This window comes from Zootoca vivipara, chromosome 1 (genome assembly GCF_965207765.1).
Source record: "Zootoca vivipara chromosome 1, rZooViv2.hap1.1, whole genome shotgun sequence".
NCBI lineage: Eukaryota > Metazoa > Chordata > Lepidosauria > Squamata > Lacertidae > Zootoca > Zootoca vivipara.
The window spans coordinates 131,512,366-131,621,353 of record NC_142582.1 but is presented as its reverse complement, the minus strand read 5'-3'; the positions used below and the strand labels follow the sequence as shown (position 1 = coordinate 131,621,353).

The following is a 108,988-nucleotide window of genomic DNA, read 5'->3' as shown; positions in this document are numbered from 1 at the left end:
AGTTTATTGTTCCACAAATCCTTTCACAAAATCTAAGTCTAAGACAAGGATTTCTGGAATATTACCGTAACCTTGTTTCACCATCCTAGGCTTCATCAGTAGTGCATAAATGATGTACCAAACTAGTGGATCTATGGCATAGTAGTTGCCGCGGAATAGACACTAGCATGTTTGCACCTGATCCATGAACTGATGACTGTGTACTGATCTACTGACTTATGTTTTCTGTTGTTTTCTATGACTTCTGTTGAAATCTATAATATGATAGTGAATAAGATACCTTATTTATGCAATAGTACAGCTGGTTACATTCTGGGTTGCATCAATAGGAGTATAGCATCTAGATCTAGGGAAGTAATAGTACCACTGTATTCTTCTCTGGTCAGACCCCACCTGGAGTACTGTGTCCAGTTCTGGGCACCACAGTTCAAGAAGGATACTGACAAGCTGGAACGTGTCCAGAGGAGGGCAACCAAAATGGTCAAAGGCCTGGAAATGATGCCTTATGAGGAACGGCTTAGGGAGCTGGGTATGTTTAGCCTGGAGAAGAGAAGGTTAAGGGGTGATATGATAGCCAGGTTCAAATATATAAAAGGATGCCATATAGAGGAGGGAGAAAGGTTGTTTTCTGCTGCTCCAGAGAAGCGGACACGGAGCAATGGATTCAAACTTCAAGAAAGAAGATTCCACCTAAACATTAGGAAGAACTTCCTGACAGTAAGAGCTGTTCGGCAGTGGAATTTGCTACGAAGGAGTGTGGTGGAATCTCCTTTTTTGGAGGTCTTTAAGCAGAGGCTTGACAGCCATATGTCAAAAATGCTTTGATGGTGTTTCCTGCTTGGCAGGGGGTTGGACTGGATGGCTCTTGTGGTCTCTTCCAACTCTATGATTCTATGATCTCCCAGTATACTGGCATTAGTTCGCCTGTCTTCCCAAGGGATGTGTAAATTTTTTTGGAGACACCGTTGATGGAATCTATCAAAGAGCTGGAGATGGGGTTTACAAGGGGTCCATGTTTCACAAGCATGCAGTAATGTTAGTAGTACAATAGCTTTGTAAACAAGCACTTTGGTTTCCCTGCGAATGTCCCGGTCCGGTCCTCAAACACTCTGCACTTTAATTGGGAGAAAGCTGCACTCGCAGAGCTGGATTTCGGCATCAATGTCGGCCCTCGTGGAAAGATAACTGCCCAGGTAGGAGAAGTGATTGGCACTTTCCAACGTTACACCATTGAGTTGGATTTGTGGCACTGCAGAGGGGTTGTTAACCCTTTTAACGAAGCTTAGATTATGCAGAATGCAGCTGTGACTGCATTCTCGGACACAGGAATCTGCCTCAAACCTGGTCAAGCTATTTGCCTACCTTCTGCAGGATGTGGGGAGAAACCTTTTCCCCGATACAACCTATTGAACCCAAGATCGTACAACGTCACAAAAAGTAGGTACTTCCTTGTGCTTCCTCTCCCTATCCCTATGGCCGATTTTAAACTGCAGGCTCCTATCTGTGCGAACTGAATAACTCTTCTAGTACCCATGTATACCAGTGAGACAGTATAATAATGATTTGTCAGAAGAAGCACCTTGGAGCTTTTTCATAAGACCCAGAGTGCTAAACAGTAACATACTGAGAAATTATATGAAAGGCAAGGCCATAGCTGTCAACTTCCGGATTGGAAAATAAGGGATCAGCAGCGGCGCGGCACCGCTGGACATGCGCAGAAGTGACTTCCGGTGCCGGCTCTGCCTGATTTCCGGTGCCCAGACATGGGCAGAGTGGCACTGGAAATCAGTTCTGCGCATGTCCAGACTTGAGCAGAAGCGACTTACGGTGCTGGGCTGCCCGTGTCTGCATGCCTGGGCACCAGAAATCACTTCTGCGCATGCCCGAGCATGCGCAGAGGCGATTTCCGGCAGCACTCGGCATTTACGCAGCTGAGGAGCCTCCCTGGCCGACAGGAGCTGCTTTCTTATAAATCCAGGGGATTTACGGGATATTTTGCAATTCGGGATAACAGTGGAAAACGGATTTAAATATTGTATGGGGGTTTCCCGCGAAAAACGGGAGAGTTGACAGTTATGGGCAAGGCTTCCCAAGTGTTCCCATAATAATTTATACACTGAAGAATTTGTCTCTTTGGCTGGTCTAATTAGGAACAAGGTGCTCTTCCACCTCCTTCAGAACTATTCCCGCAAAATTGATAATGTAGTTCTCATTCTTTCTTTTAGGTTTCTGTACCAGCCCAAGAAGTCCAGGTGAGGGATTCCACCCCAAACAGGTGATACAGTACAATTTTAGTGGGCAGCAATTGGTTAATAATTTTTACCTCCAAATGGGCACCCATGTGGATTTCAAGCTTCCAACACTAAAACATATTGAGCCATTTCTGGTCCAAATAAGCAAGGAAGGTTCTGTTTGTCGTCCCTAACCTGCCTGACAATCTTTGCAAGGAAAACGTAACTTGCTCAGACTCTCTTAAAAATTAAGACCAAATTGATTTATTAATCTGGTTAAGAACTCTGATACAAAGCACAGTAAAAGGCCACAGACCAGTCAAGAAAGGCTTCTGGTTTCTACAGTACTTGGACCAGACTCAGGTTGCCAGCTTCAGCTCAAGAATGCAGAGTTCTGCTGGCCAAATGAAGGTCTCCCTTGTTTTTTAAGCTTCAAAAAAGGTCCAGATAAAGAACTTTGGTATTTGCTGGTTTAAACACCACATTTTCCAAGGGGGACCTCACAATGAAACTAAAGCGAAAACCTAACTGAAGTTGCTTTGAGTCTGGAAGGCAAAAACTTTTTTCCTGGTATGCAGGAAAATGCTTACGACAGCGTACTGGAGTAACAGACTGCAGAATAGGCCTCAGATCACAGAAATGTATACAGGTTATCAATCTGTAAATATACACTATAAACAACTGTACATAATATGGCGTAATAGCTTTGTTCGCCGAAACAGCAGGCAACTTTTTTAAGCTTAAGACATCTCCACTTGCCTGAACAGAAAAGGCACAACCTGACACATGCTAAATACTATCGGCTAAACTGGATGAGGCCGCCCGCTCTTTTGCTCTGCTCATGTTAAACAGAACATTTGTAGTGCATTGCTCTACTCTTCTTCAGTTGCCTAACCCTTCTAAGTCTTCAGCAGCAAAATCCATGGAAAATAAGACATGTTATCCACTAATGTTTGAGAACAGTAGTAATGGTCATTCACAAACCTCTTAAAATTTATATTTATATATATATATATTCTGAAAGGCAAGTAGCTGAAGAGTTGTTGTTGTTTTTAAAAGAAATATCAGAAACATGATATACATCTTCATGCTTTGGTGGGGATTCTACCATTTGTAGGTACAACCCCCTAGGCAGTCTCCCAAGCAAGACCCACTGAAAAGAATTCAATGCAACCCAGTGAGCCTTACTCAGGAGAACCTACGTCTTTTTAAAAAATACATATGTAGAAAAGGCTGCATGTGCTCCAGTTTGGAAATAAAATATCCCACCAGCAACCTTTTTTTTTTGGCTCAGTGCAATGAACTGATGTCAGTTTAGAAGTAGCGTAGTGTGTCATTTACAGTGCAAAAATCTATATTCTTTGTACTGGCAAAACGGTCGGCACTGAGGAGGAGGAGAAGGCAGTGCTACTGATCCCCTGAGGAGAATGCTGTTGCAAGTGGGTATGAAGGCCGAGGGCGGCAGGAGGTGGTTCTTGCTGTTCTTGCTTGAGAACGACCAGCAGCACTCTGGGTACAAGCGTTAACTTTCCAAAGTACTCAAATCCACTGCCTTGCTGGAATAAATTAAAAGAAAACGGGTACTTTACAGCTACAATTCCAGTGTCCATGACTACTGCTGCAAAGGTCATTGAGGAGTTTCCGCGTTCTCTAGCAAAGAGTGTCTGTGCAAAGGAGGGTGGGAGAGTTCCCTCTTGTAAGTCTTTGGTGGCAGTTTGGGCAGCAGGGGGCTGGAGTTGTGGCGTGGTGGGACCGGGGGAGCCGCGAGGCTGTTGGGGTTCGGGCTGAGCGCACAGCAGCGCCGCAGCACGCGAGGCGACGGGGTGCTCGGAGGAGTGTTGGGCGAGCTCGGGCACGTGCTGGCTTCCCGCAGCCGGTCGGGGTCCCTGTGAAAGCGTCCCACGGGGGGCGGCTGGAGGTTGAACGAACAGTTCACAAAGTGCTCTGGAGGGCGAAGGGGCACTGGAGGAGGGGTGTCAGGAAGAGGAGGCGGGTCTCTGGGAGGAGGCGGTGGAGGGCTTAGCAGCAGACCAGTGTAAGCTGGGACTCGTGGCTGTATCTTTGGAGGAGGTGGGTGCCTGGGGGGAATAGCGGGAGGATCATCATCGGATCTGGAACTGCCCTGTAACACGAGAGAAGAGAAATTAGCCAGATTGCAGCAAGGCTCCCAGAGCAGCATGAAAGCAAAAGAATATTTAGACCAGGGATCTTGCACTAGTTTTTCCATACCTCTCTCCTTTATCTTCTCTACAAATCTGCTTTGTAAAATCAAATTTTGTATTCTCACACCCCAATCTGAACGGCAGCACCTCGGGCATGCAAGCACACACCACCTAACTGAACCTGATTGTGCAAAGAAAGGAGTTCATCCCCTGGAGAAGGGCATCTTAAAATCTCCAGTAGCACAAATAGTTCCAGCTAGTTTTGAGGCGGCTGTTGCTGTAGGATGTAAATCAGTAAATCACTGGGAGCAGTCAAATACGACATTCCTGGTTTTGCCAGAGTGGAAATGCAAGGGATTGTTTGGTCCAGCCAGTCGAAACTTCCTGTTCCTCTTGGCCTGGAGCATCCTTCCTCGCATGTGACTAGTGGGTGGGAGTGACCTTTCCGGACCTGGTAAAAGGCCAAGGCATGCTGCTACTCTCCCTCTTTCCCCATCTTCCTTTCGTCCTGCGAACTTCCCGGACGCTAACTGCAGTCATTAGGTCAACCCACATATGGGGTAAACCTGTTTGTATATGCTTGTAACTTTAAGCCTTAAGCCTGCCTTCAAGGATCACACTCTGCTCTTGCCTGATCGTGAGTAAACTTCCTTTTTATTGCTTATGAATAAGACTGTGGTGTCTTTATTCTTTTAGGAGGGATTCAAGGGGTCTTACCAGGAAAATATTAGAACACATTTCAATCTGGACAAGCCAGATGGAATTATGTATTGTCTTAAGAAACTTACACGAGTTTGCAACTAGTTTTCTGCTGTGTAAAGGGGAATGCACTCTGCCAAGTAAAGAAACTTGCTAACGCAAGTTAGGAAGGATATTAATAAACAATACATCCTCTCCTGCTACCCTGAATATCCCCACAGTTGCAGCATGGAAGAGGCTGGCACACTGCATTCTGAGTCTGTTTGTCTGTGTGTCTGTCTACATACACACAAACACAAGCAATAACAGAGCAAGGTGAAGCAGGGAGGCAGAGCAGACAAACTCACATAGCATTGAGGTATCTACCCTGTCCAGAATGGAAAATTACACATACCTTGGAGTTCAAAGAATCGTGATCAAACTTCTTGCGAGGAGGCAGAGGAGGAGGAACCAGAGCCTCTTCACTTAATTTATGCAAACTCCCACATGAGCTGAAGAATGACTCTGAATGAGGGAGGAGAAGTAAGAGAGCGTGTCATGTCTAACTTTTGCTGCTCTTTACCGCCAAGGCCTTCAAGAAATTCAGAAACCAATCTCTATGACTTCAACATTTCTAACAGAAGTACAGCAAATCTGTGAAATTGACTGGTTTTTTAAAACAAGAAACTAGCATACAAAAATTCTCTTTTGCCAGCTGTCAAAGTCCATAGAAATTAACAAATTTGTTTAAGGGAATTCTGTAGTACTCACTTGATTGTGGCAAAAAGACAGGTGCAAATATGCTGTTGTTGCTACCTGTAAAGATAAGGTGGAAAGGAGATTATTTGCATGTCCCATTGCACTGATCGGCTAAGAAAATAAGAGAAAGGCTGAGTACTGGTTGCTCATACAATGCCTGCTACATAAGGACACAATTTTCTGCTACCCAAACTTCACAAAGGACATCATGGGTTCTTTGGACCATTAACACCAGGATACACCTACCTAAAAAGGACTTTCAGGTTCATTTCCCAAGGGTCTTGCAGGATGAACATGCATCCAGTGCTTGAAAAAACCCTTTTGTTTCTTAATTTATTGACAGGACTTTGAATATTCTGGGCCCAAAATTGTCTGAACTTTCTGATCAGCATTCTAGAAACTGCAGGAAGCCACCACCTACCCTAATTTCAAAGTTCAAAAAAGGAATGGGGGAGAGGAAGGCCTAAGAGCAACACACTTTTAATGAATCAGATGATGCCAGGTGTTGGGTTGAACCCCCACCCCACCCAACCAGTCAGCCTGCTTGTTGCCCCTCCTCCATTTGAGCTCAATAAAACCAACATTTAAAAAAACCAGGGCTATTGATTTTAAAACAGGCCGCAATGGTTTAGAAGACTCCAGCAGAAAGGTGAAGCTCAAAATATGCACCGTCACCCATCAGATATCACAGGAGGAGAGCAATTCCCACCCCCCCATGGCTGTCTTCAAGCCAACAGGTACAAAGAATTCACTTAGCTCCATTTTATCAGTGTAACTAATTCACTGGAGGCTACTTAGAACACAGACCGTAAGAGCTGTTGAGATCCATGTCTAGGAACACGCTGAGGTCTGAAGATGCAGACACCGGCGGAGTGGATGGTATGACTGGCGAGGTTGGGGCTGACGCTGCAGACTCGTGTTCGGCTTCTGTAATTCTACTAAAACTAATCTTGTAGGGCTCCTTTTCAAGAGGCGTTGGGTGGCCCCTCAATGTGCCCGAAGTGGAGCTGTGCCTGCCTGTATTGGGCCTTATTCCAGGTGATTTCAGAGAGTAGTTTGTTTTCCTGGGCTAGAATGAGAAATAAGCCATTTCAGAGATCTTCCTCCCACAAATGCCTTGCAAGGAAACAAACCAGTGCAGGAAACGTTCAATGATGAAGAAACAGCTATCTGAAAGAACTGGGTTTCATGGGCTTACTCTGAAGTAAGTCTACACAAGGCTTTTCTTTTTAGTAGAACTACAGACCAATTCTCCTCCACAAAGCAAGTAAAAATAATTTCCTTCCAACGATAGTGAGATACGAAAACCAAACACATTTTCTCCAAGCCAAAACGTTGGGGAAGGGGACCCCATCAATTAATATTTAACAAATAAAATACTGCCCAGTTGTTCTGAAACTACAGAGAAGGGGGGGCACTTTTAAAAGTCAAGAAGAAGAGGAGTTTGGATTTGATATCCTGCTTTATCACTACCCTAAGGAGTCTCAAAGTGGCTAACAATCTCCTTTCCCTTCTTCCCCCACAACAAACACTCTGTAAGGTGAGTGAGGCTGAGAGACTTCAGAGAAGTGTGACTAGCCCAAGGTCACCCAGCAGCTGCATGTGGAGGAGCAAGGAATCGAACCCGGTTCACCAGATTACGAGTCCACTGCTCTTAACCACTACACCACACTGGCTCTCTCAAGAAAAATAAGGAGTAAACAAACTGGAAGGAATGAACTTTGATGGGAAGGAAGAATGGCACAGCTTCTGAAGGCATTGGGGTACCACATGCACCCCCCCCCAGAATGTTGATTGGTTGCCCTCAGCTGCCTTATAGACTGAGGTCCAGCCAACTCTCCCTCAGACAAGCAACCATCTGCATCTTTACGTACAAGGAAGCTCTTGCTCCACCCATTTTTTAAAAAAGTGCAAATCAAATGTATACACTTTTAAACAGAGTCTAAGACCCCCCCCCCCAAGTGACTTACATATCTAGGGGGCTGCTTGCAGTTTCGAGGCTCAATCTCCAGTGATTTGTTGAACAAGTAGTCGGTAAATTCTTTCTCTGGAGAGCTTCCCATGGGGTTCAGATTTTCAAAGAACCTCTGGAAAGACAAAAATACATTTTCAACCAAACTGAATAAAAGTTCCCATTTACAAGCTGCGCCCATGCACAGACCCATCCCTGAGGGAAAAGGTGCTGTGTTTGAGGCAGCAGTTCGACAGGCCAACCCATCCTTATGCCCTGCATTGAATTCACAGAATGCTATGAGAAGGAAGTTGGAGAACACCTAGCCTAGCTGTTTCCCCGTCTTGAGCAACATGCATCATTTTCAGGACATGACGCTCACTTCCAATTAGCAAAGGGTGCCCAGAGTGGAGCAGTGCCCAGTTCTGAACTAGGCTCGTTTAACTGACACATTTAGCAAATACAGCTTGGAAAAATGGATGCTCTGAGATATGCACGGCTAAATGTGAGCCTCAACTTCACATTTGCAGCTGCTGTCATAGCCTCAGCAGAACACCAGAGAGTTTTCTTTCACCTTCACATGCACACAGCCAAGACCCCCCATGCTCTCCAATTACCCGTATGTCTGGTTCGACCCGTAAGCAGTATGGCTGGTTTTGATACTGCTGGATTTCTCCTGTGATTTCAGCCACTTTCCTCCTCTTGCTGAAGTTGATTAATCCTTTCCCTTGTCTTTTAAGGAAGTCGGGATTCCCTTCCTCAGTCTTCAGAATATTTGTTAAGTATATTCCTAATTGGGGAACAGGAAAAGATTTTAAGTTTTCCACATTCATGCCATCTTTTTTGCTCATGACTAAGACTGTAAGTAAAGGAAGGAAAGCTCATTCTAATAGCTTCCCCGACTCTTCTCATTATCTATGCTGGCATCCTTTTGGCCTTGGCACTATCTGCAGTATACACGCCAGCTGATTGGACTGATTTGGCCCTCTTGACTTTGCATTTCAACTTCATTTGTACCAAGCTCTGCCTTTCGGGAACGTTTCCTCCCTTGAAGTCCATTGTGACCATGTTGGATTTTCTTGGGAATTGGCCATGTTCGTTGTAAACTATAGTCACTGTTGCCAAATGGCTTGGCAACACTTACATATTGCACTAGGTACTGTATTTTAATGTGATGTTGTATTGTTTCCGAGCACAATTCAAAGTGTTGGTGTTGACCTTTAAAGCCCTAAACGGCCTCGGTCCAGTATACCTGAAGGAGCGTCTCCACCCCCATCGTTCTGCCCGGACACTGAGGTCCAGCGCCGAGGGTCTTCTGGCGGTTCCCTCCCTACGAGAAGCCAAGTTACAGGGAACCAGGCAGAGGGCCTTCTCGGTAGTGGCACCCACCCTGTGGAATGCCCTCCCACCAGAGGTCAAAGAGAACAACAATTACCAGACCTTCAGAAGGCATCTCAAGGCAGCCCTGTTTAGGGAAGCTTTTAATGTTTGATGGATTTCTGTATTTTAATGTTTTGTTGGAGGCCGCCCAGAGTGGCTGGGGGAACCTGGCCAGATGGGCGGGGTATAAATAATAAATTATTATTATTATTATTGTGCTTTTAATATTTTGTTGGGAGCTGCCAAGAGTGACTGTGGCAACCTAGTTGGACGGGTGGCATATAAATATAAATAATATAAATATAAATATAAATAAATAATATAAATATTTCCTATTTCTACATTTAATAATGTAGAAAGCTTCTTTAAAAAACAAAATACAGTGCCATGGTTTCATCACCCCGTTCTAAACAGATGTAGCAAACTGCCCCTTAATTCTGCTTCTGTGCCATAACTTACCAAAGAAAGGCACACAGGGTGGGTTGATTGACTTGAGTTTAGCAAGGTATTTTTTAAAGTGATCTTGACTTAATTCTACTGCTTCATCCAAAATTTTCTTTTTTCTCTCCTGCAGTGCCTAATTTAACAAGGAGAGAAAGAGAGCCACACATTGCTATATTTAATACTACAGCATATTTAACACTAGCCAGAAATCTGTGATCATGCTATACATTATTTCATTTAATCTCTTCATTTTTTAATTATTCAGCCAATCAAGTTACAAAGTCAGCTTTAGGGTCTGCCAAAGCTATTTTACCCAGTATATGAAGACAGACACTTAGGAATACCCAGCAAATTGCAAAATGTATTGCATATAAAAAACAATAGAGATGTTCATAATACAGAAACTGCCAGAAACCATTACTTTCCACCAGGCTGAAGTTTGGCAGAGCACAAAGCAAAATGGGAACATAGGATCTCTGAGAGCTCTGAGATACACAAGCTTGATTTTAGAAAAGCAACTCTACCCTTCCACCCAAACTCCCTACCTAAAACTACATATACTTTATCAGAGCAAAACCATGCAGATTTGTATTGCGCTTCATTAGCCTTTAAATGTGGATCATTTTAGTTTTTAAAAAGCTGGCTATACTTCCAACACTGGTACAGACACCCAAGCTTACCTCAAATGTGTGATCCAATCTGTACACGGAGACAGAATTCATTGCACTTACAATCTCCAGCACACCATTAAAATTATTCAAGTCTTGGAAAACCTGCAAGATTTCTATAATCCTGCCTAAGATGGCCACTCGCTCTTCAAAGTTCTCTGTTTCCACAATGCACCTAATTTATGAGAAAGAGGGAGAGAAAATCCATACATTTTTAGCCACCATGCTAAGTTCAAGTTGCTGCTTTGGGTGTATAAACCTTAGAATCAGGATATGTGAAAAATAATCTCACCCCTTATATACCAAATCAATCACTGCACTCTGCAACTGAGAGCCTCCCATAGGTGCCATCTGTTCAGGAGGCTCATTCTGTTGAGGTCCATTGAGGGAATGACTTGCCTAAGGCCACTCAGTAACCTTCATGGCTGGGCAGCACTTCAAACCCATGTGTCTCTGATCCTACCCAAATGTTCTGTTTATTATACCACAGAAATATCCTTGCATAAAAGAAACTAGAACATGATGAAGACTACTATATCTGTTTTCAAGTTTCAAAATCACATTAAAGTAAAATAAAAAGTGCTTCCTCCTCTTCATGGTTGATAGTGTGGTTTCAAATCCCACCTGATCATCATGGTACAAAATGGCTTTGAGGGGCAGGTGGGAGCCACCTGCAATGTCCCCAGTGCAGCTGACAGTCTCAGTGTATTGCCCTCTTCAACTTCCCGAGGTAGCATGTGTTCACATATTTCCAAATTAGATTCTAAACCAGGCATCCCCAAACTGCGGCCCTCCAGATGTTTTGGCCTACAATTCCCATCTTCCTCGACCACTGGTCCTGTTAGCTAGGGATCATGGGAGTTGTAGGCCAAAACATCTGGAGGGCTGCAGTTTGGGGATGACCGGTTTAAAGGGTAACGGGAAGAGGGGAGGAAGGGACATGCTCACGTCCTCCGACTACAGCTTTTCAAAGTAAGCATTTTTCAAACTGATGTAAAGGCAAACTGATGTCACCGAAAAATGAGCTACAACATGAATGAATGGCCCTGTTGATCATGGCTTATTATTCTAGCTTATTTCATCAGGTATCCTTTTACTTTCAAGTATTTTTTAAAAAAATATTTCAGGCGATAAGTAACAGGAAGAAAGGTATGGAACGACTATAATCAGATTAATCTTAAAAAGGAAAGTTACCTGCAATGCTTTTTTTTTTGAGGGGCCCAAACCTTACTAACAGAACATAACAAATACAGTCGTACCTTGGAAGTCGGATGGAATCTGTTCTGGAAGTCTGTTCGACTTCCAAAATGTTCAAAAACCAAAGCGTGGCTTCTGATTGGCTGCAGGAGCTTCCTGCAGCCAATCAGAAGCCCCGTTGGACCTTCGGCTTCCAAAAATAGTTCGCAAACCAGAACAATCACTTCTGTGTTTGGGATGTTCGGGAGCCAAGTCGTTCGGGAACCAAGCTGTTTGACTTCCAAGGTACGACTGTAATGGAAACTGTAAATGTTCAGTAAACGTTTTATAATGCAAAGGTCAGGAGTTGTGTGAATGGTGTTATTATACAGTTTAGTCACTAGGTGGCACTGGACTTGGCTGTATATGGAGTTTTCTGCTCTGGTCTGAAAGACAAAAAAGTTATTGTCCGGCTCCCTGGTGAAAAATGTGTGTTCTCATAGCCTTCTATGACAGGAGCCTCCCAGTGATCAGTGATGCCTCTACTTGATTCACCACTTACTTTTCAAACCAAAGCGTGAGGTTTGTGGTATGCCTAATCATTTTCAGCAAATTTGGAGAATTAATTTCTTTATCTTCTTTTGTCCATACACTCCCAACAAGTTCAGATGGCTGGACAGCCCTGAAACAGAAACAGACAAGCCCACAAATGTGAGATACGGATATGGAAAGCTGAGGAAGACATTGATGCTGCGGAAGGGATGATGCCGGCTATCAAGAGATGTGATGTGGTGGTCACATGTCTGCTACTGTGGACTGCTGCCTTTTATGCTGCTCAGCAATTTTCCAGAAAGGGGAATCAAAGGTTACATAAGGACATCAATTTCAGCTAATCAATCAGTGGCCCAATTCTTCTAAATCTGAGGTCTGCCGATTCCATCATTCTAGGCTTGTTTTGTTCTTTCAAATGACACGGTCATCTTTTCATGCATGCTTTAGCTGAGATTCCTTCATTGCAGTGGGTGGTGCGGGTGGCGCTGTGGTCTAAACCACCAAGCCTCTTGGGCTTGCCGATCAGAAGGTTGGCAGTTCGAATCCCCGCGATGGTAGTGAGCTCCCATTGCTCTGTCCCAGCTCCTGCCAACCTAGCAGTTCGAAAGCATGGCAGTGCAAGGAGATAAGTAAGTACCCCTGTGGCGGGAAGGTAAATGGTGTTTCCATGCGCTCTGGTTTCCGTCATGGTGTTCTGTTATGCCAGAAGCGGTTTACTCATGCTGGCAATATGACCCGGAAAGCTGTCTGTGGACAAACACCGGCTTCCTCAGCCTGAAACCCCACAGTCGCCTTTAACTGGACTTAACCGTCCAGGGGTCCTTAACCTTTACCATTGCAGTAAAAAGGTAAAGGTAAAGGGACCCCTGACCATTAGGTCCAGTCGTGACCGACTCTGGGGTTGTGTGCTCATCTCGCATTATTGGCCGAGGGAGCCGGCGTATAGCTTCCAGGTCATGTGGCCACCATGACAAAGCCGCTTCTGGCAAACCAGAGCAGCACATGGAAACGCCGTTTACCTTCCCGCTGGAGCGGTTCCTATTTATCTACTTGCATTTTGACGTGCTTTCGAACTGCTAGGTTGGCAGGACCATTGCAGTAGGATGGACTAAATGACCCTTAGGACCCCTTCCAACGCTAAGATTTTATGTTTCTATAATTCTATAATTCACCCTCCCTATTAAGTATCAGATCATGTGTACAAGAAACTAAGTATTAGATGCACTAATTAAAGAAGTGCTAGATTAAAAAAAACACATTTCTACTAATCCTCTCCTTTCAGAAACCCCCAATTATGGCTTTGCTGTATAAATCTTTATGATTTATACTGTACTTCAGAAAGGTCAGAGCACCCACTTTAGAATGATCCAAGCACCCTCCCCTTTTTTGGGGTAACTGGATGAGGTTGGATGCCTCCCTCATACTTAAAGGAGAAAAAGCAAAGCACTTTACATTTATTATCCAAGCAGTCTTTAAAGGTTAGAGAGATTTTAATCAGAGACTCCCTGGTTCATCTATGTGCATGAAACCACCTTGAAACGGACTATTTTTCCATTTAGTCCTGGACTGTCTCTTCAAATCTTTCCCCATCTTCCTACCTTTTAATTGGAGCTATCAGGGACTGACCTGGGGACAATGTGCCTCACCATGGCTCCTTCCTTGACTGCTCAGCTACTTTGGAATGTTCCACCTGATTGGTGCATGACATAAATACAGTGGTACCTCTACTTACGAATAACTCTACTTACGAATAGTTACAGGTGGGTAGCCGTGTTGGTCTGAGTCGAAGCAAAATTAAAAAAATTCCTTCAGTAGCACTTTAAAGACCAACTAAGTTTTTATTTTGGTATGTACATGCACACGAAAGCTCATACCAAAATAAAAACTTAGTTGGTCTTTAAGGTGCTACTGAAGGAATCTACTTACGAATGTTTCTACTTACGAATAGAGCTCCGTCCGCCATCTTGGATGCTGTTTAGATAGGATTTTTTCTACTTATGAATTTTTAGATAGGGTTGCTTTGACTTACGAATTTTTTCTCCCAATGCATTCCTATGGGATTCAACTTACAAATTTTTTCGACTTACGAATGTGCGTTCGGAATGCATTAAATTCGTAAGTAGAGGTACCACTGTACCACAGACTGATGGTGCACACTTGGCATATACAGTGGTACCTCTACTTACAAATTTAATGTGTTCTGAACGCACATTCGTAAGTCGAAAAAAATTGTAAGTTGAATCCCATAGGAATGCATTGGGAGAAAAAATTCGTAAGTCGAAGCAACCCTATCTAAAAATTCGTAAGTAGAAAAAAATCCTATCTAAACCGCATCCAAGATGGCGGATGGAGCTCCGTTTGTAAGTAGAAACATTCGTAAGTAGAGTTATTCGTAAGTAGAGGTACCACTGTACTGGTATGTGAGCATGTATACTCCTCATACTGCTACCTATACCATGCAGACTGAATCTGATAGGAGAGGAGCACTCTGCGGTTCCTCAGGTGATGTAGGTCCAACAGAACACACTCTACCTGTAGAGATCAGATTCCAGGAGAGTCAGCTGCCGAGCAATCTCTATGGGGTGCAGAGTCATGAGGTCAAAAGTCTCAAACTGGCGGCTGATGTGCCACTCAATTGGGGGCGGAGGGCTCTCAAAAGTTATGTTGTGGCTAATGCCGTTTGCATGAGCTTGCTTCTTCCTCCTGATGATCTTCACAATGGATTCCACCCACTTCTTCATGGATTTGCCTGGAAGACATATTGGATACGGTATGAAGGTCGTACAGATGCTTCAAATAATTTTGTGGCAGGGTTGCTCATTCCATATTCACTGGTTTGGGATTTTACGGTGGCTGAATTTAGGGCCAATTCTGCAGGAAATGAAACCACCACCTTCTGCATGCAGAAGTGTGCGCTGTACCACGGCACGGAGCAATGAATCCACTGCCCCACCCCCCAATCTCTGGCAATCTTGTTCAACAACCCCCTCTAGCACCTTATGTATACATACATATCTAGTATTCATCATCAGTCCTGCCTTTTTGCAAGCTCTGTATGCCATGTAAGAACATAAAAAGAGCCCTGTTGGAGCAGGCTAAAGCAGGCATCCGCAAACTTCGGCCCTCCAGATGTTTTGGACTACAATTCCCATCTTCCCCCACCACTGGTCCTCTTAGCTAGGGATCATGGGAGTTGTAGGCCAAAACATCTGGAGGGCCGAAGTTTGGCGATGCCTGGGCTTAAAGGCTTGTTTAAAGCAGCATCCTGACTTCACAGCAGCTAACTAGATGCCTATGGAAAGCCCAGAATCAGAACCTGAGCATAATAATAATAATAATAATAATAATAATAATAATAATAATAATAATTTATTATTTATACCCCGCCCATCTGGCTGGGTTTCCCCAGCCACTCTGGGCGGCTTCCAACAGAAGAATAAAACACAATAATCTATTAAACATTAAACATTAAAAGCCTCCCTAAAGAGTCCCTGTGAGTCCCATCAGCTGGTATTCAAATGCATACTGCCTTTGACAGTGGAGTCAGAACATGGCCTTCATGGATAATAGCAATTGACAATCATCATCTCCATGATTTCATCTGATCCTCTTTCAAAGCTATTCAAGTTGGGCGGCCTTTCCTGCATCTTGTGGGAGTGAACGCCATAGTCTGTTTATCTGCTATGTGAAGAAGTACCGTATTTTTCTGTGTATACACGGCTGGTGCATTTTCTTAATTTTGGGTTTAAAAAGTAGGGGTCGTCTTATACATGGGGGCGCCTTATACACGGAAAAATACGGCACTTATTTTTGTCTGGCCTGAATCTGCCAACTATCAGCTTCATTGGATGAGTAATAGAATAGGCTGGGGAAAGCCAGTTTAAATATATCAGTGCAAGTCAAGCTCTCACAAAGGGCTACACCTTTATGTACACAGTGGCCCAGTTTGCACATAATGCTAAGCCAAACCATGGCTTAGCTGGTACGAGCAAACATGCAGGCTCCCAGAAAGCCGACTGAAGCCACTTTGCTGCTCCCGTTGTTGCACACATAGTTTTAGACAAAAACCATGTGTGAAGTTGCTCTTAAATCATTTACAGCACTACTTTATATGTGAACTTTTCCTGGAAGAAGCAAGAGACAGATTCTGATTGAAGTTATGAAACTGAGACGCTTTTCCTGTTGCAAAACAAAGTTAAATGGAAAGGAAACTGACAGCTTGTTGCTGGCTTGAAGTGGTAGTAAATACCATTGTCTTCTGAGTAAGCACAGCCAAGTAGAATTTTCAGAATTTCTTAAGATGCTAAATCCACTTATTAGGTGAGAGAGAGCATTCCAATTTTAACAAGGGTTAACTCAAGACACGTACCTCTTACAGTGGAAATAAATGTTTCCAATTTATCAAGTAGCTCCTGATCTCTCTCAAAGTCATAATAATGGTGTTCCACCCAGTGCCGAAACACATTTAATATCCTGGTGGTAAAAAGAAGTGGAGGGGGAAGAAAGAAATGCCACCAGTTTAGTTTTCATAAACCCAGACTGAGGCAGACATGTTCAACCAAGGAGAAAACAAGGCTGGAGGAGGATAGCATTTTCTGATATACACTTTTTAAAATGTGGATTATCTTGTGAGCCACCAGGTTATTTTCTGATTAGAGGATTAAAGTCCCCTGTGTCTTTAGACAAACTCAAGAGTAGAACCACTGAAATTAATGGACATTGCTAAGTTAGGTTCATTCATTTCAATGGGTAAAAGCTAGCTGGCTACAACCCATAATCTGCCTTAGAGGTATGCAATTTGGAATCTCCCCACTACATGTATTATTTCAGGCACATTTAGGCGCAGGTTAATTCCTAAGATCACGCTCACGTTTTTCACAAGGCAAGCAGAAACAACTTCCACCAATATTGGTGAAGATTCACCCTTCACCCCTGTAGTGCCACAGTAACACCTTCAATATTACGTGGGCATCTGGTCAAACAACAATGTAGAGTCGACCACCTGCCCCAGCCTATCTGTGACCTATGAATTAGACACTTTCAATATTATCTTTCTTACTACTACTGAACATTTACACAGACCTTTATACTGTTTGCATTAAGTTTGTATTGCTAAATTGCTGTAACCCACCCTGGGACCTTATAGTGAAGAGCAGGTAAGAAATCAAATTAATAATAATAATGTTTACTACAAGCCTGGAAATGTAATTTATATTGCTTTGCGTGGGGAACCCTATGATACCTAGCTGTTTAAGTGCTTTACACATTTAATCACTGTAATTCTTACAATATAAATGGTAAGGTGAGCCGATTTATTGCCCCCATTTTGCAGACGGGGCATCCTGCGAGAAAAGGTTTGTTTTCTAAGGACACCCAGTGAGAGGTCTGAATTTCCCAGGTCCCATTTTTAGCTGCTATGCTGCACCCTCTCTTGGTGCCTTGTCCACTGATTTCCAGGGTAAACTCCCAGGCTGCAGTCCTACCACCTCCTTACGCAACAGGAAGTCCCACTGAACTCAAGGGGGGTCTTACTTTGTATAGTATTGAACTGCCTGGCCTACCCACATAAACCAGGCCCACTCCCAAGCAACTTGAGATTGCGCACTCTCACATGAAATGATGAAATTCCCACATTCTCCCCCCCTGATGGTTTAAGTCAGATCCCGAGAAAGAGATGAAAGCTCAAACCTGAGTTGCACTGGCTGGACATATTCTTTGCGAAATCTTTTAAGGTCTGCACTGATTGGTTGTTCTCCTTTCTCTATTGCCAGCTTATCGGCTTCTGTTGGCTCAGGCTCTGGGATTTCAAATCTAGTAATAAACAGGAGTTGAAAGGTGACTTCCAGAATACAAAGAAAGGAAAACTACCTTAGAATACATTCTGATCCATAACTGGGTGGGTGCTAATATTGAGACATATTAAGGCTGTTGAATTTAGGGCACTGAATTAAATAACCTGCAAATAGCCTGTTATTTATTAAATCTATCTTAATTCTGATAAAGTCGCTCAGATTCGGGAAGAGGTAGACTCCCCCGTGGGAGCAGGACCGGGGCTGGGTCCTGTCTAGTCAAGTTGCGTGGGATCAATTCTAATCTGTTCCCTCCGAGGATGTGGACAGGCTGCTTGGTCTAGTGAAACCAACCACCTGTCTCCTTGATCCTTGCCCATCCAGGCTTATACAAGCTAGCCGGGAAGGGCTGGGTGATGGGCTTCGCGGGTTGGTGAATGCTTCTCTCTGTGAGGGAGCCTTCCCAGACCCGCTGAAAGAGGATGGATGGCAGGATAGGGACAAAGGTGAGAACTGTTTCCTAGTTCTGCTGGATCTCTCAGCGGATTTTGACACCATCTACCATAACATCCTTCTGGACCATCTAGAGGGGTTGGGAGCTGGGGGCACTGTCATACAGTGGTTCTGCTCCTTCCTCCTGGGCCGTGTTCAGAAAGTGGTGGTGGGGGATGAGTGTTCAGACCCCTGGGCTCTCACTTGTGGGGTGCCTCAGGGTTCTGTCCTCTCCCCCATGCTTTTTAACATCTACATGCGGCCGCTGGGAGAGATAATCAGGGCTGGGTGTTCATCAGTATGCGGATGATACCCAGCTCCACCTCTCTTTCAAATCAGAACCAGTGAAGGTGGTGAAGGTCCTGTGTGAGTGTCTGGAGGCGGTTGGAGGATGGATGGTGGCTAACAGATTGAGGTTGAATCCTGACAAGACAGAAGTACTGTTCGTGGGGGACAGGAGGCGGGCAGGTGTGGAGGACTCCCTGGTCCTGAATGGGGTAACTGTGCCCCTGAAGGACCAGGTGCGCAGCCTGGGAGTCATTTTGGACTCACAGCTGTCTATGGAGGCGCAGGTCAATTCTGTGTCTGCACTGTTTACCATCTGGTACGCAGGCTGAGACCCTACCTGCCCGCGGACTGTCTCGCCAGAGTGGTGCATGCTCTAGTTATCTCTCGCTTGGACTACTGCAGTGCGCTCTATGTGAGGCTACCTTTGAAGGTGACCCAGAAACTACAACTAATCCAGAATGCGGCAGCTAGACTGGTGACTGGGAGTGGCCGCCGAGACCACGTAACACCGGTCTTGAAAGACCTATATTGGCTCCCAGTATGTTTCCGAGCACAATTCAAAGTGTTGGTGCTGACCTTTAAAGCCCTAAATGGCCTCAGTCTATTATACCTGAAGGAGCGTCTCCACCCCCATCGTTCTGCCCGGACACTGAGGTCCAGTGCCGAGGGCCTTCTGGCGGTTCCCTCGCTGCGAGAAGCTAAGTTACAGGGAACCAGGCAGAGGGCCTTCTTGGTAGTGGCACCTGCCCTGTGGAACACCCTCCCACCAGATGTCAAAGATAAAAACAACTACCAGACTTTTAGAAGACATCTGAAGGCAGCCGTTTAGGGAAGCTTTTAATGTTTAATAGATTATTGTATTTTAATATTCTGTTGGAAGCCACCCAGAGTGGCTGGGGAAACCCAGCCAGATGGGCGGGGGTATAAATAATAAATAAATAAATAAATATTATTAATGCCGATTTTTGCACACACACCCCAAAGACTTTTTTAACAGCAAAAGGTCAAGAATATGTTTCTATATCTTTCGATGCTTTTGCAAAATGAAGTTCTGCTCCCTCGATATCTCAACAATTACCTTTCCTGGCTTCTACTTTAAATTCCAGTAATGGGAATATTATTTCTCTCCCAGAGTCATTCTGGATATGATTAGCATTTCTTAACATACCCATCGAAGTTGCACAAATGAAGTGCAGTTTCCAATGTTATAGAAAATTTGCAGAATGACTATTTTTTAAACGGTTACCAAGAAATAATTTCTTAAAAAGTAGTACACAATACTGTACTTTCAGGGATAATTTCCATGTAACTAAAAACTAAAACTGCTGATCCGCTGTAGGATGGGAGCCTCTCTCTTCGAGTGCTACTTCATTTTCTTCTCAGACTTCTATCTGACCTCACATTCTCTGGACAGTTGGGACAAGTCTTAGTGCTGCCAATCCAATGCTTCTTAACAGAACTATCACAAAATCATACATTCATAAAACATTTTTAAAAAACGACTTGATCAGATTCCTGCAATGTCTCTCTTTTGTTTTCAAGCCTTTCTTCCCAGCTGGGAGGTTTATAAAGCCAACTGAAAATCTAAGATCCTGAACCGTGTTGGCAATAGGCCAAATTTGGCATCACCTTCATTTTAGATTTATTAGGAATATCTTTTGCACAGCCTTCAGAAACATTATTCTTTCAGTACACATTCTGCTTTCGGTTTAGGCCAGAGTGTTTCAGCTTCAGATTGCCAGAGACCGCACAAACCCAAAAGCATTATTTAATTAAACACTTAATGGACTCTGGAGAACAGAAGAGAGTTAGGAAAAGCCCTTAGAATAGACAGCTCCAAGATGATTGTGCCAACACAAGAAATCTGCTTACACTTCTTATTGCAAATGTAACAGCTAAATCAATTGCCAAGTGGCTGGGGAGGGTTTTTTTTAACTTACCGTTCTGTCAACAAAGCTAGGAGTTCTTGGGGCTTACAAAATGAGCGGTACGTGGTAAGAAAAGTACGCACAAAATTAGGATCTGGAAAAGCAAACAGGAATAAGTTTAAATACAATATCACCTGAAAGATCTCTAACCTGGTTTCAGTTAACAATTGCTCCTTTCCCCTGTGCCAATAATATATCAACCCTCCAGGTAGGAAAGCCAGATACCTGCATACATGTGATAGGTCAGTCTTTCAATGAGCTTCACTACGGTTCCACCTTTGATCATGGGAATTCCGTTCCGGCTCTGAAGGTTGTCTTCAAAAACGATATTCTCCTCGGAGTCCTCCACTGCAAAGCGGTAGACACTCGGACTGGGGAGCCGCAGAGGCTGCTCATTCTCTTCTTTCAACAGCACTGCGTCCAACATTCGGTCGAGGGTGCTGCGGTACTGCAGGGAGATCAGTGCCGCCATCCAGTTGTTCTTCTCCTCACTAGACTTGGCCGCAAACATAAAGCTGTTCTCATCTTTAGGGACCAGTTCAAAGGCATTCTTGTATTCACATGTGTCATCCTTATCAACTATGTGGACTTTCCTCATGACAATTTTCTCCTTGAGTCGGTACTCTGCGTTGCTGTAGCCTGGCAGCCGGGACTGGCCATGATTGGCTTTGCAGCTGATCATTAAACCGTCGAAAAGAAAGACATGTCGCTCGTGTTTGGCTCCAACTCGTGCCAACGTCCCTTCCATTATGAATTCATTACAGCACTGGCCGATATCTTTGCCTTCCCAGCCATCAATGTTCTTCTGGATCTCATTCATTTTTTTAATGGCAAGGTGCTTGCTTCTTACTTGGCGATTATAGAACCAAAACACTGGCTCCCTAAAACACACAATATATGATTCAAGTAGAGGTAGCTATGTTGGTCTGATGCAGTCGAAATAAATAAATAAAAATTAAAAAATTGTCCAGTAGCACCTTACAGACCAACTAAGTTTGTTCTGAGTATAAGCTTTCTAAGGTGCTACTGGAATTTTTTTTTGAATTTTTAAAAATTTATTTCAACACAATATATGAGTTTAAGAGTTTTCCCCAATATTAACAGTTGTTAGCTAGGAGGAAAAACATTATCAAGGATCAGGCTAAGCTGCTTGATTTCATTTAAATACTCCTCTGGCCACATTCACCACCACAAAAATGAGCTTCAAAAACACATGAAAGTTAAGCCAAAACACCACACACACCCCAAATTAGCATGGGGATCACACACATTAGCTGTATATCCTTGCCTGCTACTGAATTCATGCTTGAATGGGAACCACAGAAAGCCCAGGTTCCAATTTGTGTATACACGATGAATGTAGGTGTTTAGAAAACATGCTTGCTTTTTAAGCACAAAAGGTGACATCTACTGCCAAACAGATTTCTGCTTGCACAGGGGGGGGGGCTTCACCTTCCTCTCCTGTACATGCCACCCCCCCCCATTTTGAAGAGAGGAGGGGAGAAAAGGGAAGTCCTGCCATGCAAGTTGAAACCCACTGTGAACTTGGGCAGGTGGATGGCTCCCACCTTGTGAACAGATCCTAAAAGAGAAACTCTTCGGATGTGTCACCCACAGCCCCAACTCCTGCAGCGCTATCTCCCTCCCCCTCCAAACTTCAACCTACGAATTGCTGTTCCCAAAGGTCTCAGGCTATGGCCAAGTCCACCGTTAGGCTGCTTTCTTACCCAGGCCGGCGTCTAGGTGAGTGCTTGTTATAGATGCGCTCCATGCTACATTGGAGATTAAGGAGAGCTGTGATGGCTTGTTTCAAGCATTCGCAGTCTTCTACATCTTTACTACAGTATTGCAATTGCTGAAAAGAAAGACATTTATTTCCATCAGACCTGAGCAATTGCTGAGGGCAGGGGAAAAAGGATTTGTGTAGCACGCATGGAAGTAGATTCCATTAGCTTCCTCAGGGCTTTCCCATGAGCAAATGTGCATAGGATCAAGCAGCATGTCTAAAACATCTGTGTGACCGTCATATAGGTACGTTTTCTGGCAGGTTGCAGTGGACCGCTCCAAATTCTATGACACAATTCTAAGCAGTCATGATATAGAACATTCCTTGAAGTCAAGTCACTGAAAGTGGAACATTCCTTTCAATTATTTACTTCCTCCTGCAGACACTGCAAAACTATTCATTGAAATTATCTCTGGGAAGCTTTTGAAAGCTTGCTTCACCAGTGAAAATAAAAGCTTTTGAGGAACAGTGGGCTCAGGATTTTAATTACGAAGACGGTGCCTAGCAGCTATTCATTCTTTTATACCAGACTGACAGCAATCCTTACTTTATACTCCTGTAGGGCAAAACACTGACATTTTGGCTTAGAAAGGGACTTTCTTCTGCCTCTGGCCCTACTTTCTTCAAAATCAGAAGCCAACATAATCACATAATTGTAGAGTTTCGGAAGGGACCACAAGAATCATCTAGTCCAACCCCCTGCAATGCAGGATTCTTTTGCCCAACATGGGACTTGAACCCATGGCCCTGAGATTAAGAGCCTCAGGCTCCACCAAATGAACTATCCCAGCTATTGTGAAGTACACAACAGTCTAGTCCAGGGTTGGGATGGCTGGAACGGCAACTGGTCTTCCAAAATGCATTTAGCTAAAACGTTGCGGCCCACCGATGTGTTTTAAAATGAAACACAGGCCAGGAGGTGCTGGGAATCACAAGTTGGGATAGTGTTGTTGCACTTGGGTCCTTGTTTTGGGGCGTTTGGTCGGTCACAGCGAGAAAAGAATGCTGGACTATGTGAACCTCTCGGTTGATCCAGCAGGCTCTTTTTATATATGATAAAGATTTCTGAGCAGCTGGCATAACTAACCTACATTAAGTGTACCCTTGAACATGTACTCTTGCCTAACACTGGAAATATGCTGCTGGATCAGATCAAGGTCCTCCTGGTCCAGCATTCTTTGCATAAAAGCAGAAGCAGTGCCAGGAACGCTCTATATTTCACCAACAGATCTGGCCTTGATAAACATAAATAATTCCCAACTGCACTTCTGCTTTCCTACCAAGAGCATGTGCTTACCTGTAACAGTTCAAAGTAGTGCAAACAGTGATAAACAGGAACCAACATGAGCCGAGGAAGGACATACTGTACTGCTTCTTTAAAGCCATCAGCGATTGACTGAAGAATAAAAAGCAAGCCATATTTAAGTGGTTTGTCACGCGAAAGACAGGAGGAAACAGTGGAACGGACTCCCTTGGGAGGTTTTGAACTCTCCTTCCTTGGAGGTTTTTAAACAATGCTTTAGCTGAGATTCCTGCCTTGCAGGGAGTTGGACCAGATGATCTCTGGGTCCCTTCCAACTCTATAATTCTAACCTAAAAGCCTTGATGAATTTGGTATGGTGGGGCACAGCAATCCGGGAGGGTTTTTGAAAGATCAGAACACAATGTACGTCTAATCTTCTTTAAGGGAATCCTAGAATCATGGAGTTGGAAGGGACGCCAAGGGTCATCTAGCCTAACCCCCTGCAATGCAGGAATCCTTTGCCCATTGTGGGGCTCGAACCCACAGCCCTGAGAATAAGAGCTTCATGCTCTACTGACTGAGCTATCCCATCCAGAAGGGGAAAGACCATAGCTGAGTGGCAGAGCATATGATTTGCACGCAGAAGCTCCCAGGTTCAGTCTCCAGCATCAGGTAGGTGAGAGGTAAGATCTCCATCCAGGACACTCAACAACTTTCACTAGTCAGAGCAGACAGTTAGATTGTAGAACAGGGTTAGTTCAGACAATGATTCTGGCAGCTTCCTGTACTCTTCTCTCTTTCACATTCTCATTTTTTATAAATTGGCTGACAATGCTCATTCCCATCCGCACTTTTAGAGACTGGGCTCTAAAGGCTCTAGAGGAAGGGCTGTAACTCAGAGGCAGGGAACCTTCATTGCATGCAGAAGGTCCCTGTTTCAATTCCCAGCATCTCCAGGTAGGGCCTTAAAAGACTCCTGCCTGAAATCCTGGGCAGCAACTGCCTGCCACTGTGGACAATACTGAGCTAAATGGATCAAGAGTCCGACGCAGTACGAGGCAGCTTCCTATGCTCCTCTGCTTTTACTGTTTTTAAAAACAAAATAAATTTTTAATGAAGATTCATAGTAGTATTAAAATGGTTGAGGTAGCAGCTCCTCTGCAAATCCACCCAGCATCCTCTGCTGAAGAGTGGCTGGGGTATAAATAAATATTATTATTATTATTATTATTATTCTGCCTGGGATTTCTGTTAGCTTAATGGGGCTTGGCCTCCAATCTCTATGAAGCAGGCAAATTCATCGTCTAAACCAGGAGTTCCCAGCGATCCGAAAACCTCATTCAGGTGGCCTGAGGTGTGCCTGTGAATAATTCTACGGGATTTCAATTGTAATACAATACGATAAAATGTAAGAAACAAAAGAAGCAACAAAAATACAATTTTAAAAATCACACAGCATCTAGAACAGCACATTAAAATTGCTACAACTGGCGGGGGGGGGGACAATAAGTGGTCTGCTCAGCAGTTTTCAAGTGATCCATGAGAGGGAAAGTTTGGGAGTAATACACAGAGGCAACCTATAGGCAATAAATGAAGGAAGGAATAAGCAAGGAGCTACTTCACTGTCAGAGGCAGAGTTTAGGAATTCAACAAGAGCTAAGGAGATGGAACATGTGCGGTGTGATGGCTAGAGTGTTGGACTCTGACCTGGGAGAGCAGGGTTCAAATCCTCACTCAGCCATGAAGCTCACTGGGTGATCTTGGGCCAGTCACCAGCTCTCAGCCTAACCTACCTCGCAGGAAGTGTAAATGCGGAGGAGAGGAATCATGTATACCACATTTGAGCTCCTTGGACAGAAAGGTGATATATAAATGTAATCCGTAAATAAATAATACTCTTCCTTGCCTAAAAGTAACATGGACTACACCTGCACCAAATGCAAGTTTATTTCTCTGAAGAACAGAAGGTAAAAACGAAGAAGCACAAGGACAGAAGCGGGAAGGTCAGAGGAAAGAAGACGAGAGTGGAGGCAGGGGCGGGCACTGCATGGGAGAACACAGGATCAGGCAAAAGGCCCACCTAGCCCAGCACTCTGTTCTCATAGTGGTCTATCAAAAGGCATTCTGAACCACCGAAATTAATGCATCATTTTCAGCACCTTTCAGATGAGAGTGGTTCTGACTATCCAGACAGGACAGCTGCAACAGGTCGTGTAAGGTGGGAAGGAAGACTTTTAACCATGGGTAGGCAAACTAAGGCCCTAGGGCTGGATCCGGCCCAATCGCCTTCTAAATCCGGCCCGCGGACAGTCTGGGAATCAGCGTGTTTTTAAATGAGTAGAATGTGTCCTTTTATTTAAAATGCATCTCTGGGTTATTTGTGGGGCATAGGAATTTGTTCCTCTCTCCCCCCAAAAAATATTCGGGCCCCCCACAAGGCCTGAGAGACAGTGGACCGGTCCCCTGCTGAAAAAGTTTGCTGACCCCTGCTCTTAACCCTTCAAAGACATATAAGGCTCCACCAATACATGCAGAAAGAGAAGGGTGGCAGTGGCCACGGACTGAGATGTACAGAGGTGGCATGTGCCAACCGAACCTGTCCAGGTGTGACGAAGGCCGTTTCCCTGGATCCAGGATGTGATGGGCAAGTTTGCCAAGACTTATCAAGCTCACCGGTCATTATCCTTTCTTCCTCATCCACATGGGAATGAATGACAATGCCAGGCATAGCTATGATGACATATGACTACAAAGCTCTGGATTTTGGGGCTCAGGTGGTTTTCTTGTCAATTCTATCTGCAAAAGGTAGAGGACCACAGACAGAGAGAAGAAGCTTCAGGAGAGTGACCAGCTACACAGAGAGAATGGCTACAGAAAAGTCTGGTTTGTGGGACAACAGTTAAAACTTTCTTAATGAACGACTTACTGGCGAGAGATGGGGCTTCACCCCACAAGACCTGGGGAAAATGTGCCTAGAAGAAGCATGGGAAACTTAATCAAGAGGGTTTTAAACTAAATTTTGTGGATACTGCAAATAATAGCTTTCAGGTGAGTACAAAAGGGAAGCACTTAACACAGGTACTACAGGAGAAGCTGGGGGAGATCTGGGGTGGAGTGCCTAGCAAACCCCACACTATAAATAACAGGGGAGACAATGAAACATTGCTCCTTGGAATATCCAAGACTTCTATTGCCTCTACACGAAGGCACAAAGAATGGAAAAATAAACAAGACGAGCTTGAGCTCCCAGGACAGGAAGGTAAATATAACAGGATAGGTATACCTAAGACTTGGAGGAATGACTCTTATGATTGGAATGTAGCAGTGGAAGGACAAATTGTTCAAAAATAATGGATGCAACAGGAAGGGAGGGGGACTAGTGCTATATGTCAAAAATATGTACCGTACATCTGCACAGACATTCTAAAGAGCGAACAAGGTAGTCCCATGGAAGGCACCTGGGTAAAAATTAACCAAGAAAAAACATATTGTGGTTGGAGACTTCTACAAAGCACCAAAACAAGGGGAAGCTGTGGCTTCCTTTTAGAAATGACAGATGTTTCAGAGAAGCAAGAATTAGTATTCACGTGGCCTTCAAGTACCCTGATATATGCTGGGAGACAAACTTCATCAAGCATGGAATCTCTGAACAAATTCCAGGCATCCTCTTTCAAAAGGCAGAGGAGGGAATGAAGGGATTGCCTGTCCTTGACTCGCTCTTAGCCAATAGCGGCGAAGAGTTGGCCACTGACATTAAAGTAGTAGGGATGTGACTATGCAATGCTGGAATGCCTGATCTTACGTAGAATCAGTGTGAACGTAGTCAAATGTGTACCTTGGATTTTAGAAGAGCTGGTTTTTATAAGCTCAGGGAAATCCCAAGGACTACATGGCTAGATCTACTAAGGAGCCCTAAGTGGAAGTTCCCAAAGGAAAAGTTACTAAAAGCACAATCACAAGCAATTTAAATGAGAGAAATGGGGCACATTTTTTAAAAAAAAATTAGAGAGGAGTTGAAAATACAAATAGGGCACTTCTAAGAAAGGAAAAGAAGAGCAGATCCCCAGGGAAGAAGAGAGACAAATGACCAAAGCCTGCAAGGAGTGTCAGGAAAGCTTGAGCTCAGAATGCGTTGAGGCTGGGAATGGGTACCAAGAGCAACAAAAGGAACTTTCCAGCTATACTGTATTCCAAACAAGAAGGAATAAGGAAGGCCTGCTGCTCAGTAAGGATGGTAGAATATTAGCAGGTGGCAAAGAGAAAGCAGAACTGCTCAGCTCTTATCTGGCTTCCACCTTCTTCCAAAAGAGGAACTGGGTTCAACCTTACCCATGTAGTGTGACTGGTGAGGGATCGGGATCCCTGCTCAAGACTGATAAGAACTGTGCAATCAAGCCTTCGGGGCATTGCCGACATGGCTTGCCATACGTCTGGATTTTCCAGGACATTTCTGCAGATTTCTGCCCGGTCATTGCTTCCCACTACAGTATTCTAGATATGTCCGGGAAATTCTGGATGTATGGCAACCCTACCATTCATCAAACAAAGACCTAAAGGTTGCGTGTAAGTGTGAGTTTATTATTACTACTATCTGTTGTATCTTGAGAACCATTTGATTCAAAGGTAGGTTACAAATCCCCTAAAGAGCTACATAAATCCATTCCTACCTGGAAGTGAAGAGCCACAGCAGATTTAGCCATCAAGTGATTAAAATGTTCATGATATTGCGGTGAAAGGATGTCCTGGGACAAGGTCTCATACGGGTCAAAGGCTTGTTCCTAGGAAAAGAAAGTAAGCATTCCAAGTACATGATGGACAGAGGAAAAAGCACATCATGGGGCTGGATGGACGGAGAATTATACAAGGATGGCGGTGGTTATATTGATTCTGCTTTTATGTGGGTAATGGCAGTCCAACCACCTCATCTGAATAGTGTCTCTTGAAGACTGAGTGGAATTGGATATTTCAAATCTACTGAAGAAAGATGTGAAAATCTCTTAAAACTGCATCTCAGTAGGTACTGAGGGCTGGGCTCTGAAAAGTAACTAATAAATAACTGGAATACATTAATAGAGTGGACAAGTTTATTTAGCTAGTAGGGATATTTGGGAAACACATCTGGATAATGTAAGATTTTGGCCACTACATGCAGAAGACACAAAGAACTTCAATACATTAAGGCATAAATAACTTCAAAGCGTTGCTGCTCCTTCTGATACTGGACAGGTACTCTAATATACCTGGCCAACTGTCAGGAATGATGGGTGCTGTAGACAAAAACATCTGGAAGACAGCACATTAGCCCCCTTTAGCAGGGTAAAGCATTTAATCAGTCTGGCATATTTTTACAGATAGATCTGACAGCAAAAAGCGGCTAATGCAGCCCAAGGCCACCACAGAGGCTTCCTTTCGAATTATAGCAGCCATGCTCAGACATGTTACTTGTGAGTAAAAGCCACTTGTAAGCAGGGATGAGGGTCCTAAGTTCCATTCTCATTTTGCTCTATGGGAGTTGGAGGGTGGTGTTGGGGCAGGGGAACTCTCTGCTGCAGGAGAAACACATTCTATCCAGGAAGGAATTTGAGCTACGACACTCATGCTCAGCAGCAGCACAACAAACTGAATGGCTTGGGCCAACTCACCTCTGCAAGGTCCTCAAAACAACTTCCAGCCAGGGGGTGAGGACTGCTCTCATCAGTCATTTCCACAGTGTCCTCAATTAACCCCAGGAGCTTCACTGTCAGTTCATGGATATCTGTGATGTTGCTAAATATCATATCAATATCCTAAGGGAAAGAAAATCTCCCTGAATATGCATGCATCTTTCTCCATTCTTATTTAAACGTTTAGTTGTTTGTGACTGAAAATACATGCCAGGATCTCAATTGAATCGAGATGAAGGATCGGAAGAAAATGCTGCAGGTCATTTTGGAGTTCAAGGCTGCATTGCAACTCGCAGCATTTTAACAGCCTGCTCCCTGCCTACCCCAGAGAATATTCCTATGATAGGAGATTTGGCCGCTCCTTCGTGTAGCACCAGAGATGCAGAGAATAACTACTGTCCCCTTGCACAGATTGCATTCATATTAATAAGGCCTGCATGAAGATTCTTCATGTGTTGTGCCACCAGAATAAACATATTCACAAGACAATAGGCAACCTCTTTTCAGAAAGGCATTTGGGGTTTTATCATTACTGCAGCTGTTACACTATACAAGGCTAGGTTTCAATTGTGGTTTCCAAGCATTAATTTTTCATCACTAGTTTTTATTGTTGTATCTGAATGATGTGAACTGCCGTGGTTCCCTGGAGAAAGAAGTAATTCCTTTAAAAAAACAGCAGTCATGGGGCTGCCTCTGTCTTTGCCCTCTGTTTGGGCCAGAGAATTTCATACTGAAATTCTCACAATAAATCTGTGATAAAGGGAGGAATGCACTCTTAAAATGCTGCTGCAGCCTACCTCGGTAATTTCCTTTCAGAACTAAGGACTATCATATGGGGATTTGCCCTCTAGGCCTTCATCAAGTTATGGCCAAAGGAAACCACACCAACCAGGAAACGTCTCAGCAGTAACAATCCACAGACAACAGTCCAGGCCCCTAAAAAGCTTCCAAGTCAGGTGTTCCTTGTGATAGCCAACCTAGTCTCTGCCTCTTCCGACTTCCACCTTGCTTGTGTCTCAAAGCACACAATCGTTTAAAGCACAAAAGGGTTGGCACGGTAAAAGACTGACTTACATTAGGTGTGAACAGCTTTCGGTTAGACAGGAAGGCTTCTCTAAACACTTTTATTATTAGATTCAGCTCCCGGAGATACTGTCTTTCATCTGCAATTTCAGTCCTGACCAGGTCATAGTAATTGAGTACACCCGAGGAGGAGGGCTCTTCTTCACAGAGAGAAACCAAGCCAATGTCATCCTGATCAAACATATCCATTAACACCTAAGAAGAAGAAGACACACATTTTATTCATGCTCGACTTTCCTATAGTCAAATATGAACTTATTGTCTGATTGCAAGCGACTGAATTCAAGCCAGTCTTACAGGGTAATGTTACTATTTTATGGCAAAAGGGTTCACAATCTCTGGGTAGATTCTGGTAATGAAGAAATGTGTCCTATAAAGTGTGTTGCTTATACCGAAACAATGAGATTGTTGTTATTTTTTAATCCTGTCAAGGTGGATTGGTTCTTAAGCAGTAACAATAAAACAAAAGTCACAGTCCCATAATGAATCTGGATGTGTATGAAGCGCTTGCCATCTAAGCCCAGGGTTTCCACGGCACCTCACCTTATCAGCGCACATCGATACTTTAATGTCCTGCTGCGAGATCTCAAAATGTCGTATGTTGAAAACATAATTGCCCGCGAGTTTTAAGATGTCCGCCGAAATATACTCCAGGACAGCCACGATATAAAGAGACACATGATAATCTATTTTATAGCCAAGCACCTCCTGAAATTCAGCACAAAAAGGGGAAGTGTTAAAAAAAATCACATTGATTTTTCCTCTGATTTAAACAAAGTCAGAAACCTTGGCTAGAAAGGGAGATGACAGAGACATGGAGTCCAAGAATGCATTTGAAGGTAGCAGCAACCATTATGAATCATGCCATATAGCAACACTGCTGCCACAGAACCACCTCCCTGCCTGGACAGGAAAAGGAAGCTGCAACCCCAACCTCTGCTGCCTCCTCCTCCCTCTTGGCAAGGGATTCTTCGGAATCATCCCCCCTGTTTCTGCTCACTTACTTGCTTCATTGCATGCTGAGTCACGACAAAATACACTATGAAGCTTGTGAATTTTTAAAAACTGCCTCACTGCCTTTTATGTAACCGACTGGTTGTTGCTGCTGTTACTATTACAAACATACATTCTTTTATTTGTATGCCGCCTTTTAACAGTTCAGACCATGCTCAAGGCAGATTACAACATGAAATAAATATATAACTGCCACGTAACAAAAGCAGTCATAAACAATAAATACAACATAAAAAATACACAACCAAATAGAACAATTTCCACATATAATCAAAAGATGCAAAATAAAGATACAGAAAACCAACAGCAACAGTAAAAAAAAAACCCAACCCCCAGCAAACACCCCAGTCCATTATTGTTATTGTTGTTATTAATTTATAAATAATTACTCAAGGCAACTTGCAAATAAAAATAAGAACTGCTAAAAATATAAAGAAAACAATAATTAAAAAAACAATTAAACAGTGATATAATAATTATCAGGGTCTTTTCCAGGGAGTCTAATGACTAAACAACAACAAATAATAATAATAATTATTAAAATTATTTATTAAATTTCAATACCGCCTTTCATCCGAAGATCACAGGGCAGTTTACAGTACAAAAACACAAAAATGCATCCCCTAATAACAAACAAAAACGATAACCCCACATATATGTATAAAAACTATAAACATATATAAAATAGATTAAAACCATACAAATAATTACAATAAAACAGCACGACACCTGCCCTTTAATTAAAAGCCGTCAGTTCCCAAAAGCCTGTTGGAACAAGAAAGTCTTCACCTGCTGGCAGAAAGGCAACCAGGTGAGAGGCAGTCTGGATTCTTTACAGTGGGAGTTCCAAAGTCCGGGAGGAGCCACCAACAAGGCCCTCTCCCACGTCCCCACCAAGTGGGCCTGTAGGGTGGCAGGGCTGAGTGAAGGACGTCCCCAGAAGAGCTCAAAACCCAGGTAGGTTTCTATGATGGAGTACAGTCTTTCAGATAGCTTGGAACTAAGCTGTTTAGGGCTTTATAGGTCATAACCAGCACTTTGAATGATGGCTGGATTCTTATTGCTGTTGGGTTTTTAAAAAATATAAATTTGGGGCATTACATGCTTTAAAACGTTTCTGAAATTTAATAGAGATTGAAAATGGCATTTTAAACCAGCTGGTAGCTCTCACTACAACAACATACCTTTAATAAAGGGTGTATTTTGTCCACAGGCAGCAAGAGGGGGCTTCTTCGTTTCCGCTTCTCAATAGCAGACTGTGCGTCTGCAATCGCCCACTTATCAATGGGGTGAGGAAACGTCTTTTGAACTCGCTCCTGCACAAATGTAAAAAATGGGTTGTAAAATAGCTGCGGGATTCTAAAAGGAAAAGCTGGTGCACACACCTCGTCCCACAGCTTCTTTCAGAGGCCACAACAGCATGGGAATTATTTCTTTGAAGCCATATCCCTCTCCTCCCCACAGCCTTTTGCACCCAAACCTTTCTCTCAAATTGCTTCTCAAAAACCTACTGTTAAGTTTTCCCTGCACAAAGACAAACCACAGTGGAGTAAACCAAGTGCAATACAGTGGAACCTCAAGTTGCGGGCATAATCCATCCCAAAGGCACGTCCGCAGCTCAAAGCGTTTGCATCCAGAAGCGTTGCGTCTGCACGCACGGCACCATTTATCACTTCTGCTCATGCGCAAAGTGCGATTTAGCGCTTCTGCGCATCCAGCAAAACCCGGAAGTAACCCATTCCGGTACTTCCAGGTTGCCACAGGACACAACTTGAAAAGACGTAACCTGAAGTGGACGCAACATGAGGTATGACTGTGAGAAAATGTGTGTTCTATCACAGTTCTTCTACAGGTTTGTTCATAGAATCATAGAATCTTGGAAGGGACCCAAAGGGTCATCTAGTCCAACCCCCTGCAATGCAGGAATCTCGGCTAAAGCATCCATAACAGACGACCATCCAACATCTGCTTAAAAACCTCCAAGGAAGGAGAGTCCACCACCTCGTGGGAGTCTGTTCCACTGCTGAACAGCTCTTATGGTAATAATAATAATAATTTATTATTTATACCTCGCCCATCTGGCTGGGTTTCCCCAGCCACTCTGGGCTGCTTCCAACTTGAAGCCATTGGTTTGAGTCCTACCCTCCAGAGCAGGAGAAAACAAGCATGCTCCCTCCTCCATGTGACAGCCCTTAAGATATTTGAAGATGGCCATCATCTCTCCTCTCTGTTTCTTCTTTTCCAGGCAAAACATACCTAGCTCCTTCAAGTACTCCTCATATGGCAACAGAAAAGCAGTTTCTCTGGCTGTACAGTATATGTTTTGCCAAATGCAGCTCACTGAACACAAGGGCTTGCAGTCAGAGCAAAGCAACTCTCCAACCCTTGCACTGCTTTGTGCTCAGAAGACACTGCTGATTAATACATTCCTGCCACAGAAGACAACTGCACATGCTGCCCAGTTCCTTAAACCAGGGCTTTGCCTGTTCCACAGATCTGTACCTGCACAATGCAAGCATAATTTTCAGTGTCTATTTTCTTAGTTCAGGGAAGCAGACCACATGCTCTCCAGCAGGCTTGCTCCTGTCATGATTCAGCTTGGATTGCAGTAAAGGCTTTTCAGTTCCTCTTTCTCCTACCCACATTGTTTTGTAAGTGAAACACCTGGGCCTTTCCCCTTGCATTCGTACCTCTACATCTTGAAAAGTCCGTGGCTGTGCAATGCATAGCTTGTTTAGCAACTGAAGGATCAACTCCTCGATGTAGTAGAGGGAATCTTCCTTGGCTGAAAGGTTGGGGTGGACTTGCTGCTGTACCTGCACAAAGATTTTAATTCAACCAGAAAACAGAGTGTCAGATAGTGACAACATGGCCCTGCTCATCATTTCAAGGCCCCAGTTTCTCCAGCATATCCCAAAACAAAATGTGAGAAAATGAATTCCTATGCAGTGATAAAAGTTAAATTTTACTTCATTAACTAAAAGTCTACAACCACCTCTCTCCCTAACTGCCCATAGCCTTGGTCTGCCAAAATGACAATGATGTGCTGCTAAAGAATTGCCATTCATTCAGCAAGTTCTTCAACAGAGAACCTTCCAATTACAGTAGTACCTCGGGTTACGAACACGATCCGTTCCGGATCGCGGTTCGTAACCCGAAAATGTCGCAAACCGAGCGCGCGCTTCTGCGCATGCAGAACGCGCTGAAAACACTTCCGGGTTTGCGGAGTTCGTAACTCGAAGTGTTCGCAACCCGAGCGGGTTGTAAACCGAGGTACGACTGTATGTCCCTTATTCTAATCTAGGAAACAGAAACTAACTCAGTGGTTCTGCTGAGACTACGCGGAGGCAGAAGGGATCAAAGTGTCCAATTAAAATAGAAGACGTTAAACATAATTACTGAAGTACAGACTGTTTATTTTGAAATCTCTTACATGAGAATTAAGTTAATAGTTACTTATAACTATTTATAAAAATTTCTGACAGGCTCAGAAACTCTTAAAGCAGCCAGCCCTGTTCTGTCCATCAGACACACTATCAAGGAGGAGAACTGTGCAGATGAACATAAGAAATTAAGCCATGGCAGTGTGGTGTTAATTGCCACTCCAGCTACTTCCCTGACATAAACATTTAGCAGTGTTCCAGCAACTTGTTCCTTAAGTTGTTAACTTCTTCCTTCCCCGCTGGGTTTTCTGCTGATGTGTACTTTGTGCTGGGAAAAATATATTGTCCTTCTCCCATGCTCCCTTATTTGCATACAGCTTTCCCCTGATGAACGTCTCCACCCATCTGCATCCTTGACATGGGTCTTCTATCAAGCTTGGTCTGCCATTAGATTTTAGGTCTCAGGGCAGATGCAAGGTTCTGTTGGATGTGAACAGATTGCAAATGTTTGAAAAGTTTAAAACATATAAACACAGAGTTAGTATAGGCTTAAAGGAAGCAAAGATGAGGAACAGAATTGAAAACCTGCTCTGGTATTAGCTGAGGAAGACCCAAAACACTACAGTGTTCATTTTCAGCTACTATAATTTTGTTTCTAGACTGCCCGCCATCCAATGATCACGGGGAGGTATACAACTATATATAAAAACGAAAACAGAAAAATGCAGACCTATGGTATATAAAGCATATTATGCAATGGAGTCATCTCCAGACCTCCAGTGTCAGCCGAGCTGTCTCTCGGTATGTTCTTTTGCAGGGTGACCCTATACATGTTTACCCAGAAGTTAAAGTTCAGTGTGGCTTACTCCCAGGCAAAAAGGCATAGGACTGAAGCTGTGCTTTGAAATACCTGATGCTCCGTGCTTGTGGAAGCTCAATTCATTCATAAAGATTGATAAAGCTATATTTAAATGTTACTTTAACTTGGAAAGAATAGTGAATTTGCATGTGTATGGATCTCATAGAGGTCAATGGGTTCTAAGCAGAAATAAATCTGTACAAAATAAAAAAATTCCTTCCAGCAGCACCTTAAAGACCAACTAAGTTTTTTTTTTGGTATGAGCTTTTGTGTGCATGCACACTTCTTCAGATACATTGAAATAGAAGTCCCCAGACGCTTATAAGCTCATACCAAAATAAAAAACTTAGTTGGTCTTTAAGGTGCTGCTGGAAGGATTTTTTTATTTTGTTTCGACTACGTCAGACCAACACGGCTACCTACCTGTAACTAAATCTGTACACAATCGCAATCAATGCTGTATGTATCCAGTCAGTCCATACTTTCAAATGGATCTGAAATATCTACTATCAGACTTTCCCTCAAAAAGATGTCATTTAAAAAAGCCTTAAAAACTGTTTGCCATGTATAAAATCAAAGGTTAATTGTTTAGATAAACTACAGCTACTATTGTGGAAAAAGGAACTATTGCTTTCTATATATTGATTGAGAAGACATTCCATCAGCTGACTCACGCTAAACTACCACCGCTGAATCCCTTTCTGGGCCCAAAAAATAGGCTGAGGACATATGGTGTTTGCTGCTGCTGCCTTGTTAAAGGTAAATCAGATCACAGCCTGGTGAATTCCTGCATGAGATTCCCTGGAAGCTTTGATTTAGTTGCTCTTTACTCAAAAGAAAATTGGAATGGAAATGCAATAAGAATGAATCTACAAAGGTTAAATTAGAATTTCAACACGTTTCAGTCCTGAACCCAGTGGGATTTATTTCCAAGTAATTATGCAACAGAACAACAAAGGTGGCATCTTACTTTCATAGATTTGTTTTAAAATAATAGTCTCTATACACCTGTTGATTTATGTTCAAGGCATCACTGAAAGATGTACTAGTAGTCTTCTCATTCCTCCTACTCTGTTTTCTCAGATACAGTACACAGTTTTTTTACAGCCATACTAATGTCTGGAGCTGCTATAAGAACACCTGCCTGGGTAGCTCACCCTCAGAATGGAAAGGAAAAACATACAGTATATGGCCACTAGAAGTACAAATCAGTTTACAATAAACACAGCTGCATATGACAATCTCCTGCACTTCAAGAAAAAATAACAGCCCTTGATCGTCTGTTAGTATACTTTTGCAAAAGGAACAAAGATGATTTTCTGAACATCTGGTGGAGTTCCTAGCACTCATAATTTCCCTTCCAACCTGACACTCAGCATTTGCTCTTTAACCAGTGGAAGGTGCTTTCGAGGTTCCCCTGTTCCTCTTCCCCCTTCTTTCAGAAAGTGGGGGGAAGAATATAAAAAAAGCACCAAGAATTACACAGCAGTCTCTTTTGAGCCTCCTGTGCCTGGAGAGTGAGTGGTGCTGGGCTCATAGTAAGCAACACAAATCTTGTACATATATGAAAAGGGGGAACAGACATCTGTGCCATGATGGAAATGGTGCAGAAATGATCATTTGTGTGTGCGCATGTGTGTGTACACAAGGACAATTGCGCATTTTTCCCTGTGTGCATTGGACATAATGGGCATGGAAGATACGGCGTAAATACAAAAATGGGAGCTATAACATATAGGTGCATGCTCTAGAAAGAAGGGAGTATTTTGATTGAAGAATAAGTGCACAGTGCTTGCAATAAGCAAACTTGCATATTTAGGAACAAAGGCAGGAGAGTGGAGAGTACTGTATCTGCAACAGGTCTCTGACACTATTGTTTGTGCAGGGGAGTGTGAGGATGTGTGACAGTAAAGGACCATCACACTTCCAAGATGGGAGCCAGCACCTTGTCTTTGAGAAACCCCACAATCTGATCCTTTTATTTTTTAAAAAAAGTTTCGGCCTTACCTACGGCATAACCTTAGAAATGTTATTTATTAGAAGCTGTTCACAACCCACCCTTCACCCAAATGTCCCAGAGTAGGAATATATACAGGATCTGAAACAATGACATCAAAGCAGCAGAGATCAAACGACTTCAGTTACAAATAGCCCACTGCAGGGAAGCAAGGAGAGAAGCAGGGGCGTAAACAGAAATGTGCTCAATTCTTCTCCCCACCCTTCCACCCAAGCCCGGACCAAATTGTGCATCTTGGGAAGAAAAGTGCAGGGAGACGGAGGGTGCAAGGAGATTGCTGTGTTGGGACTGTGGGTGGGATCTGGCCGGTGTGTGGAGAGAGATCCTAAGGAGCAAAACAGGGCTGTGGACATGGGGAAAGGAGCTCAGCTTGAAAGAGAAGCGGGATGCAGCTGCCTCGCCCCAAACATCTGGAAACCCCCATCAGAGCCCAAGACAGCTGGACTGGCTGGGGATGATGGGAGTTGTAGTTCAGAACACTAGGCGGGTGCCAGGTGGGTACAGGCTGTTTTTAGGTGGAGCTGTGGGAAATGTTTCTGTTTATGGAGGGTTTCTGGGGCAACCCAAAATTTTATCTACAGTATTTTATTTGAACGCCTATTCCACCCTTCCCAAGGAGAGGCAAAATTGGGCAGTGGTGCCCTGACACGAGGCTAGCGTGCCGTTTGTGGTAGATAACGGGTACAGATGCTGTTCTTCTAGGGCAGTGATGGCCAAACTCGGCCCTCCAGCTGTTTTGGGACTACAACTCCCATCATCCCTAGCTAACAGGGCCAGACTGGTCAGGGATGATGGGAAGTGTAGTCCCAAGTTTGGCCATCACTGTTGGGGGGGGGAAGGTGCCAGTACCCTTGAAGACCCCCAGGTTAAAAAGCACTGAGGAGATATATAGATTTATATCGAATTGTTCTCAAAGCTATTCTGTTTTCTAGTTCTACCACCACCACCCCGATAGTTTTTGGGCACGGTAGTATACTGTACTTTCATGAACACAACCCAAAATAGTTGTGGGGACAGCGAGGGGGCGGGAAACTCAGAGCGCATTATTATGGGGTGGGTGGAGGTCTCCGTGGGTGTGATCGCAGGTGCGCGCGAGGCGCCTCTGAGGTAAACGGAGGCAAGCGGGGCTGAGGAGAGGGCAGAGGCGCCGCCTGATTGGAGGAAAAGGACGAAAGGGGCGTTCCCTGGAGGGACTGGACCGGTGGCTGGCGCCCCCACCCCACCCGCGCGAAGAACCTTTCCGTGAGGTAAACTGGGAGGCAGGCGAGTGCTAGGAGGGGGAGGGGGAGCGCTCGGCGGATTGGGTGGTGGGATCCCGTTGCCTAGACGACGACGTTGTCGCCGGGATAACCGAGGGCTCCCGCCACCGCCCCCACCACCCAGGTGCGCGCGCAAGAGAGACCGACAAGACAGACGGAGAGAGAGAGAGAGAGAGAGAGGGAGGGAGGGGTGCGCGCGCATGACGGGGCGCCCGCCGGCGGAGAAAAGGGAGGCTCGGAGCGGAGCGAGAGCGACCGACTGACCTTGCGCAGGGCCGGCACGAGGAGCCCCCGCCATTTCTGCCCGTTCTCCTCGCTGAGGAACTCGTAGGGGGGCGGCTGAGGCGGCTGCATAGCCCCCCCTCCTTCCCTCCCCCTCGTGAGGAGCGGGGGGAGGGGCGCTCGCGCTCACCCCCTCCCCGGCCCTGGCTACCCGCCGGCGAGGCCCAGCCCAGCCAGCCGCGGTCACATCCGCGTCTCCCCCAGGCCGCCGGCCCCGCCGCAAGCCGCAGCAGGCGCCGCCTCCGCCGCCGCCGCTCCGCTTTCCCAAGCCTGGGCCGCGGCCGCCTCCGTCCCGGACACACTGCGCAGGCGCAGCGGCCGGCCTCTGGTATTTTTTTTTTCCTCCTCCTCACTCTCCCTCTTCCCCCCTCCCACTCAAGTTAGGCCTTGCCTTGCCCTCTACCGGCCCAAGCGGGGAAAGGCAGAGGAGGAAATATAGAGGCGGGTGCCAATCAAAAAGGGGCGGAACCTTCAAGAGCCTGAAGAGGGGCGGGGCCGCAGGCTCCCCTCCTTCTCCTGGGCGTTGGAAAAGGGGTGGGGAAATGAGTGTAAATCGCTTTGCAGAAAGTGAAAGTGGCGACGCAGGCTTGTCCGTCTTGCTCTGCAAGTGTTGGGGAACTATCCTGGGCTAGGACTATAAAGGGGTACAGTACTAGTTAGGGACGGATTAGTGTCATAGCTGCCAAGTTCTCCCTTTTTTTAAGGGAAATTCCCTTATGCTGAATAGGCTTCCTCGCGAGAAAAGGGAAAACTTGGCAGTTAAGATTAGTGTTGCCACCTTTGTTCTGGCAAAATACGGGGTGGGGGTGGGGTTTCCCCCCATCTGGTGCTGAAGTGACTTCAGAGTAATCCATTACAATCTATTGCAGCCTAACAGAGTGATCCCTCTGGAATTTGTCACGCATGCATGCGCACACAGACATACCCCTGAATTTGTAAAGCTGTGCTTGGCTACCCAGAGCTTAAATGCATGACCTTTCACACACACTTTCAAGCTCATGCATTTGGAGAGGATCCCTAACTTGGCACAGAGAGAGAGAAGACCTGAAATTCAGGACAAAACTATCGGTAGGGAATGGAGGGGGCAGCTTCAGCTGTTCCAAAATTCCAATGCAGATGGAATATTGATAGGGCTCTTTAGGGCACCTTGCAGCAGACAGTCGGCATGGCCAATAGTGTTAACAGGCCTTATACCCCAAGGACACTTCCATGCTGTAACTATTTTGGGGTGAGAGCCAGTTGTGTACCTGCAGGTTAAGGTTGTGGACTTAAAAGTTGATTGGGAGTTCTCCACAGGACTTCTTGCAGTAAGGAACCAGAGGTCAAAGTGCACTGGAAAGTGTGGAATGGCACTTGCTTGACACATTGCCATCCAATGTTTCTGCAAACAAATCAGAATGAATGCTCAGTAAACTGTTAACAAAAAGTCTGCTGAATCAGGCCAATGATCAGTCTAGTCCAGCATCCTGTTCTCACAGTGGTCAACACAATGCCTCAATGGGAAACCTTCAAGCAGGAGGACATGAGTGCAGCAGCTCTCTGCCCACCTGTGATTCCCAGCAATTGGTATTAAGAGGTGTACTGCCTCTGACAGTGGAGGCAGGACATGAACATCATGGCTAGTAGCTTTGGATAGCCTTGTCTTCCATGAATGTGTCCAATCCTATTTTAAAGCCATCCAAGTTAGTGGCCATCACTGCCTCCTGTGGGAGTTCCATAGTTCAACTATGCTGTGTGAATAAGTACTTTATGTAATGTGAATCTTCCAATATACCGCTTCATTGAATATCCATGAGTTCTGCGAGAGGGAGAAAATCTTCTCCAACTTTCCCCAAGCCATGCATAATTTTATTCACCTCCATCATATCACCTCTTGCCTTTTCTCTAAGCTAAAAAGTCCCAAACGCTGCAACCTTTCTTCATAGGGGAGTCCCTCCATTCTCTTGATGATGTTTCTTGCCCTTTTCTGAACCTTTTCAAACTCTACAGTGTCATTTTTAATGAGAACTGTGCACAGTGTTCCAAATGTGGCCACACCATAAGATTTGTACAACGGCATTATATTGACACAATTTTTTTTTTTAGTTTTTGTTTTGACTACGTCAGACCAACACGGCTACCTACCTGTATTACATTGACAGTTTTATCTTTGGTTCCTTTCCTATTGGTCCCTAGCATGGAATTTACCTTTTTCACAGCTACCGGTACTGCACACTGTACTTGCTGTCATCATCTAACCTCCCCGTAAACTTTTTGGAAACAAATTAGGGTGAATATTAAATAAACAGGTTGTTTATTTAACTGCAATAACATTTGCAGTGTTACAGGTCCCCCGTAGAAATTACCATGAAGTTAATGCACATGTGGCATTGTATTTTGTTAACATTTGGATAAAAGTATGTACTAAAGGTTAGCAGTTGACGATCCCAGGGTTAAATCCAGGCACAGGCCCTGTGGATCCTCCACATGGACAAGCAGGGGTATGGAATGAGCAGCATTCATAGTATAGTATAAACAGCTGGGTTGGTTTCCAGTTTGTTTCTTGGCCCAATTCACGGTGCTCACAATGTTTAAAGCCACAAGTGACTCAGGATTCAAATAAATGAAAGACTGCCTCCTTTCCTACAGACTCTCTCAGGTGTTAAGATTGGCAGAAGGGCTTGGTAGTTTGGGTCGGAGAGCTGCCTGGGAGCATGTTCTCTGTGATGGCTAATAATAATAATAATTTATTTATTTATTTATAACCTGCCCATCTGGCTGGGTTTCCCTAGTGGTGGAATTCCCTCTCCATAGGTATGTCCAGCCCTTTCATGTAGTTTTTAAAGGGATGTTGAAGATGCACATCTTTGACAAATGAAATATATATTTTAAAACCTACCCTAGTCTATTCATTGTATTATATTTTAGCTTTTTTATATTGTATTTTTTTAACTGTTATAACCTATGCAGGGAACTAATGGTGAAGTGCAAGTAAGGACTCTAATAAATATTTGTGGGAAATTGCAGTTAAACATAACTATGTATGAGTGCTGGTTAGTGCATGAAGGGGTTAAGACTACAGAGTTAGATTTGTAGGCTCAGCTGGGTCACGCCTCTTCTGATAAGGGGGAAGTGAAGCCTTCTCTTCCTGTCCTCTCTCTTCTTGCCATATAACCAATAAGGAATGATGTGTCTTAGCTTTGATCCCAGCTTCGAGCATGGGTTTGAATTTATCTTTCTGTTTTTTCTACCCAAGAGTACTGTATTGTGCTTGTGTTCTCCTTGATGGTGCTACATTAAATGCATGAATCTAACCTTTGGAACATTTTGTAGTTAAAGCGTTTTATGCTTACTGTGTGATCTGTTCATGCATTGAGAATGCTGATGCAGGGAATAGACACTAAGTACAGATGTGTGCAATTACTGTTGCATGTGAACATCGATCTACACACAGGGCAAAGACACAGGTACCTGCAAGAAGGTACTTTCTTCTCTCCAAGCATCTCAAGACAGTGTACATGGCTTTCCCTAATTTATCCACACAGTTAACCAATGAGGTAGTTCGGGGAAAAGTTGGGCACAGTTTGGCTCAAAACTCATCCAATGAGATTTATGACAAAGCAGGGATGTAACCTGGAATTTCCTGGTGTTCGTATTCACAGCTCTTACTGTTATAGGATTTATAACTGGTGAAGTGAAATTTAGAGTTTACATATGGGGCTTCCCCTACTGAGGTTTAGTTTGTAATGTTATTTCATTTCTTATATCAGGGATTAATCATTTTTCTCAGGAGCAATGTGGTCTGCAGATGATGGAATGTATTTTGCCCTGCAACCTGCCTCCCTCACAAGTTAACTGTGCTACTGAGCCAGGTTTCAGATTTTGTTATTAATTTGGAAAAGCCTAAACAATTTAGGGCCAGCTTATCTAAAATAATGAGTTAAAATAATGACTTATTCCATATAGACCTGCCTGTTCACTAAAATCTTTGGAGGTTGCCCTCAGCCTACAGAGGTCTGGCAAAGCCTACAAAGGTTTACTTCACAGCAATTTGGAGAAGGGCCTTCTCTGTAGTGGGTGGGTCCCCGTGTGTTGAATGAGCTCCTCAATGAGGTATAAAGGTAAAGGGACCCCTGACTGTCAGGTCCAGTCGCAGACGACTCTGCGGTTGCGGCGCTCATCTCGTACAGCTTCCGGGTCATGTGGCCAGCATGACTAAGCCACTTCTGGCAAACCAGAGCAGCGCACGGAAACACTGTTTACCTTCCCGCCAGAGCGGTACCTATTTATCTACTGGCACTTTGACGTGCTTTCGAACTGCTAGATTGGCAGGAGCAGGGACCGAGCAACAGGAACTCACCCTGTTGCGGGGATTTGAACCACCGACCTTCTGATCGGTAAGCCCTAGGGCCTAGGTTCTGTAGTTTAGACCACAGCGCCACCTGCGTCCCACAACGAGGTATAGCAGGCACCTAATGTGGTGAGCTTTCACCAGCTGTAAAACGTATTTATTTACCCAGGCTTTTAACTTAACTGTATTCAACTGTGACAAACTTGTACATGAGGTCAATGTACATGATGGGTATTTTTGAAGATTTCCTGGATAGGGAAAGTATCAGTTCTAAAAAGTACAGCATCACTGAAGGTACTGCTTTTATTTTTGAATATACTGTTGCATGTACTGCTTAATGTGATGATTAATGGCCAAAAGTTAATGTCAAATTCTGTGGGGATTAGCTGCAGGAAAAGCTTTGTCATGACTGATTAAAAAAAAGAGGAATAACTTTCCCGTGCATATAGATAGATGAATAAATCACAATGCAGGTATGCTAACACATCTAACAGAATTCTCTGGCATGAGGAAATGTCAACACAGCCTTTGCAGTGTAGGACTCCCAAAGCTTAAGCTTCCAACAAAGCCTTGCAGGCCACCTACAGTCCTACACCAAGGTACAGCCCTGTCAGTGAGGTGTGCCATGAGGTTCTGGGACATGCTCCATGACAACTTATTTAAAAAAAAAAATCCAGAGAGATATGATTCCAGAACTTAATTTTGTGGAGTTTCGGGTCTATGGATGAAGGATGGTATACAAATTTAATAAATAAAATAAAAACAAATGAAATATTTGTTATTTGGCAGTGAATCAGATTAACCAGGTACAGTATTGTTATGTGACTTCTTACCACAATGTTTTCTTTTTTCTTTTTTAAAAAATAACTGTGCATCAGGTCCTTGTACATTATAAACTGTGATGGTTCCCATTTTGGGTCCTTGTAAAACGGTTAGTTGCATTGGTAATTTTCTCTGGTGCTTCTCATCTCTTCAGTTCATTTGGGGTAATGTCTTTTTGTTGTTTGTTTGTTTGTTTGTTTGTTTATGTGTCCTTATAAAAACATGGTCATTTATTGCCTACTTCTTTAGGCATAGTATTAAGCAACAAACTTTCTGATATCAAAATTGAAACACATACACATGGAAAAGAGAGGCCACTGCTGTTGTTATATGTGTACAGTACTGTATATTGAATGCTGATCCCAGGCAAGCCCTGCTTGAAACCATCTGACCTTCAAGCTTCATATCAGTCACGCTGTGGCCAAGGGACAAAAACACCAGCTTTCCTTTGACCACTATTCAGCAACATGGTCCATCAACAGGGTGACCAACCCTCCAATCCCTAAAAACAGCTGAGCAACCTTAACATCACACTTTAAGAGTTCCATTAATGGAAATAGCTATTAGTTACCTCCTTCTAAAGTTATTTTCCATAGAAAGCAAATTGTAGTCCAGCCTATTAGAACAGCCAAAGGGTTAGTTTCTGTGCCTGAATGGCAACCACAAAGAAGTCTGTGCCCAGTTCTAGAGCCCTGGACTAATGCCGCCTTATCGTATAATAACCTGAATGGCTGGAGCAGAAAAGGCAATGATGTCATAGACCTGCTACTGAAGCTTCTAGAACAAAGGCAGTTGGAGTGAGAACATGAAGACCACTACAGGGGGAGAGTTGGTGACCACCTAATCCAGAGCTGCTGTTTTGTCATAAGGGCCATGATTCCAGCCGGCTGTAAATAGAAAACAAGAAACACAAAAAGTCTGCCAACCATCCAGACAATGATGCCATCTACATACAAGTCGCAGCCCTGATGAAAAGAATAAAACAACCCCCGTGAAGTGGGATCAGACCAAGGTAGCTCTCATGTTTCCTTTATAGCTTTTTAAACTAAAGGTGAAGATTGGCAAGAGGTAGATACTTGGCTTGCCAAATCTGCACCTGTGGGCCTCAAGTGTCTACTGTAGCAGTTTGTAGGTGAAAGGAAGAATGGATGACTCTGAACCTGCATTTGACCAAGTAATCCCTGGAAATGAAGAAATGCTAGGTACTGAAGAACAGAAACATAATCATGAAATTAATGAGAATTGCAATGAGATGTGCCAACCAGAGAGTGAAACATATTTTAGGAAACAATCCCGCAGCAGCAGCCCTCACATCCTAGGCCAGGAACAGGCTATTAGTTTGCTTGAAGAGACAGAACAACCTGTTGTGCAAGACTCCAGCTATGAGAGTGAACAAGTGGAGAGCAAAGAATCCCAGAATGGTAATCAACAACTGGAGAAACTGGAATCTCGGCATAGCAGGCAACAGTCCATTCATGGCCAGAATCCGCAGAGCAGAAAATCTTCCCAAGGGAAGGCCTTAGACAAAACTGAAATAATGGATGAACGGTGTTGGATCAGCAAAACAACAGGCATAAAAATGATATCTGGCAGTCAGCAAACTAGTTTTGTTTGGGGCCCAGAAACACTTGAAGAAATTCTGCGTCCTTTTCGTGAGGCTGCAATAAGCAGTGCTACTTATGCAAATACAGAAGTAGAACCACCTATAGCTCAAGACTCTCACTTTAGTATTCAACAACCAAAGGGGCAAGAATCAAGGCGGGCTAGTCAACTACCTATAGCAAACGAATCTCACCATAGTATTCCACAAGAGGCAGAGAGAAAGGAATCAATAAAAGGTTGGCAACAGACTGCAGTACATGAATCTTGCTGCAGTATTCAGCAGCCAGAGGGAAAGGAAACAAGGCAAACCAGTCGACAGGCTTTAGCAGAAGAAACTTATTATATTACTCAACAGCCAAAAGAGCAGGAGTCCAAGACTGGCAACCAGCTACCAAGAAGACATGAGTCCTACCAAATGCCAGAAGATAAACGAATAAAAAGACTGAAAAGAATGCACAAAAATATAACTGACCAGGCACAGCAGACAGATAGTGCAGAATCTCTGAGAAGAGAACTGTTTGAAAAGAGTCTACAGACAGATAGCCATGGCAGTTCAACAATTAGTGCAACAATTGAATTAAAAGGTTCCTGCCATGGCAGCCGCCAATCTAGCTTACAAAAAATTGATCAGGAGAGTTTTCCAGTTGAGTTACAAGATCTCTCTTTGGGCAGACAGCCCTCTGAAGCACCTGGGATTTACCATGGCAGCCTCCCACGTGAACTTTCCTTCAATAAAACCAAGCAATTTGATGTTCAAGACCTCCACCGTGGCAGTCTTCCAGCTCATTTACAACATGAGGTACAAGAATTCCGTCGGAGTAGCCTCCCTCTGGAATTGCAAGATGCCCTCCGCAACAGCAAGCCGGTTGAAATTCAAGAGCTCCGTTATAGCAGTATCCTCGCAGCAGTGGAAGATCTTGGGGAAACTCCTCTGGAGGCTGAGGAAGAGAATTTTCAGAGCAGTCCCCCGCTTGAACTGGAAGTATGCCACCAACCTAATCAACAGGATATTGAACAGGACTCCCAGCATGACAGCCAGAAGCCCCGAGAGACAGAATGCAAGGTGGATCAGGAAACTGAGACCGAGAGGCCCACTGCTTTGGATAGTAAGATAGCACCACTGAAGCAAAACGCCTCATTTGCTCAGCAAACATATAGTATCATTTCAATTGAGGAATCTACCTGGCTAAACAGACGATCTGGCAAATTAATAAGACACCTCAGTCAGCAGACTGATTGCAGTTGGCTCCAGGCGAATAGAGAGAGAGAAAGGAAGCTTGGTGATAAAGAAATGATGACAAGTTGTGAAACGGGGGTTCAAAAATCAACCTGCTCAAAGTCTGAAAAAGAAGTACAAGCACCTGCCTGGAAGGATATTGAGGAGTCTATGGAGCATGAGCCCTGGGTGGTCAGAAAACAGTCTGGTGTGTCTCAGAAAGACAGTGAAGTGTTCATTGCACTCAAATCACGAAGGGGCAGTGAACTCCGCACCCTGCCTGAGTCTCAGAAAGACATCCAACCACCTTCTGCAGCAGTGTCCAGGAGAGGAAGTGAGCAGCCCATTGTGCTTGAGTCCCGGAAGCTCAGTGAACTCCCCACCCTGCCTGAGTACCAGAAAGACAGCCAACCACCTACTGCACCAGTGTCCCGGAGAGGAAGTGAGCAGCCTGTTGTGCCCGAGTCCCGGAAGCACAGTGAACTCCCGACCCTGCCTGAGTCTCAGAAAGACAGCCAGCCACCTACTGCGCCAGTGTCCCGGAGAGGAAGTGAGCAGCCTGGTGTGCCTGAGTCCCGGAAGCACAGTGAACTCCCAACCCTGCCTGAGTCTCAGAAAGACAGCCAGCCACCTGCTGCACCAGTGTCCCGGAGAGGAAGTGAGCAGCCTGGTGTGCCTGAGTCCCGGAAGCACAGTGAACACCCCACCCTGCCTGAGTACCAGAAAGACAGCCAGCCACCTACTGCAGCAGTGTCCCGGAGAGGAAGTGAGCAGCCTGGTGTGCCTGAGTCCCGGAAGCACAGTGAACTCCGCACCCTGCCTGAGTCTCAGAAAGACAGCCAACCACCTTCTGCAGCAGTGTCCCGGAGGGTAAGTGAACAGCCTGGTGTGCCTGAATCCCGGAAGCACAGTGAACTCTCCACCTTGCCTGAGCCCCAGAAAGACAGCCAACCACCTTCTGCAGCAGTGTCCAGGAGAGGAAGTGAGCAGCCCATTGTGCCTGAGTCCCGGAAGCACAGTGAACTGCGCACCCTGCCTGAGTCCCAGAAAGACAGCCAACCACCTACTGCACCAGTGTCCCGGAGGGTAAGTGAACAGCCTGGTGTGCCTGAATCCCGGAAGCACAGTGAACTCCCCACCTTGCCTGAGCCCCAGAAAGACAGCCAACCACCTTCTGCAGCAGTGTCCAGGAGAGGAAGTGAGCAGCCCATTGTGCCTGAGTCCCGGAAGCACAGTGAACTGTGCACCCTGCCTGAGTCTCAGAAAGACAGCCAACCACCTACTGCACCAGTGTCCCGGAGGGTAAGTGAACAGCCTGGTGTGCCTGAATCCCGGAAGCACAGTGAACTCTCCACCTTGCCTGAGCCCCAGAAAGACAGCCAACCACCTTCTGCAGCAGTGTCCCGGAGGGTAAGTGAACAGCCTGGTGTGCCTGAGTCCCGGAAGCACAGTGAACTGTGCACCCTGCCTGAGTCTCAGAAAGACAGCCAACCACCTACTGCACCAGTGTCCCGGAGGGTAAGTGAACAGCCTGGTGTGCCTGAATCCCGGAAGCACAGTGAACTCTCCACCTTGCCTGAGCCCCAGAAAGACAGCCAACCACCTTCTGCAGCAGTGTCCAGGAGAGGAAGTGAGCAGCCCATTGTGCCTGAGTCCCGGAAGCACAGTGAACTGTGCACCCTGCCTGAGTCTCAGAAAGACAGCCAACCACCTACTGCACCAGTGTCCCGGAGGGTAAGTGAACAGCCTGCTGTGCCTGAATCCCGGAAGCACAGTGAACTCCCCACCTTGCCTGAGCCCCAGAAAGACAGCCAACCACCTACTCCACCAGTGTCCCGGAGAGGAAGTGAGCAGCCTGTTGTGCCTGAGTCCCGGAAGCACAGTGAACTCCCCACCCTGCCTGAGTACCAGAAAGACAGCCAACCACCTACCGCACCAGTGTCCCGTAGGGGAAGTGAGCGGCCTGGTGTGCCTGAGTCCCGGAAACAAAGTGAACTTCCCACCCTGCCTGAGCCCCAGAAAGACAGCCAACCACCTACTGCACCAGTGTCCCGGAGGGGAAGTGAGCGGCCTGGTGTGCCTGAGTCCCGGAAACAAAGTGAACTCCCCACCCTGCCTGAGCCCCAGAAAGACAGCCAGCCACCTACTGCACCAGTGTCCCGGAGGGGAAGTGAGCGGCCTGGTGTGCCTGAGTCCCGGAAACAAAGTGAACTCCCCACCCTGCCTGAGCCCCAGAAAGACAGCCAACCACCTACTGCACCAGTGTCCCGTAGGGGAAGTGAGCAGCCCATTGTGCCTGAGTCCCGGAAGCACAGTGAACTCCGCACCCTGCCTGAGTCTCAGAAAGACAGCCAACCACCTACTGCACCAGTGTCCCGGAGGGGAAGTGAGCGGCCTGGTGTGCCTGAGTCCCGGAAACAAAGTGAACTCCCCACCCTGCCTGAGCCCCAGAAAGACAGCCAGCCACCTACAGCAGCAGTGTCCCGGAGAGGAAGTGAGCAGCCCGTTGTGCCAGAATCCCAAAGTGACAAATCACTTGGGACCACAGCCATGTTGGGTGCTGAAAAAGAGACTGAAGTACCAAGTGGTGCTCCTAGTGAGACAAATCAAGCAAAACGGAAAACTTCTTTTTCTGCAAAGGCTCAACAAACATACAGTATTATTTCCCTTGAAATAAATACCTGGATTAACAGAAGAACTGGCACATTAATGTCTTGTAGCAGTCAACAAACTGAGGGAAGCTGGCTTCAGGATTATATAGCAAAAAAACTAAGGCGTGCATCTAAAGGAAGTATGGGCAGGAGTGCTGCAGCTGAACCAAGTAAGTCTGGATCTGAGAGTGATGGAAAAGATGATGTAGAGCAGGAGCTCACCTGCAATAAAGAGTTTCCAACTGAGAATAAGGGGGCAACAGCGGATCTAATTGCAGCCCAAACCCTAATGTCTCCTGAAGAAGCAGAAGGAGAACTGTTGCAGCTTGCAAACAAACTTGCAGTGGGGAACCAACAGAATGAGATACCACCATCCCAGGGAGAGTGCATACAGGAGGATATGCCACAGTTCCAATGGGACAGCCAAAAGAGGGGGGTTCCAGAGCCAGATATGGTAGAGTCCCAGTGGGGCAGCCAGCAGGCGGTAGTGCAAGAATCCCGGCGGGGCAGCCAGCAAGCAGAGGTGCAGCAATCCAGGCGGGGCAGCCAGCAGCCAGTGGTGCAAGAGTCCCGGCGGGGCAGCCAGCAGGCGGTGGTGCAGGAATCCCGGCGGGGCAGCCAGCAAGTGGAGGTGCAGGAGTCCCGGCGGGGAAGCCAGCAGGCGGAGGTGCAGACAGAGAAGCAGGAATCCCGACGGGGCAGCCAGCAGGCGGTGGTGCAGGAGTCCCGACGGGGCAGCCAGCAGGCGGAGGTGCAGACGGAGAAGCAGGAGTCCCGACGCGGCAGCCAGCAGGCGGTGGTGCAGGAGTCCCGACGGGGCAGCCAGCAGGCGGAGGTGCAGACGGAGAAGCAGGAGTCCCGACGGGGCACCCAGCAGGCAGTGGTGCAGGAGTCCCGACGGGGCAGCCAGCAGGCGGAGGTGAAAGAATCCCGACGAAGCAGTCAACAGGAGGTCGTTCAACAATCCCGGCGGGGCAGCCAGCAGGTGGTGGTGCAGGAGTCCCGGCGAGGAAGCCAGCAGGCAGAGGTGCAGACGGAGAAGCAGGAGTCCTGGTTGGGTAGCCAGCAGGCAGAAGTGCAAGAATCCCGGCGGGGCAGCCTGCAGGCGGAGGTGCAGGAATCCCGGCGGGGCAGCCAGCAGGCAGAGGTGCAAGAATCCCGGCGGGGCAGCCAGCAGGCAGAGGTGCAAGAATCCCGGCGGGGCAGCCAGCAGGCGGAGGTGCAGGAATCCCGGCGGGGCAGCCAGCAAGCAGAGGTGCAAGAATCCCGGCGGGGCACCCAGCAGGCGGAGGTGCAAGAATCCCGGCGGGGCAGCCAGCAGGCGGAGGTGCAGGAATCCCGGCGGGGCAGCCAGCAGGCAGAGGTGCAGGAATCCCGGCGGGGCACCCAACAGGCGGAGGTGCAAGAATCCCGGCGGGGCACCCAGCAGGCGGAGGTGCAAGAATCCCGGCGGGGCAGCCAGCAGGCGGAGGTGCAAGAATCCCGGCGGGGCAGCCAGCAGGCAGAGGTGCAAGAATCCCGGCGAGGCAGCCAGCAGGTGGTGGTGCAAGAATCCCGGCGGGGCACCCAGCAGGCGGAGGTGCAAGAATCCCGGCGGGGCACCCAGCAGGCGGAGGTGCAAGAATCCCGACGGGGCAGCCAGCAGGCAGAGGTGCAGGAGTCCCGGCGGGGCAGCCAGCAGGCGGAGGTGCAAGAATCCCGGCGGGGCACCCAGCAGGCGGAGGTGCAGGAATCCCGGCGGGGCAGCCAGCAAGCGGTGGTGCAAGAATCCCGGCGGGGCACCCAGCAGGCGGAGGTGCAGGAATCCCGGCGGGGAAGCCAACAGGCGGAGGTGCAGGAGTCCCGGCGGGGAAGCCAACAGGCGGAGGTGCAAGAATCTCGACGGGGCACCCAGCAGGCAGAGGTGCAGGAGTCCCGGCGGGGAAGCCAACAGGCGGAGGTGCAGACGGAGAAGCAGGAGTCCCGGCGGGGCAGTCAGCAGGCGATGGTGCAAGAATCCCGACGGGGCACCCAGCAGGCAGGAGTGCCACAGTCTAGACAGGGAAGTCAGCAGGGCAAAGAGCTGAAAATGGAGCAGGAATACAAAACCCAGCAGGTTTTGGGTGATGAATTTCATTTTAGTAACACCATATGGAAGACGTTAGGAAATCCAACCCAGCAGCCTGATGAGTCTGCAAGCAAAGGAACTCTTGGGAGCTTATCGTCATACACAGAAGGTGAAGATGCAGCTCAGCAGACATATAGCATAATTTCTCTAGAAGATGGAATCTGGCTGAACAGAAAAACTGGTAAGTTCCTGTTCAGTCATGGTCAGCAGACAAACAAAAGTTCACTTCGTGGTGTTAATGGAAGAGCTGTGGAAGATGGCAGTGATAGAGGAGGAAGTACAAAACCCATCAAATCTGCTGTAATGCAATCTGAAGAAAAATCTGCAGAACCTTCCTGCTGTTGCAGTGTACAAACTGAAAGTTGTACATCAAGCATCAGCATTGTACAACCTTGGGAAGAAATGCAGGATCCTAATGAGAAAGTGATAAGCAGCCACCAGAGCGCAACTACGCTGCTGAGTGTAGATACATATGTTGATGTGGAGTATGAATCAAAGGTGACTTACAGTGTTGTTTCTGTGCCAGAAGGAAGCTGGATCAATATTAGAACTGGCAGGCTGGTGGTATCTCATACTCAGCAGACAGACGAGTCTTCCTTTCAAAAGCCTGGAACAGATGGTCAAGCACCCCAGAGGCGAGATAGCTACTCACCTGAGCTGAGCCATTATGACCTGAGTGATAGGCAGATCAGTGAAGGTTCACAGCCAACCTACCTCAGTGATGAACCGTATGAGGAACCTGTAATGCCTGGTGGATAGGAGGAGGGCCTTAAGAGACTGGAGACGTCTGAGAGTTAGTTGACTCTGCTGTGGGAGAGGACCATGGCATTTTGGAGAGCAGTGGCTACAAGACCAAAAGTAAAGCTCCCAGGAAAACAGATGGCAGAATAAAAATGGGGAAACCTGTTTATTTTGTGGTTCATCTGCTTGAATGATGTTTAATGATTTAATAGCACCTGTGGGGCTGATCCAACCACCACCTATCTATCCAGTGCAGGGGGTGGCCCTGGCTGTCAGCTTCCTCCTCCTCCTCAGACTCAGTGTTGCCCTTACAGAACTTGGCAGGGAAGAGGATGGGGACAAAACTAGAATTAGTTGGCTCTGGCTGCACCTGCTGTTGGTCTCCCTGCCTTCTGCCCCACCAGTGCCAGTGGGCACCAGCCACCACCGAATAGTGATATTTCAGTTCCTCATTTGCTTGCCTCTATGACATAAAGATAAGGCCGAGACTCCAGTCCTGTTTAAAGATAATAGATTCATCACTTGGTAGCTGTGGCTTCAGGTGATTATTGTTCTGTGTGAACAAACCATCCTAGATCAAACCCCACCAACAGAATTATTCTACTATCTCACATCACCTCCAACACAGTCAGAGCTACCGGCTGATTAAAGTATTTTGACCGATCTGCCTTTAAGCAAATAATGCATTCATGAATGAATTAAAAGTAAATACATTTGCCTGTTACAAAAGGTCAGTATAGGTGACTTTTTGAGATATTGAAGGAAGTGTGAGATACCCGAGAGCTTGACAAATGAAAGATATTGTTATAAGGAAAGGTCAGCTGTAATCGTCCTGCCCCAATTCCCTATTATTGTGACACCCCAGCATGCAGGAGCCTGGAGGTGTGTGTGTTGTGAACAAGTATGCTCTTAATTCTAAGCTCTACCAATTAATTCTCCCCCTTGATTAAATCAACTAAAGCACCCTTCTGCAACCTAGTGCCCCCAGGTGTTTTGGACTGCAACTCCTATCAGTCCCAGCCAGTTGCATTCCAAAACATCTGGATGGCACCAGATTGAGGAGAGCCGAATGAAAGGTCCTGAAGCATGCAGTCCTGTGCCTAATCCACTGGAGGCTTTTCCCACATTCAGCTGTGAGTCATCAAGTGTAGTACATAGATTGTCTCACTGTGACCTTCCTGGGTTATTAATTGTGCGATTTTATATGTGTCTATACAGAAGTAAGTTCCACTTGGAGGTCCCTATCCCCTCCACTCCAACCACTGCACCCCAGTGGCCTCATCCAACTCTTTATTGCTCTCTATGAAGCAAAAGAATCCATTGTATAAGTGCAGAGGTGTCAGGATCCTTGTAATCCTGAACCTATAAACTGATATGGGAAGTTGGGTGTAATCTGCATATCTTTATATGAAACTATCTTATACTGAGTCAGGCCCTTGGTCTGTTAGCCCAGGACTAACTGGCAAGCAGCTCCCCAGGCTCTCAGACCCTGTTCTTCCCATGTACCTGCAACCAGAGCCTTTTAGGGTTTCCTCCCCACTCATGCCTGTGAGAAGTGCTAGGGCCCCTCGTTTCTATTCCCCATAAGCTCTGCTGGCTAAAAAATGGAAGGACCCTCTCCCTCTTCCATGGTTTAACTACGGGTTGGTTCCTAAATCGTTTTCTTTGCCCTGGCATTAAAGCAAACACCATGGATGAGAAATTGGCAAATATGCAAAAATGATTGTATCGATTTATAGATAAGCCTAATTTATTGTAATTTTATTGGTGTGAGCCACTCTGAGCCCGATTTTGACTGGGGAGGGCGGGGTATAAATAAAAAAATTATTATTAATAATAATTATTTTATGATGTGTAGCAAATATTTTTATAGGTTCCAATTCCAAATAAATGAGTGTAGACCTGACCATTTGGTACATCTTTCTCATACAGGGTACATGGAGTATGCCCCTAGGAATGAAGGCAGCGTTCCTAACTCCTAAGACCTGATGAATTCATTATAGTCTTACTTCCAAATATATATGGTTAGGATTGTGCTGTTAGTTCCACTAGAGTCAGTGAATCTTACTCCCAAGTAAGCTGGCAGATTTTCAGTTTCAATATTCATAGAGGAGATCCCATGTTCAAAAATACAGGTGGGATTTCCTACTTGTGTTACCATTTGTGTGCTCTGTGGGGAGTGGAAGAAAAAAGTGCAGCATGAGCGTAGAGACTCATCCCCAGTCTCACCTGAAGGTAGGGTCAGGAAAAAGTGTTGCTTAAGCATCCCAATAAAATACTTAATGAAAAAACAACAACCCCAAAACTGTGATGCAGCTGCTAAAACAAAAACAAGAAAAACCCTGACACTAGTCTTGGCTGCATCAACAGAAATATAGAAAATGAAGAGTACCACTCTATTCTTCCTTGGCCAGACCACGCCTGGAGTCCACTTCTGAGCACCACAATTTAAGGATGATATTGACAAGCTGAAATGTGGGCATAGGAGGGCAATCAAGATGATCAAGGGTCTGGAAGCCAAGCCTTCTGAGGAATGGTTGAAGGAGTTGGGGATGTTTAGCCTGGAGAAGACTGAGAGGAGATAAGACAGCTATGTTCAAAAATCTGAATGGCTGTCATGGAAGACTGAGCAAGTCTGTTTTCTCTTGCTCCAGAGGGTAGGACCTGAACCAGTAGCTTCAAGTTACAAGAAAGAGGATTGCAACTAATCAGGAAGAAATTTCTGACGGCAAGAATTGTTTGACAGTGGAACAGTGTCCCTTAGGTGGTGGATTCTCCCTCCTTTGAGGCTTTTAAGCAGAGGGACAGATAGCCATCCAACCTCTACTTAAATACCTCCAAGGAAGGAGTGTCCACAACCTCCCAAGCGAGACTGTTCCACTGTCAAACAGCACTTACTGTCAGAAAGTTTAGTTGGAATCTCCTTTCTTGTAACTTGAAGTCATTGGCTCAAGTCCCTACCCTCTAGAGCAGGAGAAAACAAGTTTGCTCCCTCTTCCATGTGACAGCCCTTAAGATATCCGAAGATGGGTATCATATCTCCTCTCATGAATGCTTTAGTTGAGATTCCTGCATTGCAAGGGGTTGGACTAAAATGACCTTCAGGTTACTTTCCAACACTACAGTACATTGATTTTATTTTTTTAAAAAAATATTAGGTTTTACAACTAATTTTAACAGTCACTGCTGGTGAGATAATCACAAAATAAATTCCCAATTACACCCCCACCCCACGACTTCCCCCAACTACCCTTCTGGTTTATACCGAATTCACTTCTCCTGCTTATTATCTTACTCCCTAATATAGTAAAGTTAAAGTTACACATCATTATTATGTTCTGTTTGTTGATTGTGTTTAATCCAACCCGCAAGTGAGTCCATTTCCGTACATTGCTTCTGTAGGTACATTATAAAAGGTTCCCAGTCTTTTAAAAAGTCTCTGTTGTCCTTACCTTTAAGTCTTTCAGTCAACTTCGCCATTTCAGCATATTCCATCAATTTTTCTTGCCATTGTTCTCTCATTGCTTTTGCACCTTTGAGCTAGTAAAATTCTAGCTGCTGTTGTAGCATACATAAATAATTCTTGTCTTTTGGCAAATCTTGACCTAAAATGCCTAATAAGAAAACTTCTGGTCTTTTAACCAAGGTTATCTTAAACATTCTTTCCATTTCATTATAAATGGAATAGTTTTTAATTATTTTACAATTCCACCACATGTGACAGAACGTTCCTTCCTTTACTTTACATTTCCAACATTTATTGGAGCTTGTTCTATACATTTTGCCATTTTTGCAGATGTAAAATATCATTGGTACTGTACATCAATTTAATATAATTCTCTTTTAACAATATACAATATATACAGTGGTACCTCGGTTTATGAACACAATTGGTTCCGGAAGTCTGTTCATAAACTGAAGCGTTCATAAACTGAAGCGAACTTTCCCATTGAAAGTAATGGAAAGTGGATTAATCTGTTCCAGACGGTCCGCGGAGTACTCAACCTGAAGCGTACTTAACCCGAAGCATGGGTGTAATTGGTTCCGGAAGTCTGTTCATAAACTGAAGCGTTCATAAACTGAAGCGAACTTTCCCATTGAAAGTAATGGAAAGTAAATGAATCCATTCCAGATGGGTCCACGGCGTTCATAAACCGAAAATTCGTAAACCGAGGTGTTCATAAACCGAGGTTCCACTGTACAGTACACCGATTTTCAGACTGATTTGGTGTTATATATAGCCAATGTTGCCCTTACAATAACAGAACCAGAATACTAGGTTCTCCTAGTGGTATTAAGCACTGGTAACATGTAACTCCTGCCTCTGCTCTCTTGAAATGTGGTGGCAACAAACATTTACAGGGAGAAATTTTATTTGCAGCCTCTTTCCCCATCCAGGGTATAATAGCTTTGCTTCTCTCCCTTTCAGTTTTCACTGGTGTCTAAATGTGGTTTTAAGTGCAACAAGCAAATTTTCCTGCTTCATAAGGCAGAGGTTCAGTAGCAAGGTTGGAAGGGGTTCTGCAGACAGAAAAGGGGTGTCAAGAAGTCAGGCTTTTATTTTCCTCACCTAAGCGGATGGCTAGGTCAAAAAAATATTGGGATGCAGACGACTGTGATACCAAGAACTGCAGTGATTCACAGTCTATTTGGAATAGAAACAAAATGTAATGTACAGTACACCATAACTCAATGAAGACAACACATTTGCATTTATGCAACAGTTTTTGTATAAGTTTATTGATCAGTGTAATGCACAAGTTTTGCATGAATTCACATTCTTAAAAATGTAGATCCAGATCACGGCTGTTTTTGCTTCTAATCATATACAGTACTCCCATTATCTTTTGTTTTTATAAAAATAGCTTGCATTTAATTAGATAAAACTTATTTTTTCCTGATCTATGCATATCTGGACTATCCAGTAAATGAAGATTGTGTGCATATGTAGATCTAACCAGAAAATGAAACACCGATTTGCTTGCCCATTTTCAACGAAGACCAAACAAAAAACAAAAAAACCCTCCAAAGAAAAAGCACCACTTGCTGTGACCAAACCACTGTGTGCATCCATTATTTAGGGGACTATCTATTACTGTCCTCCCGCACACTTCTCAGCTACTCAATGGAGCTTAGAATGGTAGAATTGTAAGGTTGGAAGGGATCCTGAGGGGCATCTAGTCCAACCCCCCACAAGCACTTCCCTCTGGATCGTGCCAGCAGTGTACTTCCTATGTTCTGTAAGTTGGAAGGTGGAAATCACATTCAGTACTCTGATAAACAGGTGTCCTTCCCTGGGGCTCAGGGCATATTGGCAATGGTACTACTCGCCTGTTATTGCAATTGCCACAACCCAGAGTGTGGCCTGGCATGGACAGGGAGAAAGAATGTGTTTTGGGCAGACAATTCCCTTTTTGTGGAGAGCAGGCTGTGTTCCTGCTGTGCCTTTTGCAGGTGATTTTGTGATGGAAGGAAATTAAAACAGCCACAGCTCCTGCATACCCAGGTAGTTCAAAAGTGAAATTCTAAGGAGAAAAGAGTGGTGATGTCTGCTGTTCTAACTGCATTCCTGATTACACCACAGGACCAATCTCCCCTGCCAAATTAATATGGCATCTAATGGACCTGACTGGTGTTCACTGTGTTTGACTCCTGTGGCATGACTTCTGAGGTTCATCAGAACACTGTAAAGCTTGAGGCTTCTGCAAGGCAATCCAGTTGGCAGCCTCTCTTTCTGATTGCTTCTCCCCAAAAGGCCACCTCCCCGTCATTTCCAAGCACAGTGCCTGAACACAAAGAGATCCAACGGGCCTCCAGGATTCCATCAGAGCTCAAATCTCCGCTCCACCTCGTTAGCGATCATTTTCGCAATGGCAAGGGAGGAGGTAGCAGCAGGCGAAGGGGCATTTCTGACATGGAGGACTCGGCTGCCAATGTCTCCAGTGCCTCCGTCAAACACAAAGTCGTCAATCAAGTTTCCGTCGTTGTCCAAGGCCTGAGCTCTGACACCAGCTGGGCCTCTGCAAAGAGAAAGGAGAAGTTGGGCATTCAAACAGGGCAAAGTGGACCTTGAATTGTATCTCTGTCTATCACAGCTCATGCAACAGGAGACTTGGGACCCAGCCTGCTTGCCTAGGAACAAAATGCTTAAATTGCTATTAGACCCTACAGGTGCTCATATGCTGTTTTAAGTGGAAACTGCATATCTCAGGCGCTTTTTAAATTTATTAGATTTATATACCATCCTTTATCCAACATCACTGTCGGAGGTGGCATGCCTCTGAATGCCCAGCTGCTGGGAATTGCAGGTAAGGAGAGCCCTGCCCTGCCGTTGCTTTCAGGCTTCCTAGAAGAGGCATCTGTTTAGGAAACAGATGCAGGACTTTGGTCTGCAGCCATGTCTAAATCCCCAAAGGATTACCTGAGTATATCATTGATGGTAACTTCTGGTATAAATTTCTGCAGCTGCTTCACCTGAGCACTAAGGAAACATGCTCTGTACATTTCTCCCATTCCATAAGAGAAGTTCCTCAACACCAGCTTCCATAGGCCACTGAGGAGGGAAAGCAACATTTACTGCAAGTGGCTTCCATTCACACAAACACACACAAACATGTACAGTGGTACCTCTACTTACGAATAACTCTACTTACGAATTTTTCTACTTACGAATGGAGCTCCATCCGCCATCTTGGATGCTGTTTAGATAGGATTTTTTCTACTTACGAATTTTTAGATAGGGTTGCTTCGACTTACGAATTTTTTTCTCCCAATGCATTCCTATGGGATTCGACTTACATTTTTTTCGACTTACGAATGTGCGTTCAGAACGCATTAAATTCGTAAGTAGAGGTACCACTGTACATACACAAGTGTAAAGGAAAAATGTAAGCAGAGCGGTCAAAAATGAAAGAAATGCAAAAAAGTGTAAACGTCATCATATGTAAACTATTTGTAGTTACCATTCACAAAGCAGGGTGGATAAAAATCAATTACTTTTTAAAAGAATAATTTTAAAAATCGGATTTTTTTATTTAAATCAGTTTTTTTTATTTAAATCGGATTTTTAAAATAAAATGCTTTTGGAGGAAAAATCTTTCTAAAGATAGTTTTCTATTTAAGTTACATTATAGTCCAAGGGCTATTCATCAGGAAATAAGGATTTGTTTTAAGTTCTTCATGTGTGCGAAAACTCAGTCTAAGGTTTTTTTAATATATAAAAAATAGTTTAACCACATCAGTTAACAAACATGAATACATGTGCTACAATGTTACTGTTTTAGTTAAATAAACTGTTTAAATTGTTATTAAGGAAATGATTATTTTTCTCCTTCCAATAAAGTGCAGCGGAAAAGTTGCCCAATAAACAATAATTTCATAATTATCTGTCTATGTATTTCTAATAGTATAACAAAATCTGTAATTTGTGATATAACTAAAAACTACTCTGAAAATTTATTTTTCCAAAATTGAAACCTTCAGCTGGTTGTAAATATTAAGATTATACTAGCAAGAATGAGCCTGTAAAAAAAAAAAAAAGATTTAAATCAAGTCTTCCTGACTAATCAAGTCTTCCTGACTGGTGATTTAAATCGATTTGTTTTAAATAAAATCCACCCTGTCACAAAGCCTTGTTGATGACAACAAATAATCCTAAAAAAATTCCTTCAGTAGCACCTTAAAGACCAACTAAGTTTATATTTTGGTATGAGCTTTCGTGTGCATGCACACTTCTTCAGATACATCTGACGAAGTGTGCATGCACACGAAAGCTCATACCAAAATATAAACTTAGTTGGTCTTTAGGTGCTACTGAAGGAATTTTTTTATTTTGCTTCGACTCAGACCAACACGGCTACCTACCTGTAACAAATAATCCTGACATTGGTAAGCTAACTAACTCCTGTAGTGGTAGAAAAACTAATCACCCTGATTCAGGCCATTTAACATATGCAGAGTTTTTGTGTGTTTCATTTACTTCTGATCTCTACATACACACTTTTCTTGACACCCCACATGTATAATATGAGAAGGCATCTCAAGGCAGCCCTGTTTAGGGAAGCTTTTAATGTTTGATGGATTTCTGTATTTTAATATTTTGTTGGAAGCCGCCCAGAGTGGCTGGGGGAACCCAGCCAGATGGTATTATTATTATTATTATTATTATTATATTTGGCAACTGAGGATTACACATCATGCATCTTATGAGCTGGACTCTGCCCTGTAGAAACTTCTACCTTAAGAAAAAACCTGTTCAACTTTGAAGGTGCTACCAAACTCTTGTCTTTATAACAGCTATGGTAGTCCCTCACTAACATTGTATGTGACAGGTGTGATTAATACGTTTAGAAACAGTGACGAGATTAAATGGTCCTTTTGCTCCTTAGCTCTGAGAGGCAGCAAAAGTCAAGGGCTCTGCGGCTGGGCCAGGAGGATGTCCGGTGGAAGAGGAGCCAGCAAAAAAAAAAAAAAAGGTTTAGAAAAAGTGTTATGAAGTAGATCTCATTAAATAAGGCGGTGTTGGGAGAAGCCTTAAATGAGAGGAGAGCACAGACAACGGAAATATTTGTGTTGTGTTGAATGGGGGCAGGGGGGGGGGAGAGGAGGAAATGTAGCCAGAGGACTTCATATGTGAGGGCTAGGAGCTGGTACAGAGCATGAAGCTGGCTGGCTTAAGAGGAAAGAGCAACAATACAGGGGGGAAATATATATTAGAGAAACTGTACCCACCCCCTGGTGTTCCCTGCAGCACCAGAAATGCACATGCTCAACCCATAACACCCTGGAGACCAACCAATGCAGGAAGCATGTCTCCCTCCTCCATTGCCCATAGTAAGCAGCGCAATGCTTCCTGGGATTACTATGGTTCATACTACAAACTGCAGAAAAGGGGGGTAGGGGAGAGGTAATGAGAGTCTCGTTCTTAACCTGCAGATGAATGGAAAGAGGACACTACCTGTAAGCCGCTGCGTCTACAAAGTCTTGGAAGCTGAAGTCATAAAATTTGTAGCCCTCTCGCTTGAAGGCAAGCACAGCATTAGGCCCGAGCCAGACACTGCCATCCATCCTTGGGGTGAAATGGATACCCAGGAAGGGGAAACGGGGATCAGGTACCTAAAGCACGAGAAACACACTCGGGAGTCAAAACGCATTTGAAAGAATCACGCAAGAATGGCCCAAGGAGCATCTCTCTGAATGGCACAAACCAAAGAAAACATTGAAAAGAAGGGAGCAGGCTTGTCTCACACCCACAAACCCTCTTTTTAAATGAAAGCTGGGGATCTGGTAATTATTGTTCATCAGGTGGAGCTCCCCCCCACCCAAATGTCTCAGTGCCAATCTTTGTGGAATGCTTTAGGCTAGGCACATCACATGGTAAATACGAGCAACAACACTTGTAGTCACGAACTTCTTTTCTGCTCTCCCGAGAAAGATTAGTGCATGTGTGGACCTAAATACATCTCCGAGGGTTGTGTCTATCGAGATACAATCTCTAACTTAGCTAAATGAAAGGTAAAGGGACCCCTGACCATTAGGTCCAGTCGTGACCGACTCTGGGGTTGCGGCGCTCATCTCGCATTATTGGCCAAGGGAGCCGGCGCACAGCTTCCAGGTCATGTGGCCAGCATGACTAAGCCGCTTCTGGCGAACCAGAGCAGCACATGGAAACGCCGTTTACCTTCCCACTGTAGCGGTACTTATTTATCTACTTGCACTTTGATGTGCTTTCAAACTGCTAGGTGGGCAGGAGCTGGGACCGAGCAACGGGAGCTCACCCCGTCACGGGGATTCGAACCGCCGACCTTCTGATCGGCAAGCCCTAGGCTCAGTGGTTTAACCCACAGCGCCACCCGCTGTGGCTAAATGTACAGATACATAAAAATCAGCATCTGGAGGGGAGTTTGGAGAGAGATGCTTTTAAGTCAGAATGGAGGCAAGGGAAATTGGCACCAGTAACATGGAATATTCTGGGAAATTGCTTAGAGCAACCAGCATTGCTTAGAGCAAATATACCCTCTCTAAAGCAGACTGGTTCAGATCAGGTAATTTCAATATCTATATAACTTTCCCACCGGCACTGTACGTGTCTTTGACCACCAAAGCCACAGGACTCATCTTCCGGGTGGTTGAGGATTCTCACAAGAGGACAATCCCAAGGTTCATTAGAGGAAAGCCAAAATAGTTCAAATAGGCTAAAGTATGCAGAGTGGATCTGCCCTGAAACTACAGTGTAAGGCCCCTCACACCATGTCTACATTTTAGTAAATAAATAAAATATTAAATAAATAGCATCCAGAAGCACCAAGAGCTTTCTCAAGCTCTCTGTAAATTGACGTACCGGATAAATATTTCCTTTTACCAAATAGCACTTCTCTGGCTTCAGCACCAAGTAATCGCCCCGGAATGGAACAATGCGAGGCTCCGGGCTGCAGCCACTGATCTGAGAGATGCGGTCCGAATAAAGCCCTGCGCAGGACACAAGATGCCGACAATGGATTCCCTCCCCCTGTGCAAAAGAAGATGTCGAGACTCAGCAAAGCTATAGCACCATCGAACATCATCACAAAAGCAGCTGAGCCGCTGGGCTGCCTGTTTATCCTTCCATTTCCACACCTCCTATCCTGCTGCTCCCCATTCTTGAAGGTACCTGTTCTAGTGTGACAGGTGGAGGCAAAGAGGCCTGATCTTGACCAGGAGTGGTATGACAGGCCAAAGAGCAGCTGGAAGGCTCTTCAGGACCACAGAGAGTTCCCAGAGGAGGCTGGTGTGGCTTGCTGATTGCTAAGCTAGCAGGAATTAAAGGTGTGGAATCCCAGCCTGGAACCCCACAGTTCTCCCTTCTCTGTTTCTTCACAGGCAGAACTGCAGATTCAGGTTCCACATGAGAGGCACTTGAGGTCCTTCAAGGGCAGAGTCATAGAATCATAGAATTGTAGAGTTGGAAGGGACCACAAGGGTCATCCAGTCCAGCCCCTGCTATGCAGGGATCTCAATTCCATGACCGATGACCATCCAACCTCCGCTTTAAAATCTCCAATGGAGGAGAGTCCACCACCTTCCGAGCGAGTCAGGCACCACCCTCTCTTAAGACTAGACCCTGAGCAGAGAAAGGACTATGAAGCCCTCAAGGCAAGAGCTGCTTGACTCACATTAATAACTGTTTTTGCGGTGACGACAGCAACCGTGATATTTGTATGCTTGACATGCGACAAATGCCAAAACACGAAGAAAATATTGTGCACTCGAAAAGTAAAATGTAATCTGAAAGCCTGGACTTACCTTCGAGTTTCTAACAACAATTGGATATTTCATCCCTGTAAGTAATAAGATGAAAATTATAAATGGCACACATAAAACAACGGCATATAAACAGAACATCTGAACCAAACAGAAGAACTTGTCAGGCAGATTCAAGGCCCTACTTAGGGCAGCCCAGGCTAAAAAACAGCTGCGCCCTGCAGAATGGAACAGGAGATTTCAGCAACCTTCTAATTCCAGGGTCAGGATATTTGTCCCTCTAGCTCAGTATTATCCGCTGCGAGGGGGAATAGATCTCCAGCATCTCAGCCAGAGCGGAGTGGGGCAAGAGAGATTGGGGATTGAACCTGAAACCTTCTGAATACAAGGGAGGTTCTCTGCTACTGAGCTAGAGTTTCTGGCCTTAAAGAGAGACTAGCTGCTCTTTCAGAAGTGACCCACAAATAGGCACATTTTCTATGTACCCACAATCCAAAATAGACCACATCTTGCACCGGATTCTGAACGGGCCAAACAAAGAGAATGTTAGCAAACATTTTCAGAGAATGGCTTCAGTTCCAAGGCGCCAGTTGTGTTTTCAGAATACTTACAGAATACCTACTATAAACTAATGATTTCCTATTGAATTGCAAGGAAGAAAAGTTTACTGAATTGCCACAGCTCTCTCTCAGCTACGGCTACTTTGAATTTAGGCTATGGGCTAGTTCTGGAATTCTGCATCTCCCAGGATGGTCTCTAAAGCAATTCCTGCGTCCACCTGAAAACATTCCACGTCGCTCTCCCAGATCATCCCATGAACCTCCGGAAGCATGGATCTCCGGAAGCACCCGAGAGGCTGTGAGCTCCAGGACTGCATATCGCCACAGAACCTCACAGAGGAAGGCTGCCAAAGTGGGAAGGAAGGACAAAACAGTCGGCGGGAAAGCTCCTGACCTTCTTCACTTCCAGCAGGACTTTCTTTGGCCACCTCCATGCCCGTCACCTCAAAGTCCGTCAAAACAGTCCCTCCGGCTGCCTGGAAATCCTCAGCGTAGGCAAAGGCCACCTGCCTGTAGTTCACAATGCCTGTGTATGGCGAGTCCAGGGCCATCAAACCCTAAAAAGACATTCAAAGGGATTTAGGGCCGCAGAGAGTTTTAAAGGAGGAGGAAGACAGAAAGGCCCCATTTCAGGCCTGCTCAGAAGCTGCCGGTCCAGATAGGCTCCTAAGCAGCACTCTTGAGCAGGAAGCAATTAGGACAAAGGACCCTCCAATTCCCAGCCAGCCACTGCACACCAGCTGCTTGAGGGTCACAAGCAGGAGAGAACTTGTGGGCTCCCCACAGAAATTTGCTCGGCCACTGCGGGAGGCCCCCTTTGGCTTGGTCCAGCAGGGCTTATAGAAGTCCCTGTGTAGCCTGTGGACTTTTCCTGGGCGAGGAAGTTTGAGTCTCCATCACATTTGTGTTAGACTCCTTCCACAGAGCTACAGAAAGAGATACAAGGCCAATTAAAAGTGTCTCCGTGGATATGCTTCTCCTCAGCGGCATCTGCTGTGTGTGGAGGGGGGGGGTCGTGGTTTCAGCCGCCAGCATTTCAAGACAGGGCTGGGAGAAGCCTGTCTGAAACACTAGAGAGAACTGCTGCCAGTCAGTGCAGACAGAGCTGATCTGAACAGCGGGTGGGCAAGCTTTCCCGGCTGAAGGGCCTGATCTTTATCTCCTGCGCCCGTGGCAGGCTAAAGTTGGCAGGTGGATGGGGGATCCCATCTGTCAACCATCTGGTGTCGCAGCGACATCACACGCTTTGCTTTGAAGAACCTGATTGTCGGGACCTCAAAGCAAACTACAGGGCTTTCAAAGAGCCCTCTGCACATTTGTAAACCTCCTCACGGGAAGATATTACCAAGGGCTTTCTGCGCTGCTCCTTCAAACCCCAGAGGTGAAGGAGCCTCTTTGAAGTAGCTCGCTCCTGAGAGCTGCTTCAAAGGGCACTTTTGCATAGCATTTTAACCCTCACTAAATGAATGAGCAGAGATTAAATCCTGCTGCCAGGGAACAGAGTCGTGCAACCAATGCAGAATTAAATCCTGTCCTCGTGCCCATCCGCTGAGGTCACTACCATGAGTGAGGTTTGGGGGATATGGCCTCAAGGTCCATACTGGGCTCCCTGATAGGCTATTGCAGGCCAGAATAATAATATAATAATAATTTATTATTTATACCCCGCCCATCTGGCTGGGTTTCCCCAGCCACTCTGGGCGGCTTCCAACCGAATATTAAAACAGTACAGCATTAAACATTAAAAAGTTCCCTAAACAGGGCCGCCTTCAGTTGTCTTCTAAAAGTAAAATAGTTACTTATTGCCTTGACATCTGCTGGGAGGGCGTTCCACAGAACGGGTGCCACTACCGAGAAAGCCCTCTGTCTGGTTCCCTGTAACCTCAGTTCTCGCAATGAGGGAACCGCCAGAAGGCCCTCGGTGCTGGATCTCAGTATCCGGGCTGAATGGTGGGGGTGGAGACGCTCCTTCAGGTATACAGGACCGAGGCCGTTTAGGGCTTTAAGGGTCAGTACCAACACTTTGAATTGTGCTTGGAAACATACTGGGAGCCAGTGTAGATCTCTCAGGACCGGTGTTATGTGGTCCCGGCGGCCACTCCCAGTCACCAGTCTAGCTGCCGCATTCTGGATTAGTTGTAGTTTCCGGGTCACCTTCAAAGGTAGCCCCACGTAGAGCGCATTGCAGTAGTCCAAGTGGGAGATAACCAGAGCATGCACCACTCTGGCGAGACAGTCCGCGGGCAGGTAGGGTCTCAGCCTGCATACCAGATGGAGCTGGTAGACAGCTGCCCTGGACACAGAATTAACCTGTGCCTCCATGGACAGCTGTGAGTCCAAAATGACTCCTAGGCTGCGCACCTGGTCCTTCAGGGGCACAGTTACCCCATTCAAGACCAGGGAGTCTTCCACCTCTTATCTAGATGGATCAATGGTGTGACTCAGCAGAAGACATGTTCTTATGCTCCTTTAATGGAGGTTGGTAATTCAAATGGGGAGGTGAACAGCTGCACTGGGCTTCCCTTGATCCCAACCCGCTCTAAAAGGTTCCTAGAACAAAAAAAATAGGCATCGCGTCGAAGAAGGTCGCGCACCCGGCAGTAGGGCTCCTTCGCTTGTATTTCTTTGGAAGAGATGAGTTTCAGTCCGCGGACCTCGTTCTGCAGGCCCCTCTCATACAGCGCCTTGAGTCTCGGAACTTCTTCCTGTTCAGCTGCAACTATCAGCTGCAGAAGAAATAAAGGAAGTCACAATGCGGAACGTGGGCCAGCCAGAGAGTAAAAATGCAACGAAAGAGCAAAGGTAACGACAACTGTGCTGTGTAGGATGGAGCAGGAGTAATGCCATGTTGCCATCTTAATTAAATACAAATTTAATGGAATGGAAATGGATCCTCTTTTCAAAAACCTGGCATAGGTGAAGGCTCCAGGTTTCAGCAGAGCAGACTGCAGTGATTCATGCAAACTGGCTGGTGACGGGTGAGCGTGTTAGGTATCATTTGTCACAAAACAGGAAAAGGGTGCAGATAACTTTAAGGACATTTTCTATGAGTTCCGCGTGTGGTTTTCCAGGCTAATTAGACACAGCTGGTGATGGGTATAAAGAGAAAAGTTGCAGTTTGAATTTGCCTGCAGAAAGAGATCACCCACGTGCTTTGGGTTTGTTGTTTGTATAGTCGTAATAAAACTCTTGTCTGAGTATTTTACACTAGTCTCGTGGTTCTGTTGTCTGCTGCCAGGGAAAATTCGCTCCCAATAGAGCGTTTTTCAGAGGTGAAACGTTTTATTTAACACTGTCTCATGAGAGAAAATAGTTTTCTTCAGAGGCCAAGGATTTGCAAAGGTTATGAACTGGCCTCACATCACAATGACTACCTTTTGGAAATGTGGGGGTATGTACTGGGTGTTTTCCCCAATATATCCTTAAAAGATCAAGGACTCAGCTCATAGCTGCCAAGTTTTCCCTTTTCTCGCGAGGAAGCCTATTCAGCATAAAGGAATTTCCCTTTAAAAAAGGGAGAACTTGGCAGCTATGACTCAGCTAGTAAAAATAAAATGTTATAAATGCGTTATAACACTGTGACACCAGGTGGCGCTGTAGAGTCAAAATTGGAACTCTCTGAAATTTTCCACTGTGAGCATTACAACAGTTTTTTTCAGAGCATTTTCAGAGTGGTTTTTCTTCTACTGTATAGCTATATCTCATCCTGGGTCCAGTTCATGATTAGGGCTTCACTGAGCAAAACCCCTAATTTAGACCAGGAAACTCAAGTTAATTCATTGCCGCTGTACCACTCCACACACTGCATGGCCTTAGGAGACTGTTCTTACGGCAGTCAGAAAAATCAAATGCATAAAGCAAAAGTGTAAGGCATGGGTAGGCAAACTGAGGCCCGGGGGCCGGATCCAGCCCAATCGCTTTCTCAATATGGCCCGCGAATCAGCGTGCTTTTACATGAGTAGAATGTGTGCTTTTATTTAAAATGCAACTCTGGGTTATTTGTGGGGCATAGGAATTCATTCTCCCCCCCCAAAAAAATATATATATAAATATATAGTCCGGCCCCCCACAAGGTTTGAGGGACAGTGGACTGGCCCCCTGCTGAAAAAGTTTGCTGACCCCTGGCGTAAGGACTCTTTTGACCTACAGTGCTCTACAAGGATATTAGGAGTTGCTGAAACAGAAAATCAAAAAGTGCAGCACCTACCATACCTTGCCGCATTGTTTATACGGGATTCCCTTTTGGTCGCAGTACTCATAGCAGAGGGCAGCCCCCTCCACACACAGCTTCGCTTTTAGAGATCCCGGTTTGTAGTAGATCCCACTGTGAATAACACCACTGTTGTGTCCACTCTGATGGAAGGCTAGTCGGAGAGATGTGTTACAAATAAGGAGAAATGTTGAAATACACGCTGCATGGACCTTTATTCTTTTTAACTGTCGGGTGAAATACATATTTAAACCGCCAGGTGATTTTTCAGACTTCAAGCCATGAGAAGTAACTATAAATGTGGTGTAAACTGACCAGAAATGTATAAGGAAAAGTCTGCAATAATGAATTAGCTCGTTCCCCATCCACTGCCACCACCCCTCCAAATTGCCCTCCCCCCCCCTTTGCAATTAGGCTCTTACTGGTGACAATAAATCTTCCTCCAAGCCTAATTTTGGTAGAAGAAGGGGCAGGGCGGAGAGCACCCCATGTGGCATATCCAGCCATAGGTAGGCCTATTAAGATAAGTGGGAAGTTGTGTAAAATTGGCCCGTACAGAAAAAAGTTCCTGATGGGAGTGTGCCTAACTGAACGATGCCTTTTAGTAAGCCATTTAAACAACCACCACCAAATCTGGAAGATGGGGCATGTGGAAGTTAAAAATGCATGAGGGAAACGAAAACGGAAGGCGATGAGCTCTTTTATCAGATCCAGATATCATACCCAACTCCTTCTCCTTTTCCAGCACTCCAAAAGTGAGGGATGGATGTCGCAGGCTCAGCTCCCTGGCCGATGCCAGCCCCACAATTCCAGCGCCAACGACAGCCACATCAAAGGTGCTATTAAAAATGTGTTTGAGAAGGATGATAATCACATGCTCCACACTACCAAAGAACTTATTTTGGTAAAAAAGCTATCAGACAATTTCCGAGAGGGGTGGGTTTTTGTTTTCCATTGATGTAAAGATTAAGATTTTTTAAGTAAAAAAAGGATGAAAGTTATAATGAATGTGGGGTGAGCTGTTCACTCTCCCAGTACGTCACAGCCCGTGCCAAAATCCCCGCCGTTTAAAAAAAAGATGGAGAGTGACATTATACGCATTTACACCATTAAAGATTGTACTACTCTTCTGTTCCCCTAAAAAGTCATTGACTGTCTTTAGGCCGAGAAGATGGAAGAGCAGCAGGGAAAAGGCAGAATGGCGATGACTTGGACGGCATCCTGTCGATGCCCCAGAACTAATGAAGGAACCAAGCATTGCAATTCCACACAAAAGTATGGAAGATCCTGTGGTCTCCTCTGACTGGCAGCTGCTCTGCAGCTTGTCTTTCACATCACCTGTTGTCCTGTCTGACTCTTAAACTTTCATTTATCGGTTACCATATGTACATCCTGTGTCTCATTTTATCATCACAGCCCTCCACAACCAGGTGAGGAGCGCTCTTAAGTTCTGCTCTTAAGGCTGCTCCCTAGGAGAATAATGATCATGAGGATCGTTTTCATGTTATCTTACAGGTAGGTAGCCGTGTTGGTCTGACGTAGTCAAAATAATAATAATAATAATAATAATAATAATCCTTTCAGGTGCTACTGAAAGGATTTTTTTTAAATTTTGTTTCATGTTATCTTGTTTCTGTTTGTTGGTGAGTCGCTCTGGTTTGTCTTAGCGGGGCCAGAGGAAGCGACTATGAAATGCAGTAAGTGATGGTGGTGATGCTCAGGGCCGGATTTAGCTCTGATGAGGCCCTAAGCTACTGAAGGTAATGGGGCCCTTTATATGTCTTCCAGAGACCAAACTTAGTTGGTCTCTAAGGTGCTACTGGGCAATTTGTTAATTGTTTTATAGAAGCAATTGATATAGAAATGAGCAAACCAGTGATATTTGCGGGAGCAGGCGGGGCCCATGACTTACCTCACAGGAGCCTAAACCACATAGAACACTGTTGCTGTAGGTAGGTTTTATTTTATTTGTTTTTTTTATCTTATATTTTGGAAATGGACATCCAGGTTTTTGTTTCCTTTAAATATTTTTTTGGGGGGGGGGGCAAGAGAGTGAGGCCCTAAGCCAGGCTTAGGCAACGTCGGCCCTAAAGAGGTTTTGGGACTACAACTCCCATGATGCTTAGCTAACAGGACCAGTGGGCGGGATGATGGGAATTGTAGTCACCAAACCTCTGGAGGGCCGAGGTTGCCTAGGCCTGCCCGAAGCCAGAGCTTGCTTAGCCCTGAATTCCCCCCGAAGCAGAAGCTGCGCCCGCCGGTTCCCCTCCTCCCTGTGGCGCTCCTGCCCTCCCGGCCTCGGGGTCCAAGGGCAGCCCGCCTAGCCCGCCCCCCGCCCCGTCCCGGGCGCCCGGCCCGCTCACCTCCCGGGGGTCCCTCCGAGGTGCCTGGCGGGGAGAAGGCGGCCCGGGGCCGGGGGGAGACGCAGCCAACGCGCCCGCCCGCCCTGCCACAAGGCCCGGGCGCACAGAGGGGCCATGATGCCGGGCTCCGGGTCCGCCTCCCTCCCGACGAAGGCGCCGCCAGGAGGAGGAGCGAGGCCGCCCCGCGGAAGGAAAAGGGGCTCCCGCGTCCTCCTCGCCCTCCGCGCCACGAAGAAGGGCCTGCAGCGCCGGGAAAGAAGCAAGGCGCCCGGGGGGTCTCCGGGTGAAGGGGAGCAGGCAAGTTGTTGTTGTTGTTGTTGTTGTTGTTTAAGCAAATTGTTGTTGTTGTTGTTGTTTATGCAAATTGTTGTTGCTGCTGCTGCCCTGTGTCCTCTTTTTTCCAGGACACGCCCACCACCACCATATTATTATTCCTATTGCTATTTTGTCTTGCCCAATGCAGCCCAAAGCGACTTGCATCTTGCAAAGCGACCTGGGTTGAGAAACGTCGTTTGCTGTTGCGTATAAATTAAGCAAGCTATAGCTTAGGGCCCCACTCTCTTGCCCTCCCCCCCAAAAAATCCCACTATTAATATACTTGCTTCTTAATCGTATTTCAGTTCAACAATTACTTTGATAAAATGCATATTTTGTTACATGCAAATGGCTTTAGATACCAATTAGGTCCATAAGTTACCATATATACAGTACAGCATATATATGCCCATAAGTTACCATATCAGGTATGTCGTCCCCATACCAGGGGACGACAGAGGACGAGATGGTTGGACAGTGTTCTCGAAGCTACGAACATGAGTTTGACCAAACTGCGGGAGGCAGTGCAAGACAGGAGTGCCTGGCATGCTCTGGTCCATGGGGTCACAAAGAGTCGGACACAACTAAACGACTAAACAACAACAAGTTACCATATATACAGCATATATCCACTGCGGGAGGCAGTGGGAGACAGGAGTGCCTGGCATGCTATGGTCCATGGGGTCACGAAGAGTCGGACACGACTAAACAACAACACAGCATATATTCAACAACAACAAAAAACAGTGACAATTTGTTGTTAATAAAGGACAGCTGGGCATATAAAGTGCCCCATGACCTTCAGTAGCTGAGGGCCTCATCCAACCTAAATCCGGCCCTCGTCTGCATGGCATGGTAGAGCTGGGAGGGACCCCGAGGGTCAATCTAGTCCAGCCACTTGCAGGGCAGCAGTCATATAGGATGGTAGAATTGGAAGGGACCCAAAGGGTAAATCCAGACCTAGCGAATTGCAACTACCGTGTTTCCCCCTTTTTAAGACGGAGTCATAATATAAGCCATGGCAGGATTTTAAAGCCTTTGTAAAATATAAGACATACCCCGAAAATAAGCCATGCCTGCAGGGTCGGCTCCCAGCAGCGCTGGGCATGGGAGAGAGGAGACTGAGCAGCCACTGTGGCATTGCGCTGCCAGAGACTCGCAGCCACTGAGGAGCTTGCGGCGCCGGGGCTTGCAGGCGGCTCTCGCCTTGCCGCCCTTTCTCCTGCTCCCGGGGGAGACGTGGCTTCTATTCCCCATTGCCAAGGAAACAGCCCGGGGGAGAGACGCCAGAGCTGAGGCGCCCCCCGCCCGCGGATCCCACGTGCCGCCGAAAACGGCAATGCTTAGGGCCCCCCACTCCTCGCCCGAAGTGGAGTAAGGCCCCCCGAGCGGTCCAGGGCTTGCTTCCGAATGCGCAGGGACAGGACTGCGCTGTTAAACTCTTTGCAAACTCCTTGCCCAAAAGAAAGCTGTCCTGCAGAGTGCCGGATCGAGGAGCCGGTCTGCAGAGTCAGCGCCCAGCAGCGCGGCGCTGGATTGAGGAGGCGGTGCTTCGTGCGGAGCTGCTGGGCGCCGACCCGGCAGGCCGCTTCCTCGATCCGGCGGCCTCCCGGGTGGGCGCCCAGCAGCGCCGCGCGGAGCACCGGATCGAGGAAGCGGCCTGCCGGGTCGGCGCCCAGCAGCTCCGCACGAAGCACCGCCTCCTCAATCCAGCGCCGCGCTGCTGGGCGCTGACTCTACAGACCGGCGGTGCTCCGCGCGGCGCTGCTGGGCGCCAACCCGGGAGGCCGCCAGATCGAGGAAGCGGCCTGCCGGGTCGGCGCCCAGCAGCTCCGCACGAAGCACCGCCTCCTCAATCCAGCGCCGCGCTGCTGGGCGCTGACTCTGCAGACCGGCTCCTCGATCCGGCACTCTGCAGGACAGCTTTCTTTTGGGCAAGGAGTTTGCAAAGAGTTTAACAGCGCAGTCCTGTCCCTGCGCATTCGGAAGCAAGCCCTGGACTGCTCGGGGGGCCTTACTCCACTTCGGGCGAGGAGTGGGGGGCCCTAAGCATTGCCGTTTTCGGCGGCACGTGGGATCCGCGGGCGGGGGGCGCCTCAGCTCTGGCGTCTCTCCCCCGGGCTGTTTCCTTGGCAATGGGGAATAGAAGCCACGTCTCCCCCGGGAGCAGGAGAAAGGGCGGAAAGGCGAGAGCCGCCCGCAAGCCCCGGCGCCGCAAGCTCCTCAGTGGCTGCGAGTCTCTGGCAGCGCGATGCCGCAGTGGCTGCTCAGTCTCCTGCTCTCTCCAGTGTCCAGCACCGGCGCAGCTGGGCACCGACCCTGCAGGCTGCCTCCGGAACCCAGCAGCAGCAACGCTGGCTGCCGTAATTACAGTTAAAAAAAAATTAAAAAGACACCCCCCCGAAAATAAGCCATAGGCTTATTTTCTTGGGTAAAATAAATATAAGACGGTGTCTTAAAATGTGGGAAACACGGTAGTTCCCTTTGAGACAGGTTAGATTAAGTCACTGCAAAGGTGCCCCACTGGGCCAAGGGGGCTGGGGGCAGGGAAGGGCAGCTGTCTTCCCCGCATAAATAAATAAAAATAAATAGCAAACTGTGGTTCTGCCCCCCCCCCAAACAAAAATCCTGGCTATACTCATGGCCACACTGATTTCATTAGGGCCTAAATTTTAATCTGGATCTATTCAATGTAGGAAACCTCAGTTCAGCTGCAAAAAGTACAGTCAAACCTCGGTTTACGCCTACCTCGGCGAGTGACCGCCGCGGACCCGGAAGTGTTTACATCCGGGTTCCATGGTGTCGGATGTGCAGACACAATCTGCGCAGCTTCCGCATGCGCAGAAGTGATCTGTGCAGTGTGCGCGTGTGCAGAAGCGTGCCTTTGGCGAGCGACTGCTTCAGCGAGCGACTGCCTCCGCGGAACGGATTGCGGTTGCAATCCGAGATACCATTATACTATTTTTTGGCGTATTAAAGACTACCAGTTAGTTGTTATATTGTTGCACAAACCTGTTATAAGCATTTAGTGAGACAACCTATGAATTTTTTTGAATCCTTGAAATGAGTTATATAAATGCTGAAGATCATCATTATTAGTCTTTTATATCACTTCCTTAATAGATCGTCTTTATTTGTAACTCTGCCAACAAATGTTGTGTGTTCTTTGTGCGAGAATCCGCTGAACCGCTTTGCAACCTGCATCTTTTTCAGAAGTTGAATGATGCTGATTGGAGCTTTGACACGTCAGACGGGCTTATTAAGGAGGCGACCCTCCTGGGATACAGGCAGGAGTTTTTGGGGATGGCTTAATGCCGTTTTCAACAAGTAAGTGCGCTGGCGAGAACAACTAAATCAGCTCCCACAAAGGGCACTGTGAATTGAAACCCATTTGCCATGTAAGGACATAAGAGGAGCCTGCTGGCTCAGGCCAGTGGCCCTTCTAGCCTTGCATCCTGTTCTCGCAGTGGCCAACCAGATACCTGTGGGAAACTTGCAAGCACAAGAATGCTCTCCTCACCTGTGACTTCTTGTAACTGGCATTCAGAAGCATCGCTGCCTTCGACTGTGGAGGCAGAGCATAACCACCATGGCTGATAGCCATTGCTAGCCCTCTCTTCCATGAACTTGTCTTTTAAAGCCCTCTAGGTTGGTGGCCGTTGCTGCCTCCTGTGGCAGGGAGTTCCAAAGATTAACCATGTGCCGTTCTTCTGCCTGTCCTGCATCTTCCAACATTTAGCTTCATTGAATGCCCCCGAGTTCTAGCACTGATGGAGAAGGCAAAAAACTTTTCTCTGTCTGCTTTCCCTGTGCCACGCATAATTTTGTAGACTTCCATCATGCGACCCCTTTCTTGCTTTTTCTCTAAACTGGAAAGCCCCAAACACTGCAGCCTTCCTCCATAGGGGAGTCCCTCCACCCCTTTAATCGTTTTGCTTGCCCTTTCCTGAAATGTTTCTAACTCTACAATATCCTTTTTGGGGTGAGGCAATCGGAACTTTGCACCGTATTCCAAACATTAGGATGCCAGCAGTTTTATTTTCATTTCCTTGCCTAATGATTCCTAGATAGGGATGCGGGTGGCACTGTGGTCTAAACACCACTGAGCCTCTTGGGCTTGCCGATCAGATGGTCGGTGGTTTGAATCTACGTGACGGTGGGGGTGGTGAGCTCCTGTTGCTCTGTCCCAGCTCCTGCCAACCTAGCAGTTCAAAAGCATGCCAGTGCAAGTAAATAAATAGGTACCACTGCGGCAGGAAGGTAAACGGCATTTCCATGCGCTCTGGTTTCTGTCACAGTGTCCCGTTGCGCCAGTAGTGGTTTAGTGGAAAGTGGTCTGTGGACAAACTCCGGCTCCCTCGGCCTGAAAGCAAGATGAGCGCCGCAACCCCATAGTCGCCTTTGACTGGACTTAACCGTCCAGGGGTCCTTTAATGATCTCTAGGCATGGAATGGTCTTTTTTTTACAGCTCCAACACACTGAGTTGACATATTCATTGAGCTATCTACTACAAACCCCAGGTCACGTGCCAGTTCAGACCCCAGAAGCATATACAGTATGTGGAATTATTGCTTGCCCTGACTTGAATCCCTTTACACTTCTTTACATTACATAGGCCTTGCAGGGCCCAATAACAGAAGGCACTGCAAGTAAGGGCCCACCCAGCACACCCTTAACCTATGGCACTCACTCCAACAAGAGGTGCTAATGGCCACCCAACCTGAATACCTTTAAAAGAGGATTGCAAAATCAAAACAAAACTCTGCTTAAAACTTAACTGTTCCTTCTCGTTTAAAGGGTGGACTATGAGCGGATCCAGGCCGTGGGCCCAGACAGAGCCGCTTCGGAATGGCTCCTTCGGTGTGGGGCACACGTGCGTTACCAAGGCTTGGACAAATGGCAGCAAGATTACAACGGACTCCCTTCGGGACCATTAGGGAAATATAAAATACAGTCAATTAATGCCACAGAATCCTGCATCATGGCCAAGGGATTTGATTATTTGGGTAAGTAGCTGAAACACTACCAGCTTGGTCCGTCAATATTCCCAATATTCCACACACCCCGTCCAGCAGCACTCACAAAATTTGAAATGTACACAAACTGGTCCAAAAAGGTTGGTGAAATCTGGTTTAGATCATTGCCTGCTTATACAGATGGCCCTGCGGAACGTAGACCCCTGCCCTTTCGCAGGTGGTGAAGTCTCCACAGGGAGATTCTGCATTGCACATGGGAGGCATTTTGTCTGAATCTCTATCCCTCTGACGGTATCTTGACATTTAAGGACAGTCAGGAAGTCCTGCTGATGAGTAAATCTGTCCCTTAAGTTTTGTTCTCCGTCTGCCTTTCTCATGGCAGTCTAACGCAGGCAGAAAAGGAGACTCAAGGATCACGATCTGGGTGCGTTTTGAGCTCTTAAAAAGAAGGCAGGATAGCTCAGTCGATAAAAGCATGAGACACTTAATCTCGGGGTCGTGGGTTCAAGCCCCATGTTCGGAAAAGAGTGTCCTGCATTGCAGGGGTTGGACCAAATGGATCCTTTCCAACTCTAAAATTCTATGATTCTTTGGTATGTCACAAGTCAGACCACCGGATCATTTCGCTCAGTATCATCTACTGGCTTGCCATAAGTTACCATATATACAGCATATATTCAACACAAAAAACAGGGACAAATTGTTGTTGGCAAAGGACAGCCGGACATATAAAGGCCCCCATTACCTTCAGTAGCTTAGGGCCTCATCAAACCTAAATCAAGCCCTGGCTTATGGAATTGTTACATGTTTATTTTACAGGCTTCGATTCTGCCTGCAGCGCCCAAAGGCTATTAAGGAAGTGCCTTCAGTTATCAAGTAATCCAAGAGTTTTGCACATTCAAAGAGCATGCTTGCAGCAGTGGAACGGTGGTGCCTTGAACTAAACAAACACAACGCTTAAGCGGGTTGCATGTGAGCCTTTTGAATCTTCTTCTAAAAGCTGCTAGTCTAGAGCTGCCCTTCGACCAGCTTCAGCACACCAGGCTAGAATCAGAGAATCATTGTACAGTTGGAAGGGACCCCCTAGGCTCATCTAGTCCAACCCCCTGCAATGCAGGTTGGGGAAAGCTTTTCTCTAGAGCCGTATCAGACTCCGGCACTGAGATATTGCACACAGATATTGCTGGTGGGCTGTAAATCTTCAGGCCGGTTGCGTGTTGCAAGTCCCCCTTCCTTGACGTTCTGCCTTTTTCAGATGGCCTGGAGCACGTTGAGGAAATCCGGCTTTGCAAGTGCATGTACATCTACGACGAGTGTTTGCAGCGGCTGAGCCAGACGCCCAACCTGCAGAGAAGCCTCCTGCGCCTCTGGGTCATTTCCTGCGGGAACGTCACGGACAAAGGCATCATTGCTCTGCATAAGCTCAGGTACGCAAAGCCGCCGAGGGCAGCCCCGTGTTTCACACTGCAAGCGTGTTTGCTGCATCATGAACCCTGTTGTTCTCGCAACCAGCAACAGAAAATATGGGTGACTTACAGGAGCCCTCTCCCTGCCGCAGTTAGGCTACCACGAAAGGCTTTTTTTCCCCAAGCCAAATTGTTGCGAGGGGACAAGAGAGACACACTTTCAGAATGTAAATTTAAATTGATATTGGAAAATGCAACTAGGATTGTCGTCAGGGCCACTTGATGCCCTTGCTCACGTTTTGAAAAGATATCTATCAGTATTCTGCAAATAAAATATTGTGGTCCTGTACTACACTGAACCACAATATTTTATTTGCAGAATACTGATAGATATCTTTATTCTGCAAATAAAATATTGTGGTCCTGTACTACACTGAACCACAATATTTTATTTGCAGAATACTGATAGATATCTTTATTCTGCAACTAAAATATTGTGGTCCTGTACTACACTGAAATGGGACCCAGGTGGCGCTGTGGGTTAAACCACAGAGCCTAGAGCTTGCCAATCAGAAGGTCGGCGGTTCGAATCCCTGCGATGGGATGAGCTCCCGTTGCTCGGTCCCAGCTCCTGCCAACCTAGCAGTTTGAAAGCACGTCAAAAGTGCAAGTAGACAAAAAGGTACCGCTACAGCGGGAAGCTAAACGGCATTTCCATGTGCTGCTCTGGTTTGCCAGAAGCGGCTTTGTCATGCTGGCCACATGACCTGGAAGCTGTATGCTGGCTCCTTCGGCCAATAATGTGAGATGAGCGCCACAACCCCAAAGTCGGTCACGACTGGACCTAATGGTCAGGGGTCCCTTTACCTTTACCACACTGAAATGTTAAAATGCTTCTTTGATTGTCCTTGACCCTTCCCGCCACACTTGCCACCCTCTCCTGCCGCACCTTTTGAGAACCACTGACTTAGAGGTTATGTTACACTCAAACCGTGTATAAATTTGGTTGGACAAAAATAAAGGGCATCTGTGAATAGTGGGCTTCATGTGTGCCTGTCTTCCAGTGTAGTCAGCAGCTTTTGCTAAATTAAATATTTCTTCTTCTTCTTCTTTACAGTAATCTGGAATATTTGTTTTTGAGCGACCTACCTGGGATAAAAGAGAAGGAAGCCACTGCTCAGACCCTCAGGCAATCAATGCCAGGCTTGCAGCTAGAACTGGACTTGGATTAAAGGCATTGCCACCTCATTGGGCCTCATAGTCTTCTTAATCCTGTGAAAGTTGTGGAGGTGGAGAATTGCTCAGCCCACTGTTGTCTCTGCAGCATCTCTGTGCTCCAGCCTCTCAAGGGAGGTCTCTGGCAGCCTCTGCTTTTGGAAGTCCCTTAAGTGGTGATGCTACAGCTTGGTCAATGCCAGGCATGCAATCTGTCCTTAAGTTACTCCCCCCCCCTTTCCATAAAACAAGACTACAACACCCCTGGTCACTTTCTGAAGAGCTCTTTTGTTGTTGAAGATGTTGACTTTGGATGCTAAATCATGGAGGTTTGGGCAATCTAAGGTCAATTAGATTCCTACAGAGAACTATATACTTTTCCCAAAGGTTTGTTTTTTTTACTACAAAGTCATCTTAACTCCCTGTCCCCTTCTGCTTCGTCGTCATTTAGTTGTCTTAGTCGTGTCCGACTCCGTGACCCCATGAACCAGAGCATGCCTTGGAAATTTCTTCTCAAAGCTGCTCCTTTTTAATGTCCATGGAGTTTTCTTGGCAGGGATACTGGAGTGGCTTGCCAGTTCCTTCTCCAGGTAGATCACATTTAGTCTAAACTCTCGGCTATGACCTGTCCGCCTTGGGTGGCCCTGCACGGCATAGCTCCTAGCTTCTTGGAGTTATTCAAGCCCCTTCGCCACGACAAGGCAGTGATCCATGAAGGGGCCCCTTCTGCTTAGACAAACCAAAAATATTTGATGCTCTGACATCATCAAGGAGATGATGGCGCTCATGGTAATTTACAGAGTAATGTAAGCGGGGTAGGTAGGGTGGAAATGAACTAGAAACAACTCAGAGTAATATGCTGTTTACTGTTTCCTACGCAAGCATTACAGACATTGGTTTATACCAGGCAAAATCTGGTAGTCGTTTGCCGGAAACATGGCATAGCAAAACTTGGCTACAGCTTCTATGGAGCAGCTCCGATAACCAGCGGATTTTGCAGAGGGCTGATCTTGCAATCACAACACATAGGTACACATTTCTTCCAGCTAGACGGATCTCCTGGAGAGGGTGTCGTTGCCAAGGCAGCCATGACGCCCTCCCTACAGGCACAGCTGGGAGCTTCATAGGACCGCAGCCCTGGAAAAAGATAGCCCCTAATCACAGTCTGCCTATTGCAGATGAGGCAGGAGATAAGCCTCCATCCATCAATTCAAATGAATCTAGATCACCAGGAAGAGAGCATTTTGAATTTGTTCCCTGGACCAGCATGCGTGATACCTGGTTGCTATAACAATTATAACGCAACCACACAGAACCTTTGTGAAACCCAGGAGCACAATCCAAAAATCTTTGGCTATACAGCCCAGAATTGTGTCTATTCACAGTCCGATTTCTTTTTTTTTGTTGCTGTTCTCTATTGAAGGATACTAAAGAAATAACCAAGTAGGGCTTTCCAACTAAGCATGCAGCTGGGATGGTAAAATCTGTGGCTCGCCAGATGTTGGGGCCACAACTGCCAAGATCCCTGGCCGTTGGCCAGTCTGTGTAGAGCTGATGGGGAAAGGGAGTTTCTGAACATCCAGAGGGCCAATGGGTCTCCATCAGAGTTTCTGCAGCAAGGACTGGGCAAAGCAATATATGTTAATAGAAGAATAATGTTCCAACAACAACTGATGACCTCCTACCAGCCCACAATAGAAAGTGCCCTTTCATATTGTATCACAGTGTGGTATATGCTGGCTTGACAGCCACAGACAGAAAGTCTCTACAGAGTGGTGAATACAGCACATGATATCGTGGGCTGTCCCTTGAGTCCCCTAGATGACATCGCAAGGGATTGTTGCCTTAGGTGAGCGAGAAAAAATGGCCAGCACCTCTTTAGGAATCCTGGTAGACCACAAACTTGACATGAGTCAACAGTGTGATGCAGCAGCTAAAAAAGCCAATGCAATTCTGGGCTGCATCAATAGGAGTATAGCATCTAGATCAAGGGAAGTAATAGTACCACTGTATTCTGCTCTGGTCACCTGGAGTACTGTGTCCAGTTCTGGGCACCACAGTTCAAGAAGGATACTCACAAGCTGGAACGTGTCCAGAGGAGGGCAACCAAAATGGTCAAAGGCCTGGAAACGATGCCTTATGAGGAACGGCTTAGGGAGCTGGGTATGTTTAGCCTGGAGAAGAGAAGGTTAAGGGGTGATATGATAGCCATGTTCAAATATATTAAAGGAATTCATATAGAAGAGGGTGAAAGGTTGTTTTCTGCTGCTCCAGAGAAGTGGACACGGAGCAATGGATTCAAACCTCAAGAAAGAAGATTCCACCTAAACATTAGGAAGAACTTCCTGACAGTAAGAGCTATTTGACAGTGGAATTTGCTGCCAAGAAGTGTGGTGGAGTCTCCTTCTTTGGAGGTCTTTAAGCGGAGGTTTGACAGCCATCTGTCAGGAATGCTTTGATGGTGTTTCCTGCTTGGCAGGGGGTTGGACTGGATGGCCCTTGTGGTCTCTTCCAACTCTATGATTCTATGATTTAATCTTCTACCCTTGGGCAGGAGATATAGAAGTATAATCAGCCATACCAACAGGCTAAAAAATAGCTTCTATCCATGGGCTGTTAGGCTGTTGAACGGAAAATAACATAGCGAAATCGACTTGTGATGTGGTGTGGCGTGCGATAATCACACAGAGCACAACAAGACTTGAGGGGGGCGGGAGGCTCATTTCATTGTACACAGGTTGTACGTTGACAATAAAGGTATCATTATTCTCCAGGAGATGGAAAATAGAAGGGCCACATCCTGCTTGGGTTTGCAGAGTACCAGATACTCCAAGAACTGAAGGATTTGCAGGGCAAAGTTAGTTGAAGGGCATAACATTGGGAGTGCCGGGTCAGCATGCGGGCTCTAGAGCAGGAAGCTCACAATAATAAATGCACGCATGACTTAATTGTATAGTTTCTAACTCTAGAACTCAAAAGCCAGGGTCCCCCCCCCCAGTCCTATTAATGTGTGATATTGCAACCGAATCCTATATTTAAGCAAACATGCTTGCTTATTCCATGGAGGTTGCATTTTAACCCAGGTGGTTTTTTTTAGGAAGCATCATTCAAAGAGACAAACAAAAGTTTACAAGTTTAAAAACAGAGGAAAGACATTGATTTCTAACCACCCTGCTGGGAGATCTGTGTTTGATGCAAGATTTCACAGAATCGGAGCTCTTCGCGTCTTTGACTGCGTCTTGCAGGATCAACCAGCCTGTGCTATTAACTACAAGTCCACAAGAGAACGGAAGTTCTCCCTCCTTCTTTGACACCACAGGATTTTGTGAATGAAATGTATTTGGCATAGCTGGATCCAAACCCCCACTTCCACTTCATCTGCTCCCAAACAGGCAGCAGACTTTTCTGATCCCCACACAGTACACATGAAGAGCTCTTGATAACCCCAAACGGACGCAATCATTTGATAACCCCAAAACTGATGCAATCCCAATTATCCGGCCCCCCCACCCTCCCCCAAAGTCCCAAATAGAAGCATTTTCTGCCGAGTCACAATAAGTTCGAGACCTTCAGCCAACTCTCTTGTCTCGCTCGGTGCAGAGATTTTCTTTCTAAAGCTTTGCCATTCTTAACACGGTAATTTCACGGCTCGCTCCATTGTGCACCAACAGAGTATATCCCCTTTCTCCGTTCAAGTTCACTTCAAGGCTGGGAATGCGCTGAGGCTGTCCGTGGTAAATCCGGCTTAGCTATGACACCCCCTTTTTATTTTTATTTTTATTTTTAGATGTTTGGGAAACGGTAGTTCAGCTTTCTTGTGTTGCAATAGTACTTCTTGTTATCCAAAGCAGGTAGAATATTGCTGCTTGTTAACTGGGGCAGGTACTGTAACTAAGAAGAGAGAATAAGGAGTAATTTGAGCCTCCACTTTCCAGTTTAGCAAAGGACAACAATGTAAACGGTTCTGAAAATGACACAAAGGTCAATGGGCAGCTGGGGGCTGGCTCTACCCTTTTTGGGGTGCTGGTCTCGAATTTTTTAAAAATAAAATAAAATAAAAATACCTGTATACCACTATACATTTTTTAAAAAAATCAAAGCGGTTTATGACAATAGAACCATTCAATAAAATAAACACAGGCCTGACAAAATTGAAAAAAATTCAGTAGTTGTTCAGCGTTTGGCACAGAAGACACATGCTTAGTAATAAAAATGTATTAAATTTATACACTGTTCATCTGAAGGTCACAGGCTAGTTTACAACTTTAAAGCAAAAGGTAAAAAGGTAAAGGTAAAGGGACCCCCGACCATTAGGTCCAGTCGTGACCGACTCTGGGGTTGTGCTCATCTCGCATTATTGGCCGAGGGAGCCGGCGTACAGCTTCCAGGTCATGTGGCCAGCATGACAAAGCCGCTTCTGGCAAACCAGAGCAGCACATGGAAATGCCGTTTACCTTCCCGCTGTAGCGGTACCTATTTATCTACTTGCACTTTGACGTGCTTTCAAACTGCTAGGTTGCCAGGAGCTGGGACCGAGCAACGGGAGCTCACCCCGTCACAGGGATTCGAACCGCCGACCTTCTGATCAGCAAGCCCTAGGCTCAGTGGTTTAACCACAGCGCCACCTAGGTCACAAGATACATACGGTAGCATAATATCAAGAAAGCAATAGCTTCCAAGGCACATTTAAAAGGCCATACATTGTTTAATCAGCCCAAGGCTTGTTTGAAGATTGCTTTCTCCTGACCGCTGAACTGTCCTCACCTGAATCTCTGTTGGCAGGGAGTTCCACAGGACTGGGCAAATGACACTAAAGGCTCTGCTTATTGTTGTTGTGAAATGAGCCTCATGGATCAAGCTGGGATAGAAGGGTTCAGGCGATCCCTGCAGGATCCTGGCCCCAAGTTTGTAAATTAGAATAGTAGAATTGGGAGGTACCACAGTGGTCATCTAGTCTAGACCCAGTCCTGCTGACCTCTGGCACCACCCGTGCTGGTAACAGTATCGCTATAGTTTTGAGGCTGGGACCCCGCCCCCAAACCCTAGAAATTAATAGATTGCAGGTTTTGATTATTTGGGGTATGAAGGGAGGAATGCCAGCTGCAGAGGAATTCCTGGGCTATCCTGTGCAAAAGGACCAGGACAAACTAGGGCCATTAAGAAACCACCACGTCTTCAATTCTCCAAAGAAGCACAGACCCTAGTAGTAGTAGTAGTAATAATAATAATAATAATAATAATAATAAATAATTTTTATTTATACCCCACCCATCTGGCTGGGTTTCCCCAGCCACTCTGAGTGGCTTCCAACAAAAGATTAAAAATACATTAAAACATCAGTCATTAAAAACTTCCCCAAGCAGGGCTGCCTTCAGATGTCTTCTAAACGTCAGATAGTGCTTTATTTCTTTGACATCTGGTGGGAGGGCGTCCCACAGGGCAGGCGCCACTACCGAGAAGGCCCTCTGCCTGGTTCCCTGTAACTTGGCTTCTCGCAATGAGGGAACCGTCAGTAGGCCCTCGGAGGAGAACGATGGGGGTGGAGATGCTCCTTCAGGTATACTGGACCGAGGCCGTTTAGGGCTTTAAAGGTCAGCACCAACACTTTGAATTGTGCTCGGAAACGTACTGGGAGCCAATGTAGGTCTTTCAAGACTGGTGTTATATGGTCTTGGCGGCCACTCCCAGTCACCAGTCTAGCTGCCGCATTCTGGATTAGTTTCAGTTTCCTGGTCACCTTCATAGGTAGCCCCACTTAGAGTGCATGGCAATAGTCCAAGCGGGAGATAACTAGAGCATGCCCCACTCTGGCGAGGCAGGGAGGGTCTCAGCCTGCGTACCAGATGCAGCTGAGGGTCAAGACATCTGAGGATCCTGTGCAGGGCTCAGCAGGGATTGGGGTGGCCTGTAGCAGGAGGGTGATCCCTGAGGCCCCTGAAATATTTGAGCAGCCTCTTACCCCGGGGATGTGCTTCCGCGTGGGCCGGTTTGGCTTCCGCGTGAGGGATCTCTCTCGCTCCCTCCCCAGCTCAACCTCTCGGATGCTGTCGAAGTAGGGGTGTTGCAGGAGCTGCTCGCAAGTCAGCCGCTCCGCAGGGTCCATGTGGAGGCAGCCCTGCGATAAGGAAAAAAAGCAAAGCGTCTGGAGCAGTGGTTCCCAACAGGGGGGGTCCGCGAGCTATGCCAGAGGGGTCCGCAAGATGCTATTAGAATCAAAAAATATATTAAATATATTTCGTATGATAACAGATTTTTTGTTTTGGCCGCTTCCTGCATGAGCAGAGTCTAGCGCAGAGTCTGTTTTGCAAAGAGGCAGTGCGCGCATTCTACTAACGCTCACCTCCCCAAGATGCTTTGCGCGCGTCGGCTTCAATTGTGCGCTACTGCGCAGGTACCCTGCCTTCTCCATTCCCCTCCCTCCTCCCTGGCGCGCGCTGCCTCTTTGCAAAACAGTAGTGTTTGTAAACAAAGCAAGCATTTTCTTCCATGTGTTTCATGAAAAACAAATATAGGAATCGGCTCGACATGTGGTCGGATTTCAGAGTGAAAGTTTCAAGTCTGGAACCTAATATTTCAGAAATAATGGACTCAAAGGAAAGATTTAACTCATCTCATTAAGAACTGAAAATTAAAACTAACTGTATACTGATGGAGTACTCTGTTGTAACTGTAAAAAACGTATAAATATAAAATATAAAAAGACTCTTAATTTGGCTCTCACTTTTTAATTTTAGGATTAGGGATTAATGGGGGTCCTTGTCACAATAGCGGCTCGATGAGGGGTCCTCGAGAAAATTTTGTTGGGAACCCCTGGTCTGGAGGATGCAGACACAAACCAACCGTGGCTCAGTGGCAACAGTGCCCGCTTCCCCACTCAGAAGGTTCTGGGTTCAATTCCGGCCTGGGAATGTCTGTCGGCTGCCTGAATTCCCAGAGAGCTGCTGCCAGTCAGTGCAGGCATCGCAGTACTTAGTGGGCATAGAATGTGAGATGACGTTGGGGGGAGAAGGGAGAGGGAAATTGGGAGACGGTTGAAATGGAGCGGCCAAGCAGAAACACTCCGCTCTGTGAATGCTTCGTTCCAAGATCCACTTGTTTACTCCCCATTCCTGGTTTGCTTATATAAAAAGAAACGGAAAAAGACTGTCGAGGGGTTGGTCAATCATCAACTAAATTGCAAGCTTAGCAGTAGAACTGGCGTGCAAAGCAGCGAGTTCCAAATGGCCCTCTCAAATGAGCGTTAGGCAAATAAAATAAAACGGAAATGGATGGTTAAACTTGCTAAACTGGGTTTCGGTAAAGAAGATTAAGCAGGCATGAAGGCAAAAGAGCCATCTCAAAAAATGCTAGTGCATTTTAATGTGGGTGGTAAACCTGAAGTCTCGCCCCGCTGTTGGGGACCGAATCTGTGACCTTCTGCATGCCAAGCAGCCCCTTGAACCGTGGCCCATCCTTCAAAAACCCACGGTACTTGCTCACCTTCATGAGTCCGAGGGCCGAGTAGGAAATGCCTGGGAATTTCATTTCTAGAGGCTCCTGGGGAGAAAGGAGGACAAAATAATGAGCATCATCGGCCTAGAGGTTCCCTTCCCCCCCCTTTCATGTTTTTCTTTTCAATCAAAAAAACTGAACACAAAAAATAGTTCTATATTTGAAGAACTCGCTCCCTGGACAGATCTTGCCCCTTTGGATCTGGTGGCCTTCAGTTTTCTGCTCCGTTTCCAAGGGTGATCCTTCCCTCCCCGCCACTGAAATGTGGGCGCAGATGTCCCAGTTGCCAGCGGCTACTTGTCTCCGAAGCCACGTCCAGGAGCCAGCCATTCCATTGAGTTGGTCGCTAGTTCCCAGACAATGGGCCTTACTTATCTCCAAGCAGCCGCAGGGCAAAAAAAAGCCATCCTTTTCTGTGGGCCTGGAGACGCCAAAAGGCCTTAAAAACCTAGGAAGCGGAGGAGGCTCCTATGTCTTGTTTGCAACAGGACTTGTGCAAGGCGGGGGGGGGCTCTCTCACCATGCTTTCTGGGTCTGGAACTCGCACGCCGCTGAAGAACTGGTTGGTGCTGAAGACTTGCTGGTGCCTGGGAATGAGGTCCCCTTTGGAGAAGAGGGAAAGGAGAAGCACACTCAAATCCACATTTGTTCTGCATTTCTAATAACTCAGTCTTTTAGACTTTGGAACTCGCTGCCTCATGATTTCAGGCAGGCGCCTTCACTGGGCTCTTTCCGGCACCTGCTAGAAACACCCTTCTTCAGACATGCTTGCCCAGAAGTTTAGAAAATGGAGGCGAGTCTTAACCTGCTTTTAGTCTGTTGTTCTTCCTGAAAGTCTTAACTTATTGTTGTCCATTTTCCTTATTGACAGTTCTACTGCTTTATCTTGTTTGTAAACAGCTTCCAGGGGTTACTTTCCACAATAAAGCAGCGTATAAATTTCATGAAACAAACAAATAAATTCAAACATTCCTGCCATTAGGGGCTCATGTGGGGGGGGGGGCAATTGCTCTACTTGGGGTGCAAGACGAGCCACGCATGTTTACGCAGAAGCATTGCCGCCAAAGCAACCAGCCCAAATCTTGTGCCTTAGCCAAAAACAGGCACTCGGCCCTACACATTTCCTCTGCCACCTCCCGTCATTTTCTTAAATCCTTCCTGTTTGTAAGGAAGAGACTAAACAAGCTTTCAGTCTGACAAGGGGATCTCTCCTAATGCCCAGCTTTTTAAAAGATCCATTTGCAGGATCTTTGCTGCGATGCAAAAATCAGCCTGGTGGGGAAACTCATCTTATGGAAGCTCCTGCAACCAGATGACGGTTGGAGGCTTGCAAAGTGCAGTCCAAGATGGATCTTTGCGGGAGACTGCAAAACTGCCTTTCAGCCCAGAAGCATATTCACCTGCTCCACGCCTGGTGGGAGGAATGGAAGAGGCTTGGCCAAAAACTGCCCCACCACCAGTCTATCCTCTATTGCTGTGCTGATGTCCTTGGATGGAAGAAGCCACCTCTGATCCCACACTCAGTTCCCACTTGGCCCAAAATAAAAATTTCCTCCAGTATACCTGAAGGAGCATCTCCACCCCCATCATTCTGCCCGGACACTGAGGTCCAGTTGCTGAGGGTCCTCTGGCGGTTCCCTCGCTACGAGAAGCCAAGTTACAGGGAACCAGGCAGAGGGCCTTCCCGGTAGTGGCACCCGCCCTGTGGAACGCCCTCCCATAAGATGTCAAAGAGAAAAACAGCTACCAGATTATTAGAAGACATCTGAAGGCAGCCCTGTTTAGGGAAGCTTTTAATGTTTAATAGATTTTAAACTCTGGTCCATGGGGTCACGAAGAGTCGGACACGACTAAACGACTAAACAACAAGATTTTAATATTCTGTTGGAAGCCGCACAGAGTGGCTGGGTAAACCCTGCCAGATGGATGGGGTATAAATAATAAATAATAAATTATTATTATTATTATTATTATTATTATTATTATTATTATTAGGCAGTGATCACAAAGCAGGCCATGGCAACTGCTGCTCAGCCTGCTGAAGAGGGAAGAAGGCTGGGTTCTCCACCTTCCATGGTTGTCTTACACTTCCATGCACCTTTTCCAACAGTCTTCTCCCTGTCTCTCTCAAAGCAGTGTGCAAGACCTGTACCTTATAGCGGGGTTTGTGCAGGAGAGATTCCAAATGGACCACGCGGGGGACACACCTCAGGCTGCATTCCCATGGCAGTGTATTTCGGGCTCACTGTCAATGGAAGTCTACTCAATAGTGATCCAGAGTAGATTTCAATGTCTAGTTAGCAGAGTAAAAACTTAAAACATGTTGCAGGATTCCCCCCAAAATAGACCAGAGGCAATTTCATCCAGCAGAGCCTTACTGCTACTGAAGGCAAATGAGCATCATGGTCACAAATCCAATACATTCAGGATTGGCATAAGAAATCCAGTTGCAGCAGACTTAACAAACCTACAATTACTTAACTTATAATAAGTCTAACCATGGGTAGGCAAACTAAGGCCCGGAGGCCGGATCCGGCCTTCTAAATCCGGTCCGCAGATTTTTACATGAGTAGAATGTGTCCTTTTGTTTAAAATGCATCTCTGGGTTATTTGTGGGGCATAGGAATTCATTCATCCCCCCCCAATATAGTTTAGCCCCCCACAAGGTCTGAGGGACAGTGGACTGGCCCCCTGCTGAAAAAGTTTGCTGACCCCAAAACTATAGCATACTATACAGAACACCACACCAGAAAAGAGAGGCAGAAACAGAAAGTGAAACTTTTAAGGCTCCTTCTGGCCTTACTTTTATAAAGAGATAAGAGAGCCAGTTTAAACCAGCTGTTCTCAGCTTCTCTGAAGGTATAACCCAAATCATCATGAACTTTCTGCCTGCTTCTCTCACACAGAGAAGCTTCCAGAACCCTCTTGAATTAAATAGAACAGGAAAGATCTCCATAGTGGAATATAACGCAGGTTTAGTTCTCATTTCTGGGTTATTTGCTTCCGGCGAAAACCCATTTGCAAATAACATGGAAACGAATGTCAGCATTAATCCGTCCCGGGGGCCAGTGGCTAAACTGGCCCCACAGGCCAAAGATGCGATTGGTCTCTCACAAACGTGAAGAACAACACACGCAAGTCAGTAAATAAGGCTAAACTGCTTTATTTACACATAAACTGGGAGCTCTACATTATGGCTCCCTCTCTCTGGCATCACAGCCAGTAAAGAAAAAAGACAAAGGAGACAAGAGTCCCACTTCAGGAACAGGACAGTAGACAAACATCCTGTCTATGTCACATCCACTCTGTGGAATGAAAACACAAACAGTCATAAGATACACAAGAAAACCTATGACTGCAGACGGGGAATGAATCTCCCAACAACAAATGCCGTAATTGCATTTTATTCCGCTATAGTTCCTCTACCTTCCACGGCAATTACCACGGAGAGGAGAGCGAGACAGATCAAGAAAAACGCCTCTCTGTTTCCTTGGCACCTCTCAAGGGCTTACCCAACGTCCTTCTGATCAGGTAAAGCTGGTCCACATCCGATTTCCCCGGCCACAGAGGGATCCCAGACAGCAGTTCTGCAAATACGCAGCCGATGGCCCAGACGTCCACAGGGGGGCCATACTGGGTGTCCCCCACAAGCAGCTCAGGAGACCGGTACCACCGAGTGGCCACATAGTCTGTGTAGTAATCGCTGGGCCCAGCTAGACAAGGGAGGGTGGAAGAAGGAGGTGAGAATCACACACAAAAGGTGATCTATCCAACAATCGCCCCAAAGGGTCAAGGTCGCCAGAAGGGCTCCTCCCTGTCCCAGTATATTCATAGAATCATAGAGTTGGAAGAGACCACAAGGGCCATCCAGTCCAACCCCCTGCCAAGCAGGAAACACCATCAAAGCATTCTTGACATATGCCTGTCAAGCCTCCGCTTAAAGACCTCCAAAGAAGGAGACCCCACCACACTCCTTGGCAGCAAATTCCACTGCCGAACAGCTCTTACTGTCAGGAAGTTCTTCCTAATGTTTAGGCGGAAGCTTCTTTCTTGTAGTTTGAATCCATTGCTCCGTGTCCACTTTCCTGGAGCAGCAGAAAACAACCTTTCTCCCTCCTCTATATGACATCCTTTAATATATTTGAACATGGCTATCATATCACCCCTTAACCTTCTCTTCTCCAGGCTAAACATACCCAGCTCCCTAAGCCGTTCCGCATAAGGCATCGTTTCCAGGCCTTTGACCATTTTGGTTGCCCTCCTCTGGACACGTTCCAGCTTGTCAGTATCCTTCTTGAACTGTGGTGCCCAGAACTGGACACAGTACTCCAGGTGAGGTCTGACCCGAGCAGAATACAGTGGTACTATTACTTCCCTAGGTCTAGATGCTATACTCCTATTGATGCAGCCCATAATTGCATTGGCTTTTTTAGCTGCTGCATCACACTTCTGACTCATGTCAAGTCTGTGGTCTACCAAGACTCCTAGATCCTTTTCACATGTACTGCTCCTTTGCTGAATTTTATGAATACATTCCAAGGATTATATAGGAAAAGCAGATGCAGGGAGAGCCATGCCCAGCTGCTCAGCAGACAGAGAGACAGAAATTGTAGTGATAAATAGAGGCACACTTACTGAGGATGCGAGCAAAGCCAAAGTCGCAGAGTTTGATGACAAAATGCTTAGTTATGAGGATGTTCTCTGGCTTCACGTCTCTGTGGATGCACTGGAAGCAAAGGTAGAGCTGTCAATGAGACAATCAAGCTGGAGGCTTCACCTTATTTAAAATTGGGGGTGGCAAATGGGGAGCCCCAGTTAGGGACCTGGCCCTTGATACAACCTGGGCCTGCCTATTATTATTATTATTATTATTATTATTATTATTAAAAAGCCCACTTTTGTTTGTAGCGGAAAGGAAGAAAAATGGTAATAAACAGAAACATCCCACACTATAATAGCCCCCCCCCCGTGCCTAACATATAAGAAAAGTATTTATTTATAAAGGCCATTTGTACTGCCATATCATAAAATATCAGGGTGCTCTACAATATTCAAAGAATCTTCAGTTTTGTTCTCCACGTTCCTAGAACAGTTTGTGGTTGTGGTTGTGGTTGTTTTTCATCGGCATTCTGGTGTGGGTTTCTAATAAACACAAGTTTGTAAGAAATTCTGCTCAACATGCAAAGTTTTTGAAATATACTCGGAGTCGAGAGTGAATTTCATGCTCATTATTCAGCTCGTAGTCATCAAGGAGAAGAATAATGGCCTTTTCCTAAAACCATCTGCTTATATACATTATTTACACAATGGGCTTTACGTGATTGGCTACTTCAGGGCTACACCTGTGGGCCAATCAGTTTGTGGATTGACTTCCGCCAGCAGCCTGATTGGCTGCTCCTGCAGGCCAATCAGGTTGCGGATTCACTTCCACCTGGAGTTGGATTGGGTGGCTCCTGCGGACCAATCAGACTGCTGATTCTGGATCCTATTGTTCTATGATTCAGCTCAGTACATAACACCTTTGCAAAGCAATTCCCCCCTAAAACAATGCACTTTCGCATGCTTTTTTAAATAATAAGTGCGTTTTTTATGAAGGCTTTATCCTAGTATCTGCATTTTGCACAAAATACTTGGCCGGAGTGCTGCAAGGTTTCAGAGAAGTACAAAGTTCAAAGGGCACCTGCTTCAGTCTGCGTATTGTTTTGGAATGTGTGACTTAGGTAAACCGCCCCCCCCCCTTAAATGCAAAGAGCCGACTTTCTCCCCTATCCCTAGCAGGCCCTTTCTTCTCCCTTCCTTCGCACCCCAGGGGGCTGCAAGCGGGTGGCTGGGAGGCAGGCTGCTCTTGCCAGAGGTCTGATCTGATCGCTTGCAGAGTGACTCCAGCACTGCCAGCCTATGGAAATAGGGCTGGGGGAGGACAGATGGTAGGGTGGAGGGCATGGAAAGGCTGGCGGGTTGATGGCAGGACTTACGTTGTGCTTGTGGCAAAAGTTCACTGCCTGGAGGGTCTGCCAAGTGATGCTTTTCACGAGGTGCTCCGGGACTCTGCAAGGAGAATGGAAAATTCCACAACCATTTGACCCAAGTCCATCAGTAAAGGGAAGGGATAGCGACAGGGTATCTTTCTGCACTGGGGTAGTAAAGCCATTTTGGTTTGGTTAACTGCCTTGGTCAACACCAGCAGAGCATCAGTTTAGGGATATAAGAACGAAGTTGATTCGAAAGAAGGCGAGGGTTTTCTAATAATTTATTTTGAATCCAGCCCACTTGTCCAAATTCATTTATTAATTCTTTTGCTTTTAGGATACTTTCTCTAGGGTTTTCAGTGGTTCTTATTATTAGATCATTGGCATAAGCTCTTACTTTATAAGATTTCTCTCCGGCCACAATTCCCTTTATTTTTCCTTCTTTCCTTAATTCCCTCATTAGAATTTCCAACGTCAAATATAAATAGTAAGGGTGACAGAGGACATCCCCGTCTTGTACCCTTCATAATCTCAACGCTTTCTGAGATGTTACCATTGATTATGAGTCTAGCCTTTTGTTTGGAATAAATCGCCTCTATCCCTTTCTCGAAGATTTCTCCAAAGCCTATTAACTTAATCTGTTTCTTCATGAAGGAAAGGAGGAGAGGGGAAGTAGTTGCCAAGCTTTGCATTACGAAGGTAACATTAAATAAAATCAGGAGCGAGGAAGGATGACAAGCAAACCAGCCAAAAAGAGGATTCCTAGAGAAGAAGCTTTCCCTAAATCAGCCATCGCCAGCCTGCGACCGATCAGAGGTTTTGGACTACAACTCCCATCAGCCCCTGAACCCACAGCAGCTGTTCAGCTCGTCGTCGTCATCTAATGTTTGATGTTTTGCTGTGTTGGATGTTTTAATGTGTTGGAAGCAGCCCAGGCTGTCTGGCGCTGGCAAGAGTTGCATCCCAAAAACATTTGGACGGCTCCAGGTTGGCAAAGGTTGCCCCGAAGCCTCTGGAGCTCATGGTGAGACGGCTGCTTTAGATGCAGGATTTGGCCAAAGCTATTCTGCATCGCTGTGGGTTAAACCACTGAGCCTAGGGCTTGCTGATCAGAAGGTCGGCAGTTCGAATCCCTGCGACAAACAGCCTGGCCTTGTATAACACAGCCTCCTCTATTCACACACAGAGGGGCCGTAATTTAGTGTCAGAAAACTTGTTTTGAATGCAGAAGATCCCAACATAAGGAAGCCCGGAGGAGAAGAAGCTGACGCACTTTTTAAACTCATCATGTGAATAGAACCAGCAATTCTGAAACAATCGTGCAGAGAAAAACTGGGTGATAAACATGACAAATGAAATGGGAAAGGGTTTTTGCAGGCGCTGGGACCAGTGAAATTCACAGCAGCTGCCCCTGTGTGACTTTTAGGAGACGGTTTATTGCTGCTGCTGCATACTGCAGGCAGTGAAGGAGACCCCCTGGCAACCGCTTGCACAGAACCACCCCTGGCCCCGTTCCCCCAGAGATGGGGTCTCATCCATGGGGAATCCAAAACCCATGTCTCCCACAGGGTGGTGGTTGGGTTTTTTTGTTTTGTTTTTTTAGTGCCGTACTTGTCCAGTCCAACATCTTAGGAATTTGCAACATGTATGGGACTTCCCCCCCCCGCCCTGCAGATTCAAAACGAAAATAATATAAATGCAGTTCTTTTCACGATGGCAGTGCCCCAAACAGCAGGCCCAGTTCTGAACCCCACACACCCTAAAACGCAGGTTGTGGTGGTTTGGCTGGAGCGAAAGGCAGAGCCTAGAACGCCACACGCTTCAATTCTCAGAGCAAAAACACCGGGCAATTCCATTTTGTCTGCCTAAAGATGTCAATTTGGCCCCCAAATGGTAATCACTGCCACTGATCCACTTTGGAACTCCCTGCCCATTGATATAAGGCAGGTTGCAGGCAATGCTTTCCTGGGTGTAAGAGAATCTGCCGGGCGACCATCCTTGTCTGAAGCTGGGAAGAGGCCTGACTCATTCTCTGCGCTGTGTCCCAAGCTATGACCCCCCCCTTAAAAAAAACCAATGACGCCTAATGGGCGAGCAAGATCTCCAATAGGGATGCTAATCCAGCGAGCATCTCCATCTTATGCCACTGGCCTGATCCAGCAGGTTCTGCTTGTGTTCTTAAAACAATCAAACTGCACCAACAGCAAGTCAAAATCACAGCGCTGCGTCTCTCCCCACCATTCACTAAAGCTTCATTAATGTGTGACCCTGACATTCTGGACCCCCCTCAAACTGATGCCAAAGTTTTGTGCTATATTTTTGTGCTGCAAACTCCACATTTCGTGCTGCTCCTCCAACCGAGTAATTGATAAAGCAAAACGGGGACACAAGTTAATGCCCCCAAATCCAATCTTGCCTGGTTGACTCCAGACAGGTGCCAAAGTTTTGTGCCACAAACCCAACTTTTTGTGACACCCCCCCAAAAAATGGTGTGCTTGTTTTGTGCCGGTTTGTTGACTGAGGGGGTTACAGGGGAGTCACACCAGGGACTAGCTACTTACCCCCGTGGGTTCTTGTCCAGCTCATGGAGGACCGTGTGGTCGCAGTATTCAAAGACCAGGTGGAGCTTCCTCTTCCTCCGAAAAACCTCCAAGAGGTTGACCAAGTTGGGGTGTTTCAGTTGCTGGAAAGCACAGGAGCGCATTCTAAGAGGACTGTGGATTGAACCCGTAACCGAGGCTACACTATCTGCTGCTACAATCTCAAGACAACAAGTAAGATAACAGCCGCAGATAATAACCTCAGTTACAAGCCCAGTACTGTACACTAAAATTAGCCAAATGCACGCTGGAATAAATACGTGGCTCTTCGTTGTTACAATGATTATAGCTGGGTATTTCTCTCTTTAAGGCTTGAAATTCTTTCTTTTTTAAAAGCACGTTGCACTCTACTTCGTGAGGGCGGAGACCCTGAAAAGCAGACTGGAAAACTAAAGTAAATCTAATAAAATAAAATAAAATTTAAATAAAACACGTGTCCCCTCTTTTTTTATTCCAACAACCACCATGTGAAGTAGCTTAGGGAGAGAGAGAGGGAGAGAGCAATCAGCCTCAAGTCACCCAGTCAACTTTGTGGCCAAATGGAGACTTGAACTCAGAGCTCTTTGATCAAATCAAAAACCCAGAGAGGGAAAAGAGCTCTGAGCATGTGCCATAGCTGCCAAGTTATCCCTTTTTTACAGGGATTTTCCCTTATGCTGAATAGGCTTCCTCCCGAGAAAAGGGAAAACTTGGCAGCTATGGGCATGTGCAAAGTGTGTAAACCACGGCTCTTTCCCCACAAAAGATCAGAGCAGAGGGGAAGTTCTCTCAACACACACACAGACACACACACACAGAGCCAAAGCCAAACCCTGTATCTCTTAATTCCATCCTTTAAACAGCTGCAAGGTTGAGTTTGCAGGTTGGTTGTGCATTGAATTTATTTGCATTCTTCTCCTGGAGTTACCGAGTTCGTTTTGCTTTTTTGCATAGAAATGGATGGAGGGAAAAATGCCGGAGGGCTTTCCTTCCCCCATCTCTTCGAGTTGTGTAAGAACAATGTTTAAAAGTGTACGAAGAAAAAGGAATATGGAAGTTGAGAGGCATCGCTAAGAATTAAGTAAATGCTTCCATTTCCATGGAAAATATTATATATATATATATATATATATATATATATATATATATATATATGGACAATTTGCATACCACTTAATTACAACAATATCTTAGCCATATATGAGTAACTAAAGACAATAAAAATCAGTTAAAACTACATACCCTCCAACATTTCTCTGATGAAAATAAGGACGTCCTACTCAATAAATAACAAACAACAACAACAAAATTAAGAAACTCCCCACTTAGCCATGAACCTCAGTGGGTGGCCTTAGGCCAGTCACTGGCTCTCAGCCTGCCTACCTCACAGGGTTGTTGTGGGAATTAATTGAGGAGGAAGAGAAATGTGCAGGCCACCTTGAGCTCTTTGGAGAAAAAGGTGGGATGTAAACGGGATGAATTAAAAATGAAATGAATAAATGAAATCTTTCGATTTTAAACATGGGCATGAATTACTGTGATGCTGGCCTGTCTCGTGTATCAGTCTCTCCCGTCATCCAGCGCTGCTTCAACACCTGCAAACTCTATCCCCCAATAAACACACCTTTCCCCTTTGTCAGCTGTAGAAACCCACCTTTGATTATCTTAGTCTTTAAAGTCCCTTTAATGCCTAGCTCAACACAGAGCTGCTAAAAACATCACAGCAAGAAGGAGAAGAAAGGGCTCTGGCACTCCTGCCTCCCATATACTTCAAAACCCATCATTTGCATCTCAGAGAGAGAAAGGGGGGGAAAGGAAGATAAACAGCGGGGCGCCGGGGCCTCTTTAATCTCCCTGATCTGGGCTTCTGTGCGCCACTGGGGCCTTTGTCCTGCAAGTGTTTACACGGCTGAAAAATGACTGATCAGGAATCCCATTTTCCCCCTGCTGAACGTGCAGCCGCCTGAGATGTGGGACAAGCCCTTCCGTTGCTCAGCCCAGGCTGCCCTTCTCCGCTTCGCAAACAAACAATCTGTTACTATTGACTGAGAAGGTGTTTTCTGAGAGATGGCGGCGCAGCAAGCCCACACTTGCCGGAACCAACCCTGAGCAGCCCAGAGCGGAGGCTGGCAAACGTTCCCCACTCGGCCCCATCGCCTTTCTCGTTTTTTGTTGACCAATGGGTGTATGGCGAGAAGGCGCATTTGTCACCCAGGAGCCCGGCCTGAGCTTGGTTTCTCTGCAGGCTCTAGAGACCCACATCCATCTTTCTGCAAGAGGGTTTTGGGCACTGCGGACAGCAGACCAGGGAAGAGGAATCTCTCTAGCCCACGAAGAAAATGTTTAAAACGACATTTAAAAAAACACCTGAAATGTTCCTTTTAAACATAATACCACCCGAAATAAAAAAGGAAATAAGATCTTTATTCCTATATGGTGTGACTGCTGCAAGAATCTTGGTGGCAAAAAGCTGGAAAAGCGAGATGCTGGTACCCACAACAACAGATTGGCAAATACAGATGTTAAATTATATAAGATTGGCAAAACTGACCGATTCAATAAGAGACATACCTGTGCAAAAAGTTACAAAAGAGTGGAGTGTGTACAAAAATTATCTTAAAATATACTTAAAGTATATTTAAGTTTGAGAAAATTAGAAATGATTGGAATGGATAAGAAAAGGAAAAAAGGATACTGTTAGTAAGAACCTTTGAAAGACAAGATAGATAAAAATGTATAACAAAAGGGATGGGAAGTATCTGTGTACAAAGGTAATGAGTGTATATATTCTGTATCTTTTCTTTTTTTCTTAGAGGATAGACTTGGTTTGAATGTTTTTTTTAGATAAGGCTTTATAGCTTTTTTTCTTTTCTTTTTTTCTGAATTTGTAACTTTGTGTATTCTTCTTATATATGTTTGTGTTTTTATTCATCGTGCTTTTAAACAATAAAATTAAACTTTCTCTAGCCCACGAGATGCCACTGGATTCCAGTTCCTTAACATCTGGAGGGCCAGAGCTTCCCACTGAAGGAAGCTGACTTACACCAAGAAACACAAACTGGTCTGCCAAAGGGGACCACCAAAGTCTTTTTTTAAAAAATTAAGCATTAATTATTATTTGTGCTCAGGATGGTCATACACAGTCAACGCCATTTGCATCTGCAAAAGCCTTCATGTGGGCGCACTGATCCATACAATCAACGCATGTTCCAGAGCTTTCTGCTGAACATAGGAGAACATTCTGGATCGGGCCAGTGGCCTATCTAGTCCAGCATCCTGTTCTCACAGTGGCCAACCAGATGCCCCAATGGGGAACCTGCAAGCAGGATCCGAGCACAAGAGCCGCCCTCTCTCTTCCTGGGGTTTCCTGCAACTGGGACTCAGACTATGGACGCAGAGTATAGCCATTAATAGTCCTCTCCTCCCTGAATTTGTCTCATCCTCTTCTAAAGCCATCCAAGTTGGTGATCATCACTGCCTCCAGTGGGAGGGAGTTCCATAGTGAACAATTTGATTAAAAATACATAAATACTGTGCTTGTTGTTTTTCTTTAACTTTTTTTGCACATATAAACCAAACCTAATCAAAAGGAACAACATTTGGTATGACTCCAGTTTGGGGGAAGGCAGGCTTAGCTGAGGCACTTACTACCGAGCCGGATTCAAGGTTTTTGTATTAATTTACAAAGCCCCGAACAGCTTAGGAGCAGGGTGTCTCAGGGTCCGTCGTCCCCCCCCCCGAACCCTTCTATCCCAGTTCGATCCGTGAGATCATCTCCAGGGGCACCTTGGGTCATTTCCCAAGCTGATGAGGCTCATTTGACAATAACAAGAAACCGAGTCTTTAGGGTTATTGTCCCAGTCCTGTGGAACACCCTGCCACTAGAGACTGAGCAAGCACCTTCTGTGCCAACATTTAAATGCCAAACATTTCCATTCTGCCGGGATTTAGCGGGATTTAGGTGTTTCTGGAATGGATAGAACTTGGATGCAATCAAGCAAGAGGTTGGATGGGCACCTGTCATGTATGACCTGGGGGGTTGGACTGGATGACCTCGGGGGCCCCTTCCTGCTCTACAATTCTGTGCTTCTAGGATAAGCAAATTCCTGCAAACGGCCTCATCTGCAGCTTTTAGCTGATGGGCAGTGAATCAAGTTCTGTGCCAATGGGTATTTGTACATGGAAGACTTATGGCAGGCACAGCCCACAGTGGGTAACAGCCGTCACCCATGGCAAATCTTGCACCAAGGAAACGGCGACTGATGCGGCAGATAAAAGCTATGCCGACATCTGCAGGCCAGCAGAGTGTGCCAGGAACGGTCCTTTGGTTTAAAGAGCACAAGGCTGGTGAAAAAGCAACACTCTGATGGCAAAGCTTCTTGCTTGAAATTATTATTAAAATTATTAAATATTTATTTATACCCCACTTTTTTCCATGACAGGGACCCAAGGCAGCTTACAGATGATGATAATAATAATAATAATAATAATAATAATAATAATAATAATAATATTTACTGTATACCCTGCCCATCTGGCTGGGTTTCCCCAGCCACTCTGTGTGGCTTCCAGCAAAGCATTAAAATACAATAATGTAAGAACAATGGGGGAACCATTAATAGGAAGCCCTAGAAGCAAGACATGTGACTCCCCATGAACTATCTACAAATTTGTCCAATGAATAGCGGAAATCAGAGTGTTCACACCATTATGGCAAAGCTACTTGGCCTAAACAAACACTAATAATAATAATAATAATAATAATAATAATAATAATATGCAGGATGTGTTTTAATTTGCAGGCTACCATTTGCATAGTCTGGGGTCATCGACTAGCCCTGCGCCTGAGACACAGTGCAAAGGGAGAGGGTGGGTAGTTAGCCAATTCTTCATGCAGCACGTAGTTAAACTGTGGAACTCCCTGCCACAGGAGGCAGTGGTGGCCACCAACCTGGGGTTTCTGGCAGCAGTGCTTCTGAATACCAGCTGCCGGAAACCCCAGGAGGGGAGAGTTGCTCTTGTGTTCGAATCCTGCTTGTGGGTGGCCCCTGTGAGAACAGGATGCTTAACTTAGATGGGCCTGGTGGGCTGGCGTTCTGTTCTTATCCCATCACTGCCATGGATAGTCCAGAACAGCTTTTCTCAACTTTGGGGTCCCCCCCCCGACATTGGGTCCCCTGCTAGCTAGGGATGATGGAAGTTGTAGTCCAGCGTCTGGGGAACCCCAAGGTTGAGAAAGGTTTTTAAGCAGAGGTTGAATGACCATCTGTCATGGATGCTTTCGCTGAGATTCCTGCATTGTGGGGGGGTTGGACTAGATGACCCTCAGGGGTACCTTCCCTGCAATTCTATGATTCTTTATTTCCAGTAAATGGGCTGTTCATTTGGGGTGCTTGCACTATATAGAGAAAAGCAGAGAGGTGTTCCTCCCCCTTTCTTGGATTTGACAACCACCCATCTCCTTGTTACCACCAGGAGACAGAGGTTCTGGGGGTGGAAACAGGTAGATAATGAATCAGGAAAAGAGGGGGGAGGTTTGGCACCCAGCTCCTAGCCCCAACAGTGAAAGGTCCATACTACATATATTCACGATTTGCAAAAGAAAACAACAATAGATATAATATTGAACTGCACCATTGCAGAAGCTCTGGGGTATTTTAATCACATTATTAATGAGCAAACAAAGCTCTTCTATCTAGACAGTCCCACTACCAGACATTACACTGCAGTTCAGGGAAATCTCCGCCCGAGGTGATACCTGGGCCTGGATAGCTCAGTTGGTTACAGCGTGTTGCTGATAATGCCAAGGTTGCAGGTTCGATCCCCGTAAGGGACAGCTGCCTATTCCTGCATTACAGGGGGTTGTACTAGATGACTATTGGGGCCCCTTCCCAACTCTACAATTCTATGATTCCCTGCTGGGAACGAAGCACAGACAATTCAGCCAAAGGAGACCACATTGCCTGCTCCTTGTGTTCCTCCAACAATGCCAGCGAGAAAGCCAAGGGCTCTGGGAGATGCGCCAAGATGAAACCAGAGATTAGGAGCCGCAGAGTAAGATGGCTTAGTTAGTGCACTTGGCCTCTGCGCCGCCAGCCTCTCCCAGGAAAAGCCGCCCCCCCAGGCACCCCCTAATGTTTCCTAGGTGACACATTCCAGCACCCTGGGACACCGGTTTGGACTTTAAAACCGACAGTTCAGAACAAAGAGGGGAGACGGGAAATATATCCTTAGCAAGGGGGAAAACAGCAACGGCTGTGTTCAACTCTCACGTCCTTAAGCTCAGAACACTACCCTGAGACAAAGACGGGGTTTTAGCTATGTCCTTACAGGCAAAAGCAGCCTGCATCGATGCTGTTAGGGGCTGGTGATGGAGGTTGTAGTTTGGAGGGCGCCAGGTTGGCAAAGTCTGGGCTAGAGAGAGTTACAGGTGGGTAGCCATGTTGGTCTGAGTCGAAGCAAAATAAAAAAATTCCTTCAGTAGCACCTTAAAGACCAACTAAGGTTTTATTTTGGTGTGAGCTTTCGTGTGCATGCACACTTCGTCTTTATTCAGACCTGGTCTCTCCATAGTTTTAAGCTTGGTAATAAGTTGCAGTTCAGCAAGACAGAGAAACCAGTAGGAGAACACTTCAAATTCCCAGGACATTCTATACAAGATCTCAAAGCAGCTGTTTTATTACAGAAAAATTTCAGAAACAGACTAGAAAGAGAAGTTGCTGAACTGCAACTAATTACCAAGCTTAAAACTATGGAGAGACCAGGTCTGAATAAAGACATTGGATTCTTATCTCATTATGCATGATCTAGCTTTCTTTAGCGCCTCAGCCCTTGCTTTTCCCCCCGCAGGACCAATTGCAGTCATCAGCAGTCGTTAACAGCCATCAACAGGTTTACCACTCCTATCACCCATTCCCACCCACCCCCACCCTCTGAATATACATAAGGGTCTGGTGACTTCTGTTTCAGTGTATCTGACGAAGTGTGCATGCACACGAAAGCTCACACCAAAATAAAAACTTAGTTGGTCTTTAAGGTGCTACTGAAGGAATTTTTTTATTGGGCTAGAGAGAGATCTGGTCTCCAAGGTGCACGTCCCCAGGGAAGTTCTCCTGCACAGCAGAAACTGTGCAAAAGCTGGGTGGGCAGGGCCACACCAGTCACCACCTGCCAGACCCAATGTTTTGCCAAGGTTCATCAACTCTCAAACTAGCAAGCTTCTCCCAGTTTGCCAAAAAGGAAGGACAGCAGGCAAGGGATGCCGTGATTAGGGATGGGGGAGCGATTTGATACCATTTGCATTCAAAGCCCAATCTATTAGATTTTTGCAGGTTGCCAAAAAAATACGAGAACCAAAGCACAGACATGCTGTGAATTTTGCACCGGCCCAAATTTCCCAGGGCAGTTCTCTAACCAAACAAAGCTCTACAAAAAATTAGCATATTAGGGAATATACCTGTGCCGTGGTGTGCTGGTGATTTCTTCTTCTTTGTTAATCTTAAAACCGTTCGGTCAATAAGATCAGTTAAAAAGAAGAACATTATATTTAATTTGTAGAAAAAGGAATCCGTATGAAGTTACCTTCAACATGCGGATCTCCCGAAGGGCAATTTTTTTGATGACAGGATCGTCTTCCGATTCCAGAAACTTCTTGATGGCCACAATCTGACCTGTGTCCCTGTTCCGGCACTTGAATACCACCCCATAGGAGCCTTCGCCAATCTTGCTGATTTTTTCATATTTCTCCATTGCAAATATGAAACGGAAATACCGTCCAGAGTCGAAGTGACACGCAGCAATTAATTTATCCTTTGGGGTATCTGAATCCTTCAGCTGACCAGTGACGTCTTAAACCTGTAAAAACGAACGCATACTACAACAGAAAACACTCTGAGCAGCTGCAGAAACTTTAGAGTTCATAGGAAAACAGGATGGCATTTCTCAGGAGCTGAAAACTGATTATAGCAGAGCCTTTCCATCATTTTGTGGTCATGCAAAATCCATTTTGGCTTCTTTTTCTTTTTGTAAATGGCCGGTGTCCTGGAGGTGCGATACAAATTAGCAGGAGTAGGGAATTCTTTTAACAACGCCTTTCTTTTTAACTGGCCTCATTATACATAAAACAGCGTTTGCAAACCTAATTTCTTCCAGATGTTCTGGAGTACAGTACAACTCTCACCAACCCTGAACCTGATGTAGATCAAAACATCTGGGGGGATCCACTCTGGGGTAACCTGAGCTACATAAACTCAACTTAATACAGCACACAGCTGGATTTGTCCGGTTAAACCCTCCTCTTCAAATCTCACTCTCTGCTCCTCTGACAAAATTTACACTCTGTGTGCTCCCTGGAGCAAGAAGCACATAGTCATTTATGTTACCCATAAAGTCTTCTAAAGGAAAAATGGCAAGCGAAGTTAATGGACTCCGCAGAAATGTCAAAACTTATGGGAAGATTCAGAAATCAAGAAGAGCTTTTAACAAAGAATGGGGGAGATATTTGGACTATCTAAAAAATTACTGTAAACAATTAAATACCTTAGCAGGATTAATTTAAAATCTAGCAGTTAAAAGGTGATTTTGGAAGAAATATAGAAAATAATAATTAAGAGTTAAGAAGGAGATGCAGTTTTTAAAATGTTTGTATAGGGAACCAACGAAGTGGAGGTAAAGGTAAAGGGACCCCTGACCATTAGGTCCAGTCGTGACCGACTCTGGGGTTGCGCGCTCATCTCGCATTATTGGCCGAGGGAGCCGGCGTATAGCTTCCAGGTCATGTGGCCAGCATGACAAAGCCGCTTCTGGCAAACCAGAGCAGCACATGGAAACGCCGTTTACCTTCCCGCTGTAGTGGTTCCTATTTATCTACTTGCACTTTGACGTGCTTTCGAACTGCTAGGTTGACAGGAGCTGGGACCAAGCAACGGGAGCTCACCCCGTCACAGGGATTTGAACCGCTGACCTTCTGATCAGCAAGCCCTAGGCTCAGTGGTTTAACCACAGCGCCACCTGGGTCCCTCAACGAAGTGGAGGAGGGAAGTCTAAACAACTATGTATGCAATCGTATTTGATGATGATTATTGTTAATTTGAAAAACCGAAAAATAGAATGAAGTCTCCACTGTGATGGCGTCATAGTGTTGTTCTACGTTTTCAAATTGTTTTAAGTGAGGTTAAGATTGCCAAAGGCCATTCATTTTAAATATATAGATATATTATTGATTTGTTAGCAAAAAAAGTGCAAACATAACACGAATAAATAAAACAAATAATTGAAAATTTAAACCATAAAGTGTCACAGCCTGGAAGGACAAACGTTCAAAGATACAGCACTGCTCTAATGGAATAATAAATTATTAACTTACACAAAGATTCCCCTTACAAATAATAAAGATAAATAAGTTATCTCCACCTGTGAATGCCATCATTAGTGAGAATAACATTTCTCTATAGTCTTAAATGAGCCAGACATTTGCATATACTGCAATATTTGAATAAGAAATAAAATCATGCCACGTATTTAAAAAAACAGCCATTTAAGCTCTGCTCTTAGTTTGTGATACATCACTTCCAGGAGGGTGATTTGCCAAACCTTAAGAGTACCAACAGCCCAAATCATTAAGACTTCCAGGATTTGGCAATACAGCCCCAGGCTGCTGTTAAGAGATGAGAAGTAGGTTATTTGCTTTCTGAATCCTGTTCTGTTTGCAAAAGCGCCAGGTGGAAAGACGGAGTAATCGTTTGTTTAGTTATCAAGGAGATCTCATTGCTGACCGGTGCCGGATTTATGTATAAACTAAACAAGCTATAGCTTAGGGCCCCACTCTCTTGGGGGCCCACAAAAAAAATAAAGAAAAAAAGCACTGGGTGTACATTTCCAAAATAAAAGTTAAAAAACAAATAAAATAAAGCCTCCATACAGCAACTGTGCTTTGTGTTGTGTAGGCTCCTATGATGTGAGCCATGGGCCCCGCCTGCTAGCCTGCTCCCTAAAACATCACTGCTTTGCTCCTTTCTATATATAGGGTGCCTCCATTCTGCATGGAGTGGCTGCACAGCAACATGTGCAAATGGCTTGAGATACCTATTAGGTCCATCAACGACCATATAGCAGGCATGTCCAACAGGTAGATCGTGATCTACTGGTAGATCACTAGATGTCTGTGGTAGATCACTGCCCCCCCCGAAAGAAGCTCAGCAAATTTGGCTACCCTAAAAAAGCTCTACATCTTTGTCCTGAAGCCCCCAAAACAGGGCTTTCCTTCCTAAAAAAAGCTCAACAACCTCGACTTGAACCCCCCAAAAGGGGGTAGATCACTGCCAGTTTTTAACTCTGTGAGTAGATTGCAGTCTCTTGGAAGTTGGCCACCCCTGCCATATAGCATATATTCAACACAAAAAACAGGGGCAATTTGTTGTTGACAAAGGACAGCTGGGCATATAAAGGGCCCCATGACCTTCAGTAGCTTAGGGCCTCATCAAACCGAAATCCGGCCCTGTTGCCGACGGTAATTCATATAGCGCACCCAAGCATCGGCCCTGTATGCTGTTTCCCAGCAGGGTTTCCAGCACCACGAGAAGCCAGTCTTGCCTCTAGGCCAGCAACGCCCTGCACATTTGCTCTGGCATAAGCGCCACTGGGCACAGGCGGACTTACTTGGGAGAGAGCACCCTGTGGCATGGATGTCGTCAGCGCAAAGCCAAGAAGCCGGTGGCTTCAGCCGTGAAAGCCGATCCCCGGGGAGGCTCCAGCAGCCTCTGCATCTTCAGGCCAGCTTCCTCCTCCTCCTCCTCCTCCTCCTCCTCCTCCTCCTCCTGTGGAAGGAAGGCCCGTCTGGAAATTAAAATTTAATTCAGGCCCTTTGGGGGAAGGCAGGTTGCCAAGGCAGGCTGTGCCGGCAGCTTCAGGAGCAGCAAACCCATAAGGGCCTCTTCTTAAAAAGGAGGCGGGCAGGATCCTGTTTCGTGGATCACTTTCCTTGTCTGCAGAAGGAAGGAGCCTCCTTGGGAGCACAGGAGGTGAGAAGGGCATTGCCCGCAGCGGGAACCCTGCGCCACCCCAGGGAAGGGGCAAAAGGGCAGCAGGGAGGAAAGGCAGCCCCCAAGCCCCCTTCTCTCTGCTGGGACCACCTCCCTTCTTGCCAGCCAAGGGGCCACCAGAGGCTCTCCTGGGACACCCTCCTCCCCTCCGGAGCAGCTTCAACCGCGGGAGTTCCTCCTGGAGCAGGAAAAGTGTTCCCACGCTAAAGGGCCCTCTGCACATGCCCGGGGGCACTCTCCCCTCCAGCCAGCTGGGGTGCCAGCCTGAGTAACATATTAGGTGGGGGCAGGTAAGCTCCGTCCCACATAATTATCTGAATGCTGCCCATCAACTTAGGGGGGCACCCCTTTCAAATATTTATTTGGGGGGCGAAGGGACCTTGGTCCCTAGAAGTCACTGGCTCCTATGCAGCGCAGAGGAGGAGCATCTGAGCGCAGTTATGGGGAGACTGGCACGCAGCCTGGGGCTCTCCAGTCGCGCCCTCCGCCTCGCGCAACCCTCCGCTGCTGGGCACTCTGCACGTGCTCAGAGGGCCCCTTGCTCTCCCTCCTCCTCCTCCTGGGCTGCCGAGGGGCGTCGTTCGCCCCCCGCAGCCGGACTCTGCCCGGCAGCTACCCGCCTCCCCGCCCGGCTCTTGCCTGCAGCCGCCTCCGCCGCCAGCCCCGCGCGCTCCTCCTCTCGCCGCCGCTCGCTCTGCCCGGGCGCTGCGCTGCGCGGAGCCGCTAAAGGCGCGCAGCAGCCAATCAGGGCGGGCGGCGGAGCCTGGGCAGCGGGGGGGGGGGGCGCCGGGCGATGCCCGCCCCCGGGAGGAGCGGGAGGGCCGAGGCTGAGCTGGCTTCTCCCTGCGTTGGCCGAGACTGGCAGGCGGCGCCGTCGCTGCCCTCAAAGCGCTGGGCAGAAGCAGGAGGCTCCTCGGGGCAGAGCAAGGAATCCTCAACGTCCTTCCTCGCGCAGCGCACAGCTGAAACGGTGGAGGTGGTGAAGGGCACCCATTGGGATGCCTGTAAGAGGGGACTGGACTTGTAGAGTTGGAAGGGACTGCCCAGGGACATCTAGTCCAACCCCCTGCCATGCAGGGATCTCAGCTAAAGCATCCCTGTTTGATGGCCTCCCAACCTCTGCCTAAAAACCTCCAAGGAAGGTCCGCCACCTCCCAAGGGAGTCTGTTCCACTGCTGAGCAGCTCTTACTGTCAGACGAATCTCCTTCCTTGCTACTTGAAGCTATTGGAGTTCTACCCTCCAGAGCAGGAGAAAAGAAGTTTGCTCCCTCTTCTATGTGGCAGCCCTTGAGATATTTGAAGCTGGCTATCGTATCTCCTCTCAGTCTCCTCTTCTCCAGGCTAAACATACCCAGCTCCTTCAAGCGTTCCTGATAAGGCTGTTTCCAGACCCTTGATCATCTTGGTCACCCTCCTCTGCGCAACGTCCAGCTTGTCAGCATCCTCCTTCTTAAATTGTGGTGCCCAGAACTGGACAAAGTATTTCAGCTGTGGTCTGAGTAAGGCAGAACAGAGTGGGACTACCGGTATTACTTCCCTTGACCTGGACGCTAGACTTTTAGCTTTTTTTGCTGCTGCATCACACTGTGGACTCATGTTCAGCTTGTGGTCCACCAAGACCCCTAGATCCTTTTCACATGTGCTGCTAGTATGCCAGGTGTCCCCCCCCCGCCTTATATTTGTGCTTCTGGTTCTTCCTAAGGGCAGAACCTGACATTTGTACCTATTGACATTCCTTTTGTCAGCTTGCACCAGGTTCTCCACTTGGTTAAGGTCCCGATCCTGTGTTCTGCGAGAAGGATGACACCAATGGCCAAAGGGAATAGGTTCTACCTTCCCTGTAGGGCAGCTGTTGTCAACTTGGTTCCCTCCAAAGGTTTTCCGACTACACCTCCCCATCAGCTAGAAATAGGCCCTCCCCCTTTATTAGATTAATAAGTGAATATAAGCCTGGACCCTGAGGTGTTCAGCAAAAGCCCTTCGGTGCAGAATGCTCTTGTTAGGGAGATGTGTCTGGCACCACCTTTGCAAGTCTTTAGGTACCAGGCGAAGAAGCCCTTTCTGTTGAACAAAATCCTATCCATAGATAGGGAACATTTTTCAGGCCAAAGGCCACACCCCCTTTAAGGACCCATGCCTGTGAGGGCGGGGCCAGAGGCAAGAAGTGGGCGGAGCAACAGGTAGGATTCTGAGCTTTGTACATGGCTGCGTTCCAGCCAGGGAAAACTCAGCAAATTTCTGCACACACACATATATCCAGGCAAGCAAGAGGCACCCTTACCAGCTAGTTAGATGAAAACCATTGAAGGAGGTGTGGAGCAGAGCTGGTGATGGGTGTCCCCGGGGACAAGAGTCCCACAGATCAGGCAGAGAGGGGTCAGTGTGCCCTACAAGCCCTTTGGGCCGTGAAAACAGGGGGGCCAGAGTGACCAGGGACTTCTCCGCTTTATGTTGGCTCCCACTATAGTTTTCAATCTTTACAGGCAACAGCCCAGTTTAACATGGGCAGGGGCCAGGGGGAGTATTGTCATGCTTGATGTCAGGGGTGGCATGGCCAGATCCAGTGACACTTATGTAACCAAAACTCCACACCGGCCTTTCCCAGGTACATGGTGCCCTCGGGGTGTGCTGGACTAAAACTCCCACTCCTGTGCTGGCTACGAGTAATGGGATTTGTAGGCCGAAACATCCGGAGAGCAGTGCTAGCTGGGGAATGAACCGAACTTTCCCATCAATGGTCTATTGTGCCTGGATAGCTCAGTTGGCGAGTGTGGGGCACTGACAATGTTTCAGGTTCGATCCCCGTATGGGACAGCTGTATATTCAAATATATGAAAGGATGTCATATGGAGGAGGGAGAAAGATTGTTTTCTGCTGCTCCAGAGAAGCGGACACGGAGCAATGGATTCAAACTACAAGAAAGAAGATTCCACCTAAACATTAGGAAGAACTTCCTGACAGTAAGAGTTGTTCGGCAGTGGAATTTGCTACCAAGGAGTGTGGTGGAGTCTCCTTCTTTGGAGGTCTTTAAGCAGAGGCTTGACAGCCATCTGTCAGGAATGCTTTGAT

General features: G+C 46.2%; 5 protein-coding genes across 9 annotated transcripts; 2 read left to right on the top strand and 3 right to left on the bottom strand.

The window, feature by feature from the left end:
* Window positions 1–2,472: 2,472 nt before the first annotated feature.
* On the bottom strand, window positions 2,473–39,444 carry SOS2 (SOS Ras/Rho guanine nucleotide exchange factor 2). The gene is made up of 23 exons (XM_035097409.3): window positions 39,070–39,444; window positions 33,978–34,103; window positions 32,472–32,603; window positions 30,817–30,981; window positions 30,265–30,468; window positions 29,170–29,313; window positions 28,195–28,305; window positions 23,582–23,680; window positions 22,226–22,353; window positions 20,724–21,379; window positions 20,511–20,592; window positions 17,690–17,812; window positions 16,371–16,474; window positions 14,534–14,750; window positions 12,012–12,131; window positions 10,286–10,448; window positions 9,621–9,738; window positions 8,399–8,571; window positions 7,801–7,917; window positions 6,638–6,899; window positions 5,843–5,887; window positions 5,487–5,596; window positions 2,473–4,353 (listed from the first exon to the last, which is right to left on the bottom strand). The coding sequence occupies exons 1-23, from the start codon at window positions 39,157–39,159 to the stop codon at window positions 3,859–3,861; spliced, it is 3,984 nt and encodes a 1,327-aa protein (XP_034953300.2). The 5' UTR covers window positions 39,160–39,444; the 3' UTR covers window positions 2,473–3,858.
* Window positions 39,445–43,859: 4,415 nt separating this feature from the next.
* Window positions 43,860–52,735, top strand: LOC118077555 (uncharacterized). The gene has a single exon (XM_060270014.2). The coding sequence runs from the start codon at window positions 45,384–45,386 to the stop codon at window positions 52,572–52,574; it is 7,191 nt and encodes a 2,396-aa protein (XP_060125997.2). The 5' UTR covers window positions 43,860–45,383; the 3' UTR covers window positions 52,575–52,735.
* A 4,527-nt stretch (window positions 52,736–57,262) lies between these two features.
* Window positions 57,263–71,067, bottom strand: L2HGDH (L-2-hydroxyglutarate dehydrogenase). 4 transcript variants are annotated; one of them, XM_088656070.1, is made up of 10 exons: window positions 70,928–71,067; window positions 69,288–69,403; window positions 68,562–68,718; window positions 66,949–67,080; window positions 64,749–64,911; window positions 63,837–63,871; window positions 62,896–63,063; window positions 61,513–61,670; window positions 58,978–59,109; window positions 57,263–58,576 (listed from the first exon to the last, which is right to left on the bottom strand). In XM_088656070.1, the coding sequence occupies exons 3-10, from the start codon at window positions 68,574–68,576 to the stop codon at window positions 58,381–58,383; spliced, it is 999 nt and encodes a 332-aa protein (XP_088512196.1). In that variant the 5' UTR covers window positions 68,577–68,718; window positions 69,288–69,403; window positions 70,928–71,067; the 3' UTR covers window positions 57,263–58,380. The 4 variants fall into 4 exon arrangements, with proteins under 4 accessions (XP_088512196.1, XP_034953420.1, XP_088512201.1 ...); XM_035097529.3 differs by having other exon boundaries at window positions 68,567–68,718; window positions 70,928–71,061; XM_088656075.1 differs by lacking the exon at window positions 69,288–69,403.
* A 44-nt stretch (window positions 71,068–71,111) lies between these two features.
* DMAC2L (distal membrane arm assembly component 2 like) lies at window positions 71,112–78,873 on the top strand. The gene is made up of 5 exons (XM_035097635.3): window positions 71,112–71,224; window positions 74,456–74,569; window positions 76,041–76,249; window positions 77,475–77,646; window positions 78,743–78,873. The coding sequence occupies exons 2-5, from the start codon at window positions 74,463–74,465 to the stop codon at window positions 78,855–78,857; spliced, it is 603 nt and encodes a 200-aa protein (XP_034953526.1). The 5' UTR covers window positions 71,112–71,224; window positions 74,456–74,462; the 3' UTR covers window positions 78,858–78,873.
* Window positions 78,874–79,686: 813 nt separating this feature from the next.
* Window positions 79,687–105,712, bottom strand: CDKL1 (cyclin dependent kinase like 1). Of its 2 annotated transcripts, none has more exons than XM_035097920.3 (10): window positions 105,536–105,712; window positions 102,461–102,919; window positions 94,862–94,983; window positions 92,307–92,379; window positions 90,967–91,057; window positions 89,844–90,044; window positions 86,852–86,934; window positions 86,320–86,376; window positions 84,800–84,955; window positions 79,687–82,731 (listed from the first exon to the last, which is right to left on the bottom strand). In XM_035097920.3, exons 2-10 carry the CDS (start codon window positions 102,626–102,628, stop codon window positions 82,624–82,626), a joined length of 1,059 nt encoding a protein of 352 aa, XP_034953811.1. In that variant the 5' UTR covers window positions 102,629–102,919; window positions 105,536–105,712; the 3' UTR covers window positions 79,687–82,623. The 2 variants fall into 2 exon arrangements, with proteins under 2 accessions (XP_034953811.1, XP_034953647.1); XM_035097756.3 differs by having other exon boundaries at window positions 102,461–102,733.
* Between the last annotated feature and the right edge of the window lie 3,276 nt (window positions 105,713–108,988).

Excerpts from the sequence above, each read along its gene's own strand:
- SOS2 (XM_035097409.3), bottom strand. The coding sequence starts at position 39,159 with ATGCAGCCGCCTCAGCCGCCCCCCTACGAGTTCCTCAGCGAGGAGAAC. Across the intron at positions 28,306-29,169 it reads GTTTTGAGGACCTTGCAGAG|GAACAAGCCTTTGACCCGTA; the intron begins GTGAGTTGGCCC and ends TTCTTTTCCTAG. Across the intron at positions 21,380-22,225 it reads TCACCTAGACGCCGGCCTGG|GGAGCCAGTGTTTTGGTTCT; the intron begins GTAAGAAAGCAG and ends TGTGTGTTTTAG.
- LOC118077555 (XM_060270014.2), top strand. The coding sequence starts at position 45,384 with ATGGATGACTCTGAACCTGCATTTGACCAAGTAATCCCTGGAAATGAA.
- L2HGDH (XM_035097529.3), bottom strand. The coding sequence starts at position 71,043 with ATGGCCCCTCTGTGCGCCCGGGCCTTGTGGCAGGGCGGGCGGGCGCGT. Across the intron at positions 63,872-64,748 it reads TCCTGCTGGAAGTGAAGAAG|GGATGAAATATCCAATTGTT; the intron begins GTCAGGAGCTTT and ends TATTACTTACAG. Across the intron at positions 61,671-62,895 it reads TAAAAGGAAATATTTATCCG|GTACCTGATCCCCGTTTCCC; the intron begins GTACGTCAATTT and ends CTCGTGCTTTAG.
- DMAC2L (XM_035097635.3), top strand. The coding sequence starts at position 74,463 with ATGATGCTGATTGGAGCTTTGACACGTCAGACGGGCTTATTAAGGAGG. Across the intron at positions 74,570-76,040 it reads CTTAATGCCGTTTTCAACAA|GGTGGACTATGAGCGGATCC; the intron begins GTAAGTGCGCTG and ends TCTCGTTTAAAG. Across the intron at positions 77,647-78,742 it reads ATTGCTCTGCATAAGCTCAG|TAATCTGGAATATTTGTTTT; the intron begins GTACGCAAAGCC and ends TCTTCTTTACAG.
- CDKL1 (XM_035097920.3), bottom strand. The coding sequence starts at position 102,628 with ATGGAGAAATATGAAAAAATCAGCAAGATTGGCGAAGGCTCCTATGGG. Across the intron at positions 92,380-94,861 it reads CTGGACAAGAACCCACGGGG|AGTCCCGGAGCACCTCGTGA; the intron begins GTAAGTAGCTAG and ends TTCTCCTTGCAG. Across the intron at positions 84,956-86,319 it reads CGGCCCTCGGACTCATGAAG|GGCTGCCTCCACATGGACCC; the intron begins GTGAGCAAGTAC and ends TCCTTATCGCAG.